We start from the raw sequence: 144,179 nt of genomic DNA, 5'->3' as shown, positions 1-144,179 counted from the left end.
CATCATTTTAATTGTTAAAATATATGATCTGGCCAGGGCAACTTCTTCTTCCTTCTCTTTTCTCCTCCTATATTATTCATTTACTTATTTTATACTGATAATTTTAATTTTATATTATTATGTTTGTAACTCAATGTATTTTTTTGTATTTTTGTATTTAATGGTAATTTATTATGTTCTATTGTATTTCAATGTATTTTATTGTGTTGTAAGCCGCCCCGAGGCTTCGGTAAGGGGCGGCATAGAAATATTACCATAATAATAATAACAACAACAACAACAACTGTACGTGTTGTGCAGCGCTGGACATTGCTTAGGCCTCTGTGCAGGTCAGCCACTGGACCTCCTTTCAGCTTTGATCTAGTTGCTTTGTTATAACAGTGTTATTTCTACAAGTACTTTTTTCTTCCCCAGTAGCTTGTTGAGTGCCACCTGGGAATCTCATATTCTAGCATTATCTCTTGTTTCTTTGGATTGCTTCATCCCAGGAGTTTCAATGTAAGAAATATTCAGAAGTGATTAACTATTGGGTGACTTTAATGGGGTTGCTCTGTTACCTTTATGTAATATTCTAATTATTGATCATGGGGTATTGTAAACTTTATTGTTTTCTGTTTTGCTAATTATTTCTTAACAAAATTAGATTTAGGCAAAAATAATGTGCATATTTATCTGGAGGTAAGTCCTATTGAGCTCATGGGGCCTACTTTTGAGATTCAATCTGTCAAACAGATTGCTAATAATAGGGTTTTATATTTAATTGTGACATTTTGTTGAAAAAGGATTGATTTTAATTTAATCAATTTTTTAAATGCTCTTTCCATCAGGAGGCCATAAGATTGCACCCTAAATGTTGGAGACTGGACACTGAACCAGGTATAAAAGAAAGGGAGAATAAACAATATGAATATGTGGTTTGTGACTATATATATATATATATATATATATATATATATATATATCTAAGGAAATGGGATAACAAAATGATATGTGGGGAACTGGCAACACTTTAATTACTGGAAAATTAATGTAATTATCCTATCAATATTAGCTATATTTTTCAATTGGTATCAATCATGTTCATGGTTCTTTGGTCTAATATGTAAAACTATGAATAAATCACACTCATTTTCAAAAGAAAAAAAAGAAGAGGTAGGTTAAAAGTATTACCTAGGGTCATTACCAGCTTTTTCACAGTGGTAGAATTAATTATCAAGGTTAACAAAGATGCTGTTCCAGAATGCAATAATATCTGAAACATAAAACACTTGAACAATTAATATTTTATCACCATTACACATAAAAGTAGTAATATAATATTATGTGTTCATATATGTCATTCTACTTTTCTATGGTGCCAACATAGAGAAGAAAACCTAGTATGACATAGTGCATCATCTCAAGTGATGAAACCTGGATTGCTTTTTCTTTTTCACATGAAAATCTTAGGGCAGTATCCAATATTGCTGCTACACCTCTGATGTTTCTGTTGAGACTACAGGACTGACCAGCTGAGCAACAGTGCAGCTAGTGCTTTCTAAAGCGACCCTGGAAGGGACCCAAAATAACAGTTTTCTGAACAAGTCAGCTGAACTCCATTCTGATTTTTGCTGATGTATCCCTTTTTGGAAACCACCATTTCAGCTTGTTCCAGTTACCTTAGGAACCACCAAGCTTCCTGTTGCACTAGCCGTGGATCTTTGCAGGCAGTGTTTGCTGTTTCCTTACACCCTGAACTGGAAAGAGAAGATTCCAAAACTAGACAAATATATGTGAATGCTACATTTCAAGAGAATATCGTTAAATTGGTGTATCTCATTCATTGTGTGGCCAAACATTTTAAAATTGGCCATCTTATGATTTGCACTGTGGACACTTTCTGGACATTATTTCATGAAGCTGAAACACACAGTTATGATTTTGTTATGATTAAAATCTTCAAGCATTAGCATCTTACTGAAACAACTGTGACAGAGAACTCAGAATGTTGCAACTTTGGAAATGTGTGCTGATATCTAATAAGGAAAAACCTTCCAGTTACAAGCAGAAACCGTCCTGCTAAATCTAACATCATCTTTCTTCTAATGGGTAGACTTTCCTCAAGCTACAAACAATGTATTTTATTAGCTTTAAAATTTATCACTGAGCAGGGAAAACAAGTATTTTATGTCTGTGCTCACATCTGATTAGCCAACAGATTTGGATTCAGGTCAAAAACCATTCAAGCAATTTTTTTTCCTTTAAATATCTTAAAATCTTATGACACTTCCTTAATTATGCCACTGAGGAATTTTGAAATAGCAGCAAATGGTATAGCAACAATAACATCTAAAACCTAATAAATTAACAGGTAATACCATTGCCACTTTTTCCACTCATCACTTCAGTCAAGAGGAGAACCAAGAACTGCAAACAGCATAGGGACAACATTGTATTGGGGGATGACTAGTTTTCTATCAGGCAACTATCAGGTAGAAAGTTTAAAGACCAACAGCTGAAGCAGTACCTTTTTCAAGCACAGATGCCTTGTTGTTTTTAAAAAGTAAAGTTTATTGTGTGTAATTCTCTCTTTCAATTTAGCCCACCCTAGAGGCCAGGCATCAGGCAAAAAGAAGGGAAACGTTTTAGGCAAAGAAACAAAATGTTGAAGTCTTTTCATTAATGTTCCATGCTTGACTAGTTGGTAGTTAGAAAGAAACTACCCTCCTATTTTTTAAAAATGTATTTACATGGGTAGAAATGGTTCTGCCTCATCAGTAATCCAAGGAACATTATCTGATGGGTGCTTAATACAAACTCCCATCTACATTACACAAGGCACAAAGGCACACACTGAAATGTAAACAGAAAGGAGACTATATTTTTCTTATCGACAAAATACTGGGGTTTGAATTCTTGAAAATGAGATTTTGCAACAGATCATAAACTACAGGTAAGAAAGTGTGCAACAATATTAAGCCATCATACAAGCTGATATAAGCAATAATATATAGTGTTATCATTGACTTTCAATATAGTTTGCAATATAAAATGAAATATTTTAAAGTCAAAAATAAACAAATATTTCAATTACATTATACAATATGCTCTGTGGGCCTTTACTAAGAATTAGTGATACACATACATTAATATATGCATGGATGTATGTGTGTGTGTATATATACGACTCATATGTAAATACCTAAAAGACAACATGGCATTAGAAGTATGTCTTTCTATTTAGAGTGTCAAGCATGTTTCAAGCACAAATGATCCCAATCTTTAAAACTTCTAAAAAATACTTTACCATAGTCTTAATGTGAACCTCAGCAGGAGTTACACTTTCTGTTTGGCTAATTCCAAGTGCCATGTTCAAAGTGAATGTGCCCCTCATTCCACTCCAAACAATAATAGCTCCCCAACGCCAATTAAATCCATAACCAAGACGACTCAGAAAAGGGCTCAATGCCAAAACAACTAAAGCCCTGAGTGAATAAAATGAAACAATAATTAACAAAAATAAATATGCAGTATGCTACAGAATAAAGTTTAGAAGGCACCCATATTAGACAACAGGTCCAGATTAATTAATTATATCTTCTCTAAGCATTTGTCATCCTATATTACATAAGATGTAGCTTCTCTAATAGCATTTATAATCCAAAATAAAGCTCTTTTTCATGACTTCTGATAGCATGTTCTCAGGAATGGAATTTGTACCCAGGGACAATCTTTACTGCTGTTAGCAATGATCCCAGCAACAAGAAGAAAGACAAGAAAATGAGAGAATGAACTATTCTTCCTTGCTCCTACACTTGCAGAAATAGAAGCAGCCAAATGTATCAATAGGAACAGTTTTTCTCCAGCCTGCATATTACAATCCAGATCAATAACTGTGGAAGTGGCTTGATTTGAAACATGGATATGCAACTAATCAAGATTAAGTATGAAGTCCTGTTCACACCCTTGCTAGCTACCTTGCAATTATTTGGGCGAGTACATGGGGTTCCTGAGGCCAAAAACATAAAAATACGTTGGGCTTGCCAAATTTTTGATAATTCTTTGGTAATGTAAGAATTCTAATAATACAATAATACAATTCTAACAGACTATGAATGTCCTTGTTCCCAAGTGAATGCATATAGGATTCCAATGTAACACTATTAACTATGCAAGCTTTGTAAATACTGCAACATTAATCGAAACCAAAAAAGCAGGAAAACAATTCTTACCTGACAAGATTCAACGAAAGGTAGACTGTTACAATATAAAAAAAAGCACGGGTATTTATATATGGAAATGTTTTTTGGGCTATAACAATTCCCATTATCAGATATATCATAATGTGAGCCAAAAATGTCAACATTGCCCAGAACCTGGTTAAGAAAAGAAAATTAAAGCACATATTAAGCCATGTCCGTAAAGAAAAGGTCTATAATTATATGCTACAGGCAATGACAGCTTAGCTAAAATACCAAAGCTTTCCCTCACCATCCCATCCCCCAGCAAAATAAATTTCTTGCAAAGGTTTCCTCTCTAAACATTTTTACCATATGAACAGTTTGATTAACAATATATTTGGACTGGAAATACATTTTTAAAACTTGGATTAGAAATGTGCAAAACTTAACAACTGAAACTCCTCAAGTTCAATGTTCTATATTATAAAGAACTGGAATTAGTCTTATCAAATTTTTAGAACTACTTCAATCCTATAGGTTCAAGCTGCTGCAAACAGAAAGTTAAAGGATAAACACTTACTTATAAAGAAATACATCCATTCCTGGGCTAAAACTTACAGAATCTAAAAGAAGACCCAGAATACAAAGAGCTATAACTCCAGACATCCCAAGCCATTCAGCTAAATGCAGAAAGAGAAACAAATTAAAATTAATTAAAATGGCCTTTTCATGATTATTTGTGCCTACTTTAAAAGTTAAACATTAAGCATTGCATTTGGTAGAACAATATGATTAACTTACCAACAAAGAAAATTATGTATGCCATTGAAAAGCTCAAAACTACTTCAATAACTCCATCATTGAAAATGTGTTGCAACCAGAATATAACCAAGCGTGAACTCAAAAATCCAAATACAGCACTTGCAAAGAATTTTAAAATCAATTTTACAAAAATTTCTTTAACTGTAAAAGAGAGAAAAACAGTTATTAGTAACAGGATTACAGTCACTATTGTAGAAGTAATTGTATTGATATATTTCTGTATATTCTTACCAAGTTGGGAGTTGAAGGTAAGGTGTAACAGTGGTTCCCCACTAAAGCCAGTTCCAGCCAGTGGTGCTAGGGGACTGCTGCTTGTGGAAGAGGGAATGTTCATCTTGGGAACAACAGAGAACCATACCAGGATTCCAGATGTCCAGATAACACATGGCTACTTTTGGTTCATTGTGTTATATCTAGTAAGTATACACTATACATTTTGATATATCATTTTATGGAGCATATTTTATTTTGATACTCATATATTGCAGTATTGTGCATTGTCATTTTCTATTTATTAAGATATTGTACACTACGGTAAGCAACACAGCATGCATGTTGTATATTTATGTGCATGTATGTACCAGCATGCTCTCAGATCATTTCTGGCACTCACCAACAGAGCTACCCTACCCCTTCCCTGTATGTCTGTCCATCTGTCTTTAACAGAAGAGTTTCCTCCTGGCAGCACGGACTGCTAAAACCTGCTTTCATCTACTTTTCCCATTTATGTCTCTGGGTGATATAAACTTGCTTAACAACTATGCCAACATGTTATGTGGTATACTGCAGCACAAAATAGCATCGTATTAGTATACTGATTAGTATACTAATTTAAACAATGTTTAGAGGGCCAAATTCCTCATTACAGAAGATCATGATCAGATCTCTAAAATCCAATCTCCTGACATCTTTATTTTTTGCTTTCTTTTTTCCTTAAAGAACTGGGGAGTAGGACTGGATCATGGTTGCAGTACTGGAGAATTTGATGCATACGCATTGTGCAATTCAAAGAATTGGGGAAAGGACTAGCCCCTAGCACTCTGACCACAATCCAATTTAGGAGTACTAAATGGCTACTGCTAAGTAAAGAAAAATGTATCTTGTCCAGTGAGGTGTATTTACTCACAGAGTCTAATCATTTGGGACAAGTGGTACCTAAAGCTACACCTGAAGTTAAGATGGTGCCTTCTTTTTGGAAAGACAGTCCACAGGTGACCAATTAGGTGAGTAGTATTTGCTAGCTTACAGAAACTATAACAAGATAATAACTGTAGGGGAAAACAAATATACTAGCTGTACATAGGCTGCATTCAAACATAAAAATCAACCATGCTGCATGGTATCCAAGCTTGGGGCCTGGGTTCAGACAGGCACATGGTTTCTGCACATGAGTGATTTCTACCCTCTTCCATCTTTACTCTGAAGGGTAACACATATGCCATCGGCCCATGCAGCCTATATCCCATGCATTAAAGGGTGCCACATATCCCAACTGAAAAACTGTTTCCAGCATGCACTGGTCCTGCCTACGTTACCTCTCTCTCCCTCACTGACCCACAAACTCTGCTGGCCATAATCTCAGCCAGCTGCTGATGACATTTTTGTTTGCTTGCTTTTCATTTTTGTTTGCTGTTGCACAGGAAGGCAACTAAAGTATCACTGATGCTCTCTAGAAACACTAGCATTCCCCACTGCTGCCTTGCTCTTTGCAAACCTGCAAACACAAACACACCTCTCTCCCCTTCCTGAATGCACATATGGTCATGCTTCCCATGTGCAGAATTTGCATATGCTGCCAGTGGCTGCCCCCTGCCCTGCAGCCAAGCACACAGTAAGCATCAGTGCAGGCACTCATGCCAGAGATGGAGAGCGCACATCCTGCCATGCAGACTTTTCCAAAGGAAAGTATGTGGGCATTTGCCTGGGAAATTTTTCCTGCTGGCTGTTTGAACACTGTTGTGCAGCTGGCAGGGAGGTAGGGAACAGCAGGGCTTGTTGACAGTCCCAAGGAAAGTCAGAAACAAGATAGGTGTGAAGTGGAGGGCGGGAGACAGAATGGAAGATAAAGACTTTCTAAAGCAAGTGCCCAGTTAGTGATGCCTGTGTACAGCCTGTGTGCTCCTCCTATATGTAGGCAACCTTCTCAAAAAGAAAGCAATTGTTGCATGAGTAGACCACACACTAAACAGCTTCCAGATACTACCCAAGCAACCTGCAGCAAGTGGACAGGAGTGACAGAAATTCCCAGCCCCACAGTCACTGCTGCTGGGAGCAGTGTGGCATGGCGACTCCAAAATTCTGAAGCTGCAGGTGGCCATCCAAAGAGAGCAAATGGAAAAGGGGGGGGGCACAGAGTGACCAATCAGAGCCCTTTTGCCTACAGGTCAGCAGCTGCTAGGAAGACCAGGACAGCAACAAGCTGCTTTTGCTCTTTGCACAGAACTCTATGGAAGAAACATGGACACCATGCAGAACCATGGTTTTTGCATTCAGACAAGAAAGCAAGCCATGGATAAGCTTGGAAACCATAGAACAGACTGTTGTTTCTCTGCTTGAAGAGAAACCAACCTTACCACACTTCACCACGGTTGTTGGGTTCAAACATAATAACAAGCCACACCATAGTATCAATGATGTAAAAATAAACATTTTCCATTTCCTAAGTTTATTCGTAAAAATGATGTATGTCAATTGCAAATACAGTATTAGGCAAACAAAGTTTCAAAATTATACTTAATGTCTATCAATTGCTCATCCTAGAATGTGTGTGTGTGGCGGGGGGAACAGAGAACTGGCTAGGGGCTCCTTGGGAAGGGAAGGGACTGTGCAAGTCCTCTTTCATGAGTGCACTGCCATGGCTGCCTTGATGTCCTGAAAAGGGGCACATACCAGCACAGGGTCCCAGACGGGTTGCAGTGGTAGCTGTAGGCAGCTCTTCAGCCCACTGCACATGAGGGACTACCATTTCCATTAAGGGGAGGAAGAGGAGGAGTCGCTCCTCAGCACACTCTTCCTCTGTGCAGTGGGTTCCACCTTCATGAACAATGAACAGGGGCAGCATGGAGCCGCACTCTCAGCACACTCACTGTAAGCTCACATGCCTACTCCTTCGCTCCTGTTCACTGTTCGCCAGCCACTGGGAGGTGGGGCCTCAGGGATGGTTGATCATTACAAGAGAGGATTTATTTGTAATACATCTACATCTCAAAGTGAAATTCAGCTACAAAATAAAGGTAACCCAACAATGCTAGTAGAACAATGCCCAAACCACTGAAATGGATGTGGCTGTCACCATATCACACACATTTCTTTAGGTTGCTAGAGTGTATTCATTATATTTATATCCCACCCAGAAACTGCCTGGCTCCATGAAGTGCCTGCTTTTGAGATAATCACCTCCACTTCCTTCAGTTCAACATCTTAACCTAGCTCATCCTCCACAATCCCACTGTAAGTTGTTTCACATTCTGATTTCAAATCATCTGGGATGAAGCCAGCAGTCCACGAGAACGATTGTGCAACAATGCCATCCTTGTCACTCCCAACAAGGAGTCGGTAAAAGCAGGTTGCTTACCTGTAACTGTTGTTCTTCGAGTGGCCATCTGTGCATTCACACATATGGGTGCTGCGCCTGCGCAGCGCCTAAGGCCAGAAAGATTAGAAAGCTAACGGTTTTTGGCGGGAAAACTCCGCTCCCCTCCCCCTCAGTACTATATATAGAGCGGAGTGTCCGTCATTTTCTCCAGTCTTTGAAAGACCGATCATTCGCCCCCTTTTGGGAGAGAAAATATTGCAATAAGTTCACTATATACCATGAGTATTAAGGCATGGTACCAAGAGACGAATCCACTCACCGACACCGAGCGGGGCTGGCGGGTGGGTTGTGTGAATGCACAGATGGCCACTCAAAGAACATCAGTTACAGGTAAGCAACCTGCTTTTCTTCGTCGTGGCCTCTATGCATCACACATATGGGTGACTAGCAAGCTTACCAGATTCAGAGGAGGGAGGTGTCGTCAATGAAGAATAGCTGAGAGGACTGCTCTGCCAAAAGAACAATCCTGTCTGGCACGCACGTCAAGGCAGTAATGCTTAACAAAGGTACACGGAGCAGCCCATGTTGCAGCTCTACAGATATCTTGAACTGGAATTCCTGCGGTGAAGGCAGATGATACCGCTACTGCTCGTGTGGAATGACCCCTCAGAGAAACAGGTAAGTCCATCTTTGCTAGTTGATATGCCAACACGATAGTTTGAACAATCCATTTCGAAAGTCTTTGTGACGTGACTGGAGAGCCCTTGTCTTGTTCAGAGTATTTCAGGAAGAGTCGATCAGAATGCTGAAACGACTCTGTAAGTGATCTGTAGAACACCAAGCAACGCCGAACATCAAAAGCATGCAAAGATCTTTCAATCGGGTTTGATGGTGATGGAAAGGAAGCAGGTAAAATGGTCTCCTGATTCATATGGAATGGACTGGCAACCTTCGGTAAAAATGTTGAATCCATGTGAAGAATGACTTTTTCTTTATGGAAATTCAAATACGGTGAATCTACTCGAAGAGCACAAAGTTCACTAGCTCTCCGAGCTGACATGACAGCTATGAGAAAGGCAGTTTTCCAAGATAGTAGTTGTAAGTCAATAGTCGCCAGCGATTCTAAGGGAGCTCTAGTAAGTGCCTGTAGTACAACTGAAAGGCTCCAAGTGGGCATGACAGGGCAAATTGAAGGATGAAGGTTCTGTAATCCTTTGATGAATCATCTAACCATTGGTTGCGAAAGAATGGATGAGCCCTGTATCGCACCACGGTAATGTGAAATCTCAGCCGCATAAACCTTTATGGATGAGGGTTTAAGTCCCAAACGATGCAACTCTAAAAGAAATTGTAATATGTTTTCTATAGAAGCCAGTCCAGGAACAAACGAGTGGGATTCAGCGAAAGATGAGAATCGACGCCACTTCGCCGCATAGGACCTTCGTGTTGACAGTCTTACAGCAGATTCAAGAATTCTTTGAATATCTGGATCGAGAATGGCTGATTCCGAAGCAAATTCCATTGGGTTCAAGGAAGTAAGCAACGGCTCGGTTTTGTAAGTGGGAATTCGAGATGCTCGAGATGTCGTCAGTTCCGAGTCAGTATCGAGGGTCAGCGGATTCACCAAGCTATGAGGTTCAGAGAATTTAAGTCCGGATGACGGACCGCTCCGTCTTGTTGAGTTATTAGATGTGGTATTGATGGAAGACGAAGATATGTGCCATCTGACAGCTGTAGAAGAGTGGAGAACCATGGATGGTGAGGCCACCATGGAGTTATCAAGATTCCTGTGGCATTGTCCTGGGCTATCTTCAAGACAACTCTCGTCAAGAGTGAAATCGGAGGAAAGGCATAAAAGTTCATGTTGTCCCACGGGATCACGAGAGCATCTCCTGCTGATCCCGGTCCAATGCCTGCCATGGAGCAAAACAGTTTGCATACCCTGTTCACATGGGTAGCAAACAAGTCCATGTCCGGATGTCCCCAACGACAGAAGAGCTGATTGCAAATGTGTCGGTCCAACTCCCGCTCGTGAGTTGTCAACATCTGCCTGCTCAGCTTATCGGCTTCTTCATTGTCGGTACCAGCTAGATGAACAGCCAGAAGAGTTATGCCCCTCGGGATGCACCAATCCCAAACCTTCATCGACAGCCAGGCCAGGGTGGCTGACTTTGTCCCACCCTGTTTGTTCACATAGAACACAGCGGCTATGCTGTCAGATGCAATCTGAACTACTTGTCGGAGAGTATTCTCAAATGATTGCAAAGCCTTGAAGATCGCTAACAGTTCGAGAAAATTGATGTGTCTGGTTGATTCCTGTCGGCCCCAAGTGCCCTGGGCGCAGAATCCTGCACATACTGCACCCCAACCGATCAACGATGCATCAGTGTAAAGGGTCATGGTCGGCTGAGGCGGCTGGAATGGAACACCTACATTCAAATTGTCCGGTATAGTCCACCATGTTAGGGAACATAGAACGGGCAGCGGAAGTCGGATTAGGTTGTTAGGCAAGTCCCTCTGCGGATGAAATGTTCTGTTGAAGAACAGTTGAAGAGGTTGAAGTCTGGCGTATGGAACGATAGCAACCGACGCGGCCATATGGCCCAGAAGTTTCTGAATGGAAAGAGCCGGTACCGTCCTGTCTCGTCAAATCCGATGACTACATGTGCAGAGATTGTCTTGAAGGGTTGGAGGAAGAAATGCCCTCATTAGGGTAGAATCGAGGCGAGCTCCAATGAAGTCGATCACCCGCATGGGGACAAGGGACGATTTTTCATGATTAATACATAGTCCAAGATCGTCCGGTAAAGCACAAGCTGTACGGACGGCTGAGAGAAGGTTATCCCTGGTCTGGGAAACTATAAGCCAGTCGTCTAGGCAAGGATATACTTGGATACCCTGAAGTCATAGATATGCACACACTGGAGCCAGGCATTTCGTGAATACTAGTGGAGCGGTGGCCAGCATCTTTTAAGTCCTGTGAGGCGAACCAATCCTCTCTCCTCAGCAACAGAAGGATATTGTGAAGAGTGGTCAACTGAAATTTCTTAGGTTCGATAAACCTATTAACATTTCACAAGTCCAGGATAGGACGGAGACCACCATCCCATTTAGGGACTGTAAAATATCTCAAATAGAATCCGTGGAGTCCCTCAGAACGAGAGAGTTGTTGAACTGCTCCTTTATGAAGTAGCTGACGAACTTTGTCTAGTAACACCAGCGAGCATGGCGTAAATTGAATCGGGCTCGACGGAGGAACGATGTTGAATTCTATTCTGTATCCGAGCTGGATGATGAATAAAACCCACCAATCAGATGTGATGGACTCCCAAATGAGTAGTCGGCTTTGTAGCTGGACCCCAAACAGGAGAGGGAAAGGTGGGAGTTGGAGAGACGGAGAGGTTTGCAGGGCCCGTCAGCACTGACACTTATCGGTGTCATAGCAGTGACGGCCCTGCGGGAAGCGCTGCTGCTTTCTGCGCTGTTGGCGCTGCTGGTACTGTTGCTGTGGTTGGAATTGCTGGTGGTACGATGGATGGGACCAGGACCACTTATGCCCTTGTTGCATCAGAATCTCCATACGACGGGCTGTCATCCGCGACTCGTGTATGGACTTGAGCTTGTGCTTCGTCCTGGCGCGGAAGAGTCCCGATCCATCAAATGGCACCTCCTCAATTCTATGCTCCATCTCCTCTGGGAAGTTGCAGCTCCTCAGCCAAGCATGCTGATGGAGGGAGATGGCACCAACTAGAGCCCTGGAGTCGGTGTCTACGTGATGCCGCACTGTTGAAAGTTTTTGTATAGCAACTTGCATTGCTTCCTTTATGAAGACTTTGGCCAAGTCTCCTTAATGGTTGGGCAGAGAAGAGGCGATGTTCTCGAGCTTCTGCATGATAAAGAACTGATATCGTGCAAGCGTCGCCTTGTAGTTCGATATGCGGAGGTCGAGTCCAAAGGTCGCACAGACTCAGCACACTAGCATATTGATCTTCCTGCCCTCCTTGTTGTGAGGAGCTGTGTGGCCCCTCGATTCCCTGCCCTGGGATGACTCGACCACTACCGAGTTCGGTTTTGGATGACGCTGGAGGAATGGGATGTCCTGCTCTCGAACCCGGTACATTGCCTCATAGCATCGAGATGTGGCCTGCGGCTGAGCCAGTAGATCCCAGGGCTGAACCATCACTTGGTGGAGCGTGGTTACAAGGGGTAGTACGATGGCTGCTGACTGCTCACCCCTGACAATGTCGTAGAACTTATCGGTGCTGGAATTGGGCCGATGTTGTGCCTCAATCTCCAGCGACCGAACAAGCCTAGACATAAGTTCCCTGAAAGTAATATGGGGCTCTTCTGGGGATCCTGGGCCCTGAGAAGTAATGGCCACATCAGGGGAGGTGGAGTCTGCCTCCGACTCATCCGAGTCGCCCTCGTAATAGTACTGCCCACTGGATGAGGAGTTCCCCAGTGAAGTGGGGTGTCTCCATTTCCCACGGCCAGACGTGGAGGGTGCCTCCCTCGGGACCGATGGCGATGGACGGTCCCGTGCTGATGGGTAGTAGCCAAAGGAATGGTATTCGTCCCAGCCCGTGTAGCCTCCATAACGGGGTTGGTCCCATCCTTCGACATGCCTGTCAGCGGAGCAGCTCTGGTACCATGGTGGTGAAAGAGGAGACTCCGCGGCTGGTCCAGATGGAGGCATCGGAGTCGGTGAGCGGACTCTTGGAGGGGAGTCACGGATTTCCCCGTCTGAGATGGACTCGCGCATCGGAGCCTCAGATCGTCGAGGGGACGCACTCTCAGCCCATAGGACCTGTCTAGGGGATCCCGGCGGAGTGACCTGCATGGCCGATTGCAGGGTTGGTCCCGATGGGGTCGGTACCGTAGCAGCCGCCAGTACCGAGGGCACAGACGAACCCAAACCATGTTGTTTAGTGTGGTCGGGCTTCTTCGCCTTGTGGGCCAGCTTGTCCGCCTTGTCCTTTTTCGCCTTCCTATGGCTGGAGGACTTATCAGAGCCGCTGTGCTTTCTCTTCTCCTGTTGCTTAGTAAGAGGAGAAGGAAGCTGTTGAGTCCCCATCGATGAAGTGCCCTCGTCCGAAGGGTGCGGTGGGGGCGTGGCAGAGGCCGAGGCAGGGCGCTGAGAAGGCGCGGCCAAAGCAGAGCCAGGCTTTGAGACCAACTGGTCTGACTGCATAAGGGCCTGGTCCCAGAGCAGTTTACGGAGATGATTCTCCCGGTTCTTTCTGGCCTGCTTGGTGAAGGCCAAGCAGTGGCCACACTTGTCTGTTCTATGCCCCTCGCCAAGGCAGAAGAGGCACAGATTGTGTGGCTCTGCCAGAGACATTTTAGACCCGCACTCGGTGCATTTCCAAAAGGCCGCTCGCTGTGCCATCAGAAAGAGAAAGAAGAAGAGAGTGAAGAGGGAAAAGATAGTATTTTTGGTGTTTTTTGTTTTTTTTGTTTTGAAAGGAGAACGCTAGAGAGAGAGATATCAAACAAGGGGGAAAGAACTTGGAACTAAGTAGAACAATTAACAAGTTTAACAAGAACAAAGAGATTGATATACGAGAGCAGAAAGGCACGAGGCACAGCGAACGGCGGTCACAAAAGACGGGAGAAAATGGGGGACACTCCACTCTATATATAGTACTGGGGGGGAGGGGAGTTCTCCCACCAAAAACCGTTAGCTTTCTAAACTTTCCGGCCTTAGGCTGTGTGTGATGCACAGAGGCCATGACAAAGAACTGGCCCAGTCACTCAGTGAGCTTTGTGAGGGGTCTAGAACTCAGATTTCTCAGATTCCAGTTCAACATTCTAACATTATACTACGCTAGCTCTCAAAATTAGAAAATTGTAACAATATTTATGTGTTTGTCCATGATTTTTAGTACATTTCTTTTCTTAAATTTAAATTATGTATGAAAAGTTTGGAATAACATCTTCCATCAAACCTATCCTGTATAGCCAAACTTGGCAGATAATGGGAATTGTACGCTAAGGATGTGTAAAGAATCAATTTTGGGGTTGGGTTGGCTCCAAAAACCTTAGTCCACTTTGTTGTGGTTATGAGTATGGCTAGGACAAACCCTTTCTGGGTTTTATCTTATGCTTAGTCTGGTCTTCCAAAGCCAGCCAAGCTGAGAGGAATTCTGAGAACTCTCACAGACACCTGGTTGTGCAACTGACAACCTTTTCCCATATCAGGTGCAACAGCTTCTATGGTTGCTGCAGGTGGCATTTTAGAGGGGTGCTGCCTGCACTGCAGTCATGCAGAGTTCCTTCACAGGCAAGCCCCTCACAACCAGTATTCCTCAGCATCAGCTGTAGCAAGCCAAATAGGGAGTATACTTCATACAGCAGAGGGGCACTACTTGCATAATGCATGGAGTTCAATTCCTGGCAAATGCCCTGCAAACATTGGATACTCAGTTCTCAGTCTGACCTGCAAGGAACTTGGACTGAGGACTGCTACAACATGGAGCAGAATCCAAAGAGCTGAACCCCAGGAATCCAATGAATTCCCACATCTGAACAGACTTCTCACACATCCCTAGCTGTGAGTCTAAGCTTCTGGCAAGCATATTCAGTGTTTGTACAGTGTTCACCAAGAATTGAGCCCCACTTTTGCTTGTTCAGCACGTAACACAACCACAATTCCACAGGTGTTGATATACTTCCTCTCAGCTTTGCTCACTTTCTATGACAGGACCAAGCATTAGAGGTAGCGCCAGAAGGATGAATTCTGTGGAGCTTCATTGCAACACTATTGCAGACTAAAACTTCTGGAGACCTTCAAGTTGCTCATCACTAACCAAAGCATCAGAACATTTTCCAATGCAAAGTTAAAATTTTCCTGAATGAGCAACCTTTGGCAAGTGAACCTAAATGTATAAGAAAATGTTTCAATACAACTGAACATCTTCCTACATAAATAACCGTATGCAAAACATTTCTGGAAAACCCACATCAAATCCATCACTGCAACTGCAACTGCATATATGAGTTGGGTGGAGGAGCCCACATAAGTAGCTTGGATGATTCTTGAATTTTTTACTACAGCCTTCACCTGACTGAACAAGTACGTTTTTCCTTAATTTGGAAAAGCAGCTTGTATGCTCTGATAGATGACTGGTTATAATAAATATTTTCAAGATGACTCCAACTACACAATACTTTTACCCTGCCCATACTGTAGCTGTCGTATTGTGGTCTATGCCCAGATATCAAAGATTTCATATAACCTCAATCTCTCCTCCTTAGATGTTTTCATCCTATTTATTCTTCAGAAACATTAGCCTATGCTATAACCTGGTCAGCTGAGCTATTGACAATCAAAAACAGAAAGTTCAAAGCACAATACAGATTGTAGTTTTATTTAGAAATCGTTCCCAGAAAAAACTGGCTTACCTACTTCATGATGACTGCGATTTACGAGGTCCCTATATAATTCAAAAATAATTACTGTGGTAGCATCGTTAAACAAAGACTCGCCTTTAATTAAGTTGATAACTATTTTTGAAAGGCCTAAAGATAGAGAATGGAAAAAAACATCAATGAAGCAAATCACTTGAGTTTTTACACTTAACTGGAAGTAGATGACTTAGCTGTAACAACTGAGGATTTCCCACAAGTTTGATGTGCTTTTATTTATTAAGAATCATGGAGCATTACCATTCCCCATGCTCACATTTTCTTGTGAGCATGGGGAACGGTACTTTACAATGGTACTTATACTTTACATATAAGTGAACCTATAATCTATTCCTTCTATGATGTTGTCCCCTGCATAGTTATAAACAGTGTCCTCATATTTATTTCAGATGCCTGCCATTTATAGGTTTCTTTCTATAAACCAAAGCATGCACACATCATAAAATATTCCAGCAATCTGCATAGCCATATTCAGTGGGGTACTCTTCTTCATAGAATCATACAACAATAGAGTTGGAAGGGGCCATGAAAGCCACTGGGTCCAACCCCCTGCTGTTGCAGGACACCAATTTATACCAACCCACTCAAATGGCCAGTTTCTTCTTGAATGTCTCTGGTGTGGGAAAGCGTAAATATACTGGGTCACAAAATGTCCTATGTCCTTTTGAAATCATTACAAGTTATTCTTGTCAAGTTTTAAGCATCCTCCCTCATCCAAAAGATGAGAAACTGAAATTTGAAATCCTTGTCACACTGATTGTAGGTAGATGTGGAAATCTTCCATTTGAAGTGAACTGTACTAGATTTTTTTAAAGGGAAAAAAGCCATGGCAAACCTGAAACAGCTCACAATCACAGTATAGAGGGGGGAAGACAATGCCAGCCGTCTTCAAGTGCTGCTTGGGGACTTTTGAAGTGGCTGGCATTGGTGGGTACAAGGGCAGGCTTAGCAAAAGTAGCACTGGGTTTTTGCTCTTCTTGACATAGCCAATTCCTTGTATTCATGAAAGGGTTGGTTACCCAAATTCAGACAATATGACAATCCATTGTGGGTTCAACAAGCCCTAAGACAATCCATGGGTTGTCAGGCTGGCTTGCTGCCTTCAAACTAGCCAACTTACATGAACTGGTCTGGGTGCACACAACATAACAAAGCACCTAGGGAAGCAACCCACAATGGTTTGTTGTGTCATGCAAACCCAGTCTACATCGATTAATTCAGCTATGTGAAACTAAACTGTAAACAATATGCTACAAATTGTATAGCATTATACAAAAGGTCCAATATATTAAAAATTAATGTACAATTTTACCCACCAATGTTTCTTACAGAAGCCACAGAAAGGACAGGATCTGTTGTGCTAAGAATTATTCCAAACAACATGCTATCATCCCAGGACCAATTATACTTATTAATTTTGTAAATCAACCATCCAAGGAAAGCACAGTTCATCAAAAAGCCAGGAACTGCAAGAATTAACACCTATAAGGACAATGTTATATATATCCTATTAGCATTAAAATGTTCATAATTATTAACATCTCAAAATAATTTGCTATATATAATTACTTTATAATGCTATAACAGTAAAATGCTCATATTAACTGAAATGTGAAGAATATTACACTTCAATTATTTACAACCATATAAAATGCATTTATTTATATCAATAAGCAATATTCTTGAGAAATCACAAACCCACAATATCACAGGTCAGAATTCCTCTTTACTTTTGGCTGCTTACATCTCCACAGCAGCTCATTGTATAAAGGAGTTATACTAATCTGGGGCAGGACATGACTGTTTACCATAACTGTAATTCTTCCAGTGTGCAGTCACATATAAGGGTTGTGTGTCTGTGCAGAGCTCCACTCAGGAAACTGCTATGGCTAGAGCAGAATTTTGCTGCATGCCCTGTTCCCACCCTCTCAGCCATACTCAAGACTCTTGCCTTCCCACTCTGTTCCATTTCCAGCCAACATAAGGATTATAGAAACAGAAACAATAACTGAAATATAGTTATTGCAACTGCAGCAGATTAGGAAAGTGGGCTGTGTGACTGTACAGATGACCACTGGAAGAGGAGGCAACCTGTCTCTCTTCTATGTGGTCTCTGGCCAGCCTCGCAGAAACTTACTTAACATAAGTAAGGCAGGTGCTAAGAAATCAACGGGCTGATCACAATCCTTCCAACAAAATATGAGTCTGGCCCTGACAGTAAGCTGGACAAAAGTGGAGGGCTAAGCAATAAAATGTGATGGTGAGATAGCTTAAGAGAAATTAGCCAAAAAAATGCCACAAGCAGCCAGTCCCCATATGAAAGGGACAGATGTACTGAACATAAAAATGGTGACAACAGCCATGTAATTAAAAAAATCTAAGAGCACAGGCAAGACCCAGTGGGAGGGTCCTAAATTTGAAGACACACTCCCCAAAGGTAACCCAAAGATATCTGCAGAGTCATAGCAGAACAGCAATATGAAAATAAGCAACTTTCAGATCAATGGGTATGAAACCTCTTCCTTGAGAATGTGGGGATAGACTACTGTCAGGGGTTACCACCCTTAATTTCGTGGAACTGATAAAGGTGTTCAAATCCTTAACAGTGGAGATACTTACATAAGCCTTAATGTTATTGCAAAATGACTTTGGTAGGCAGGAAGAAGGCACAAATAATATGCATGGAAATGCAGAAAAAATAAATTAAAAGAAACAATCTGGGGGGAAAAAACTAGATACAAGTCAGAAGCTAAATGTGAGGGGTTAAGGGCTTTGGTGGATAAAATTAAGAGAAACCAGAGAATAGTTTCCCTTTAATGAACCACCGGTGACAAACACAGCAATATTTTGGGATGCATTTAAAGTTTGGATATAGGAACATTTATCACAACAGGAATATGTTATAAGAGACATTGAGATACAAATCACAATATGATCCCAAAATAATTAAAAGAAGCAGAAATTCTCATTAAAAGACTACAACAAAAAGCAGGACACAAAGGGTAGAGATAGCAAAGTCTAAGTTAACAGATGTTTACTCAGGCCCTAAATATTATAGTCAAAACAAAGAATATTTTAATATAGCTGGCACCCCAACTTTATTTATTTATGCCATTGTATGCCACCTCATAGCTCAAGAGCTCCCTGGGCAGTTCACAGAAACAATAGCATACAGAATAAAATCAGCAACTTAAAAAAGTAATAACCCATCATCATAAAAAATGACATGGGAACAGGAGACAGAGCACATGACAAATAAAAGCAAGCAGTAAGAAAAACAAATAAACCCATAATTTTACTAAAAACACGTACAAAATAAAAATGTCTTCACCTGGCAATGGAAATAAACAGAGGGTACCAGTCACAACTCCTTAGGAATGGCATTTCAAAAGTGTGGCACTATAGCAGAAAAAGCCCCATTCCTTGTTGTTTCCCTCTTCAGTTCATGCGAGGGGCAGGGTTCACGTAGAAGGGCATCCATAGAGGATCTTAAGGGTCTGATAGGGATATATGGCGACAGATGTTGCCTAAGATGATTAGGCCCCAAGCCATTTAGGGCTTTATATGTTAATGCACATACTTTGAATTGGGCATGGGTGGCAACCAGCAGCCAATGCAGTTGGTGAGGACCGGTGAGATTTATTCTCTAGGATTAGTTCTCGTTAACAGGCCTTGTCTGCTTTCAACTAACTGAAGTGCCCAGACTGTTTTCAAAGGCAGCCCGATATAGAGTGTGTTACAGTAATCCAGGCAAGAGGTTACCAGTGTGTGGATGACTGTGGCTAGGCTCTTTTCATCCAAGTAGGAAAGTAGCTGAGAAACCAGCCTAAGCTGATGGAAAGTACTCCTGGGCAACAAGTGACAACTCAGGGTCAAAGAGTACCCCCAAGTTATGAACCTTGTCCTTTAGGGGAAGCACAATCCCATCCAGGACAGCTTGAAAATTTCCCAGACAGGCTGCCCACCAAGAGCACCTCCATCTTGTCAGGATTAAGCTTCAGCTTATTGGTCCTCATCCAGTCCATTACCAAGCCTAGGCACTGGTTTAGAACAGTCATTGTCTCACCTGGGTTAGATGAGAATGAGCGGTAGAGCTGAATGTCATCCCCATGTTGGTGACACTTCAGCCCAAACCTCTAGATGATCTCACCCAGCATGATATGTTAAACAGCAGGGGGACAGAACAGAGACCTACAGAACTGGTGCAGCATGACAAACTCCAAGCTCCACTGACTGGAGAGGGTCAACCTGATAGGAGTGGAGCCATCACAGAGTGGTGCCTCCAGCTCCCAACCCAGCCAACCTCTCCAGAAGGTTACCATGGCTGATGGTATTGAAATCCACTGAAAGTTCCAGGAGGATCAACAAGGTCCCACTCCCCCTTTCTCTCTCTGGGCAAAAATAATCCAACAGGGTGACCAAGGCTGCTTTTGTTCCAAAACCAGGCCAACAGCCCAATTGAAATGGCTCTAGATAATTCATTTCCTCCAAGAGCACTTGGAGCTGCCCAGCCACAACTCACTCGAACACCTTTCCAGGAAGGAAATGTTGGCTAGAGGACAGTAGTTGTATACATCTTCAGAATCCACGTCTGGCCTTTTAAAAAGTGCAACCACTACCATCTTTAAAGGGGTGGGTACCATCCCTTTCCTCAAGGTGGCATTTACTACCTCCTGAATCCAGGGATGGATTCCTTCCTTACATTTCCTCTTTAGCTAAGATGGGCAGGGGCTGAGTGAGTAGTTCATGGGACGGACATGACCAAGCACCTTGTCCTAATTCTTGGACCATGAACTAGATGGTGCACTGGACACCCCTGCCAATGGAACTGGGATAACTGTAGTGTCTAACTCATAACAAATCCAAGTGATTTTATCCCTAAAGTGTTGTGAAAATTCATCACAGCAGGACTCTGAAGATTTGTTGGTATCTCAATTTGGGCCAGTGTGTAAAAGGCCCCAAACAACACAGAAGAGCTCCACCAGATGACACTTCAAGGATGTAATGGAGGTGGCAAAGATGTATCTCTTTGTCATTTTCCCCACCATGGAATAGGCCTGATAATGGGCACAAAGTCATGTTCGGTCAGGTTCGGTCAGGTTTGAGTTTTCCTCCACCTGAGCTCTGGCTGTCTACCCTCTTGCTCCATCACCTGTAGCTCTGGTGAATAACACGAAGCCAAAAGGGCTCAACAAGAGAGAAGCAGGTGCTTGGGAGCGATTGTGTCAACTGTCTGGGCCATCTCCCCATTCCACAAGGTGACCTGGTCTTCAACAGGTGCACCAACCATGCCAGCCAGAAATTCTCCCAGAACCTTCTGGAAACCTTCTGGATCCATTAGACTCTGGGGATGGACCAACTTAATGGATCCCCCACTCTTACAGAGGGACAAAGCGGTGTTATTTAAGGCACATAAATATAAACATAAAATATACACTGTGGTGGAGTGAATCTTGGGTGTCCAATCTGTGACTCTGGTGCTCAATCTGTGACTCTGTTTGTAAAAGCTGAATACATTCTGAGCCGAATTGACTGAATTGCCTCAAATACAATGGAATTTGGCAAAGGGTGTTTAAACTGAAAGGCACAATTCTCATTTTGTAACCAGAATAGTGCCTCAGTGCCCATGGTATGAAGGAGGGCTTTGACCAGGAATGTTTATTTTACTTGCAGAAGTGCAGGTAATAAAGTAATAGCAGCCAGTACTGGTATGCATGTAACAGATTACATGCAGGGCCCTGAATATGGGTGAGGAGTGTGTATGTGTGTGGGGCGTTCCTATGCACTTCCTGTGGGTGCCTTTCCTTTTTTCCTGCTAGCTTAAGTGTGTGTTTTGACTGGGGGTGTGTGACTGAGAACTGTGTGTTTTTCACTAAAATTATCACTATGATTTCTGTGAAATGAGCATTTTATTGTGCACTGTGAGGGCAGATAATTGATTTGACACTTTGACCCTACCCTTGCCTTGTGCAGTTTCATGGGCAAATTACTGGTCTCTGACCTTCAACAGTTTGTCTTTTGTGAAATGACAGCTGAAGCAGAAAAATATGGATTCAAAGGCATGGTTGTCTTTTGATGCTCAGACTGCACCTCAGCCATGCACTTAGAAAAGTAAGTGTATGGATAATGCATGAGTGAATGGGTAAGAAGCCCTCTGGTGGCAGCTATTTTGTGAGACAGCAATGATATTCTATCAAACATTCCAGATAAGCCAACTGGTCAAAAAAGATGGCACTAGGATTACGAGCCCTGTTGCCAAGGCTCCCTCTTTTCTCTCCTGAGGAAAAATAGCAAGAAACTTTGAATTTTTTTTGCCCAACACATAGATGCACAGAAATTAAGAAAACGTTATATCCTAAGAACTGAAATGTTAGCTTTGTAACAAAGTGTTTTCCATATGGAAATGATTTTTAATTTTTTTCATTTATTTAAAACTTTTATAAGCCATCCTCTATGCATCATTTTAGAAAGAGGTCCCTTTTTAAAATAATGTAGCCAAATGTTCAAGTATAAAAATGAATTTTTTGAGGGGAGTACAGAGCCAAGCAAAGGCAACAATTGTATACCACATCAAGAATTCCAAATTTAAAAACCCCAACCCTAGCTAGTTAACCCATGTTAACTATCTGAATCTTGTATTCCAGAGCATACACAGAGTTAATTGTCCAGAGGATAGTTCACAAACATTGAGCAACTTTTATAGGACTTCAAAAGATCAGTAAAAGCCAGACCCTTAGCAGAAACTAGGGATTTATGAATTCAAAATCTGTTCCATCTATGTTTCACAGATTGTCAGGAGCCATCATCCACCCAATGGCAGAATCAGACTTCACCCCCCACCACCAAAGTCTTTGCATACATCTGTACAAATTCAGAGTTGCACAAATGCACACTACCCCCAATGCACAAATCCCTGAAACATGCTTATTTTTATGTTTTAGCCTGTGGAGAAAATGTACATTTTAGTGAATTTTTAAAGAAATGCACACTTTTTCCTATGAGAAAATTTGAGTAAAAATTACATAAAACAAACACCTGCAAGTCTGCAGAACCCACACAACCTGGGAAAAGCCAATTCACTGAGGAATCTGAGAGTCAGCTTCTTAGAAATTCAACCTATTTGCTTCCATTCTGGATTTTTCTGACATGCCCAACAGAGACTAATAGTTGTTTTGTCCACTGAAGTAGCACCCTCTATTTTATTGGTCTAGCCAACAAACCAGTTATTTAGTGGCTTGTCCCAACTTAATAAGCTCTAAACATACATCAGCCAATTGGACTGAACTACTCAGAAGAACACATTGCTTGTGTAAAGGAAAATACTGAAGAATAAGCCAAAATGCAAGTTGGAAAGACAAAGAGGAGAGCAAGATTGAACACATAAAGAAAATGTTGAAAGAAAAACGTGTGTGCAGTTTCTTTTTTTCTCTAACTTCCATGAACAAAATTCCTTATACTCTTGCTGTGGAGGTCAAATGAAAACTGAGCAGGAAAGTGGAAGCCACACATCCCAGAATGTGCACTGAAAAAACAGGGCAAGGTAAGTGCCAGAACACAGCCTAGCTACAAAGTTCTCCTAAACTGAGCTCTGCATGGGCACATGAGCCATATGTGGGAATTGTATAAAGAATACAAAGAAGAATTACTCTTTATCAATATCTCTGATTTGTTTATGTGGTCATTTATTACAATAATTGCATTTCTATCCCATCCTTCCTCCAAGGAGCTCTGAGCAAGGGGATATCTAATTTTATTCTCTTGTAAAGCAAATTAGCCAGATGGACAGTAACTTGAGCAAAGGCAACAGCTGAACAGCAGAACAATGATGGGCATGTTATCCTAGCATTAGAAAGACACAATCTAGCAATGCTGTCACATAGCTGCTTAGAGAACCTCTGATCAATATACTGGAGAAGAAGTATAAGGCAAAAAGCAAGGGTTCAAATCTTTTCTAAACTGAAACTTCTACACTTTTTTTGCTAAAACTAGATTTAACAGATATCCTTCTCTCAAGGACCAGTTTCACGGTTTGGTAATATGCATTTGTGAACAACGTACAGTTATGTTCTGATACTGATGTTTAAAAATAAGACACCTCTGAATAAGAAACTGCAAATTGTACACCTTACCTGCCAAAATGATTTTCGAAATATATAAAAATCCATTTCAAATGAAGCTGTAAATATTATAACTGGTGTAAACAAATGAAGGAAAAGTACAGGATCTATTTCTGCAATGCTCTTCACAAAAGGTAACTGGTAATATAAATAAACATAAGGAATTATTAACCAAGAATTATTTATATTATAAAATACTGCAATTTTATCTCCCTCCCTGACACACAATCCAATGCCACAGAAAAAGCAATATAGATGCAGAACAAGGAATACTGATTTGACTCAAATTGGAATTGGGTTCAGCAAACCAAGCTATCTATTTTTTTTTTCTTAAATCAGAAAATAACTCCCACACTCAGTTCCAAAATGGAGTTCTCATCACACTGATGATATGATCGAAGCATGATGGGATCCAAAACTTCCTGCAAACACCTTCCCCTGCAAGTTCTTCTACCCTGTTTGGCTGCTGCCCCTTCCTGTTTATCTGCTTGTGATGAGAGTTCCTGTTGAAGGCTTAGTGACATCTATTCCTTTCTCGTTCCTCTGGTACCTTGATTGTTAGAAAAATAGTATCCCAGATATAGCCCTGGAAAATGTAATTATTCAGGGAGCATTCAAGTTCTTAACATATGGAAACTACATTCCATGACTGTTTGCTCCTCAGATGCTGCCACAAGCATGCTGTCAGGAGGCCAGCCTTTCCCCCTCCCCTTTCTCCTTCCAAGCTGATCATTATGTTAAAAAGGCCACCCTGGCTGGCTTTGTGATACAAAATGAGTATTACAGGGGTTGCAAGCAAGAGAGATCAGTCAAGTTAGGAAGTCAGCTAATTAGGGAGATTACTGCTCGAGACAAGAAGTTGATTCCAAACTGAATCCCTTCCTCTTTTTCCAGCAAATGAAGCTACCTCCACCCGCAGGGAGTTTCCTACTGCTTGTGAGCTACTCAATTGGACTTCTTTGTAGATCTGACTAGAGAATGGGACTTTGTTACTTCTGGCTCTGCCAGTTCAGTTACTGCTTGGAGTAGTAGTATTCTGACTGTCACAGAATTTATTTCAAGCAAATGCACTGAGGACATCCGTCTAAGATGCCAACTTTAAAATCTTATGAATTGCATAAGCTACCTCTATTCCTCAAACAAGACTTTCCCATTAATGATCAAGCCTCATTATATTACACTTTAGCAGCTTCTGCATCATGTGAATTCACACATTCAGAAGTACCATACAACTACCACTTCACAAATTGTTTCTTTAGACGATGTATTATTTAGAGCACAATACTGATATGCGGACAACTAACGAAATGATAGAGAGGTAACTCCCACTATTCTTAACTTCCAAATCTCCCCTACTTCATAAATTACTTAAAGCAGCAATATTAAGCCAGTTAGTACTTTTAATGCTGAAATGTATATACTGAGGACCAATAACATCATGCATAATGGACTGCAGATGTCATTTGCCACTCTATTCACTCCAGCATTAATAAACTTCCAGCACACTGTTGGATAGTAAGGATAAGTTACTTCACCAACTTCAGGCAACCAAATTCCCTAGAACAGCATGGAAAACTGAAACAGTCTGGGAGAAAATGGACCTACTACCTATCCCCCACATTCCCAACCTTAGCAAATTCTTTTATCTAAATCTTCCTTTTCCCTTGAAGGTACCAACTAGCAACACCTTAACAAACCATTTCAATTTAGACATTCCCAAAATGAATGGCCTTACAGCTAACACATCAAAACAAAGCAACTGAGTCTTTTCTAGCATCTTGCCACCTCTCTAATCAACTGCATTTTTTATTTTTAAAAATCCCGGTTTCCTATTTTTCCCCTTTTTAAAAAATAGCTAGTTATACAGTACCTCATATGAAAAATGGGCTACTATTCCAAGGATAAGTCCAATGACAAATATAATTACAAGAATAGGTATTTTTGTTTCTTTCAAAACAGTTCGTAACAGGGCTGGAAAAAAATACATTGCTGTTACATATGTAATCAATATTACTTTTTATATCATTTCAAGAAAGAGTCTGTATGATATGTTAATAAAAATTTGCTTGAAGTGTTTAAGAGAAGACTATCCATTGACAATTCATATGCATGATCCAAAATCTCTTTTCAACTACAACATACAGATATAAAAGTTGTAAACTGTAAGTGGCTACTATGGCCTCAACAGCATCAACAAAAACCAAATGGATTCTCCCCTAAAGTACATCAAATATAAGCAGACAACATATGAAAACAAGCAAAGATGGCTTTATAGAGCCAGCTGCTTAGGTGCTATCACCAAGGCAGCCTTTCCTGTAGCCACCTGTTTCAGTTCAAATGGGGGAACCAACAGAGACATTTCATTAAATATCAAATGTTCCAGTTGGTTCATCATAACCTATTCCTGAGTTGTTTAAACATTGAATTACCAGTAGCACACAAACTTGCTGCTTTCCAACTGCTCTCCATTTCCTGTTCAACTGTTCAATTAACAAACCAGAAACCAGGGTTTGTATATGTAAAAATGTTTGTATATGTAAAAATATTCCTACATCTCAAGTACAGCATCAAGTGCATAAACCATTAGGAATTCATAAGCAGATTTTCCTTTAAAGCAGCAGCCCAAAATAAAGGAATTAGCACTCTTAAGGAAAAATTAGGTTTTCCTACTGGTTTTCTATAAGGTTCCATAATAAATTTGTTTGTAAGAAATTGGGGTGAAGGTAATTTAGAGGGTCAGGCCCACCATAGTTACAAAATAAATTTTCCTGCAAGTGGGAGGTCAGTAGCAACCACAGATTTTGGCTGGTCATTGAAGACTATTCTTATGCTTCTGTTAGCTCAAGGTATCACCTTCTGTTCTGTTTCATCCATTAATCTAAAATTAATCCATTTATCCTAAAATGTAAATCAGTCTTCAACACAGTCCTGCAGGCTTTCCTGCCCCATACACAGTATCTTTTCTTTATAGAAGCACATTTTGCACCTTGATTTTTAGAGGAAGGGTGAAGAATTCAGGGATCAGTGCACTATTGGGCCTTGGGAGGCAGGAAAGATGTGCAAGCAAGACTCACCAATGCTTTTCAGTTCTGGTTGTCCAGCTACCACTGCAGAAGCAAGCAGTGGAGCAGACATGTCTTCAAACATGGTATATCATTATGTCTGAACCCAGGTGGGCTAACAAGTCATGGCTTGTTAACCTCAAACAACCCTTTATGAGAACCCATAGATTATTGTTGAGTCATGAACTGCGGTGCAGTTTTTTCCACCACAGTATATTATCTCAGGTTCAGACAACACAATACCCACATTTCAACAACATTAAGTTTCAGTGACAAACACACTCAACTGACACAGCAGAGGGGTGTGACTATTTCCAGTAAATTTGGGGTTTGTAAAAAATGCACATTCTACAGTTTTCTGTTTCTTTGCACCAAACTCATAGTATTATTCTGTGTGTTTTGTTGTTTTTTATTCTATTGCAAGCAGCTTCCGAATTTGTTCCAACTTAGCTGCAGTAAATATATTTATCTCCAGTACGTGAAGAGGAAACAAACAGCAAACTTCCTGTTTCAAACCCTAACCCAATGCAGGACAAGGATGCATGACACAGATTCTGCTTCCCTAGGAACTCCAACGGGAAAAATCACCTCCAAGGGGGTAGTTCTGAAAAGGAGGCCTAGACTTTCGGTGGGCAACAGTTAAAGACCTCCTACCTCCCACGGCACAGCTGAGAAACACCAGCAGCACGACGATCGGCCGGTTCTTACGGATGATGTGGTACGTGCCATAAAATTGCTCCCCGTTATGGAAGCTTGGATCTAACGCGTCGTTCGCTTCTTGCCCGTTAACGGAGTGGGCCCGACGCATGGCACCTGCGTTGGCAAAGCTCAAGTTTAAGGGGCTCATCCCGCCTACGCTCCTACGCGCTCTCGAGTAGCGGGAGCGCCGCCGCCACGCCGCCTTTCTCTCTTCCCGCCAAGTAGGCTGGCGAGGCAAGGCGCCGCCTACTTGGCAAGCCAGCCACCTCCCCTGCGCTTCGACGCGCCCTCCTTCCCGCGACAGGGCCGTAGCGAGCGCTGCGGGCTCGCGCCGCGCCCAACAGTCCGCCGCTTCCCCGCCGAAGGCCGCGCGTGCCCAGTGTTCCAGACGAGCCCGAGCGGGCAGCAGGGGATCCCAGCGCGCGAGCAGCCGTTGGAGTTCGAGTTGGCGCGCCCGCGCCCGGTAGCGCGTGCAACGGGCTCAACGCTTCCCTAACGCGCGGGGAGAGGAAATGGTGCCCCGTTCGAGAGAGGCGACTGCGGAGTCTGGCGCAGCTCCCCTGGGCCCGCCTGCAAAAGGAAGAGCGGTGTGTGGCACCCAGCTTTGTGTCGACTCGGGCTAACACGGAAAAGCTCTCTGCCGATATAAATTTCTGAATACCTGTGTTTGCACTCTGTAACTTTGCCGAGGCCTCGACCCAAAGAACCCCCTTCATACAGAAATTCAAAAATTTTGCATGAATGTAACACTAGTGTCAAGAGAAATTGTTCAGCTGAAATGAAATCCTTAGTTGTGTTAATGCTGGCAATCTAATTTTCTGCTGAACTGTCCGCGGTTAAGTGTGGACTGTGGTCTACTGAATCAGATTAACAATGCACATAAGGTGGGATCAGGGTTAAGTTCGCTCTTAACGGTATAAAAACATTTCGACTTCATTTATTAAATTTCTTTCCTGCCCATTAGCCTGGATGACTCTCTGGGCAGCTTACAGAAAGAACATGGCAACAACATACACAAAATAATATTAAATCTAGCCTACTTATAACAATAACTATAAACACTGAAAATCCCCAGAACAAAACAATAGCCATGATTCAAATTAAGCCAAGAGCACAGTAGCACTAAAATACAATAACTATCATACAAAAAAAATCTCTTTAGAATTACTTTCACTATTAAAATACTGGGTAAATAAAAAGGTTTTCACCTGCACTGAAAGGAGTAAATAGAGGGCTGATAGTGGTATCACAGAGGAGCAGGCTGCTCTGAATTGCTGGGTGCATGCTTCAATGAAGAGCTTTAAAAAAAAATCTTGCTGGTGGTTCATTGTCTCCTGCAAAACTTTAGGCCAGACAGGGTTAGAGTCCCTGACACTATGAACCATGTTAGTACAGAGAGTAGCAGCAAATCTCCCCAGTTGTACTTTGGCTGACAACACAGGAAGGAGTAACTCCTTTTCTGTGTGCTGATCCTGTTTCTTTCCTTGTGTGTTCACAATATCTGCCCACCATTCCAGGCGTTGTGCTCTAATATTTGGAAGGCACCCAGCTGCCACCCATTGTGATGGGCAACTGTGAAAAAGTAATTTAAAGTCGATGTGGGCTCTCATGGATCCCATCCATTGCTAAGCAACCTTCAGGGTGAGAAAGGGGGTATTTTTCAGCAAAGATCAAAATGAGACTACAACACCTAGAAATAACACTAAAAAATGATGTCCTTATCATCATGGGGGACTGAAATGCTAAAGTAGGAACCCAAAAGATAACCAGAATAACGGGCAAGTTTGGCCTTGGAGTACAAAATGAAGCAGGGCAAAAGCTGGCAGAATTTTGTCAAGAGAACGCACTGGTCATAACACTCTTTTCCAACAACCCAAGAGACACATGGACATCACCAGATGGTCAACATAGAAATCAGATTGACTGTGCTCTGCAGTCAAAGACTGAGAAGCTCTGTACAGTCAGTAAAAATTGACTGTACCAGGAGCTGACTGTGGCTCAGATCATGAGTTTCTTGTTGCAAAATTTAGGCTTACATTGAAGAAAGTAGGGAAAAGCACTAGGCCACTCAAGTATGACCTCAGGCTCAGACTGTAAAATATGAAGCAAGAAAACAGCCCGAAGTACATTCTTATAGTCATGTTTCCCCACACACGTAAAGCTTCCAAGCACTTTAAATGCTGTTTAAAGATGTATTATTTCTCCTACATACCAAGAATAGTGTGTGCAAAATATTACACAGCTTAACAAGTTTGCTCCAGACTGTGGCAAATACAGTATAGATATATAGCAAAGCAGTCAAGCACTCATAACTGGAAAGTTTTCAGGGCAACCAAATAACAGCCATTATCTTGAGATCACCAGTCCTGTAAATCATATTTGAGTGTAGGCAAGGCAATCATTCTAGCCCAGTAATTCCCAAACTACTATAAACATGAAGCTAACCTACCCTGATGAATCAATGCATTGGCCCATCCTTTGTGTGTGAATCAAAAGTGGTTTTTAAAAATCTCAAGGCAGAGGTAGTTCTTAGCTCTGTCATCTGAGATCCTTTAAGCTGGATGTACAGTACCTGGACCATCTATTAGCAAAAGACATTCAACCATTCAGTTGTGGTTATTCCTGCAGTGAAATACCTTAAAAGATGTACTGCAATAATAGCACAATTCTATGCACGTTTAGAAAGGCAGGTTGAGAACTGCAGGACTTTTTTTCTGTCTAAACATGCTTTGGATTGCACCTTAATAGGTTTCAGGACCAATGCAGTTTTCAGGATTGCTGGCTTTGAGACTGCTTGCCCAATTGCTTTCTGTACACCCATAATACTTGACCACCTAGAGCATTTGTAAATGAATATCATGTGACAAAATTAAGAGAGCTAGTGTGGTGGAGTGGTTGAGAGTGCTGGACTAGGACTCAGGAGATCCAGTGTCTAGGCCCCACTCAGCCATGAAAGCTCAGTGGGTGACTTTGGGCCAGTCACAGGCTCTCAGCCCAACCTACCTCACAGGGTTCTTGTCATGAGAATAAAATGGAGAGGAGGAGAACTTGAGAGAGGTGACTGTGCTCTCTGGGGCAAGCCACCTTGGGTTCCATAGAAGAGGAATTAATGTGGGTCATACATGTAATATACTACTAATAACATGTCCTGCGGTGTTCTGTCTTCCCGAGGACACAACCTGTAAAAGTTTCCCTGGACTTCAGACTGCAGGGGACAATAGCATTACAGTACCACAGTACCATTAGGTTGCTGGATAGAACGCAGTATCCCTTAGATTAAAAAAAAAAGACTTATAGCACTAAATACTTAGCTTATTAAACACACACACACACAGAGACACACACACTCCTTTTGTATATTGCAGGGGAAAAAACATAAAGTCTCTGGAGACCTGATAAGGAAAGCAACTCTAGGTTTCAATGTCTGCACCCCCAGAAATTCTCAACCATTTGGAAGACTGGGGTACAGATGGAGGCAACAGTCCAGTCCAGTTATGCCATTGTATTGTCTTCTTTATGACTAAAGAAGATTAAAGCCTAAAATAATAAAAAACTCATAATTCTAGTCCTTTCTATAGGTCAAAGAGAAGGCCTGTAACAATTTATAGTTTCAATTTAACCCTCTAATTTTTAAAAGGATAGTGTTTAGATATAACTGTGTTTTTCAGTATTAAAATATAGTTTAAGCAGTATGATACTGAAAGATTCCATTCATTCAGACATTCAGAACTGCTGAAATAAAGAGTTTGGCTCTCATATAAATGCAAAGTTCTAATTCAATAATAGGACTCTTATTACATCCTGAGTCATAAGTAGAATTTAAAGGCTTTATATGCAGCTGCAGAAATTTCTATTGAGTTATGATGCTGCTGCTTTTAAACACAGAACTCAATATTGTTTGTAATATAGCAAGAAGGTTTAAGAGGAGTTAGTCTTCCTATTGTTTAGCATTAACATTCACAGTAACTGAAAGGGTTGCCTGATAGGGTATAACAAAGGCATAGGAAAAGTATGAAGTATCAAGGGAAAGGTTTGTTAATGTTTTTGAAAGTTTCCATTACAGTAAAATGGAACCTTTAAAAAGTGTTTAAAATCAAAAATCCAGTTCCATGCAATAATTTTCATTCATATTGCTGCCAAATTATTGGTTTAAATAACATGTTTCTATTAAAGGTGTTATTTTTATAACATTTATATTCATTTTATTTGTTCCTTTCCAGCACCGTGATAATACTGAATATTGTGACTATTCAACATTCATATATGGTATTTTAAAGTGAATAAATATGATAGTGTGTTGAACCAAAGCATTATTTTAATTGATAGCAAAATGCCACCATACTGGGAGTTGTACATTGCAAGTTTCACAATGTGCACATCTCTATGCACAGATACACTTTGCACCTGCTGCACAATCTCAGACCTCATTCACTTAGAAAGGAATGAGTGGGTTTAGTTACTAGGTTTAAATCAAGATGTACACTTGTGGCAGGAAGTAAACCTTTCCCTGTAGATCTCAGGCACTAAGAATTAATGCTGGTATTTGCTTAGTCCCACCCAGTTACCAAATAGTTGCACTCTGGGTTTGAATTCTTGGAGTAACAGAATATTGGGGAATGCAATTTATTTTTATATAATTTTTTACCACACTTTTTAGATTTATATTCCACAAAGCAGTTTATGAAGTCAATGCACATAAAACCATAGAAACACTAATATTATGAAGGCAGCAGGATATGTCCTCTAAATGAACCATTCAAAGAGCCAAGATTTTCTGAAAACTTTTCTCATTTAGGTGACCAGTTATCAATCCAGAATATTTGGGCTGCAAACATTAATATTAAGGATACTTTTATTCTTATACGAGGCACCTCAGAATATGAAGTTATCATTATGACTATATATACTAATCCAGACATGTTATATTCTGTAAAAAAAATTCATTGCTGTCATTTCCCCAATCTTCACTATGAGTAAGAGGGATGATGATGGTTGTATCACTTCCCACCACAATAATCAGTCTTGAAGCAACTTACACACACAGTACTGGAATCTATGATTTATGTAACAGAAAAACTCAAAATCAGTACATAAGAAGTCATAGAAATAAACATAAATACCAATATGAATATGTGATCATTTTGAATAGAACAGAAGTAGTGAGACATGTTGTGATATTGCTGTAATGAGTCCACTGTGAAGCAATATCTCAACATCACCTAGCATGTTGGTAATATGGAAATACTCTAGTTAAATCATCATCAGCCAGATCAAGTGGGTTCTTCCTATGAAAACTTTAGCAGCTCCAGAGGAAGCATTGCACTGGCAGAGAAAGTACCCATGTAGTTCAGAAAACCAGCATGATTGATACTTTTACACATTAGCAATTCACTGGAGGAGTCTACCACAAGAAAATAGTTTTGCAGTGGCTGCCAGACTGCAAAATGACAATTCACCCTTAGCTCATTAGCATCAAGTAACCCTTCTGCATGTGTAACTTCAATTACATAAAACACCATTGATATGTTTAGATAGGACATGCATAGATGAGGAGGGGAATCCATGTGTTCCTGCCCATATACGCCCTGGCGATAAAAAAAAGAGCAAGGCACAAGTGTATAAGGGCTTTGGTAGTGAGTCAGACTGTTGTTGTTGTTAGTCGCAAAGTCGTGTCTCACCCATCGCGACCCCATGGGCAACATTCCTCCAGGCCTTCCTGTCTTCCACCATTTCCGGGAGTCCACTTAAGCTCACACCAACTGCCTCAGTGACTCCATCCAGCCACCTCATCCTCTGCCGTCCCCTCCTTCTTTTGCCATCTATTGTTCCCAGCATTAGGCTCTTCCCCAGGGAGTCCTTCCTTCTCATTAGGTGGCCAAAGTATCTGAGTTTCATCTTCAGGATCTGGCCTTCTAAAGAGCAGTCAGGGTTGATTTCCTCTAGGACTGACCGGTTTGATCGTCTTGTGGTCCAGGGGATTCACAGGAGTCTCCTCCAGCACCACAATTCAAAGGCCTCAATCCTTCGGCGCTCAGTCTTCCTTATGGTCCAACTTTCACAGCCATACATTGCAACTGGGAAACCATAACCTTGACTATACGCACTTTTGTTGGCAGGGTGATGTCTCTGCTTTTTAGTATGCTGTCTAGATTTGCCATAGCTCTCCTCAGGAGCAAGCGTCTTTTAATTTCTTAGCTGCAGTCCCCATCTGTGGTGATCTTGGAGCCCAGGAAAAAAAAATCTGTCACTATCTCCATTTCTTCCCCATCTATTTGCCAGGAAGTGAGAGGACCGGATGCCATGATCTTAGTTTTCTTAATGTTGAGTTTCAAGCCAGCTTTTGCACTCTCTTCCTTCACCTGCATTAAGAGGCTCTTTAGTTCCTCTTCACTTTCTGCCATGAGAGTGGTATCATCTGCATATCTGCAGAAGCAGGTTGGGAGACGTCTAGAGCGTAGGTGGAGGAGATCACGGGGTGAATCTGACCAAACACACTTAAGAGCCCATTATCGGGCCTGTGTTGTGGCGGTGAGGATGCCGAAGAAGAAATTCTTCTCCGCTTCCATTGCCTCCTCACAATGCCATCCGGCAGAGCTCTTTCGGGTGGTGCAAGGGCTTATACATCCAGGCCCAAAGAAAGATCTCGTACCACCCTCGAAGGCCCGCTGTGACGACTTTGCCAGGCATTTCAGGGAGAAAATCGCTCAGATTAGTCATGAGCTTGACTCTACTATTGAACCAGATTCTACTGAGGAGAATCTACTGATGAGAATCTACTGATTCTACTGAGGAGATGCCAACGACGCCACTGAGTCCACAATTAATGGATGAATTTCAGTTGTTGCAGCCTTATGATGTGGACAAGGTGCTTGGACAAGTATGCTCTACCACCTGCTTACTAGACCCATGCCCATCTTGGCTACTTAAGAAAGCCAAGGACAGGATTGGGACCTGGATCCTGGAGGTGGTCAGTGCCTCTTTAAGAGATGGTCAGGTACCTTCCTCTTTAAAAGAGGTGGTAGTCCAGCCAGTCCTAAAGAAGGCATCCCTGGATCCAGAGGTGGCCGCCAATTATAGACTGGTGGACAACATCCCGTTCCTGGGCAAGGTGCTAGAGCGGGTGGTGGCGGGACAACTCCAAGCATTCTTGGATGAAACTGATTATCTGGACCCATTTCAGTCCGGCTTCAGACCCGGGTATGGCACTGAATCTGCCTTGGTCACCCTGTACGATGACCTGTGCAGGGAGAGAGACAGGGGGAGTGCGTCCCTGTTAGTTCTCCTGGACCGCTCAGCGGCTTTCGATACCATCGACCATGGTATCCTTCTGAATAGGCTAGCGGGATTGGGAGTTGGAGGCACCGCATGGTGGTGTTTCCGCTCCTATCTCAACGGCTGATTTCAGAAGGTGGTGCTGGGGTACTATGGCTCTGCGCCATGGCAGTTATGCCATGGAGTTCTGCAGGGGTCCATTTTGTCCCCCTTGCTATTCAACATCTACATGAAACCGCTGGGAGAGGTCATCAGGAGGTGTGGGCTACGGAATCATCAGTACGCTGATGATACCCAGCTCTACCTCTCGTTTTCCACCAATCCAAGTGAGGCAGTGGCTGTGCTGAACCGGTGCCTGGCCGAGGTAATGGGCTGGATGAGGGCCAATAAACTGAAGCTCAATCCAGACAAGATGGAGGTCCTGTTGGTGGGTGGTTTGGGCCTCGGGATGGGGGACTTGGGCCTTGTCCTGAATGGGGTTGCACTCCCTCTGAGCAACAGGGTTCGCAGCTTAGGAGTGCTCCTCGACCCTGAGCTGTCTTTAGAAGCTCAGGTGACGGCGGTGGCGAGGAGCACTTTCCTTCAGCTTCAGCTGATCCATCAGCTGCATCCCTTCCTGGAGAACGACTGCCTGGTGACAGTGACACATGCGTTAGTAACTTCCCGATTAGATTTCTGCAATGCGCTCTTGAAGACGGTCCGGATACTTCAGTTGGTGCAGAATAGAGCTGCCAGGCTGCTGACGGGGACTGGGCGTTGTTCTCATATAACCCCAGTTCTCCGTCAGCTCCACTGGCTCCCGATTGAAGTCCGGGCCCAAGTCAAGGTGTTGGTTATGACCTATAAAGCCCTAAACGGCTTGGGTCCTGGGTATCTAAAGGAACGCTTGTGTCCATATATGCCCTCCCGCCCCTTGAGATCAGCAACAGATGCCCTTCTCCGGGAACCCTCTGTGAATGATATTAGGAGGGTGAGTACCCGGAGGAGGGCCTTCTCTGTGGTGGCGCCCCACCTATGGAATGCGCTCCCCAGAGAGGTCCGCCTGGCACCGTCATTATTTGTTTTTCGGCGCCAGGCTAAGACCTTTTTATTTAAAACTTATTTTAAGTGTTAATTTATTGGTTATTTGTAGGATTTTAAATTTTTTAAGCCGAGATGCACCGGGTTTTAATATTTTTATTGTATAATTTTGTTCTTGTTGTGAGCTGCCCCGAGGCTTTGTTGCAATGGGGGCGGCATAAAAATGTTTTAAATAAATAAATATCTGAGGTTGTTGATATTCCTCCCAGCAATCTTAATTCCAACTGGTGATTCATCTAGCCCCACCTTTCTCATGATGTGCTCTGCATATAAGTTAAATAGGCAGGGCAACAGTATACAGCCTTGACAAACTCCTTTCTCAATTTTGAACCAATCAGTGGTTCCGTGCCCAGTTCTCACTGTTGCTTCTTGACCCGCATATAGGTTTCTCAAGAGACAAAGATGGTCAGGTACTCCCATCCCTTTAAGAACTTGCCACAATTTGTTGTGATCCACACAATCAAAGGCTTTAGCATAGTCAATGAAGCAGAAATAAATGTTTTTCTGGAACTCCCTAGCTTTCTCCATGATCCAGCGTATGTTGGCAATTTGATCTCTAGTTCCTCTCCCTCTTCGAAATCCTGCCTGTACTTTTGGTAGTTCTTGGTCCACATACTGCTGGAGCCTAGCTTGTAGGATTTTGAGCATAACTTTGCTAGCATGTGAAATGAGTGCAATGATGCAGTAGTTTGAACATTCTTTGGCATTGCCCTTCTTTGGGATCGGAATGTAAACTGACCTTTTCCAATCCTGTGGCCACTGTTGAGTTTTCCAGATTTGCTGGCATATTGACTGTAGCACTTTTACTGCATCGTCTTTTAAGATTTTGAATTGCTCAGCTGGAATACTATCACCTCCACTAGCTTTGTTGTTGCTCAGACTTCCTAAGGCCCATTTGACTTCAAATTCCAGAATGTCTGGCTTGAGGTCAGTGAGCACCCCATCATGGTTATCAGGGACGTTAAGCTCTTTCTTGTATAGTTCTTCTGCGTAATCTTGCCACCTCTTCTTAATCTCTTCTGCCTCTGTTAGGTCCCTGCCATTTTGGTCCTTTATCATGCCCATCTTTGCATGAAACGTTCCCTTCATATCTCCAATTTTCTTGAAGAGATCTCTGGTCCTCCCTATTCTATTGTTTTCTTCTATTTCTTTGCACTGTTCATTTAAGAAGGAATTCTTATCTCTTCTAGCTATTCTCTTGAATTCTGCATTCAAATGGGTGTATCTTTCTCTTTCTCCCTTGCTTCCCTTCTTTCCTCAACTATTTGTAAAGCTTCCTCAGACAGCCATTTTGCTTTCTTGCATTTCTTTTTCTTTAGGATGGTTTTAGTTGCTACTTCTCATACAATGTTGTGAACCTCCATCTATAGTTCTTCAGGTACTCTGTCTATCAGATCTAATTCCTTAAATCTATTTGTCACCTCTACTGTATATTCATCAGGGATATGATTTAGGTCATACCTGAGTGGCCTAGTGCTTTTCCGTACTCTCTTCAATTTAAGCCTAAATTTTGCTACGAGAAGCTCATGATCTGAGCCACAGTCGGCTCCTGGTCTAGTTTTTACTGACTGTATAGAGCTTCTCCATCTTTGGCCGCAGAGCACATAGTCAATCTGATTTTTTGTGTTGACCGTCTGGTGATGTCCATGTGTAGAGTCGTCTCTTGGGTTGTAGGAAAAGAGTGTTTGCTATGACCATCGTATTCTCTTGACAAAATTCTACCAGCCTGTGTCCTGCTTCATTTTGTACTGCAAGGCCAAACTTGCCTGTTATTCCAGTTATCTTTTGGCTTCCTATTTTAGCATTCCAATCCCCCATGATGATAAGGACATCATTTTTTGGTGTTAATTCTAGAAGGTGTTGTAGGCCTTCATATAACCGGTCAAATTCAGCCTCTTCAGCACCAGTGGTTGGGGCATAGACTTGGACTACTGTAATGTTGAATGGTTTGCCTTGGATTCAAACTGAGATCACTCTGTCATTTTGGAGATTGTATCCCAGTACTGCTTTTCCTACTCTTTTATTGACTATGAAGGCTACTCCATTTCTTCTGAGGGATTCTTGCTCACAGTAGTATGATGGTATGATGACCTGATGGTCATCTGAATTAAATTCACCCATTCCTGTCCATTTTAGTTCACTGATTCCTAAGATGTCGATGTTCAGTCTTGTCATCTCTTGTTTGACCACATCCAGCTTGCCTTGATTCATGGATCTTACATTCCAGGTTCCTATGGAGTATAGATCTTTACAGCATTGGACTTTCCTTTCACCACCAGATACATCTGCAACTGACCCAGTCGCTTCATTCTTTTTGGCGCTACTAGTACTAGCCCTCCACTCTTCCCCAGTAGCATATTGGACACCTTCCGACCTGAGGGGCTTATCTTCTGGCGTCATATCTTTTTGCCTTTTGGTACTGTCCATGGGGTTTTCATGGCAAAGATAATGGAGTGGGTTGCCATTTCCTTCTCCAGTGGAATAACGTTTTGTCAGAGCTCTCTGCTATGACCTGTCCGTCTTGGATGGCCCTGCACAGCATAGCTCATAGCTTCATTGTGCTACGCAAGCCCCTTCGCCACGACAAGGCAGTGATCCATGAAGGAGTGAGTCAGACTACAGTACTAGTTTTAATACAACACGAGCTCTCTGACTGACAGCATTTTTAATTTGCATAATCTTTTAAGTATTTATATACATATACAAAGAAAACAATAACACTCTCAATCATCCATCAGTATATAACATTTTATTTCTGTCCGCATTTAGAATATAATTACAGAATTTAATATGAAAAACTTAGACCAGTTCTTCTGAATTATATTTTTTAATTTGGCCAGGTGTTCCTCTTTCCTCATTTTTGCCCTTTCTACCAGCCAATGGAATAGGAGCTAACAAAGGCACAGAAGAAATGTTGCATGCCATACAGTCTTGTCTGTGCTGCATGTTGATGGTTGTTTTCACCAAAATGTTTGTAGTGAGCCTGTTTGATATTTCCACTGTGATTAATGAAGGAGAAATGCCTTTGTTATGGGCTTTGTAGACAATACTTTTTTCATAGTATGAAAATTTGAGCATTGTTCAGATGCTACAGAATAAGAATCTGATCAGCTTCCATTGATGGCAAGGAAAAGACCCACCCAAAACATATTTTATATTTTAACTATCATCTTAACTGTACAAAACAAGAGGAGAAATAGGGATGTTAAAAATGATAGGATGGTATGTGACAACAATACTCAGTTTGTAGAAAGATTGCTATTGGGCACAAGTTTGTCTGGAATCCCTTCTTCCTTTCAAGCCATCTCTTGCATCCCCCACAAACATGATGCCAACCGAGGAAGAGGTGGTGGAACACAGCCAGCTCCTGTACCAGTCCATGGTGAGTGGGATGCAGCCCCCGCTCCCCAAACAGGCAGGAAATTTCCCATGTACCAGCACTGGTCCATGGACTGGTGGTTGAAAAATCACTGTTCTAAAGAATGATATATTGATGGAGCAGGGAAGCATTTTCAAAAGGCTTTCACAAACATCAACATTCATTTGGAGCATTCTCTTGGGGAAAAACATACTTCGTTTTTATATAACATCCTAGCCTCTGTAGCTACCTCTTGAAATTGAAATTGGCTTTAGCAGTTTTAATTGTTTTTAATTTTGTATATTGACATTATACACACACACACACACACACACACACACACACACACACACACCAGCAGGCAATATACAGGTAATAGGCTACAATGATGATCTAAATATTAGACTAGACAATGTAGGCTATACATGGATGCAGCTACAGATTACTTTAGGTGAGGGACATTATATGCTGTATCTTCTCTATAGCCATTTTCTGTGAATGTTGTGAATTGCTGTGAACTGGACAGAGAGTTTCAGCTATTGGACTGTATAGAAATATATATTTAGTGTGTATACACACACACACACTAAATACTATACTGTATATGATACTAAATGTTATATAGTATACAGTATAGTATAGCTTCAGCTATTGGGCATATATACTGACTGGATCATCATGGTGAATATATTTAAGAATATGTTTCAGATGTTTGAATATATTTTAATATGTTTCAAGCTCTTGAGTTAAGTGAGTTAAGTTAAGAACTGAATTTATAAGTCATCTTCATCCAGTTGTATTATTTATAATAGTTCCTTGAAAGTATTATAGCTTTTATATAAATGACATTTTATTAAGAATATTTTTAAAGTTGTTGCTTGAAATTGAGCACTGATTTATTGCTAAATAATAGGCAAAGAACAATTTGAATTTTACAGGGTACAGTAAGGATGTATTGTTAAATAATCGACACAGAAGAAAGTCATTTTCATAGTGGTTGAAAATGATTAGTGAATAGTCCTATAACTTGAAAGAGAAAATAGGCCTTTATTCAAGAGATATTTTACTATTCAGCTCAGTTTGACACTGTGTTACAGGTACAAAATGGGCAAATGATCCGCAGATGTTAGGCAATCCACATTTCCCCCCACTGTACTGGGCAAGAATAACAAGATTGGATAATGAGAAAACAATGGCAAAGGTTTTGGAAAGATGAAGAAAATGAGCCTCCCCTTATTACCATCCATTTTCATGTTTTTTTCCATCAATTTTCCTCTGCTCTTGCTTGATTAAAAAAAATCACAATTGTTCTCACAATGTGACAAAATGAAATAAGATGAAGGCAGCCTCTGTAGCTGTTGTGGATGATATGTGGAATAAATATCACATCCAAAAAAACACAGAGCATTAGAAGACTGCAGATGGCAGGCCTGCATCATCTTAGTGTCAGGTACAACTGCTATCACCAAAATGTCTAATGCACCCTTGATGAAATCCCTAAATGGAAGGACAATCATGAGGTGACACAAAGGTTCCAGGAAATCTCAGTAATGTGGATGAAGAGAGTTTCAAAGGACTTCAAAGAGAAGCAAGAACTTGCCAGGTCTACTGCATCATGTCATTGTGCATGTACCTGCATGTGCATCATTAGGGGAAGTTTTATGGTACCTGGACAGCATCTCAGGAGGCCACAACTTGGCATGGAAAGAACAATGCTGACTGCTCTCCACAGTCAGGAAGGTGACCTTGGAGAAGCAGCATTCTGGTGGCCAGGGAGGGAAGGAGGCTGGGGAGGCCACAGGCCATTCTGAGGCCTCTCCACCCTCCTTCCCTCTGCGTCCAAGTACTTGCCAAGCAAAAAAGTCCATCTAGCACAAAATGCAGGGCAAGGGGACAGGAAGGCGAAGATCTCCCTTGCCTTTCCTCTTGCTTTGCACAGGACACTCATAAATCTCTAAGTTCAATTAAATAACCTAGTACTTGTGTTTGGGGCTCCCTTTGATTTTTAGATTTGCAGCTAGCCCTACTGGTCATTCACATGTAGAACTATTTGTAACAATCAATCTTTATTATATAGTAGCCATTTTTTAGCAGTTGATCATAATGCAATATGCTCTTGTCTCAAAGCCAAAGGTTGATAAAATGATGTTTGAAGTCACAACTACAAGTCACAGAGAGATGCCAACAGAAGGTTGAGATTATCTGTGAAGTTGGAAAGTGCTCTCTCCAAGCAAAAAAACCAGAGGAGGTTGGGTCTAAACTTTTATTCTGCAGAGCTCCACACAGAGGAAACGAGCAAGATACTGATTTTATCCACTTTCTCTTTCCCCCTTTATGTATACTGAAGACTCTTCCAAAGGATTGGGAAATTCCCTACACAGCATGGGAGGTGGTGCTGGGGACTGCAGAGGAAAGGGGAATTGGCAAAAAGTGCTAACCCACCTACTTCCTCCTCTATAGGAACCCAGCTCTGTCCACAAATAGATAAAACTCTTCCAGTCAGTATCAGCATCCATCTCAGATTGAAGGGAATGGGTTGAGGAGCTAAATGTAAGGGAGCAGCAGCCTAGGTTTACAAAAGTCATGTCTTCCTATCAGCAAACCGTGAAGGGGGATAATGCAGTACTATAAATGCTGGGCCTGCAAATGTTTCTTTATCCAGGAGCAGAAATTGTAGGTAGTTTATGAGCAAGAAACTACTCTTCAATGTCTAGTCAAGGGGATGGAGAGGAGAACAGAATTTCTGTGCAACTTAAGGAGCTGTCGATATTAGTCCAAAGGCGGAAGTGGCCAACTAGTAATTTCTTCCTAGAGAGAAAGGGAAGGAAACATGGTGGGGGGAGTCTTTTCTGGGGGACCAGTGGTTGAGGGTGAAGCACATCACCTGACTCAATCAAAGCTATTATTGGGAGAAAGAATTTGTGACACATACAAAATGCCATTTCAGAACAACTTCCTGAATTTGTTTTTCATGGTAAGCATCTATAAGAAGTGAATGTACCAGGATGTCAACCCGGTGATTGAGCTGCATTTTTAGCTGGACAATTGACTCATTTGAATACTAACACTGAAAAAGAATGCACAACGCTGGCTATAAATTATTTGCCTGCACATCTAGACATGTCATTCCCATATGAATTTTTTTAAAGGACTAATACTATTCTTGACAAGCAGAATTGAGATAACAATGTGCATCCATTAGTGAAGGACTAGAAAATGACTTAATGTCTTCTATCCTGACAACATAGGTTGAGGGGCTCTAAACATGAAGTGCAAAAATGCTGGACTGAGGTAATAAAACAGAACTTTCCCTGTCTACCCAGGTAACAAAAAATAGTTTAGATTTAGAAATAAAGAAATCACCCAGTTTCAGGTAATGGGTTAAAATACACATTGTTCCAGAATTTTTTATAGTAAAAAAGAAAATGAGCTGAGCTAATGAGAACCAAAATTAAGATAGATTTATTGTAATGCTCCTAGAATTCAGGACACGACATATTGTCCTTTTAAAATAAAGAAAATAAAAGTTACTGACCCCATTGAAACTGCCTCCAAAAAATAACTGAAGCTCTTGTGTTATAAGGTTATTTTTTGGAGGCAGTTTCAATAGGGTCAATAACTTTTATTTCTTTATTTTAAGAAGTTTTAAAGGGTAAAACTCAACAGGTAGTTTTATAGGACTGTGTGGAAAAGTGTGTGTTTTAGATTTCATAGCCAGAGGTCTTTGGCCTTGCACTGCTTAAGCCCTAAACTTCGATTTTAGATAATCAGTCACATTAGTGATCAAGCTGAGTGAGCTCTTCTGGCTTTTTACATTACCATATTTTGGTTTGGAATTCATTTTGATAATTCAACTACTGGAGGTGTATGGGTAAACAGGGATGTCTGCAGGTATAGATGCAAGTGTTTGTGGCTGTGTGTATGCACTTATTATCTCTTAAAAGGTGATAAAAGGCATAAAATGACTGAACATAAGAAGCAAATTATACATGTGGACATAGGCAGCTGAAGGAAGAATTCTTTGGTTTGCATATAGCTAGCCACAGCCATCTGACATGATTGCGCTAATTTTGCCCAGAGTGACTATCATGGCAATTCAAAGCACGTTTATTCAGAAGTCAGTCGGTTTCTCCACAAGTGTATCTAGGACACATCTGAGGCTGGGAGTGTGTGTCAAGTTGTCTTTGGAATCAAGGCTGCCACTGATGCTCCATTGGAACTGACCCTCGCTGCTTGCTGGTGTACTCCAAAATCCCTGTTCTACCAGTACATGCATAAACAAGCCCATCATTTGAAAGATCCCTTAAGTTCCCAGTAGTCCCTGCTCCAAAGAAAACTGATGCCTTATGCTTATGATATTGGGCAATATGGTCAATTTATATTCTACTCAAAAACAGCAATGAAAGTTTGTCTTGAAAATGGAAAAGAAAGTAAAGTGCTATATTCTTCGCTGATTCAAAGAGATTTCAAAGGAAAGCCGTATTATCTGGAAGCTGTGAAAGATAGATAGATGCGTGCATAGATAGATAGCTGGAACTCAGAGAGAAGAGGCTGAAAACCCTCACTATGCCTGATGCAATAACAAATGTAATTGACAAGCCTCTGAATGTTATGAAGGAGTGTAATAATCATCATCATATGAAAACTCCTTTCCCATCTCGTTCGACCTCGGTGCCTGCTCCTCCGTCGAAGAAGCTCTATTCAATTTTCGTCGCCGCCGCCTCCTTCTCAAACAACAACAAAGAACTTGTGAAGTTGCCGCAGGAAGAAAGAGCCTGAGGCCAGGCTCGCTCCGCAGAGCTCTTTTCACTGCTCAGCCACGGTGACCAACCCAGGAGTAATGAAAGGTAATTGGCCAGGCTGTTATCCATCTCCAGCCTACATCGTGCCTCCAAATGCCTCTAATTGGATTGCTGTAATTTTTTGCCCTTCCTAATGCACTGCTTCGGCAAGGGGAAATAGCCAAGGGGTGTGGGCGGCTCTTGATTCTCCCCGGGGAGTGACAAGCAGCTCGTGCCGGGTTGGACCGCAGCTCATAAATAGCTGAGAAAAGGCAGGCTTGGGTATCACTTAGACCATCCCTCCTTCCCTCTCTCTCTCTCTCTCTCCCCCTCTCCCCGCGCGCCTCCCTCCCACAGCCCCCCACGATACTCCATCTCACGGTCACTTCCTCCCCGCAGGCAGGAGCCATGCAGTGAGGGGAGACTCCCTGAGCAGATCAGCCAGCCCACAGAAGCTCGGGGAAAAGTGCCCTACCCTGTTGCCAGCTGCGCTCCAACTCAACCCACCGACTCTCAGAGCAGGGCATTACCTCCCGCTGCAAGGTAATTTCCCTTTCACGTATCTGCGCGTTTCCTTCACTGGCGACAACTTTTGGAGTACGGGTTAACTTTCAAGAACAAGAACTCTCTTACACGTTTACTGTGTAAAAGAAGCAGAGGAAGGAAGGAAGGAGGTAAGGAAGAGGAATCAAGGGTGAGGGGCGAAGAAAAGCCCCAGAAACTCCGATCTCTGCCTCTTTGTTTCGCAACTAAGATCTGGTCGTTGCTACAGAGAATGCTCTCTTGCATTTTTTCCTGGGATGGGGACACCGGGAAGGGAAGAAGGGCCCTCAGGCCCCGGGAAAGCTTGGGAATGAAACGGGTTTGTCTTCTTTCAGATGCACAGGTGTACTGGTCTCCTGTTGGTCTGCTTAATCTTTTGCGCTGCCCTCTCAGAGACGTTTGGGCTAGTCTTATCCGTAAGTATCGCCTTCAGATTTTCGCATGCTTCCTAGAGTGCACCAATCAGAAGCTCGCGTGCTCAGACTCGGGGTTTCAAACTTAGGATGCAAATCTCAGTGTGAATCGTGGCAAAGCAAATGGGGGATTCCTGAGAACACACTGCGACGACGTTGTTGTTAGATGCTATCAAGTCGTCTCCGACTTATGGCGACCCTGTGAATGAAAGCTCTCCGAAGTGCCCTGGCCATGACAACGCCATTCAGCTCTTCCAAGTTCAAAACTGTGGCTTTCTTAGCATATGGAGTCAATCCATCCCATATTTAATCTTGCCTTTCAGTTTCTGCGCTTGACTTTACCTAACGTGATTGTCTTTTCCAGTGAATCTTCCCTTCTCATGATATCTCCAAAGTATGACAGCCTCAGTTTTGTCATATTTGCTTCTAAGCAAATCTCTAAAAATGCCAACATGTTACCTTGTCCAGCTGGGAAGGAGCAAGTGATTTGTTGAATAACTGCAGTGGAACTCAAATGAAAATGCGTAAATCTTTTGACAGTTTAATAGCAAACAATATGAGATGCTTGGTACTCAGATGTTAAATTACTGCTGAAAACCAGTGGAATCTACTTCTGAGTGTCCTGAAATGACATATTGATAAAAAAAATGTTTTTTAAGCATTATTAGATAGGGCACTGAAATTCACTGAAATCCAAGCATGTGAATTCAAATGACACTATAATACGGAATTAGATCTAGACTAGCCATTAGAGTAGAATCATTGAAATCAATATAATAAGTTGGTCATGACTAATTTAAGTCCCATTGGTTTTAGTGGGTCTGTTCTGAACATTATTGATGGGAGGATGGATTAAACTTATTTTCCAAGTAAGTAGATTTAGGATTGATGTGGCTGTTTTATTGGATTATATGATCAGCCTCTTAGAAATTGTTGCTCTAAATCATCTGTCTTTTCCCCAAGCTGGTGTTTCTGTCTTTTAAAAGAGATGCTGTGTAACGTGTAAAAAATAATCTTCTCACAATTTTCCCTTCTGTAAGGCTAAAGAGAAAAGGGGATGGACTATGAATAGTGCTGGTTATCTGCTTGGCCCACGTGAGTCCAAATGTTTTATATTACTTGAAATCAATCTGGAATAACAGATAATAAGCAGCTTAAGGTTTCCAAAGCTCTTGGCCTATAGGTTGAAGTGTCTTAGACATGAATAATACACACAATATCCCATGCTTGCTCTTACACTAAGCTTTGAGGGAGGACTGTACTAAATCACTCCCTTGCTGCCCTCTCATGTTTATTTTAACCTACTTACAGTGTCGCGCTAGAAGGAGCAATTGTTCTATTATCATACTTGAACTATGAGAGTTAACCAATTTTATCTGAGAGCACATCTTTCAGTTCTACAGCAATGCTATGCATTAAACAAACAAGCCATCACAATTAAACATCAGTCCTTCCAGGTGTGAATGGGTAAAAGTCTGTATTGTCTCCTCTGGTTTAGAGGTATGACTTGTGATGACCCCTCTCCTTTACTTAACCCTTGTCCACAAATACCAGTTCTGAAATGCCACCCCTCTGCAATGGTATTCCTAAAGTTAAAACTATGAATGTAAAACAATAGTTTTACAAGTTCTTCAAGGAATCTATCCAGCTCATATTTTTAACCCAAAACTTGCAGCTCCACTTGCTACACAGGCAAAAGGAGACAGCTTGTCAATGTCATCTGCAAACATCACTTGAAGTACACAGTTGATGTAGCTTCACTTCTGCATGGATGAGTAAACAGAAGTGAGCGTGACCAAGTTTCATTCCTTGGCTTCAGCAAGAAGTCTGCCCTACAGTTCCAAGGAAAGCGTAAGGCAAAAATGGCAACCTTTTCATCTGCACAGAGAAGGAATAGCCGCAGCAGCAGCAAGGCCCCAGCAGTGTTCACAGAGAAATGTCTGGCGAACTATCTAGGGAAGTTCTGCTAGCAATGTTGGCTACTATGAACTCTATTTACAGAGAGAGTTACTTTTCCATTCATGGAACAGTAGAAACAATGACAGCATCAATAGCTATTTGCTGGGATGTATATATTGTTGTTGTTTGGTCGCAGTCGTGCCCGACCCATCACAACCCCGTGGACATTTCTCCAGGCTCTCCTGTCCTCCACCATCCCTTGGAGTCCACCCAAGCTCACACCCACTGCCACAGTGACTCCACCTAGCCACCTCAATCTCTGCCATCCCCTTCTACTTTTGCCATCAATCGTTCCTAGCATCAGGGTCTTCTCCAGTGAGTTGTTCCTTCTCATTAGATGGCCAAAGAATTTGAGTTTCATCTTTTTAAAAAAATTATTCAAAATAACCCTACAACAAAGAAAAACTAAAAACAACACCAATCATCAGAAACAGCAGACCTGTCGGGTCAGCCCCACATTTTTTTCCATTTGTGATAACTTAGAAACATATTTAAATCTATATGAATTCCTGTTTCTCTAGCCAATGATAAAAAGAGTCCCAAGTTTGACAGAAATCAGTATCTTCTTTCTCCTTCAATGACAAAGTCAATCTATCCATTTCTGCACAGTCCAAGATTTTTTTTAGGATCAGTTCGTCAGTGGGTGGTTCTTCACTTTTCCGGTGCTGAGCAAATGCAATCCTCGCCACAGTAATTACATGTAAAGTCAAGTACATTTCTTGTTTACTAATATCAACAGGTATAATGCCTAATAAGACTTCAGGTTTAAAAGCTAGGGATTTTTGTAGCATTTCCTCAAGCCATTTATGTATTTTAATCCAATACTTTTTCGCATTATTGCAAGTCAGAATGTGAGTTTCATCTTCAATTTTTGACCTTCTAAAGAGCAGTCAGGATTGATTTCCTTTAAGATGGACTGGTTTGATCTCTTTGTAGTCCAAGGGACTCTCAGGAGTCTTCTCTAGCACCACAATTCAAACCCATCAATTCTTTGGGATGGACAAATCTGTCTGTCTTGCTTTCTCCCACACGCACATTTTAAAAATTCATTCTCTCTGAACTTGAAAAAATGTTGGGAAATTCTTATCCTAAACTAACCAAAATAATGTTCTCTTTCATTTGCACTGGCCAAATTCAGTAGATAAAACATGGAGAAAAGCATGTAGGTATTTGCAGGTGAAGACCCTATCAGAAAATAAGAAAGTGCATCCCTCTTTTAGTGCCACTAATGTGGCTGAATCCACAGGGATTCAAACATACACTTTTAAGAGCTAAGCATTCAAACTCCCAGACCTGAATGGATAAATCTGCTAGTTCTGATTTTTCCACATTCTGACTTTTTAAAATATCAAATTCTTTCCACCTTTTCATGTAGAAATGTGCATTTTGGTAAGTTCTTATCAAGCACTTTAAGAAGCAAAGTTCTCATCCATCCCTAGGAAAGAGGTGACTGATTGAAGCGTCCATAGCACAGGACAGTCCTTCTATTAGACAGAGTAACACTGCTGCCTCCAGTGTGACCCTGAGGTGTTGGAGGGCAAATGTACGTGTACCATGCAGCTTGCCCTGAATCCCTGAAGCTAAGCCTGCCTCTCTTGGGTGCAGTGAAGGATGCTGTCCCCTCATCAGTGCTGTAGTAGGATTCAGCTGCCAGACATATGAAATGGGGGAAAGCGCTGTTGAGAGCAAGCATGATGGCTGGCCTTGGCGAGCACATTAGTCATGCCAATTTTACTGATTGCCAGAGGGGGAAACCTGGCTCAGCTCACAACAGCTTTTGTTCTTTGTCATGCACTGGCCCTGCCACAGCAGCATCAGCTGGTGCTCTAGTTAAAGCAGAAAGGGTGGGTCAAATTTTCAAAGCAGAGCTCAATTTTTTGAATAAGGTGGTTCTTTGTATGGAAAGCACACATCAGTATTTAGATAACATCAGCAAACACCCTGCTATTTGTAAGCAGGAAGCATCCATTCCATGTCCAGGTACTTCTTAAGTCTTATAAGTCAGATATGTTTGTATTTCCAATGCATGATGATATGTGACTTGAAACTTCAGGAAACTGACCTCCTAGCCTAAGCAAAACTCTTCAGTGACTCTCGCTGCATGGGCTGTTTCTGAAAATGTAGTGTGTTGTTGAAATACAGATAAAATGCAATGGATTCTGAAGGGGGAAATGGTTGAATGGACAGTCCAGGGTGTATTGTGTGGGTGTGGGTAAGTAACTTAAGCGATCCCGTGCCTGTCTACAACTCCCACAGTTTTCTGTCCAAACGTGCATAAGATTGCAGCCTTAACAGACTTCCCCTCTGCACAGGGTTTAATGACCTTCAGTTGCATCAGTTACATTGAAGCTGAATTGATTTAATGAATGTAGTTTTGGTGAATAAACCTCAAACATTTCCTCTGCAACCTCTTCTCTGTATTAGAGCTGCTCAGAATTTTAATTATGGTCACATGGCATACAGTGTAGAAAAAGTTTTAAAGGACACAAGGATAGGTGGCCTTTAGTTATTAAAAGTAAAACATCATGAATACTTTATGAGTTGGATCCAGATGTAAGCACCTGCAATTGGTCTGGTGGAAGACTTCCCCATCCACTCCCCGCCCCACTGCCCTCCAGCTCCCTGAAAAAGCTGCCAGAGGGCCCTGCTGAATGGGTTGACTCTGGAGGTGCATTTCCAAAATTCAGGCAGAGGAACCTTCTGTCAGCAGGGCCCTTCCATCAACAACAGAAGGCAGATCCTGGATCCAGCCCTAAGACATATACTGTGAATGTTTTGTTTGCTTGTGCTGCTTCCAATGAACAGTGACAGAATAAACCAGGGGTAGGCAATGTAGCACCTGTAAGCACCAGTGTACCCATGGACACCTTTCTTGGTGCCTGCTGAGATGCCCTAGTCCCGTCCCATCCCATCCCCTCTCCCGTCCTTTTTCCCTCTAACAAAATGATCACTGGAATCACTTCAAAGCAAAATGAGGGCCTCACATTGCTCCCATCTTCTTTCCCCATGATTTTCTCCTGGCCACCTGTGAGGCTCAGAGACATTTTTAGGGAACTAAATGGCAGTTGGCTACAAGCCATTGCTTTCATCTGCAGCGTGTCAGTTTCTGAATTGCCAAATGTGCCCATGGGCCCAGAAAGGTTGCGTACTCCTGGAAGAGACTGTGTAAACAGCCAAATCTCCATTTACTACAAAGGGGATCTAATTATCAGGTGCCTATTTCTCTAAGGTTGGGTAATAGCCATAATCTGTTTCAGGTCGTATTGAACAGCTCTTCAAGGAAATGCCCAGTGAAAGGGGGAGAGAAGAGCTACCTGGGGAATGTAAGATGGCTTTTGAAGGTTATTCATGTAAACTAGCTGTAGTTTACTGTCAAAGCAAGCTCTCTTACTTCTTGAAACCAAGGAAGGCAATCATACAACTACATTTTCTAAACTGGTCACAGTAGGCCCAAGACTGTGTTCCTTGTGGATCCAAATATGTTCACTAAAGCTTTTCAGGAATAGAGAAATAAGGGCTATGAACCACCCACTATGAAGTACAGGAGATGCTTTTCTTTAATGAGGTGCTAATGATGCGGTCCCACATTCAGCTGAATTAGCACAGAAGTTGCCAGAGTAGACAATACTAACAGTTTTCACCACTACAACATCACAAAATGTGACATTGTGCTGGTGTTGCTGTGGCTGCAGTTGTATGCCAGTGTTATACTGAGACACAGTGGTTTACAGCTGGTACGCCCGTTTAAGTGAAATGCTTCTTTTCATTCATTCACTGTGCACCATTCCATCATAACATGTCCATTACGCTCTTGTTCAAAGCAGAAATTTTTTAACTTGTGTAGTGACATTTATGGATCTTACAAAATCATTTATGGATTTTCACAAAATCAACTTATTCTCTTCTCCCATTATATTAACAGATGCGATAGACAGAGTTTTCAGTGACAAACATGGTCTAGCTGGTAAACGTGACACACACCCTGAAGAAAATCTAAAAGCAGGTAAGGAAATTATCATCTTCAAATGCACTTGGTGTGTGTGTGTCTGCCCACCAAACACAACCTGGGATCCTTCTAGTTTCTCCTTTCTAAAACTTCTGCAAAGGAGTGTGGCAAGCTTTTGGTGGTCTGCATATTTCAGCAATCAACTGGTGTGTGGTTGTGTTGCTCCTGTTTTAGGTGCTGGGTCCTGCAGCATCCCTTCTTCTGCACTGTACAGTCTGTACAGTGAACACTGTAGGTGTTCATCAACCTAGCTGAAAAAGCACTGGACTCCCATGAAGGTGAAAAAGCACATCCACCTTCTCTTTATTAGCCAAGGTCAAATCTTACCCTTCATTCAGCATTCTGGATCTTCCTGATCACTTGGGCAGAAGAGATGGTGCCTGGTAGCAGATGGTACAGGATGTTTTGCATATGTTGTTGAGTGTCTCTCTTGCCATTTCAAGGGCTTCACTCAATTTTCTCTCACCAGCTTCAGACAACTCTTCTCTCCCAATGAATATTTTACAGTTTATGAGAGAAATCTAATGAATATACCACATACATTATCAGTTTCTTTGTTACTCTTTGTTATAAGAGATTATACTTTACATCACATTATACTTACAATGTTTTGCAAATGCATGGATGGAATTTCCAGATCTAGGTTTCCCTCTTCTCACCTCCACAAACCTTTAAAGACAAGAAAAAACATAACTGTAAAGTAATTCAACCATGAATGTACATTTTTTAAAAATAATCTTCCTGGCATATTTTTACTATTGTATAAAATTACAGACATATTCCTATATTTACTCTCTCTCTCTCTCTCTCTCTCTCTAAATATATATATATATATATATATATAATTTTATATATTATATATATATATATAATTTTATATATATATATATATATATAATATATATATATATATATATATATATATATATATAATTTACGTACTGCTTACATTCTTCATTTGGGACTCTTCAAGTTCACTTCAGATAGACATGCTTAGAATTTACTCCATTTAATATACTGTGCTAGATCTTTGCCATAGCTAGAAATCATTGGCAATCATTGGCAATCTTCTTGCAGACTTTGTGGACAAAGTTCTGCAAGTTCCCTTCTCCATATTCCAGGACTGCACATCCCCCACCACTTTTCACTAATTGCCTGGTAGTTTCCTGGGCATTTACAAAACTCCCTCTCAATTTTAAAAAAGACTTGTGCTCTTCAAGCTTAGTAAGATCATTACGCTCCAACGCAAGCTTATATAATGGGGTCTTGCCCTACCCTTGTTGCCTTTAGTCCCTTTCACCACCTAAGAGCTGCTCTGAAATGAAACTTGAGTCTTATACTGGAAATGTCCAATTCCTTTGATATAGGGGATGAAAACTCCATCCCCAAACTCTGCAAAATCTTTTTCAGCCCCCATACCTAGCTTCTGAAATTTCATCAGGAGTTGATATACACTTTCATGCCCATGGTAAAGAAAATTGCTATTTCAAACATGAAAACAAATACCTGACTTTGTATCAGCCTAGACCTGAACCCTTTTGTGGATAATTGGTTTGTATATAGAATTTTTAAGCACAGTAAAACTTAATTCCGAGGTTTTCTAAGCATCTGCAAATGATGTTGTGAATGCTGTAAACTACTCTCAAATATTGTTCTAAATAAAATACATCCCATGGTGATTTTAAATAGACATATTAAATGCAGTGCCTACTGAAGAAATGACCATATAGAAGCTCAGTGGAGAAGGCTGGTCAGTTGTAGCCTCCAGCTATGTGGGAGGGTGACCATCATGAGGTCCCTCCAGCAGCTGAGAATCCAGCAGAAGCAGAGGAACCAGGAAACCATCACTGGTCAGAGACTACAGATGACTTGACCCCTCAGTGTCTCCATTTCTTGTCAGGACTGATGTTATGTATACTTTGGGCACTTGATATGATGAGGGGGAGAAAAGCAACAACACTCAGCATTATGTTTACTTGTTTAAAAGATAAAAATAACTTCAAGATTCTTTGTGTAACGGAAATCAGAACAAAATGTAATTGATGGCTTAAATATAAATATTGGAATTCATAACTACCGAGATTGTGAATAATAGCATACAAGTTCAGTTCAGACTTCAGGCACTGACCTGACAGTGCTGACGTTCACATGCAAGAAGGCTGGGTGTCTGGGGCCCCTCCTCTCTGCCATGTAGCTTAACTTACCCAGACATGGCATGCTGATGCCCACATATACAAGGACCAGAGGATTCACACTTTCTCCCTCCCTTTCCAAAGAGGGGAGAATCATGTCAATTGGGAAACTGCTTTCATGCTCTGACATGTGCCTGCCTGCTCCCCACCCCAGGAAGAAGGTCCTTGCTGGCTACAGACCAGAACGGGGCCAAAGGGTCTCCACTTTCACTTTTGTGCTTGTCCAACTATCAGTCTTGGATTTTCTGGGGAGAAGGTAAATCTTGCAAGCAGGCAGGCAAGCAAAAAGCCCCAGAAGCTGCCAGCCACTGAATGCTGTTAGAAACCTGGAACACTGAACACTGTTAGGTGAGATTGTTTTGTTCTGCTCTGCTCTGCTTTAATGATACACAAAATCCTTATGAATAGATTAGCAAGTGAACTGCCGCTCTCTTAGAAGCACTAAGTCTCTCTCATGATACTTTAAATATGGCTTCTCAATTTTTATTACCAACACTGACAATATCATGTGCATTTATGATAGAAGAATATCACAATGGGAGGTTTAACAATTCGTCATTTGAATAGTTTGATGTTCTTTAAGAGTTGATTTCAAAATGTGATTTATATTCTTCATTTACAAATCAGAGCAGAAATGTATTTTGGGGAAGTGATGAAAACCCTCAAGTTCTAGAGAGCCTTGCAAAATGGAAAAGAAGGAGCTACAAGATATCCCCTTCTTCTCTTCCCCCACAATCCCTGTGTACCCCACGCATCTGCTCCAGTAGCTCCACCAAGCTTGCAGAGCAGAATTGATGGGCAACAATCTGGTGTTTATTCCACTGATGGATGAATGCCATTGGATGCAAGTCAAATCTATTTTTTTTATACAGCAGAATTCTTTGATGCATTTGCTAGGTAGAGGAAGGCTCTTTGTATAATTATTAACAAAGTTATATATATACATACACACACACACACACACACACACACACACACACACACACACTTTATACTGCTGCTAGAAAGTACCAAAACACTCTATTGTGGCTGGTAATGCACAGTAGCCCTGGCTAGAACATTGCCTATTCAATTGATATTTTCCCATCTGAATCTTCCCATCCCTGTCTTTGCAGTTATTTCCCCCTTAATTCTTTTATTCAGCAAATGAGATGATTTGCCTATAGGACATGATATAAATAGTTTAAATAAATAAATTTAAATAAATAATGGCTTAATATTTTTCCAGGTACCTTTGGAAGACCATGGACTGATGACAATATTATGCGTACCGTAATTGAATTTTTGACCTACTTGCGTCTTAAAGGTTAGTGGATTTCTCTTTTTACTTTGAAATAAATAGTTTTAGTTTTGCTAAATCCTTAGTTAGATAATATATCTCCTTCTAACAACAAACTCAGCTGGTGAGTACCAACAGAACTGTGAGAGAAATGGGGCCACTGAGAAACAAAAAAGGAAGAATTCCCTTGGACATAATAGTAACGGGAAGAGGGTGCTTGAATAGAATATCCTAGAAGAGAGAAAGGCATAGCAGCGTACTGAATGGAGAACCTTCAGACTGCAACATTTTGTTGCAGGTTCCACTTGTTCTTGAGTATATTATCTTATTTACCCAAATATTCTCAATGTCGGCACTAGGAAAGCCTTGTCTTCTCAGGAGACAGCAAGGGCACAGTTCAGCGTGCAGGAGGAGCCCAGTGGACCTTGTTCTCTCTCCCCTTGCCCTTGTGGCTGCCAGCCTGACACCTGTGTCCAGCAGTATAAGCACCACTGCTGGTGCTGAGAGACCTGCGCTTAGACACATCTGCGCTCACATGCATGAGTTACTCCAGCTTGGGTGACTCCGGAGGCACAACCCGCTGAGGGGCAACAGGGGGAAGAAGGGGCGGAAGGGAGCCTTTACATGTCTGCAAAGAGGGAGGTATTGCATTGAATCAAAACCATATATAGAAATCATAAGGAAACACAAATTCTGTTTTAACCTGCAATCCTGAAATTGAAAACGCCTTCCCTTTTGATGTAGTACAGCCAAGCGGCAAACTTTAGCTGAAACCATAATCATTGTGATTGAGCAGAGAAGCAATGTAGAGGGTGGTAGTAAAGCCAGTCCCAGATTACACATATAGCCAAGCTGGATGCAGTTGTCCTTCCCCTGATGAATGGAGAGTGCAGTGTCGCAGAAACTCCTGGCACTGGTGTAATGGAGCCAAGCCCAGCACATTTTGAATAGCAGGAATGCTGCCCCACTAAATTCATCATCTGCTACCCCACCCCCTTACAGTTCCCTTTTCCCTCTGAGCTTTGCTACAATGCTCACAGGAGCTGAGAGGATAGCGGTTTTTTCTAGCCACAATATATAAAATGAATATCCTTGTTTTAATGTGCACTATTTTGGGGTGGCTTGATCTTGAATGGACAATTAAGACTCATCAGATTTACAGAAGAGCCACCTTCGATGAGGATAAAAACAGTTAGCATTGCCCACAGCTTGTCATGACCATTTTGCTTGTGGCCTCTGGCTCTGGAACCAAATATCTCCCGAGAAAAGTATGATTTGGCCCTTTTCACAGATTAATGAGCAGGAGAATAGGTACTGTATTTTAAAATTGTTTGCTTCCACCTTGGGTGCCCTTTTGAGGGCCCAACAATGCAATATACTGCTTTTGAATAATAACATGTAAGTAATAATTTATTATTATTATTATTATTAATAATAAATAGCTATAGTTAGTATTTTGCTACAACAAGAGTAAATGTTCCTTCAACCCTAGCTGAGTCTGAAGATATCACTTGATTTAATATGAAGAGCAAAGGAAGAAACTAAGATGTGTATTTGTTTTTGAACTATTATTTTCCAGTGATGAATCTCTTCCTAATTATTTCAGGAAATGAGAGATAAGATAAATTTGTTTTTATCAATTTCAAAAATTATTCAGGGTTTCTGGCAATATGAAAATTTCCCTAAAATACCTTCCACACTGAAAATTATTTATATGCTGAGAGAATAATAACAGCAAGATGAAGGGCAAGGGCTAGAACTGCAAGCCTAATGACAGCAGTGCTATCAATGGGGCAACCTTGAAGTCAAAGCCAGGCAGTTCTGCAAAATACGTCTTTTCCGGAACATACTAGAGACACCAGACTTAGATATAGTGGATGAGCCAGCCTCCTGCCAGGGCATGTAGAAAGAGAAATGCTCTCAGAGCTTGTCCTATCATGTACGTTATGGAACGTATGTATGGGACCCAGTAAATAACTCCATTTTGCATTCGTACCTAATTGCAAGATTAAGTACAATCAAGGAATATAACAACAAAAAGTAGTAATGCTAGCTTTTCTTAATTTTTCGGAAAAAAGGAGAGAAAATGTTTTCCTTTGCATCAGGTGTATTTTCAGAAAGAATAATAGATTTTTGGATTTGTTGTGGAGCACCTTCTCCTTCACTCTACCACTACCTTTCTTTCTATATTCACACAGTCTAATTTGTATTAATTTTTCCAGAAGCCGGCATGTTGGATAACATATCTACAACAACTTCATCAGAAGAAACAGATCGGTCTTGAAGGAGAAAGTATTTATGTTCTCTGTTATAATTAAGACATCTAATCAGAATTTTGAACAAAAAGAGATGTTGTTTATTGTTTACATTGATCTTATATGCTGTTGCTCATAGCCAATTTCTTGTCTTTCCTTCCTAGTGATGTCATATTGTAGGATTTTTCCTAATTAAAAATACTTTAGATAAATGACAAAATAAAGAAAATTTAGCAGCTGCATCTTGTTTTACTTTCCCTAGAATACTTGGAAGCTTAGATATGAGTTTAGAAGGGGGCGTCTATCAAGGGTTGATGGTGATAATGGAACATCTATTATGATGCAAAAGAAATCTCCTTTGACTTTAAAACAAAGAAACATATGCAATAAAAAACAACCATTTCAAATATTGCAGATTATTTCAGGATCTCCTCCCAGAGATCCACACTTCTATTTTTAACAATCTCTAAAAACTATTATAATCCTTAAAGCCAACCTTTATAGCATCTATTCAGTCTTTGAACCTGTACATTATTGACGCCAGGAAATATAAGAGGCCGTTTAATGATAGGTGCTAACTTCCTCCTAGTTGCCCCCCCCCCAAAAAAAAAGCCTCCTTTGAAGAGTACAAAACTGATTGTAGCTTATGCATTAATTGAGTAAATTCTAGTTCATCAGATCCATGAAACATTATCCTAGGTTGGTACCCACAGAGTACAGAAAAGTGAGGCTTGTAAATAATGGGCCTAAAGGACATAAAATACAATGGGTAGCAACAGGTTTGTCATGTTTCTAGCAGAGCTTGGAGTAATGTAAACAGAGTAATCCTCTCACAGCTATAAGCACTGGTGACAGCGTGCACTTACTGGGGCACATTTAAAACCCTGGGTGGGGGTAGAGATACCCCAAATGATGAAGGGAATCAGGAACAATAAAACAGCAAGTGGGAAAAGAAATGAAGGATCCCCCCCCCACCCCTGCAACCCTGTATTTGTTCATTAAATCACCCCCTGCTCCAACCTTTAAACACACACCCTTGAGTCAAAAACCCTCCTCAAAACCAAGCAATTTGAAAAGGGCCATGGGGCACTCATGACATGCATTTGCACATAGCATTGTGTTTGATCCTAAATTCAGCCATCTAGAGCTTGTGTATTTTAAAGTTTGTGTAGCTGGAGAGGTAAAAATCCACTTCAAATACATACATAATTAGCAAAATTGATAGCATAATGGCATTATGTGACCACTTTCCCAATCTGAAGCCAAAAAGCACTTTCCAGTCTTAGGCTGTAATCCTGTGCATGCCCAAGAATAAATTCCATGGAACAGAATAGATGTATTCTAATAGGTGCATATGGAATCTTCTGTGCACAAGAATCCTTTATTTTTTACCTTCCTCAGACCCTGCAGTTGGAATTGGAACAACTGAATAAACTGTCCTGTCATTCAAATTCACACAGGGATTGAGCTCATTCAAATTGCTTTAGGATTTTTTGCATGAAGATTAGATCCACCCTAAATGGACAGTGATGGGATTCTCAAATCAAAACTTGGGGAGACTGTACAGATAATTGAGGGCATGGTGAATGTGGCTGTTGAGGCTCAGAAGTGGGTTTTCAGGCATGACTGACAACAACCTGCCCTGCTATGCTGGAGGCCAGGAAATCTAGAAGTTTTCACTTCACAAGAGGCTGCAAAACATCATTTGCAGAAAATGCCAGAAGGAATAAAAACTTAGGACTTGACAATTCCTCTCTCTTTCTAAGTTCCTGTTAAAGGGACAGTTGGAATATGCATAGATAATCCTACCAAGCCTGAAGATTGGTCTAGAGGTGATATGTCCAGGAACCCTTCCAATAAGCAATCTAGTGATAACCTAATTAATTTAACTTAGGGAGAACAATGAATTCCTCTCCTGCAAAGTTGCTTCCCCATTTAGTCACCTACAGTCTCCAAGAATTCCTGCAGGGTGGGTTGGGACATGGGGAGTTGCTGGGGGATGGTGGATCAGTCAAAACAGGACCCTGACCTTAAGAAATGTTAACCTAAAGACATTTGTGGGAAGAAGGTCTCTCGTCAGCTCCTATCCTCTGCAGCCTCCTGGCATATTGCTGAGGAAGGGAGAGTTTTCAGAGGTCACACGTCTCTGCAAGAAGGATGAAGTTTCTTTGCATTAACTTTTTCAAGGTGATGCAACATACCAAGTGGGCTACAAAGCTGAGTTATGTGAACTTCAGAAGGATCAGAAATTGAAGTGTTTCAGGATGGTCCACAGGGAATCCATGGTAAAAGGCAGCTGACAAACGATGACTGAAACATACAACACAGAAGGAACAAAATTATCGGGTGTCCCCAAAGCTCTTTCTTTTAAAGACAACATTCACTCTACATCTTCCCCAAGGAAGGGCACCTATCTTAAATAAAAGGGGTTGGAAAATAACAGACTCTGCCAGTAATGGTGCACATCAAGAAATGCAACAAGAGAACTGCAGAGTAAAGGAAAAGGGCATATCCCATGAAAAGGTCAATGGGAACTAGAGAAATGTACCTGATGAGGAGGGAACCATACTGGTCACTGGCTTCTTGGTCCATCTCTACTGGACATAGAAAAAACAACTGTGGTGAAAGCATGGGGAGGGAGAAAATTAGAACAGAAGTTACTTTGAAGTGTATGCTTTAGGTTTGACTACAGAACGCTTTTCCTTTGCTGCTTTCTCACTTAACAACACCAGAGGGTACTGTTGTTCCAAAGAAAAAGTCAACTTTGCTCTTGGTGGTTGTTCTGAGGCAGGGCAGGGAGGGTGAAAGACAAGGGTGCTAAGAGATAGTATGGTCTGTTACTAGCAGCTAGCCCGGATAGTGATTGGCTTTGCACAACAGGCTAATCTAATCACAGTGGGTTAGCTTGTTCTCTGAACCCAACATGTCACCTCAGAAACCATGACTTGTTCTAGGGTTTAGTAAACCCAGTGTGGGTTAGCTTGTCATCTGAACCCAGAGGACCTAGCCCATGAGGGGAGCAAGCACCAGAACAATCAAGCCCCTTGGCAAGGATGGTAGAAAAGCGTTGCCACTCTGGCTCTGGCCAATGCAACCAGAGAAAAGCCCAAGTAGCACTTTGTGCAGCTCTCATCAGCTTCTGCAAGTGCCACTGATACCATTCTGTGAACACTACGTGGAGAGTGGGACAGTTTGTAAGAAATGGGACAGTATGTAAGAAATCCTGTCCTCCCAGCATTGGCAGGAATGCATGGGAAAACAGCAAGGATTCACTGCACACAGCAAACTCAACCCCTGTTTGGGGGTCAGGGAGGTGGTGCATGGCAGAAGAGCATAAGAAAAGCCATGCTGGATCAGACCAATGGTCCATCCAGCCCAGTAGTGCATCCAAACAGAGGCAAATCACCTGTGCACAGGATCTCTTAAGTAGGATGGTACAGGAATTTCACTTAGCCAAACTCAGCAACTGGTGTATGCAGGCATACTTTCTCTGATGGCAGAGGAAATAGCCATCTCCTCCGTGAATATGTCCAATCCTCCTTTAAAGCCATTGAAATTGGTGGCAATCACTACTTTAACAACACATTGTGTGGAGAAGTACTTTCTTTCATCTATTGTTAAGCTCCTATCCATCAACTTCATGGGATGACCCCATATTCTAGTATTAAGGAGTGAGACAAAAATGTCTCCCCCTCCAGTTTCTCTAATTTTGTATACTTCTATCATGTCTCCCCTTACTTGCCTTTTTTCTAAGCTAAACACTCCCAATTGTTGTCACTGTTCCTCACAGAGGAGTTGCTCCAACCCCTTCCTCATTTTAGTTGCCCTTCTCTGCACATTTCCCAACTTTTAAAGTTCCTTCTTCTGGCATGGTGACCAGAACAGTACACCATATTCTAAGTACAGTCATGCCAAAGGTTTGTATAAGGGAAGTACAATCTTGGCATCTTTGTCATTGAGCTGTCCTCACAACCACTTGAGGAAGCGAAACTGAGCAGCACCTTCCCTTCTGCCACTGCTGAAAAGGCTGTGGGGTGGCAGCAAGAACAAGCTACTCCGCCAGCCTTCCTTGAGCTTGGCACCCCCTGCCTCCCCCCACAATAATGCTTGCCGGTGGCATGAGGGTGAGTAACGGGACCCGAGGCACACGGAAACCTGCCTCCTGTCCCCACTGCTGGCCAGAACAATTGCGCGGCTTCAGATGGCTTAGGCTTGTGGTGTGGGCGGTGCTGCCACCAGTGACTTCCCTGCACCTCCTTTGGGAGGGTTCAGAAGGGGCTTTTGGCAGATACTGGCTCTTCCCCAGCCCTTCTTGGTGTGGCAACTCTTTCTGCCACACCAACCTAGGAGAGAAGATTGCAGCAGCAGGAGTATATGTGACCAGGCCTTCCAGGGGTGTGTTTGACTGGGCCTCACCCTCCCTCCTGCCCCACCACATTCTCCTCCCCTCCGGCTCCCCTGCCCTGCTCCCCTAGCTAATTAGATGACACCCCCACCAAGTGCCAGATGGACACTTTCAGCAGCTGTCAATTTAGTTCCCCTCAGTGCTCCCCTGGTGTAGTGTGTGTACTGGTAAAAGGACAGAGAAGGAAGAGGCACACGACCCTCTGCTAACTTTGACTGTCTGTTGGACACAGGAAAAATTTAGCTGCAGTGCCAAAAGCCTGGCAGCGGCAACAAGATAGGAGCAAGAGCCACTTCATGATGAGCAATGAATAAAGAGACTGGTTACCAGCAGTCCTGCTACTGTGGGTGGTGCCTCTCATACCTTGACTTGAAAATCTCTCTTTATTTGATAAGGTTCTGGTGTTCAGCAGAAAGCAGGAATTCTGCCTCTAATGGCAAGTCATTAAACAGATGACTGCAATATTGGCCCACATACCTATTCAGCTAAAGGTCGCACAGCTGCAAAAAATGGGACAGGGATTTGGAACACCTGGAGAACTTTGCATTTTTAAAAGGCACTCATCATTTGGTCATGTTTATGTATATAGAGATGTACTTTCTGGTGGTGAAAAGATCTCCCTGCCCACCCCCGGCCCAGTCTTTCTCATCGGTTTCTTTGCTGGTTTAGGCCATTGCAGTTCCTAAGATAGCAAAGCACTTCAGCACAAATGTACTCAGGGTCACAGCAGAAAATGTATTTCAAGATATTAGTAGCTAGGAATAATGAATATAAAATGAATTACTGCATCTTGACAAGGAGACTAATTCTTTGTTATTCCATTTCATAATGAAAGACCAGAAGAAATTAAATTAAAATAGAGCAAACTCAACACAGGAGAAAACAACCTATTGAAATGCTGTTGTAATCTGTCATGACAGTCTCCCTGCTTCAGAAACACTGAATGGCAAACTTCAAGATTCAAGGTGGACTTTGACACATTGCCGGGAGGACTTAGAAAGGACTGAGCATGACCATGGAGAATCTTCCGATGATGAGCTGTCCTGGCAAGGGCACAGTGCCACCTGTACCACCACCCATGTAAGTTTTGATTCTGCCCCTTTCCTTCCCGCTCTGTGCCCTTTCTGTGCTTGCAGACAGCACGCTGGAGAATTTCTGGCTGTTTGCCACCACCCAGCTTGCTGCTCCATGGCACATTAATGACTCATGACCTGGAGTGCCTACTTGTGCAACACGGACAGGGAAGGATTGGTGGTGACAAGAGGGGTGAGTGCACACCTCCCCTTTCCACCATGCCCTGGTGTACCACCTACCTGTCCACCAGAAGCAGTGGGGAGGCAGAAATGGAACTCCACTGCTCCCCATGGCTATGGAATCTCTTGACATGAAAAGCAGTGCCCACTTGGGAGCTGCCTTATCCCAAGCCTGGACCTTGGGTTAACTAACTCAGTGTGACAGACTGCAGTGACTAGTGACTAGACAAGAGTCTTCCTGGAGCTGCCAGGGACTGATCCAGTGGCCCTTTGCACACACAGTATGCACAGTGTTCTCTGCCACTTTACTTATTGGGAATTAAAGAGGCAGGTGTTCTTGGCATGCTTCCCAGGGCCAGGGTGGCACCTACTCTTTGGATGAGGACAGGGAGGCCTGGGAAGAGAGGTCTGCAGACACAGAGAGGCAGAGGGGGAAGCGCTTACCTCAAGGCTGCTGTCTCCAGGTGTTCAGGGTTCTAGGAACCCGGGGGGTCTGAAAGTGCTGGAAGGGGACATTGGAGAGCAGCCTGGTCTGATTCTTGACCAACTAGAGGGCCCTTGTATGTCTAGGAGGCTAGTCCTTCTTCTGAGGGGCACACCCGAAGGAGTAGGGGCCAGGGTTCCTGGAAAGGAGGGTTCTCAGAAATAGTCTCTAGTTTGGGTTCAACGAACTGCTCTGTGCATGCTCTTCCTTTGTTTGCCAATAACTTGTTGGATGTGCATTGGAAATAAAGTGCTTTTGCCAAAGAACTGCCTGTGGTCTGAGAGAAAGAAGGTGGATAACCCAGCTCCTAACAATGCTGTGCCTTTTCCCTGAATGCTACATGTCAGCAGTGCCCTCAAAGCATTTTTAAAATAATTCCAGCAAGAAAAGTTTAATTAAAAACAACAACAACATTACCAGGCACAGAACAAACCTGGGATTGTACAGAACTGCAAACAAACCTTAAAACAATAATAATAGAATGTGCTCAGAAGTATGGGGAAGGACCAAAACTGATGGTTAAATTAGCATAAAAATGGTGATAAGGGAGGACCTGAGCTCATCCTGCTGAAAGGAAAAGAAACCTTGCAGTTATTCCTGGTTTAGATAAACTGTACTTTGTGTCTGAAATATTTAAGACCTACCCATGACTTACTTTGGCTATGTCGTGGTGTTATGCCACATGTAAGAAAGGAAAGTCTGTTGAAGGAAATAGCTTGCAAGTAAGTAAGAGATTAACCATGATGTTCCACTTACAACTTGCAGGGTAATTTGACAGTCACTGAAGATTAAACTGCCACACTTTAGGGATGTGACTGCACTGAAAACGTAGGAGACATTTGTGAACAGTCTCTAGGGCAAGTCAGGCTGTTCTGGGTGCCAGCATGGTGGAGCATGGTCATCTGAGTCAGCTAGTTTTGTGCAAAAGAGCCTATTTGAGAAGAGATTGTGCTATGTAAAATGTCTTGGCAGAAAACAGTTTGGTTTTTAAACCAATCATAAATGTTTAATACAAAATATTGGATTGGATCCAAAGAACCATGGGCAGTATTCAACATTTGACCATTACCTTTGCTACCCTCTTCACCATGCAGCATTTTGGGCCCCCAGAAACTGTTTCTGAGGGTTGGGGACCCTCTTGAACAGTGTGTGGGGAAACATGAAGGATATCCTTAGCCAGGGGAGGGGATCAGTGGGATCAGCCATGATTAGGAGCAGTGATTTAACGACGGCAAATATAGAAGGTCATTCCTACTAAAATGAGTATGTCTAAAGTTTGCACAATAAAAACTAAGGGATATGATTATCAGTGCCAAACATTTAAGACAAAAGGTGTACAAAAGTTACACTACATGCAAAGAAGGTTGAGATTAGTCATTTTTCCCATTAAAATATTTAGGGCAGAATCTTAAGCAAGTTTAGACTGAAAAACATCTAGCTTGTCTCTGTCATGCTAGGCTTTCTAAACTCACTTAGGATTGCAGTTTAGGGATGTTACAATTACATCTTACGATAGGCAGCGTTATATGAGGGAGTTGGGTGGGAACATTCTTCTAACATCTGTAATGTGGCTAAGAATATATGAAACCCAATGCAATAACATTTCCATTAAAATAAAATGGGCACAATTCAGTATGTTACAGCCCACTCAAGGACAGATCTCCAGAACCATTTCCTACAGCCCTAAACAGTAAAGGAAGTCAGAAGTAACAAGAAGAAAGGCACCGGTCTGCTTGGACCAGCCAGGAAGTGTCCAGCAGGAAATGGGTAGCAAGAACAGGACAGTGGCATAGACCAACAGGTTGACCAATTGTCCAGCAGAATCTAAGCAACCACTACAAAGTTTGGAAATGGGCTAAAAAAAATAGTGCATTTGCTGGCTCCTCCTTTTCCTGAATTTTTGCAGGACCTGATTCAGAGCACAGGCGATGCTTGCTTTCTTTCAGGTAAACCATATGGAGGGAAGACCTGAGGCTGCCAAATGGCCACTGCACAGCAAAGGCTTAGAGCTGCCATAGCTTCTGAGGCCCTGGTGGTGATAAGGGGCCAGCCTGGGAGTCCTGAAAGAGGCACTTGCAGACTCCTCATGTGGACAGTGTGTGATTGGGGGGGGGGGGGGGGGGGGCAGGCAGCTTCTGGCTATTCTTTGGAAGTGTTGGTACACTTGGGTCCCTGCCTGTGCTGGGCTTTGCTATAGGGCTCTGCTAGGGAGGATGCTTTGTCATGATGAGCTTTGTCATGACAAGCTTTGTCATCTAAGCCCCGAGGGGTTCTGGAGGTAAAGTATAAGGAAGCTGCAGTCCTGTGAACACTTCTATCCCTTTCTTGCTCATTATTCAAGGAGTACAAGAGCTACACAGGCCTTCAGTTTTCTGTGGGGAATAATACAATAATGCAAATACTAGTATTGTACAATTCAAAAGTGCCTCCAGTGTGATGCTCCATGACCATACTGCAAATGTGCTCCAATTTATTTTCATAAGAGAGCAGAAAATTGCTTGTACTTTGGGCACAAAGCAGCTTTTGGCTTAAACTCTACAATGGGACTTATGGAATTTTGTCATTATTGTTGGATTGCATTATTATCTACATGGCACCATTACCCTTTAAACGTTAAAGTTTAAAGCATGCATATAAAATATATCATTTCCAAGACTCTTTCGGGGATTGTTCTTAGTTTAGCCTGTTTTGTGACTTTGTGATCCAATAAGTCACAAAGCCTTTAGGTGGTACTGCAACCTAAAACGTAAAGAAAAGCAACTCCTTGCAAAACAAAACCAGAGATGATAGTGGAATATAGCATTCTGGATTAAAAACTTGCAGGAAAGAAAACAATGTTTGCAAGAAAATTACTTATTTTACCTTCTAGTCCTGTAGTTGCTTTTCCCTCACAAGTTGATCCTCTCAGAAAGGACAATGGTTGCTGCAGATTTCAACCAATTCTAGTTGAAGAAGGGCACCTTCTCCACTCCCCCCAGCCAGTGACTCATCATGAACAAGCTGCTTGTTAGTTTTTACTTCAGCTGGGTGGCATCAGCTCCTGCCACAATGAGAGTAGAGTCCTTTAGGTGTATCTCTATTCCTCTTACAACTAACTGAGAATGGAGAACTCATTAGGATCTGGATGTTGCAGAAATGAATGGCATATGTTCAAGCAGGTTCTGAAGTCATTATTTATGAAAGCATTGCCTAGTTTTCCAAACTAGTCTCACCAACCAACTCTATTGTACTCTGAGAAATTATATGCAGCAAAAGAGATGTGAGCCTTTCTTCTTAACTTAGCAGAATAATTAACAGCAATTATCCCCCAAAAGATCTTTTAATTATTTTATTTTTATTTATTTATTAAAACATTTTTATGCCGCCCCATTCGCCGAAGCCTCGGGGCAGCTTACAACATAGATAAAACAAGTTAAAATCCATATAAAATAATCTTAATTAAAACACACATTATAAAATAAGCCGCCCTGGCCAGATAAAATTCAATTGTATTTAGCATTTAAAATGTTGCTTAAATAAAAAGGTCTTAGCCTGGCGCCGAAAAACAAATAACGACGGCGCCAGGCGGACCTCTCTGGGGAGCGCATTCCATAACTTAGGCGCCACCGCTGAGAAAGCCCCTCTCCGAGTAGCCACCCTCCTAATTTCTCTCACGGAGGGCTCCCGGAGAAGGGCCTCTCCCGCCGATCTCAGGGGGCGACTGGGCAAATATGGATGTAAGCGCTCCTTCAGGTAACCAGGACCCAAGCCGTTTAGGGCTTTATAGGTCATTACCAACACCTTGAATTGGGCCCGGACTTCAATGGGGAGCCAGTGAAGCTGACGGAGAACTGGCGTCATGTGAACATAACGTCCAGTCCCCGTCAGCAGCCTGGCAGCTCTATTCTGAACCAATTGAAGTATCCGGACCGTCTTCAAGGGTAGCCCCACGTAGAGCGCGTTACAGAAGTCAAGACGGGAAGTCACCAGCGCATGAGTCACTGTTGCAAGGCAGTCGTACTCCAGGTAGGGGCGCAGCTGATGAATCAGCCGAAGCTGGAGGAAAGCGCTCCTCGCCGCTGTTGTCACCTGAGCTTCAAGTGAAAGCTCCGGGTCGAGGAGCACTCCCAAGCTGCGGACCTTGTCCCTAGGAGGGAGTGCAACCCCATTCAGGACAAGGTTCAGGTCACCTTCTCCGAAGCCCGAACCGCCAACCAACAGGACCTCCGTCTTGTCTGGATTGAGCTTCAGTTTATTGGCCCTCATCCAGCCCATTACCTCGGCCAGGCACCAGTTCAGTACAGCCACTGCCTCACCTGGATTGGTGGAAAACGAGAGGTAGAGCTGGGTATCATCAGCATACTGATGGGTCCGCAGCCCACACCTCCTGATGACCTCTCCCAGCGGTTTCATGTAGATATTGAACAGTAAAGGGGACAAAATGGAACCCTGCGGTACCCCATGGCAAAGTTGCCATGGCGCAGAGCCATAGTCCCCCAACACCACCTTCTGGAATCGGTCGTTGAGATAGGAGCGGAACCACCGCAAAGCGGTGCCTCCGACCCCCAATCCCGCCAGCCTATCCAGAAGGATACCATGGTCGATGGTATCGAAAGCCGCTGAGAGGTCCAGGAGAACCAACAGGGATGCACTCCCCCTGTCCTTCTCCCTGCACAGGTCATCGTACAGGGCGACCAAGGCAGATTCAGTACTGTACCCGGGTCTGAAGCCGGACTGAAATGGGTCCAGATAATCAGTTTCATCCAAGAGTGCTTGGAGTTGTCCCGCCACCACTCGCTCTAACACCTTGCCCAGAAACGGGATGTTGGCCACTGGTCTATAGTTAGCGGCCATCCCTGGATCCAGTGACGCCTTCTTCAGGACCGGTCGGACTACCGCCTCCTTTAAAGGGGCAGGCACCCGACCCTCCCTCAGAGAAGCGTTAACCACTTCCAAGATCCAGGTTCCAATCCCGTGCTTGGAATCCTTTATTAACCAAGACGGGCAAGGGTCCAAAAGGCAAGTGGTAGGACGTACTCGTCCAAGCACCTTGTCCACATCATCGGGCCGCAATAACTGAAATTCATCCAATAATTCTGGACCAGACGGCAGCGTTGGTGTCTCCCTTAAAACCTCTGAATCAATAGTGGAATCCAGCTCGTGACGAATCTGAGCGATTTTCTCCCTAAAATGCTCGGCAAAGTCGTCACAGCGGGCCTTTGAGGGTGGAATCAGCTCTTCCTTTGGCCCTGGGTGAACCAGGCCTTGCACCACTCGAAAGAGCTCCTCCGGACGGCATTGTGAGGAGGCAATGGAAGCGGAGAAGTGTCTCTTTTTCGCCGCCCTCACCGCCACAGCATAGGCCCGATAGTGGGCTCTTAAGTGTGTTCGGTCAGATTCATCACGTGATTTCCTCCACCTACGCTCTAGCCGTCTCCCAACCTGCTTCATTGCCCTCAATTCTGGAGTGTACCAAGGGGAAGAGCGGGCTCTGCCCGGTGGGAGAGGACGCTTAGGAGCGATCGTGTCTACAGCCCTGGTCATCTCCCCATTCCACAGTTCAACCAGAGCCTCGACAGGAGCACCCGTCTTGTCAGCCGGAAACTCCCCCAGAGCCTTCAGGAATCCTTCCGGATCCATCCGGCTCCGGGGGCGGACCCACACAATCGGGTCTGCACCCTTACAGAGGGAGATGTTGCTCTCGAGCACAAACCTCACTAGGAAGTGATCTGACCATGACAGGGGAGTCAAGCATAAATTCCTCACCCTCAGACCACCCTCTTCCTGCCCCGTCGAGAAAACCAGGTCCAGAGTGTGTCCACGTTCATGGGTCGGGCCGGTGACATGTTGAGACAGCCCCATGGCCGTCATGGAAGCCATGAAGTCCTGAGCCGCCCCGGTCAAACTAGCCTCGGCATGGATATTGAAGTCCCCCAGGACCAGCATCCTGGGGGTCCTCAACACCAGGTCCGAGACCGTTTCCGTCAGCTCAGGCAGGGAGACTGTTGGGCAGAAGGGTGCACGGTACACCAACAGAATCCCCAATCTGTCTCGGTCGCCCAACACCAAGTAGAGACACTCCAGCCCTGGTCTCGAAGGGACAGGAAGTCCCGTGAGAGTGATGGAGGCTCGGTAAACCAAAGCGACCCCCCCTCCCCTCCCCTCCGGCCGTGAACAGTACTGGACCAGATACCCGGGCGGGCACAATTGGGAGAGGGCAACATCCCCCCCCTCTCCCGCCCAGGTCTCCGTTATACAGGCCAGGTCGGCCCCCTCATCCACAATCAAGTCATGGATGAGGGCAGATTTGTTATTGGCCGACCTGGCATTAAACAACAGCACCGTCAGGCCCGAGGGGCGACTGACAAGACTCCCTGGCACCTTCTGGCTGGGAGCAAAACCAGAAGTAGGGACAGGTGTCAGCCATCTGTCCCTCCTTCTTCTATGCGGACATGTTAAGCCCCCACCGCTATTACGTCCATTGCCCATCACCACACCAATGGCGGCGCCAGTGCGCTCCCCAGGAAACTCAGGCGGCAACATGGCCAGGGACGACTCCATAAAAACAAGTTAAAACACTTTAAAATTATAAAACATTTAAAATTGGCCGTTCAACAGAAGGGACTGCCACAACAAAAGAGCAAGTCCCCTGGCCAGCCTAGCCCCCCCCGAACAGCCCCCCCAAACGGCGGCAAACCGCCCTTTGGCCGACGCCCTTCAGCCGCCGGCCCCGGCCGCTGCTGGTGCTTTGTAGCCGCCGGCCGCCCGACGCCCCACCCCGTCCGGGCACGCCTGCCACGTGTGCAGGGGCGTGGCAGGGCAGTCAGGTAGCGGCGGAGTCGGCGGCGCGGCGCGGTCTTCGGGCGCGGGCGCGGTCTCCTGCCAGGTGTTGTTCCTCCCGCCGGCGCTCCCCCCCGTGGCGCTTTGTAGCCGCCGGCCACCCGACGCCCCACCCCGTCCGGGCACGCCTGCCACGTGTGCAGGGGCGTGGCAGGGCAGTCAGGTAGTGGCGGAGTCGGCGGCGTGGCGCAGTCTTCGCGCGGTTTTCGGGCGCGTGCGCGGTGCGGTCTTCGGGCGCGGCGCGGTCTTCGGGCGCGGCACGGTTCTCGGGCGCGGGCGCGGTCTCCTGCCAGGTGTTGTTCCTCCTGCCAGGTGTTATGTGTGTATTCCCCAATGTCCCTTTATCCAATGGAGATTAATACGCTTTCTGAATAACCTTTTTTATAAGAAAGAACGCACTTCAAAAATAAAATTTAAAAATCCACTCAACAAACATATCAGAGCTTATTCCACTTTACATAAGGGAAATGTATTAAAAAAAGGAGTTGATTCTGTGAAAAAGCGGACAGTAATTAGTGCATCACCTGCCTCTCTGCCTTTTGGTTTTGCGTATTACAAAGCCCTTTCTTTAACTTTACGGAGGAAAAACTGCTGTACTTTCATATGAACTGCTGTTGCTCACCATTTTGAGACCTGTTGCTAATCAAACGGTTTATAAAAGCCTTAAATAAATAAATAAATAAATAAATAATTTTAAAAACACATTGATATTATTCAACATGTAATTGTTCTATACACTACATATTAGTTTAAAATTACCTCCTGTACAAGGTTGCAAGTTATGTAAGGTGCAAGCAGGAACATCTCCAGGTGTTAGGGGGCCCCTGTCAAATGGCCCTCCTGATTTCATTTGGCTCCACTTGTGGCCAGAGGGGCCACCACCATGAGGGCACTGGGTGGCTGCCACAAGCTACCTACTTTTTCAAAGAAAATACTCCAGATGTTTGGATGCCTTAACATTTAGAACTTTTGCTATATTGCAGTTGTCAATTGGAATTAAAACGAATAGATGATTAACTGGCAGTGCAATCTAGTACGACATGCTTCCTTTTTAAATACTTTGAAAATGGTCAATGCAGCCACATATCAGAAAAGAAAAAGAGCCTAATAAACACTTCAATTGGACTTTGCCTCAGTCTGTTACTAACCAAATGTTATTTGTTTGTGATTTGTTGGCATGTACATGAAAACAGTCTGTAAAGGCACCTGATATAATATAAACTATTATATTACAATAATTTAACACAGAAGGGAGGTCAAAACAAAAAGATCCCTGGGGGATACACAAGGAGGTTATAAGCAGAGAGGGATCTCCTGCTTCCATCCCTTGTGTACATGTGAATGGGAAAAAGCTCATTGCCCTATAATTTATTTTTCCTATCACTTCTTGGTCTTTTGGCTAAGATGAAGTATAATTTATTTCCCCTTCCTTTCAGATTTGTTTTTCAGAGATGTAGGCAATATGAGAGAAGACTTTCAATGGAAGAAAAGTATTTCTAAGCAGTGCACCTGCAAATACCTGTCTGGAATATCCTTGGCTAAATTTGGATTTTGAAGTCATACTTTAAATAACCTTTATTTTCAGCTTTTAAAAAAAGGCCTTATATCCCAAATTAAGGGAAAAGAACTTTCTCTCCAAAGCAGGCTTGTAAAATGTAGCCTTCCTTGCTTTGCTTTATTGTGAAGCATAGAGGTATCAATAACAGAAGAAATAAAATGGAATGGGGGAATGAAAAAAAAAAGTATATATTTTTTTAAATGGAAAACCTCCATTACCTGTCTCAATGTGTGAGTTACTAGTTAGGTAGGCCTCTGTGGTAAAAGGAGATGCTAGTTTCAGGGTCACTCATTTAAAATAATTTGTTAAAAAAAATAGGGAACAGCGAAGATTTAGAGGGCAACCCCCTTTGCTCACCTCTGAACTCTTCATAGGGCTGCTTGTTAAACAAAGAAAAGGGAGGAAGCCTGGCCCTACCTGATTGGCATTAAACTGAAAACAAGCCTTTCTGAGGGAAGGGAGACATCTGGAGAAACAAGTGCAGTGAACAATTGCTGTACCTCTGCTCTATTAGTAGCCCTGTGAATGGCTTCCACTAATAACACTGAAATTTCCTGTAGTTACCATTTTTATAATTGGAATCCTATGCCTGCCACAGTGGCACTATAGGCAGGAATCTGCCTATTCAGAATTCAGAAAAACTGAAGGTTTTGCAAAAGCAATCATATAGTGATGGGGAAAGTTTCACTGGGTAATTTTCAGCATGCAACTCTGGTTGAAAGTGTTAAAAGCACATTGTCAGAAAGAGGGAGAAACCCTAGTATTACTCTGTGTATAGGAGAAAATCTTTAGCAAGAAAGAGTTAAGACATCGTGCTGTTTATGAACCAAAAAAGCTCCTGTGTCAAGTCAATTTATATCCAATCTATGCACGTCATTTTACAGCTGTTTCTGTCTTGGCATAATAGATATGTCAGTTTACAACACAGAGACATCTGCTTTTCAAGGTTCTTGCATCATTTCCTCTCCTTTAATTTAATAGCTGAAAATTTAAAAAGCCATTTGGAAATCTTCATTTTATTACCTGTAGTACTGGAAAGACTGTTATGTTATGTGGTAACCAAAGAATAGGCTCTGAAACATAAGTTCATCCAAGAAACAAATAAATTGTTTATAGCTACAATTTTTTTCCTGAGCATCAGAACTCTAGGATTTAAAGTTTCCACCCCAAAAGAGCAGCTAATGGCAATAAAACTAAGATTAAAATAAGCTTAACTAAAACAATCATAAAAACAAATAGACCAAAAATAGTAGCAAGAAAATAAAATTTAAAAGTATTCAAGCAATGGAATCTGCTTTAGCAAAGGCACAGACCAGCTTACCTGCTCAAGGCCCACTTGAATAAATACATATTTGCCTGCAAGCAGAAGGACAACAAAGAGGGAGCCAACAGCAGGGAGATCCAGAGCCTGAGAGCAGCTACCAAAAAGGCCCTATCTAGTGTCCCCATCAAATCTCCAATAGTGATTGAACCAAGGAAAGGGCTTCCATGGAAGATCTGAAAACTCAGGTAGGCTTGTGTGGGAGAATATAGTCTTTTAGTTAGCCTAGCTACTTAGCCACTTACCTGGTAGCCTAGCTTCCTAGGCTACCAACAACTACTCTGTTTTATTCATTTTCTAATGTTCCTAAGTGCTGAAAATTGTCAGTGGTTAGAGATGGCTAATGTGATCCTGCTTATTATAACTTTCTGAGTTCATGACACTTGCTGGCTAAATGTTCTATTAGGAATAGACTTTCTTGGAACTGAGATTTTAATGTTTTTCTTTTAGTCCACTTAGAATATGCTGTTGTGCCCTCTTGGTTATCTGGGAAGCCTTTTCAAATATAATTTGGAGCAGTGAGATAGATTTGGAATGATCCCATCAAATTATTAAGAGTGAATTCTAATAGTGAAATTATTATGTGCTGAAATTTCTCCCACTGACATCAGGGGGACTGTATGATGACTAACTTTGGCTGGAGTGGCCTGCTGCACCTACAAAAAAACCTCTTAAAATCATCCTTAATTGTTAACCTGTTTGTTTATTTTACAAGACTTCACATCCCTTTATTCCTTTCAAATGCTAAAAGATGCTAAAAGTAACTAAGAGTTGCTAAAAGTAGATTAAAAACAATATAGCAATATATTAAAACAGCAAACCAGTCAAAATAGATTAGGAAAAGAAGGTTTCCACACCAGCATAAAATAAAGAACTTCAGGCATAGCTAGAAGGTCTCAACTGTTTTCTTTCCTCTTTGTACCCACCTTATCGATAATATCTGCACAGGTTCCAAGTTTATGCTTTCCAAGTTACATGTTTCTTTGTATACAAATGTGTCACTGACGCAGGTTCAAAATAGAGACATTGGAATAATCTGCAACAGGTTCAAATGCTTTTGGATTTCTTTGAATCTGACGCACAGATTTCACAGCAGGCAAGTTTTTCTTGGGTTGCATAGATTACATGGCCATGTAAACTTTTTGTTTTTTTACTTCCTGGAATTTCTTTTATGCATTTTTCCATGTTTGACTGAATAAAAGCATGTGTTCAACATTTCCTTAGCCTTTAGCAGAGAACTTAATTACAGGCTGCCCTCTAGTTTATCCCCCTGTGTCTTTATGATGACATGCTGACATACAACATCCTAGACAGCAGAACTCAGTGGCTGATGGGAGATGACTTTTCTGATGGGCAATCTAATTCTCTTTAGAGTAGAGGTCTTGCAACGGCACCAGTTCTGTGGAGAACTTCATTTTCCAGAAGACCTTTTTGTCAATAACAGAATGTACAGTTAGACTAACAGGAGGCATCTAGGCATGGGCAGAATTTATGAGATTTATTCAGTAGAAATATGTTTGGACATTCTGAAGGAAATATATAAAACCCCCCAACATGACTGCAAAAACATATAGCAGTGCATACAATACAGGGAATCACATGATTGTGAAAAGAGGCAAGAGCATGCTGTTGGGAATGCAAGAGGCAGTTCTTTTTTACCTTCCAAGGCCAGGCAAACTGAGACTCTTCAAAGAGGGAAGAGGATGAGCCTTGAAAAATGGGACCCTGAGAATGGCCACAGCCTGCAACTGCCAAGGGGATGTGTGGAACAGGAGCCAGAGAAGCCTGTTACTATTTTCGACCCTATGACACAGTGCTGGGAGAAAAAGACTAGCCAACTGGAGGGGCAGTGTACAATTAAGAGGCTGGCCCGTCTACAGAGGGGCCCTTCCAGAGGGGTGGGGCCCTCAATAGGAGGGTTCTTGGAGGTGGTTTCTCATGTGGGTTCAACAAATCTCTCTGTGTATGCTCAGAGGCTTTTTCTTTAGTTGATTATGCTTTCTTGGATGAACACTGGGGAACAAAGAGCTCCAATGCCAAATAAAATAAAATAAGCCTTGAAAGGGTAAAGGGGGAAACCTAACTCCGGACAATTGCAAACAAATTCAAAGTAACATCTAGTTTGGCCCTGAGCGCTGACTGCTACTGAACTTTTTCAAACTGCAGTGCTAACTGGTATCTTAAAGATGTTTTGGCCTACAATCCCCTGCATTCCTGACCATTGACCACGGTGGCTAGAGTGATGGGAATTAAAGTCTAAAGTGTCCTGATAGCATCAGTTGGGGAAGGCTGGCCTAACCAGTAGTTCTATAATCCAAATTAACAAATACAGATTTTGTTAAAACTAGAAGTAGTTTTAGGCTGCAATCAAATTCACTCCACATCAGTCTTATATCCATCCAAGGCATGGAATTAAGCATGATGGGCGTGATCTCTGCTACTGTTGCACTTCTCCCCATGTATTTATACAAGATGGATGTTTTTGGCTAAGATTTACTACTAGAAAGGGGGAGGGAAGGAAGCTGGGGTGCTGAACAGAACTGGTATAAGGTGATGGTCCCAGCTTCCTCACTCTGTGAAGGGTGGTGGGGAAGAGGCTTAGCCTTTGGAATTCCGGCTGTGAGATTGCAGGGACTTCAACCTGCTTTCCAAGCAAGCTATATTGATAAATCAACATTTAAGAGTTACCTCAAAATGGATAGTGAGCCTTCCAGGTGCCTGCACAAAGGAAACAGGGTGTTGCCCTCTGTCTGATCTGTTTATGGATATTTTAAAACTAATTGTGTTTCACTCTGTCAGTATAGCTTTCAAGGCAGGTAGCTAACAATTAAAAAACTAAAATCAATAAAGGAATACTTATAAAACATTAGCATATTGTATTTTCCTAAGCTGATTGCTGAGGAAGAGTTAGCTGAACAGAGTGCCAGTTTTTTTTCCTTAACAGAAAGCTTATTAAGAACAAAAAAATTCTTTCTGCTTAACCTTCCCTCTAACCATGTATTTACTATTGCAGAAAATGAATGGAAAGTTTGAGTAAAGTGTACCAAATACAAATGCTTGACATTTAGTCACCTTTTCTCTTCCCCCCTCTATGAGTACAGATTGTTTCCAGAACTCATGGGAACAACTTTCATTGCCTACCCTTTTGTCTAAGAGACTTTGACATTAAATTTGCTGCTCTGATCACCAAGGTGGTAAATTACTGTATATGTAATTTCCACATATCAAGCTTGGCATTAACCCTTGCTTGGAAACAAAGTCTTTGAGAGAAAAAAACACAATCCAAACCAAAACAATCATGATGAGCTAAACTTGCGTATTTATCATCATCAGCTATTTAAAAGTGAGTGACAAACCAAACCTTTGACAACATTTGGGTGACAGACACAAGTGACAAAAGATCTGCTAGCATGGTAAGCAGCTTACTATGAATGCATGAGGCATGATTTAAAATGTGTTAGTTTTTTATCTGAATAATACAAAGAAAAATATATATTGTTTATCTTGCAGAAAGTTAAAACTACATTAGTTTGTGCTTCTATCATCATGATGGTCCTCTTGGTAGCTGAATCATCACGTTCCTCAAAGGTAAAATTTAGAGCTAAAAAAGTATCTCTGGAACAGTATAGAACATTTTTTCCAGTGAATAATGACAACTTTCCTTTTGCAGAGTAAACTCATAGCAAGAAATTGGGGCCCACAATCAATGCTATATCTCAAGGGACGATGTAAGTTGTGGTGACTTAATTTCATAAATAAATACATCAATTTAAAATGTTTGGTTCCATTCAAGTGAGTATTCATTGTTGTCTATTAATACTACATTAAATAAATATATCTCCATATGATTATGTTTTTTGACAGATCATTCTGACAAAACAATTAATAGTATATTAGCATCAAAGTACTGGTAAGAATACAGATTTATAAATAAGTATAGGCATTTATTACTGAAATTTAAGTATTTATATGCTCTATTACTTTCAGTGGCAAGCACTGTGTTCTAAATAAGTTGTACAGAATTACTGGTACAAAAACTTTTGCTCCAAAACTTTGGGAAAATTGAAACTGCACAAATATTTGTGAAGGTGTTGATCTCAATTAAAAACATGCTATTTTTATTCTGATACTAATTTGAATTATTTAGGAGAGAATTGTTTGCTATCAGCACAAAATGAATTGTAGTTTCCCGATCCATTTTATAAAAGCAACAATAAACTGACATGGTTCTCTGAGGAACTATGTCAAATGAGCATTTACTTAATTGCAATTAAGAAATAAGGAACGTGTATGAATAAATTGTAAACTAATTTAGAATTAGTTATAGTTGTAAATTAAGGAAAATGCAATCAATCTAAAACAGAACCTGCTAACTTTAATAAAAGGGTGCCACAGAGAAATTATCAGCAAAGTGTAATAGATATTTGAGATGTTAGAATTGACTGGATGCTACATGTCCATAAGCAACTTTATGTGCATTTATAGTATCTATGTCAACACGATATAGTTTGAGGATTTTGTGCAGAGGAATTAAAATATATCTAAACATTAAGAGCAGAGATATCTCCACCTATAATTTTTCAGTATAGTCTGGTTTGCTTCCATTTTGTTCCTTTGGATTTTGTTCAGAAGTGCTACATGCATAAAATCTACCGTAAAACAGATCAAAATTAAAACTCACAGTACCTTAGAAGATGCATTTAGCCCAGATCCTCTCAATGAATGAGCTCTTCTCATTGCTCTTAAAGGTGGTTTAACAGCAGCAGCTTCTCATACTGGAAGTGGACCATTACATGCACTGGAACAATTTTATTTATTCATCTAATTATTCAGTCTGTCAATTTACAAGCTGCCCTTCAGTAATAGGACTTGCAGAGCTGCGTGTAATTCAAAAACAAATACAATAAAATCATAAAAATAACAGTCAAATCACAGAAGCAAGGCATAGTTTAATCTGGCAAAAAGCAATAGCTAAATAAAAATGAATTAAACTCACCATAAAACCTAGTGTGACATAAAAACTTGGGCAAATAAAATGCCTTTGCCTATTACTGAAAATACATGAAAATAGTATTAGGCAATCTCTGGGCACACCAATATGGCAGTACATTTCCCATAACATTCTTCCTAACATCAGATGGTGGGAAAACCTACAGGACAGCCTCAGATGACTTATAAAGAGCTAAGGTAGCTTTATGGGGGGAAAGTTGGTCATTCAACTAATGATGTCCCAAGCTATTCAGGGTTTTAGAGGGAACAACTGTCTTTCCCAATCAGCTGCTCTCCAAATGTTTTAGATTTTGGTCTGTTCCTCCATCCTTGTCCACATGCAACATGGCCAATGGTCAGGAATCTTGGAGACTTTTGTTCAATACATCTGGAGGGCACCAAGTTAGAGAAGGCTGGTTAATAACTAACATGTTGATTGTTCTTGGAATTAGACTGGAAGCTGGTGCAGTGAAAAGCACCAGTGACGTGTTCTCTGTAGCTAACCTCTGTTAGTACTCTAGCAGTTGTTTTCAGTAATAAGTGAAGTTTCTAAGAAGGCTTTAAGAGGCAACAAGACACTGGGTAGTTGATCTGAGAGAGAACGTATCACTATGGTCAAGCAATCTCTGTCCAAGGAGAGTCACCACTGGTGTGGCAGTCTGACCTGGCAAAAGGTTCTGCATGCTTACAGATATCAGGCAGGCTTCCAGTGGCAGTCCTGAAAATCAGTATCCCTAAGTTGCACACTTAATCTAGTTTGGAGAAAATTTAATACTATCTGGACCAAGCTGACAGTGTGGCTGACCATGGGGTGCCCTTGCTCTGCTCTTGCCACTGGTGCAGCTCTTTCCATGCCAGCCATGGCTCCAAAGTGGCAAGAATGATTCTGGAACAGCCGGGGGGAGGGGGCATTCTAGGGGGCAGGGGAGGAAGGAGGGAGGCGCCACTGACACGCATCAGCCTCTCCTCCTCATGAGCAGGGGCAAAAGACACAGACCTCTGGAATTGGCCATCTGTGTCTTTTGTAGGGTGAGAAAAATGCAGAGGCATTCCTTGTCTCTGATCTCCTCTGGAGCTCAATTGGATGTTCATAATCCTCCGAGCTTGGAAGGTTATGAGCAGCCACAATGGACTGCAACTATAGTATCTTATTCTCATCAACAAGAACATTTAGTAGCTGCTATAAAAATCTGGGACCCCTTTAATTTCAGTGAGACAACAAACTGGTCCAGCATAAGGATTTTTTTTCCAGAGCTGCTAAATGAAGATCATAAAAATAACTAAACTGAGCATTGTGAAAGCGAAGGACTGCAATAAGCTGGAATTGTATGGATAGCAGAAAGCTTTGGTATTGGTCTAAAGCCAAAGACATTTTTGGGTTTGCTCTGAAGGAGTAATGCAAGGGCTCCTTTCTCGCATCACAACCATAGTCACAGTGAGATGTGGGTTGTCATTGAACTGTGAGTTGTTGAAATGTGGCTAGTTGTGTTGTGGGAATCCAGTTTTGCTAACAAACCATTTCTATTTTTATCAGTCTTTTATGTTCAAGGCTATTAAAATAATTTGAAAATACCTGGAATTTCATATCATTTCAGTCATTATCATCCATAGCTCAATTATACTTATTGAGGTACATAAGCTACATTCCATGCAAGAAAACTTGTTCCTGTTGATGTAACAGCAGCTTAATGGCTATACTGTGGCCACATCACCCTCAGTGATGCTATATATTCCCAGGGACAGCTTGATAAGAGAGGCAGATTGTACTAGGGTGTTGTTGGACGGAAGCGTATGTTTCATATCTGGTTTTTCATGAAATGTCATGGTTCTTCTTCACAGATTAGAATACTGTGGTAATTCTAGAAGCTTCTGGATGCTAAAATGCAATAGGGCTTGTGCCCTGAGTACTGGAGAGGACATTAGATGAAAATGGGGGTTTCTTCAAATATAAATTACAATTTCTTTAAGGAAGAAATTCCTTCACTCCTCCCTCAAATGCAGGGTTGATGTAGTGCAGGCTTTGCAATGGGTCAGGGGAACTTCAGCCAGCCCAAGGGCCAAATTCAATTCCCAAGAAACTATCAGGGATGCATTCAGTGGTGCTTGGAGCCAAAGGCAAGAGCCTACTTTCTAACAAAATATCAGCATATTTTAGCTTTAAAATTTTATTGTTGAAAGCTGAGGTGCAAACTTTAGATGGGAAGGAACATGTAAAAGCCAGGAAATTCTAGATGATCATCAATCAAAAGAACGGGGCTCTATGGCTAGGAAAAGTGGGCATGGTCAACTGAGAAATGCCAGAGGGGCAGATTGGGACCCTAGGAAGACCAGAGTTATTCCATAGAGCAAACGTTCTTACCCTAGTTTATCATGGTTTTGACACCAAGCCAAACTGCTTCTGCAAGTCTCTTCCGTATTATTTATCCTAGCAGACAGAGTAGTTCTGCTAGAGTCAAGGCTGAACCATATGCAATGTTAAATCATGATTGTACTGAAATGTATGATTGCATTTAACATGATTCTTTCAGCATGTATTTTTTAAATTTTCTTAATAGTAGCTGTGTGGTGAGAGTAGGATCAGGAATGTGTTGTATGAAGAAAGGAACAAACACTTTCTTCATGTTACTGTCCTTGTAAAAATATTAGCATTACCCGCAGCTGCTTTTGAGATCACCCCCAAGCTGCCAGAGGAAACCTGTTTGTCCTCTGACAATGAGGATCATTAGACATCAGCTATGCACTATCACTTTTTAAAAAGATAATGGTTTTATTTTCTCTTTTTTTCTTATAGATGGTAGAGGATATGCTGCTTCCGATAATGAAGAACAGTGCTACAAGCTTGATTGGGATGATTTGAATACAGTCATGAAAAGTATTTATTTGTAATTACATACATCATTAGAAGTTGTGAATCTAATCCAGTCACAACTACTTTGCTCCACTGTTTTATATTTGAGAAAAGAATATTTATCAGTACAGTGGTTTGGTTTATATATGCAGTATGGATTGTGCTACCTTGTGCAGCCTTTAGCACTATGCCTGTAGTGTTTGTTCTTGATAGGAAAACACCATTGTTGGTGTGTTAGAAATCATTTATGCTTGTGCAATGTAATCTGTGTTAATAGTGGTGCCAAGCTGGACCCTACTCAAATTCTCTATGCTTTGCACAATTCCAAAAATTGAAAATCTAGTGATACACTTAAGCACAATTAGACAGTAGAACCCAATGAAGCAAAAAATCCACATGCCACCACAGCTTGGGAATAAGAATTAAAAAAAAATGGAGAAGTGAAGAAGTTTGCATTTTATTTCTTCACTGCTGCTTAGGATACTTTCAGCAGGTCACCTACACAATGGAGAATTATCATAAACATTTCAGCTGCTTTGCTTCATTCTTTGTGTTGGGGTCAAACTTACTGCAGGCTCAGTGCAGAATCACTGAACAATCAGCTTCCCTTTGATGGAGGGGCCCTATTCATGGAGGGAAACTTTTTGAGGGATCCTGAAAAGCAAGAGGAGGGAAAAGCCCGCTTCCACCAGCTCAGCTGCACACAACTAAATGTGGCTCTAACCAAGTGTCACTAGAATTTACATGACTAGCATTTGAATTTCTGCTTGGCAAGCCTAGATTTTTGCAGTTACTAGACACTGCTAAAGCAAAATTTCTTCTAGTTCTGATTCACAGAGTCTCAGAAGTGGTGTACAGAGTATTTTTTTCTAGTATAAAGGAGGAAGAAAGATTTAAAAATTAGAAGTAGGAGCTTGGGAAATATGTGCAAAATCACAGGGAAGTATTTTAAGGGGAGCCATGTGGATTTACAATTTATTTATTAAAATATTTTTGAACCACCCTTCATCTATACCAGGGCAATGTGCAAGTATGTTTAAAACAAAACACAGTAATCAAAACAGTAAAACTGCATGATCAATCAAATATGTATCTTTTTTCAATATAGGTTACAAACGAACAGCTCCGCTGAAATTCCTGAACATCAAAAGAAGATTAACTGCTCAGAATATGGACATTGATAATTACTTAGATTAACCATTTATTTATTCATCCTTCCAGTATTGCAGAGACTCTAAAGGTGCCATCCTATGCATGTTTAAACAGAAAAAATCGTACAGCTCCCAGGCAGCTATGTTGACAAGGGGATGCTGGGAGTTGTAAGACTTTTTGTAAGACTTTTTATGTATAAGTTTATGTTCTAAATAATTTGAAAAGTGTGCTACATATATAAAATGTATGAGTTCCTGTGAAAAGTTCCATTAGATATTGCTTACTTTATTAGATACAGATTACTCAGTCTGTTTTCATAAGCATTGTTATTTCATTTATTAAAGGTGTATTTGAAACATTTTCATCTAATGGTGTTCAAAATGTTAACAAGAACTCTTAAAAGTCTTGATTAGCCTTTTCCGCAAGTGTTGGGTAGAGAGAGATGAATGCATGTTTTGATCACCTGATATTTTTGTGTTTCTTTTGCATCATACCACACACCCCAGTTTCAGTTCCCAATGCAGCAGCACATGGAATATTCAATTTGCTAATTTATTTAGGATATAATTATTTCCATGTTTGGAGAGAAAAAAGTCATACAACTCCCAGAATTCCCAGCATGCTTTTTTCTTTCTAAACATGCATAGGGTGTTAAAAATCCAGGTTGTTCTGGATTGTTAAAAATCCAAAACTCCAGGTGAGGTACCTTTTCTTGTTGTCCTTTAGAGTCACACAAAAACTTGATACTTATGTTTCTTTGATTTTTCTTTCCACCATCTCCAATTTAATTATTAGTGATACAGCTAAAAATTGTAAGTTACCATGTGTAATTGTTTTACAGTTAGCAACATACCAAACATCTAACTGGTATGTTGATGACCAGTATCTTTGAAACAAGAAATGAGCTTTGCAGATAATTGCAAAATATTTTCCACCCACACAGGCCAAATACATAATGTGCTGCAGGGAGTTTGGGTGCTGTTGAAACTGGCAAGGAATTGCTACTCATCCTGAACAAGTTCATAACTGCAGGATAGCCATATATATTGGAAGAGTGAGGACTTCATTTTATTCCAGCCAAGGTTAATTTTTTCTTTGCATTCCACTCAGATGGCTTATCTAAATGAATGTGCTAGTGCCATTTTCTCACAGACTTCTTAACCTTTCCTCCAAAATATGAAAATGTTGATATATTTTTTTTAGTTCACTGCTTTTTTAAATACTCCCTGCAATCTTTTTAAAAAACAGATTGATCATTAAAAGCTTTCAAAACATTGTAAATCTACATAATCATTCTAATTACTTTTTCCCTATTTAGCAAATTTCCATCATGGATGATAACCACTTCTTACTGCTTTTATCTTCACATTACCAATATAAGCTGTGAAGAGAAATTAATATATAATTAAGAGCTTATTGAAGTGAATGAGAATGACATGCAGAAGATGTAAAATATGCTTCAACAAATTCAACTTACCCCTATTATTCCAGATCTTTTTTGATTTTTACACAGGAATGGGGTGGCAGGGAGAAGTACATTTTGCTAGTAACTGGTAGTGTGATCTCCTAACCACAATAATCTAATTTCAAAGCAAAAGTTCTTAATGGTACTTCGTGATAAAATGCACTTATATAAAGCCACTATTTTATACTGCTTCTCTCTGGATTATTTTGGCTTCCCAAGCAGTGAGCCAGGTATTTGCTGGGCTTGTGATTTAGTATAAGGTATTAGCAACCATTACTTTTCATTACATTAATGGCACACAGAGTTCAAGCTACAATTTCAACAAATTATTTGACAGGTTTTGTAAACCCAAGTATACAACCACCAATTGCAACATAAGACACTGTAATATTAGCTATAGAAGGCATTGTAATTCAGATAGATCTAGACGTTAATTCAACTCTTGACTTTATCCTTCAACATTTATGTGACCCACATCACCATTGTACCAAGTGACCCAGAGACTCACATACATTTCACATCCATTTTTCAAGGTAGGCAGATGTATTCTTTCATTTTACAAAAGTGACCATGATACATATTCTGTGACCAACAGGTAGCCTGCTTTCAAAGGCAACAATTGCATTTATTCTGAGGGTTGGCAGGATCTAGGACAATATGGGTTTTTTGCTTTTAAAAATATCAGCCCTGTGCTAGTCATAAAATGGCATGCATGGCTCAGTGTAAATGTAAGGTGATGTACACTGGGTAAAAATAAATCCAAATTTCACATATACACTGCTCTGAATTGGCTATAACTAACCAGAAAAAGAAATCTGGTCAATTAGTAGTTTGCAGTAGTCAATTATGGCTGGTGCTCCTTGAGACGGGTAGGGTGGAGGGGAAGGCAGCCAATGGAAACAGAATTAGACACTATGGTAAGAGGAATATAGTTTTGTCTCAGTCTTCCTCCTTTCCAATTACACTAACAACAGTTGAGCACTACAGTACAATCCATTATGTAACAATGTTTTAAAAGACACTATTTGCTAGCTAGACTGCTGGCATTGAAAATGGAGAATATAACATTTCTGGACCAGTCAGTCTCTGCTGAGTGACTAGCTTATACAAAGCTTAGTTCCTATTTGCTTACACCTGCTGAGCTTTTGATATACCATTGAACTGAAGCTCGAGATTCTCTCTTAGGCCAGTTTCTGCAGTGAACCCTGCTTAAGCTCTAGAACCCTGCTCAAGCTCTGGCCATACTCAGGTAGCTTGCTTGTACCTAACAAGGTTAGACTAACTTTTTTTTTTTTTGGAATAAAGACATTTTCAATTTTGGATATCTGGCTGAGTTGTTAAAATGGATTCTTACTGAACACTTTCCTGTGTGAAAGAATGCAGTTACAAAACTACAGTTTGTGTTCTCAGCATTTTTACAAGGTTTGGAAAAGTTCCATGTTTCTGGGCTTTGGACTAGAAAATCCAAAGTGCCTTTTCTTTCCCTGTTTTCTGGGGCTGGACTGAAGGGAGGAATTGTTGGCAACAGGGTGTAGAAGTTCCTCAAGTAGCTGGATAGAACAGGATGCACAGGTATGGTCATCCTGACTGGTGGCAGATTATCATTAATTCTGTTTTCTGGGAAGCTTTGTAATGAATAAGTCTATCAGTAGGAAAAGTCATCCCTTCACCCAGTCCATTATAATGTTCCATCTCCATCCCTTTCCTAATTGCCTCATAAGGATGCAGGCAGGAGGGAGCTGGCTGGGGGCAGCCTGAGTGACAAGGAGGTGCCCCATTTGCCCTGTAGATAGTTCACGTAAAGACATTGCTCTGGTGTGTGTCAGCTTGAAAAAGCCAAATGCTGCACTAAGGATTATTAGGAAGGTGATTTTTAACAGTGTCCCCATCATAATGCCCTTACAGAACTATATAGTGAGGTCACACTTGGAAAACTGTGCACTGAGCAGATAAGTAACGGGGAGGGGGCATTATAGAGGTTTATAAACTTGTGCAGGATGTGGAGAGTGTGGTGACAGTGTCTTCCTCCCTCCTGGCAGCTGATCCAGGACAGAGAAAAGGAGCTTCTACTATGTAATTAATGTATGGAGTCTCCTGCCAAGAGATGTGGACAGTAGATCAGAGGGTCTTTAAAGGGATTCAATAGATCCATGGAGGATGCAGCACTGCTTCGTCTTCAGATGAAAAGGCTGCCAGAGTGGCATACTCATCCTATCAGTGGAAACCAGTCTCTGCCCATAAGTGTTTTAGCTGACTGACATTTGTTGTTGTTGTTGTTAGTCGCGAAGTCGTGTCCGACCCATCGCGACCCCATGGACAACATTCCTCCAGGCCTTCCTGTCCTCCACCATCCCCCAGAGTCCACTCAAGCTCACGCCGACCGCTTCAGTGACTCCATCCAGCCACCTCATTCTCTGCCGTCCCCTTCTTCTTTTGCCATCTATTGTTCCCAGCATTAGGCTCTTCTCCAGGAAGTCCTTCTTTCTCATTAGGTGGCCAAAGTATTTGAGTTTCATCTTCAGGATCTGGCCTTCTAAAGAGCAGTCAGGGTTGATCTCCTCAAGGACTGACCAGTTTGATCGTCTTGCAGTCCAAGGGACTCGCAGGAGTCTCCGCCAGCACCACAATTCAAAGGCCTCAATCCTTTGGTGCTCAGCCTTCCTTATGGTCCAGCTTTCACAGCCATACATTGCAACTGGGAAAACCATAGCCTTGACTATACGCACTTTTGTTGGCAGGGTGATGTCTCTGCTTTTTAGTATGCTGCCTAGATTTGCCATAGCTTTCCTCCCCAGGAGCAAGTGTCTTTTAATTTCTTGGCTGCAGTCCCCATCTGCAGTGATCTCGGAGCCCAGGAAAATAAAATCTGTCACTACCTCCATTTCTTCCCCATCTATTTGCCAGGAAGTGAGAGGACTGGATGCCATGATCTTAGTTTTCTTAATGTTGAGTTTCAGGCCAACTTTTGCACTCTCCTCCTTCACCCGCATCATGAGAAAGGCGGGGCTAGATGAATCACCAGTTGGAATTAAGATTGCTGGGAGAAATATCAACAACCTCAGTTATGCAGATGATGCCACTTTCATGGCAGAAAGTGAAGAGGAACTAAAGAGCCTCTTGATGCGGGTGAAGGAGGAGAATGGCTGACATTACACAAATAGAAAAAGAGATTGTGTGAGAAGGAAACAAGAGGAAATACAGCAGCAAAACTTACACGTTAAATAACCATTCTTGTAATGACTGGCTGGAAACAGGTTAAGGAAGAGGAGGAACCTGGTCTGTCAGTAAAGCAGGCTGCTCCTCATCTCATCTGCTGCAGCCTGGTGAAATTGTTCCTGCTTAATGACCATTAAGGGAGAAATGTGATAGAGCTGATCTTCATATAACAAGCTGAAAGCACGATAGTAATTTGGATTTCAAGAAACATTTCACAGCGTACAAAATGATTACAAACATATACACGCATGCATGCACATAAACATTATGAAATGGCAAACAGATGTGGCAAACACCCCCTTCTCATATAAATCAGCTCTTTTCTTTACCCTATTATAATATCTTTGTTTTTGTTGATTTGTAAACTCCCTAACAAATACCCTCAGTGTGCTTATAATCATAAACCAAAGTACAACATAAGTCAAAGTAATCAAACAAACCAAACATAGAACAATAAAAGTATCACATTCATTATATTAACATATCAAACACTGTTGACATCAGAAGCCAACATCAATTCAACAGAATTAAAGCTTAAATGTCTGCATGAAGAGGAAAATCTTAACCTCCCCAAGTATCTACCATGAAGATGGAGAGATTGAAAGGTGCCCTTTGATGCCTTAGCTCAAAGCTTCTTGTATGTGAAAAGAAAGCTAAACTACAGCAATGTACTTCTGTTAGCACAAAGTGTTCTGCAGCTGTTTGCATACACTTTTATGTCTCAAAATGCATGCTAGTACAAGACATTGGAAAACTCTTGCACAAGCTCCTGCAGAACCTATCAGGATGCATGCTTGTGCTAAGCTTAGCACTGTGCAAAGACTTCCTAATGCTCTTCTGCAGCAGTTTGCTGAACAGTGTAGCCACCAGAATGTCTTCTGCATTGATTGATTGTCTTTATATGCTACCCATATCCCGAAGAACTCTCTAGGTAGCTTATACTAGAACAGCAAAAAGAACAATAAAACAACAGTTAAAAATATAAAATCTATTAATACAAAATCTGACAGCTGGCAAAGAAATCACAACAAAGCACACAGCAGCAGAAATTAAAACAATGTTAAAACCAATAGCTAGTAAAATACTTGGTTGAATAGAGAGGTCTTTACCTGGCACCAGAAGGATAGCAGTGACTATCCTTAGGGAGAGTGTTCCCTAAATGAGGTGCAATCACATGCAAGGCCCTTCTCTTACCCATTTCCCCCCTCACTTTGTTGGGGGATGGTTCTCAAAGAAGGACCTCTGTTGAAGATCTTGGTGACAGGGAAAGGATATATGGAGAAAGGCATTTCTATATATTTCTGGGTTGCATCCATCATCTGCCCAAGTAGGACTCTGCTTGAATAACACAACTTTCTCTGGCACAAGAGGGTTTCTCAATCCTCCCCTCCCACATAGGGTCTGAATGTGGTAGGAAAAATTGATAGATGCCGTGAGACAATATCCCTTCCACTATGGGTTCTGCTGGCTGATGAACAATATAGATCTGACCCACTGGATTCAACCAATGTTTCTTCAGATACAACATACTTTTTTAAAACAAAAATTATAAATTAATCATTTCAGGGAACATTCTCCATTCTCCATGTAAGATAGGGGAAATTTTAAATAAAGATGTCCTCCTTTTTGTGTTCAGTGTCATATATATCTCTTGATGTAAATTCTTCCAAGCTTTCAAAACTTTTTGTTAATAATATAATTTTATCATAGTGATCTTTTGCTTTAAAGACATTGAAAACATTGCACACCTTCTCACTAGTTTTCTTATTAGAGTGTAATATAGATAAATGTGTTTCTAGCTGCAGTAATTACCTTAATTTCATAGGAACATAAGACCGCTATGTAATCAGCTATTGCTAATGTAATTACTCTGACAAAAATGGTTAACAAAGAGACAGTGTTAAGGTTACTCCTGCATCAGTACTGATTGCTGTAATTTAATAGTGAGTCACATTTGTCTCTGAAGTGGATAATATGGGATAGCAAAAATCCACATCATAATTAAGATTTATGAATAGCATTATTTTCAGATGTGCTCTCATGGTAGCTTTTAGCTTTTAAAGACTACTCTGCATCTCTTTGTCATTCTAATATAATATTACTATTATTTACATTACAGTGGTGTCTCTTAAAGTCAAGACATATGCAAGGATTGTAAAAATAATCAGGAGATTATATTTACCTTAGAGAGCTGATGGTTTATAAGCAGGCAAATATGTCCATTTCACAGGAAACAAACCTGCAGTTTAAAGAGTTTATTTGTTTAGAGTTGTGGTGGTCGACAATTTCAGCAGTATAGAAAATTCTCAAATATGTTTCTCCAGAACATATGTAGCTCATGAGTTTTGTCCCAAGTCTACTGAGATGAAAAACGAGAAGCAGCACAGAGGTGGAGAAGCAAGCAGTATATACTTGACTGTATAATATAGTTCTGCAGCTCCTTTAAAGAAGTGACACGAGTATTAGCTGCATTGTCACTTGTGGCACCTGCACTCCAGGTTAGCCTCTGTGAGCTCAAGAATTAAAATATAAGCTATCATAAACACAAAGCTGCCAGTGGCAACAGGTTTCATGCAATGTTCAATATATCTTGTATCCTGAAATCATTACAGCAAGCATTTCCCCACTGCTCACAATCAGCAGCCAGGGAAGTGTTGGGCAGGGAAACTCACTTTAATAATGGTACCACGGGAAAAGTTGGATTATGTGGTTATGGAGAGGAAGGTAACTCAACACTAGGCTGGCATTTTCAGTAGCAGTCCCATGTTGCTGATAGAGCTGGTGCTGCACTCACAGTGATGTGAATTGATAAGTATCAGAACAATAGTTTTACCTTCCATAAAGCAGTTCTTCCCTAAGATCAAATATGAGTCTTGCAAACATTTTAATAAGAACCCTTCTTGTTTCTTAGCTTGACTCATGAAATAAACAAGTTTTGAAAATGAGATTCCAGTTGTAGCTTTGCTAATAATTCAAAGTAGTGGCATTGTGGCATCTTGCCAAGATGAATACAAATTGATAAGACACCACTGGTGAAAGGTACACAGAGACAGAAAAAAGGAACAAAGTACAATCATACAAAGCAACAAAATATGAAGTTATCAAAGGGAATCTTTTTGCAAAAAACATTTAATGTTGCTGTTCCAGAATGTTGCTGAATTATCTCATTCTTCCCGATGATTTTCAATCTTATTAGCTATCTCAATTTTCCATATGAATCACGATTCTTGAGTATTCATTAAAAAAAAAACTAAGGTTTCAGCATCTCTTGTTATCTTGCTCAGTCATTTAAATGATGTCGAGAATTCTGCTCAGTCCAGGGAACAGGACTTCTGGCAACAAGATGTTCCACATATAAATAACTGTCCAACTACTTTATAACTCTGAGCCAGAAGCAATGTTAGGGGCAGCTCACATGTGCTAGAGCCCTGAATCTCCATCCACCCTGCTGTCCAAGGGCACTTGCTGAAATAAAGATATAAGTGCCCTGGTGATCTCCATTGCATCTAATCACACTGGGTGAGCTGTTATATTGGCCAAATGTGCTTCATCTTCTCCTGATCTCACCCTCCCCAAATTTGTTTGCCTGAGGTTATTTATTTATTTAAAGAAATCAAATGACCCCCTCTTCCTGGTCCATACAAATAAAGGTACCCTTAGGAAACAGTCCTTTAAAGACACTCTCCCTGCAACAGACTTATAGAACCCTTTTGGATTTGCTTTCTAGCCCCTGAAAATTGTGCATTAAAAAAACAAAACATGTTGGACTGTTGCAGGTTAGGTTTAGGGTTTTAAAAAATTAAGCGAATTTGAACACAGCACCATGCTGTCAATTGAACAGCACTGGAGAAAGGGCAGTGGTGGTGGGGAGTGTGCAAATTTATCCTCCCTTTGAAGCTGAAACTAATGAGGAAAATGACCAAAGAAAACTTCACATAAAATATAGAATTACATTTTTTAAATCCAAGAAATGAATGATGGACCTGCTAGTGTGCTGTTTCAGCATCAGTAGAACAGTTATTTGTAAGCCTGAAGAAGTGAGCTGTAGGGAGTTGTGCTGCTTTTACTGAAGTGTCTCTTGATAACCAATGATAACATTGCCATGCTGGGGTTTAATGACACAACGAGCCACCACAGACAAGATCATCCCTAAAATAAACCCTAAGTTCTTGGGTTGGGTTATTTGCAGAAAAAAAAGAAGGAAGAAAGGGCAGACAGAAGAAAAAAGAAAAAAACAGAACACCTGGCACAAACTGTGCTGGGTCTGGACATGACAACCCACCATTGCTATGTACCCATCGTGGGCTGTCATGTCATACAACCAGGTCACAGCAACAAAAGAAACTGACAAAATAGACCTAAACAGGGATATAATTTGGCATTTCTAAAATAACTGGTACATAATTTTCCAATTATAAATGGGTCATACTTGATATATACTGTTCTGCAAATGAAATAGTTTAGAACAAATTCCATTTACTTGAACTGGGATGACACTTGTAGTTTTAGAATCTGAGCAAAATGCTGAACATTAGTGATACGCATTTTATGCTCATCTTGGAGGCTACCTAAAACAGATTTTGGAGGTAATGGACATAGTGCGGTGTGAAGGGGGAAGGAGGAGTAGGGAACATTCTACTTGTGCAAGTAGTAGGATTGGAGGTACTCCTATGTTACAGATAAGTTCATTAGAGGAAGGTGAGCAAATAGCAGTGAACTATACTTCTGTATAATTATCTTATGTGTGCTGAACCAGTAGCTTTTTAATTATTCCTTGAAAATAGTGAAACTCCTTGGTTATATATTAACTAAGCATCCCATTTACTGCAAATGTTGCTATCCAAAAATGGAACTCATCTGGGTTATGACTCCAGTGCCATGATTTGAATCTTTACTCTTACATCTAGTGCATTTCTCTCTCTCTCTCTCTCTCTCTCTCTCTCTCTCTCTCTCTCTCTCTAGCACAAGAAAACAGTTAAAGGTGTACATTAGTTAAAATTTATCAGTTTTCTTTGTTATAGAACTAGCATATTAAATGGAAAACCGTTTTTTCTAATTCCTTTCTAATAATTAAACATTAAAATAAATAGAGACCAAACTACATTTTAGGAAGTTTATATCATCTCTAGTTAGGCAATTTTCTGAAGTCTGTGAAATGAATAAACATAATGGGACATTATGAATAACAATACTGGATTCAAACAAAATTATTTTACTGAAACATCTTTGGAATTCATTTGAAATTCTGGGCTTCTATTCGATGTTAAATTAAATCAAAACTATATCAGGAATAATGTAAATTTGGTTAACAAGTCAGTTACATCAACCATTTCAATTTAAGCAATCCACCTCTATGTTTAAGCTGTTATCCTATTTAGACCTGTAGTAACAAAAATTCTAGAAATGAAATTCAGAAATCCAAATGATCCAGTTTACATATTTTGATTGTGTTGTTCCTTTCAAACAATATAATTTTTAGATACAATAGTGTAAACTAGTATGAGATTTAAATAAAACTTAGGACAGACATGACATTAAGAAATAAAATTAATTTTTATAAGTGTTATCAAAGTCAAAGGCAGTTTCAAGCAAAATTTCAGCCCATTGTACATCTTTAACTAAAGCACATCAATCAACTTTCAGTCCTTTTGATTTAAATTCAGAGTGCAGAATTTGTGATAAGCATCTCCCAAATTCTTCTAAGATCATTCGTTCTGCTAGGAAAACAGAATAAGCTTCTTTTTCTGCCTCTTCAGCTTGAGCAAGCAGACAGGCACATGTTGCTTCAACCACTTCCCATGATATGCATGTACTAGATTGCCTATTGAAATAAAACACAGACACACAAAGGGGCAAAGGTAGGAAAGTAAATTTGGCACAAAAAAATAAATGACTGAATGTATTAAGCAATACTGCCTATCGTTGTTTTGCGGCAGATTTGTACCTGGGAACTTGGTTTCATTTCTAAAAAGTATTACAGATATATGACAGTTTATAGTGAAAAAGTAAGAATGGGGTGCTTAACCTTTCTATCATTAACGTCTTTCTCACTGAAACTTTTTCTTTCCATGTACTTTCCTCTGGCAGGAAGTTAGACAGATGAAGCAATGCAGGGGAGAGGCAGTTGGCAAATGCTTCTCTAGTACTCATTTGCTATCTTTTCAATACAAAGTATGGTCTCCTCAACTCTTTGGCATAGGTTTCCAAAATTGGACTAATTATAAATGTCTACTTTTTATCACTAGTAAATGAGTTGTTAAAAGTACCAAACCATGGAAGTCAGGTTTATATATAAATAGGTATGCTTCACAGGTATTTCCCTTATATAGCAAGCATTCCTCTTTTATCCCTGAAGTAATTGCTTATGTGAGGGGTGGGGGGGAATAGTGAGGCCTCACATAGCTCTACTGAAGGTTGTCTCTCCTTGATGATACCCAGGATACTGCAGGCCAGTGTCTACTGATATTGAACAGTGACTTCCAGTCAATGCAATTTTTGAAGACTTGTTGAGGGCTATTATTAGAATTCTAGCAGCAATGCCACTAGATTGCTTGTATATATACACCCATATTGCACTTCAGCTTAATTAATATGTTCTGTTGAAAATCTGAAAGCGTACTTTGCATCGTTAGTTTCAAAAGTAAATACACAATCTATATATTTTGCATATTTTAACCTCCATTTTTGCAGCAATGTGCAGCAAAAAACAATTAACAAGCTCTGACTGAAAAGCTATATAAGATGGAACATTTAAAAGTGAGTAAGAAGAGGCTGAAAGAAGCAAACATATAAACTCAGAAGGTTTATATAAGTGAGAGATGACATACACATTTAAAATTTAAATACTACTACATATTTAAAATTCTGATATTTCAAAACACATGTTATATAAAAAGATGAACTTTAATATTCACCTGTCTTTTCTGTTTCTTGATAATATTTCAAATTTAGAAAATGATAGTGAATCATTTCCTTCATTACTTTTACTCTCCATATGATTTGGCATATTCATTAGTGTTTTGCGATCTGGGCTTTCTTCATAATTTTTGCAGCCAACACATTTGCAGATAGACGAACACATAATTTTAGCCTAGAAAATATACAGTATTTTAATATAGAAAAAGCTTGATTTAATTAAATCCTGGTACACAATAAGACAAATTACACAAATGAGATCTGGTTCCCCTATAGGGCAACCCTATGTATGCTTTACTGGGAGTAGGTTTCACTAAATTTAGTGGTGTTTAGTCCTAAATATGGGTGCTTAAGATTGCAATCATAGCATTTTCTCAAACTACCATAATAAATTAAGAACAAATTTATGTACCAAAGCCACTATTATTTTTTCAAGGAATCTTCATAAAACAGACATGAAGTATTAATTTTACTCTCTTTAGCCTAGTTTCCTGAAATGTCTGTATACTGGCATGTATTTTTCTCTGACATGAACCGGATCGTTTCCCTGGATCATTTACATAGAACATTGCAAACACAAAGAAGGATGTTGGGTGTTTCTTCCACAGAAAATGAGGTAGGAGAAAACCAAGAGGGCTATTTTCCACTATTTCAGCACTTGTTGAAGCATAGCCCTGGTTTGCACAACACAATAACCCACCATGGGTTGTTTTCAGGATGGCTTGTCATGGTATCTGGTAGGGCAACTTCATCATGCCTTGTCAGGAATGGGTAGTGAGTTTCCTGGCAAGGCAGCAACACCGTCTGCTGCTCCTCATCCATGGTCTGTGCTCTTTGCCCTCCTAAAAATCACAAAGAAGGGACACTGGGTAGTGTCCTGAATGTGTTTGCAACCCTTTAAAATAGATATTTACTCTTGTGCCAGATGTGTGTGGATGCCAAATTCTATGCTATGGCAACCCCTCCATTTTACTGTCCCACCATGAAATATACATTTTTAATCAAATTGTATCATTCCTCTACCTTGAAATATGTGTATGTTTACTTGTAACCCATGCATATTTCTGACAATAATAGATTGGTGGAGGAAAACAACAAACGGGAAATGGGGTGGGGGAATCAGTTCACTTGGTATCTGCCTCGTCAGGATATTGTTATGCTTGTTCTAAATATTGGACAGTCTTGTGCAAGACGCCAACAACTGTGAAATCATTTCCTAATTCATATGGGCTCAGTAAATTAATTTTATTTATTGATCTGAGAGGGGAGGGGAAAATTAGTTCTGCTGCAAAGGCACCAGGGTTACATACCAAGAGCCAGTGGAAGGACAGAAAGGAGAAACAAGGTAACAAGCCACAGCAAGGTATCTTTTGGATTAACAAGTGAACAACCCATGCTAGTTTATTTTCAGGTGGCTCAGCATGAAGTGTGAACTCACCCATATCCCACTGGGAGATTCTGAGGGGGAGTTAAAATAATTTTGTGGGAGAGATATTTTAAAAAGAATAAGAATTATAATAGGACAGTGCTGGAAATGCAAAGAAGTGGAAGGGACTTCTATCATAAATGTTGTAAGTGTAATACGTTTTTGGCAAGAAATACATACAGAAATACAAAAAATTTTGAAAATTAACTTCCCAATGAAAAGTAAGAATATGCTGCTAAATATTCTACTGGAAACTCTTCTAAGAAATATGGAATAATTATTTAAATATATGATTAGAAAAACAAGCTAGTTGAATATGCAGTAATGGCAAAATTAACTAACTATGTAGAAGACTGGTCCAATATTTTAATGAAAAATGGGAAGCTTATTATGCATATTCTACTTAATAAGTGAAACGAAAAAGCAGAGTTCAGGTAGGCATCATTAAGCTGATACATCTTTCAATAAGTTATAAAAAAGAAAGCCAGTCAATGAACTAAGTTACAATTGGAAGGCTTATCAATTTTTATTTGTAATTGAGAGAAAAAAATGGAATCTTGGCTATCATTGTTTTCTGAAATAAAGAAGGAAGGAAAATGAAGAGAAGGGGAAATGGGTGGGAAGTGGAGGAGGAGACAAAGGGAGAGAGAAAAGAAAAAAATATATCTTTAATTCTAATTTGGTTAGGGTTTGAATATGCTCTGGGCTGAATCATAGTTTACTTGTTATCTATGTTAAAGCAATTTTCTGTGTGAAATTATTAGCTTTATTTGGCTACTTACTAATCTAATTATAATTGTGTATTATCATGTAAAATTGTAGTTATAACTGAAATAATGTGTATTGCTGATTCTTTGATGAATTTCTTGCATCCAGTTTTATAAACAATTTAGTGTGTGGTTCCTTGGTAGCATTCTCTTTTGTTTTTCTTTCTGTTCCTTATTATTTACAAAAAATGAAAAATTAAAATAATTTTGTGGGAGTCTTTGATTCATTTTTAGATAATTAAAATATTTTAATCTCACCCCTTTGCATAAGTTACTGGTAGCTAACACAAAAGTTAACATATAATAAAACAGCAGTATAACCAGAAATAAAAACAGCAACAGAGACAGACAAAGAAATAAGAAAAAAGCAATATAATAATCATATATTAAAAGTTCAGGAGAATAACACTGTGTTCACCAGGCACTGAAAAGCTAACTGTATTTGACAACCAGAGTGCCAGCATCAAAAGGACCTATTTCATTTCACCTGAAGGTGACTAGTATGTGGGTAAACAGTATGTGATGTATGCAGGAGGTAGCACAATAACTCTGGTAATGGAGGTAGCACATGGCTAGCAAGATTAGCAGCCACTGATAGCCTCTTCCTCCACAAAAGAGAATTTATCCATTCCCCTTTAAAAGCCATTCGGATTGGTGGCCATCCTCATATGGATAACATAGCATCATCCACACACAAGAGGAAAACTTGAGTAAACTTGTGGAGAACTTACAGATTTGCCTAAGTACCCTTTCACCAAACAAACAAACAAAATGAAAAACAAAACTAAAAACAAAACGAAAAGCTCAACAACCCTTTAGGAGAAAAGAAATAAATGGCGAAATCTACAACCACTACCATCACACAACCCAAGAAGACTGAGCATGCTCAGTGGGCTCAGTCCTCTGACTGGCTTTTGCAGGGGGGGAAATAATAGAATGGGATATCTTGGAAGCAAGTATGGCTTGCTGCAAGGCAAACTGAATGGATGTACTCCATACTATTATGTGGCTTTTTATACTATTCATGAAGAAATAATTCATTCAGCACTTATTAATTTGTGATACTGCACAGAACAACTGCTATGGCCATCTGAGTATGCAGAGCATGAAAACATTGTATGTTTGTTTAAAATTATTTTAGGCCACCTTTAACCCTCATAATAGTCCTTCTTAGAACTGCTAGCTTGGCTCACAGACTGTTTTTCATTACGTCACAGTCTACAAAAGAAGTAAATTTGCCTTACTATATTTATCCCTATATGCTGCTCCTTAAGATATTTCACCTATACTAGTGGATTAATATTAATGTACTGACACCAATTAAACACCAGTGCTCATACACTAAATTCCAACATTCTGTTAGTGTTTTTTCACTCACCAATCTCTCAGCTACTTTTGAGCCCTGAGTTTCATCTGTGGAGCACTCCTGTGAGACTGTTCCTTCAGATGAGGACTTTCAGTGCCTGTTTTTAGGTGGACTGCCCCAAATTTACAGTTCTACAAATTTGAACAGGAAAATGTCACTCAACAAACCTCAAAGCATTCACAGTAATTCTTTAGGCATCCTGAACGCTTACAATTACATCCTTTATTATGCCTGGGTTTGATATCGCCGAGTTTCCCCTTTCCAATCTTTGGCAGGAAAGCTTCTGGATTTCTGTCAAGACAGGCCTGGAACAACATATTTTATTTCTATAAAAGAACTCTCATTCAAATTGAAGAAAAAGTACAGCTCACTTTATTCTTAAGATATTTTATGCTTAACTGATTTTTTACAGAATGCAATGAGAAAGAATGCTGTTACTTATATGATCCACCTGTTATGTGAAGGAAAAGACTCACAACAGTGGGGCTGGTATAACTGTGAGATATATTAATCTGAAATTCTAGCCATATATATATGCAACAAGTCAACAGTCCTTGGTCTGGACCATTAATCTTAAAATAATGACAGAAGACACTATGTTCTTTGACCCTATTTCTGTCACTTTTTGCTTTTGCTACCTGCCTGTCCTTGGGAATTGTGAGTGTTTCATCCATCTAGGCATTTCCTTCCTTTTTTCTACAGGAATTTCTTCTGATATTCTTCCCTAATAGTGCCCCTGGTTTCAGTCCACAGTTCTTATTTAACACAACAGAAAACTTGCTGAATGGGGTCAATAATAGCTGAAATATATGGTTGTTTTTGTATTTTCCTATGTATTCTTTTTTATCTGCTCAAGCAACATTTATTTCAAATGCTTAATTGATTTAAGTATGGTTTTGAGGTTTCTTTCACTTATTCTATAAGGTATTCATTACTGAGAGGCTTTTTCCTCTCAAAGAAAATAGGGACTGTTTAACTATAGCACTCATTCTTCAATTTCTTTACTTCACCTAGTAAAACTGGTTTGCAAAAAGCTGATCACCAGTGACCAAACAGAAATGATTTTCTAAACAGCAATTGTCTGGATTCTTTACTCCTGTTAGTAACTTCTGCAGACTATTAACTCTGGCTCAATATAGAACTGTTTCAAAATATTCTGTCTTATGAAATAAGTGAATACAGTCAAGGAATCATCATTATTATTTGGGCTAAAAGGTATAGAAATAGTTGGCACTACTCCATGTGTTCTTTTAAAATAACAGAATGACTTAACAAATCTAATGAATAAGCACTATAGTTTACATATAGGAAGTAGAAAACGGAGCATAACTATATTACCTTAATTGCCTTAAACCGTTCTATTTCATGTTGTGGATTATTATAACAATTATTGCAGTTGCAGTTACTGCAGAAATCACCATTGGCAAAACAATCGCAGTATCTGTGTTTAATAAAAGCAGTATTTGAAATGTATTTTATATAGTTCATCATTTCCAGGTTTCTTCATTTTTATGTACTAGGTTGAGAAGCACAAATTATGGGTCATGTAAACTGTAAGACTATGATTTCATTTATGTATTTTAAAATGAGTGCATTCACATTATCGCGTTAATCCACCTAGGCAATAAGTCACAGTGGGTTGGTTATTGTGTGAGCAACCCATAGAAAATGAACAGGTGATTGAGCTCACTGGGACCTGGGAAGGAATTCAGCTAGTGCAGAATTCTCATTCCAATCCATGGCCATCGTGTATCTCCAGAAGTTGTGGGGTAGAAGATTGTCCATAAAACACACTGATATCTTGGGAAGCTCCTCTCCCACATCAGTAACCATACTGAGAATGGATCTTGCCATTATTTCCCAGAATTTGTATGTCTTATTTAATGCAGAAGTAGTTACACAATTTTCCTGTTTTATTTTAACATTTTTGTGAGCCTTAAACTGAACATTCTTGCTACAGAAAGGAAAGAGATGGGAAGAGAGAAAGGAAGGAGTGGTAGAAATTAATGAATGTCAAATAAGTAGAGTGTCATATAATTTTCTTATACTTGACACCTAAAAGCAATATGCATGAGTATTTTCACTATCACAATGTTGTAAGGACGCTAGGAAAAGTAATGGTTCAGAGTTCATTCTCTTCACATATGTAGTGAGAATATGTACTCCCAGTGATGCATTTTCTCATGGTACCTTTTTGTGATGTGTTATATTTTACCACATTACTGCAAAAGTATTGTTCAGATATACTGTGAAATGTTGTACAGTGGTACCTTGGCTCATGAACGTCTTGGGTCACAAACAAAAATTTCATGAAAATTTTGACTTGGGTCACGAACTCTGCTTTGGGTGGCAACCAAGATCGCAGCCATCTCCCCACCCCATCCCCAAGTGGGGAGATGGCCATGATCGCAGTCGCGTTCATGCAGGGAACACATGCGTGATCACAGCTGTGCTGTGCTGTGCCCATCTTTCCTGCAGGAGCGCACCTGTGATCATACATGTCTTCCCTGCACGAATGCAACTGTGATCCTGGCCATCTCCCCACTTGGGGGGATGGGGAGATGGCCGTGATCGTGCTGGTTGGTGGGGGGGAGGAGATGGCCAAGATTGCACCCATCTTTTCTGCAGGAGCACACCCATGAGAAGCACCACCCCAACATAAATGTAATGAACAAAGTGTTGAATCTGATGAACAATAACATAGTCTCTCATTTCCAGAGGGTTATGCAGCACAGGAAAAAAAAAAGTGACTATAGACAGATTTTTCACCAAAATTGACCCTGCAGGTAAGAGACAAAGAGAGGAAACCCCTGAAAGAGATCTCCCCAATGTCCTTATGGAGAGGGACTCTCCCTCAAAACAATAATCTCCCCACCACCTAGGTTAGTGTTCTCCACTGTACTGTACTGTACTGTACTTGGTTACTTTGTTGTTCTTTGTCACTTTGTTTCAATTTTTTGATTTAAAAAAATAGTTACAGAACGGATTAACCTTATTTACATTGAACCTTATGGGGAAATTTGACTTGGCTCAAGACCAAAAACTGGCTCACAACCACATTTGGAGGGGCCAGAATGGATTAACCTTATTTACATTGAATCTTATGGGGAAATTTGACTTGCGTCACAACCAATTTGGGTCACAACCAGAGTCGTGGAATGGATTAAGTTTGTGAGCCAAGGTACCACTGTATATGCAAAAAAATACAGCTTCAGATGTGGCAAATGTACACCCAAAGCTGTTTAAGTCTGTCAAATGGCTTCAAGTCTAGAACATCTGGAATAATATAGCAGGAATAAATTAATTACTTCTGAAGTTTCTTCAACACTGAATGGATATTTCAGTGACATTCCATTTACTTACAATTTGAGGCACTGTGATTTTGTGCAGTTGCATGGCTTTTTTGACTTTGCATCCCAGGAACTACAAGGAATCCTAAATGATAGCAAATGAAAAACAAACCACATATTTTGATGATATATCTGAAAAAATACTGAATATTTATGGGATACCACCCCACATATTAGTTGGGTAGTGAAAAAAAAGTCCTGTGGCCTCAGAGTTCGGACTCTGAACATGAGGACCCTGCCTTGCCCCCTTTGCAGCTGACATGAAAAAAACCATGCTAGCTTCCTTGCTGAGATCAGAAATTAGCCTTGGAGAGGAGAAAAAGAAGTGAGGCGGGGAGGGGAAGAAGCTGGTGGCTTACACAATATCCGAACAGTACCTTAGCCTCTTTCCTTTCCCCTTCACAGCACTTCATCTAGATGGTCAAAAATGGTCATCTTGCAGTAAGCAAGATGTGATGGCAATTGAAAAATGCTGCTCCTGCACTTCACACCATATAGTAAATGCATGTAAGCCCTTGGGTTCAGGGACTTCCATGCCGCTGGAAAAAAAGCACTGGAGTGTGGCCTAAATTAACTTACCTTAGGATCCAAGACAATGTATTTATTTCCTATTTCTATTCTCATTGGTCAATGTTAAATTTAACCAAGGATCTCAAAATGTGGCCTCTTTTTCACATTACTGAAATAATGTGGAAACATAAAGTAGGTTATAATTGTAGCAAAAAGGGTTTTTTTTGTTGAACCCCATTGTAAAAATAACAGGTTTGGAATGAACTTCTCAATCTTGTCAATATAATTATACATTTACATGTCATGGACTAAAGTTAGACACACACACACACACACACACACACACACAACATTTCCCTTACCCAAGTAAAGTCATTTTTGTTTGTTCTTGAAGATTGGCATCTGGATGGCATGTATGCATAGAACCCTTATCAAGCTGATCAAAGTAAAAATCAGAATTGCCATTTGTATTAGATGGTCATTATTATACAATGTTCACAGATTAAAAACAAGATAATTGTCAGAAAATCACAGAATCATATTCCTATGGTCCCAGGGATCCTAGGTAAGTGTAGAGACAAAGCTACAATGTCAGATAGTGGAGAATCCTCATGTGGCTCTCTCTCACTTCCATTCTTCTCCCCACAGAAAACTCCATGGCAACTCCTGAGGTTGGTGCTAAGACCTCAGAAATGGATGGAGAGGAAAGAAAAATGACATGTTGATGGGTGGAGTGGGAAGAAAGGACCATGCATCTGCCAGATTCACAAGTCTCTTTTCTATCCCCCACTTCTACAAGGTAACTAGATGGACTCAGAGGCCCACTTAGTAGCAAAAATGCTAACAGGAGAAGCAGGGGCAGGCAGAGAGGCTATAAAAGCCTCATTGCTCCTCCTGCTCTACCTGGCTCTTCCCATCAGGACTTAAGATAGATGAGGGTTCTAAGATTGGAACTTTCCATCTGTTGAGAATTAATCCTGTAAAAATCAGAAATCGTGCTCTAAATTTCTGTTGTCTCAACTTCATTGTAAGCAAGTTTATACATCAAACCACTTTTCATCTAATGCTTCATTACATAAGATATCCATGACTAAGATATTTGGTTTCATTGCATATTTTGTACACGTGTTGTTGCTCAAAATAAATTTTAATCAGCTGCCATCTGGTAATTGTTCAGTTCAGGGTTCTAAAAACCTTAGTGACTTATGTTACATTTTCCCTCAAAATTTTATTAAAATTGGGAAACAGTGTTGTTCCAAGGACAGGTTTATGTTGGTAAGAAATTAAGATCAGCAATTTTGGCCGCTACCCTTGCTTTCAGAGTCAAAGGATAAAGCGCAGGCAGTTTTGGCTTCACAAAGTCGCAAGCATAAAAATGCTCAAGTTAACAAATTGCCCTTAAATAGTCTCAAAAGTAAGAGGTCTCCCTGGCAAATTGGGGAAAGCTTGAGAAAAGTTTTCAATGAATTTACAATGAACACATTAGTTTATTTAACCTTAGCAGTGGTTTAAAGAGTGATATATTTATAATTTAGCACAAGACCTGCCATACTACCTGCCCCTGTATTTTAGGATATCATATATTCAATTCTCTCTTTCATAGGATTTTGTTTTGCTGCAGAAATATTGTGAAGTCAATAAGGATTGTCAAGCAACATTAATTATTTCTCTCAATGGTGACTTCTGTGCTACATAAAGTGCCACTGAAGGAAAAACCTGGTGAAAAGGGAAGCTGCTTATTCAGTAGCACCATGAAACTTCTAATAATACACAAACAAGGTGTGTAGAATCTATACAGAAATGCCTCTGAGATGACTGCATGGAAAAATGCATAGGGCATCTTACATATCCCTTGGCAGAAAGGAATGGAAAAATGAGCATATGGTATAAAAATGCTGAATTGGAAATATTTGCCTGAACAAAGTGGAAAAAGAAACACACTTACCTCTTGTGCACAGACATTCAGTTTACCCTCAAGTGGCAAAAATTGTCCCAGTATAGATGTTACAGAGTTATTTGCCTCTAATAAGAAAATACTTATTGAATTGAGGTCAATGAAGTGCATAGATTTAAACAATATCATAACTTGATAAATAAGACAAATTTCAGAGGAACTAAGTACATCATTAATAATCTCTTTGATTATTATTATGATTTAAAATATTTCTTGACTTTCAGGGCAAAAGTTCTCCCCAGGTAAAATACAATCATAAAATGTTTTCATTTTCTACATTAATAGACATAGAATTGTATGCATCCAGATTTAGACATGTGCAATTATGTTGGCAGAAGCAGAATTCCCTGCCCCTTTGTCTCCACGACAGCCACTGCAGCCCCATGAAAGTATTATGCAGAGGATCAACTGACTCTGTTGAACAACGTGAGCTGTAGTTTGGTGGACAATCCAAAAAATCAAGCAAAGGTGCTTTGTGTAAATTTCCTTTTGTCCATGGAAGGCAGATCCTAGATATAATCCAGTAAATTTGAAAATTTTCCTTATATTATATACTTAAACCAAAATGTAACTATTTATCATACATTAAGCACAAGAAGTAAGGATCCTAAGAAAGAAAAACACTAACATCCTCAAGGACATGAGGGCAATGATTCAGTGGTTAAGCACCTATTTTGCAAACAAAATGTCACAAGTTCTATTCCTGGCATTTCCAGCTTGAGATCTTAGAAAGACTCTTGCCTGAAATCTAGTGGAGACAATGTTAGTCAGTGTAGACAAAACGAAACTCAATGGTTCAATATGTGAATTGGCAGTTTCCTGTTCCCACAGAACTATTAGAAGCTTTTTCATCAAATCACAGAACTGTAGTTCGAAGGTGCCAGTAAGGCCATCAGGTCCAAACCCCTGCTCTATGCAAGACTCCTAACTAAAGCATTCCTAACAGATGGCTGTCTAGTTGCTTCCTGGATGACTCCAGTGTGGGAGAGCCCACAACCTGTGTGGGTAATTGGTTCCTCTGCCATATTGCTCTAACTATCAAGATATTTCTCCTCTTGCTCCTATAACTTGAGCCCATTATTCCATGCCCTGCACTTTGGGATGATTGAGAAGAGATCCTGGCCCTCCTCTATGTGACAACATTTCAAATACTTCAAGAATGCTGCCCTCACTCTTCTCTTCTCAAGACTAAACATACATCTGTTCTTTCAGTCTCTCCTCGCAAGATTTTTGTTTTCAGTCCCCTGCTCTTAACAGTTGCCCTTCTTTGAAATCTTTTCTTTCTTTCTTTTTTTAACTTTTCAAACAATCCACTTGCGAAAAAAATGTAAATTTGCACACATAGTTCTTTCCAGCTATCCTTGCACATATTTTTACATGTCTCCTTACCATATGCACCTTCAAATTCACAAATTGTAGGCTTTCTTATTTTTTAAAAAGGATTGCGCCAAAATAAGAGGTTCATGGTTGAAAATTATGTCCCTCAAGTGAGGTAGTGAAATGAATTGCCTAGAATAATGAGGGCTAGGTTTAGTTTCTTCTTTCAAAAATCTAACAGATAAAATTAAACAGTTTCTAGGAGCATGGGTAGAATGGCCACCATCAAAAGAAAAAGGTTAAAAGGGGGGAAAAACCTTCCAATGATGATGAATGCATGGTGGGATAATGGCCAGAAAGATTTCTACTTAGATTAATAATAAAAAAGGGATTTTTTTGAGGGGGGGAATAAAAGGTTTATAGCTCATGTGACCTGATGTAGACTTTTGTGTGACAATCACAAGCAGATTACATAAAAACTGGTCTGGAGGATGCATTCAGCCACTATCCTTCCCCAATATGTTCATGACTGCACAGTTAAACAGATTTAGACTGCAATTTTGTACCCACTTGAATTATAAATAGACATGTACATGTTTGTGCTGTTAATCTTGAAATCAACTTTTTCAGATGCAGTTGCAGGTAGGGAATGTTTCGGGGTATTTTCAACATGTACACATACTTAGAACATGTCAGGACAAACACATTTTCTAAAAAGAAATCTAGGAATAGTTCCTTCCTCTGACTTGCTACTCATTCAAACAGAGAGTGTTTGCTATATAAGAGGGGTGAGCATTTTATGACGCTCCAGGTATTTTGGGCTGCAATTTTCATTGTCCCTTACCATTGGTTGATAGGTCAAAATATCAGGAGGGCCACAAGTTGTCCACTCCTGCTATATAACATACACAGCAAGAGGAAAAACATATTATGAAAAATGCATATCGAAAGTCTGTCATTTTCCTACAACATTAAAAATCTTGCTCGCTAATTATACCATTGGATTACCAGTAGCATTTATAGTTGATAAAACAGTGGCATCAGGTGGATCGTTTTGGTAAATGCAGCTACATGCTTTATTTTCCATGGCTTCTTCAGAGGTCTTTTTAATGGAGGCTTTTAACCTACCACTTTACCAAAGTTTCTGGATTCTTTGTGGAATTAAGGGCTTTTCTACACAATTGTTGTAGCTACTTTCAGTTCTATTGCAGCATGAAGGTTCTGCACAAAAGCTCACTCTTTCCTGCTTTTCTGCTACATAACCTCTAGGTAGAGCTATGCTACAGTGGTATAAGTAAAGTACACACGGAGAAAGAGTAGTATGTGTCTTATTCTAATACTCTATTTTCCCCATTCTAAAAAACAAACAAAACAAAATAAGAAAGTGCTTTGAAAATAACAGAAGTAAAACTGGAAGATAGCAACATCTAAATTGCCCATAAACAACTATGAGTAAGGAATCATGAGCACACAATAAATGCCTCATGTTGGAAAGTTCTAAGATCTGTTCCTTTACATGTGGTTTTTTCCAGAGGCTTTCTTTTTCTGCCTTTATATTACATAATTATTGGTGCTATGGTACAGCAGAATTGTACAAATGCAAAAGGGTTTCATGTTGCCAACTGCAGAAATATCGGACTCGAAGGTGGAGGAGGGGAAGAAGGAGGAGGGGGAGGAAGAAGAGGAAGAGGATGATGAGACAAAGGTGCTAACAACAATGATTAGAATGGTTGCAAAGCATGAGAGAGGTTCTGGAGGACGATGACATTGTATAAACCACCCATAAACTACTGTGAGTGAGGAATCAGGAGCATGGTGTGCTACAGAAAGGGTGCTCAGGAGTGACTGTCAACCATCTGAGTCACCTCTATATTCCAGAAGTTGACCAGGGATTTGACCTCCAGCTATACCAGCCAAAATCCTCCCAGAAACCTCTGGAAACTATCCAAATCCATCATTCTTAAGGGGTGGACCATTTTAATAGGTCCTCCAGCCCTGCAGAGGGGAAAAACTGTGGTTAATCTAAATCTTAGCAGTTAATAATCTGAGCAAGTCAAGAGAATGATGTCAAAGTCCCATACCTTTGAATCACTATCCCCAAGCCGAAAAAAAAAAAAAAATCCAGAACATGTTTAGCTACATATTTGGGCTGATGATGTGTTGGGGTTGTCATGGAACCCATGGCATTCTGAGCTGCCCCAGATAGGGTCCCTTAGGCATGGACATTAACACCCCCCAGGACCAACAATCTGGAGGACAGCAATATTGCACCCAAAATAGCCTCTGTCAGCTCAGGGCTGATGGTACACCAATGGAATCTCCCTTTATATATTGCATTATACATATTCATATACTAAGAAACTGGATATGGAGAATATTGCCTCTATATCTACAATAGGGTAAGGAACTATTAATATAGGGTGGGGTTACATTTGGATGAATTTCATATCTATAACTGAATTGGGCTAATGCAGACATATTTGGGAAATGTCCGAATCAAATAAGAACACTTGGGAATATTTGGAATTTGCAAGGACATAGAGATGCAGAACATATGTCTCAAAACACTGATACATTTCTCCTTGAACATTCAATGTAACTGTGGGGAGAAGGGATAGAGGGAAAGAAGAGGATGCAGTTTTGTGACTGGCAGGTCTAGCTTATAATCACAGTGAATGGTTTTACCAGGATTCTCTAAACTCAGTGCTTTTGGAGGAGGGGTAGGAAAGTTGAAGCAAGATAAGGAATGATCAAGTGTTTAGTGTGATTTGCTAGTTCTCTGACCCAAGTGGGAATATTTAAAGACATCTGGCAGAATCTGTGGGGCCTGGGAGGACATACCATTAAACATTGCTTTTTTACTTCTACTATATCTACATCCAGAGCAGGGGTTCACAACCTGAGGTGCCTGCACACCCAGGGGATGTAAGATGGCATTTCAGGGGATGAAAAAAAGAGAGAAAGATGGCATTGTGGTTCGCCAAAATTGGAGAATTGCGATTTTTTTAAAAAAATTATCCCAATAATAAAATTGTTTATAATTTTGTTTGTGTTTGGATTCAGTTCTCTTTGGTCAATCAAATCAAATCTAGGAATCCCTTGAATTCACAGACAGATTTGTGGATCCCAATCAGCAAGAAAGTTCCACATTTTGATAAAATTGTGAATGAGAAGCAGGAACAAAGAAGTCATTGAATTTTATGTTCACAATTGGGATTGATTTTACTGTTTACGTTTTCCCCCAATTGCTCAATTATAGTTGAATGTCATGCACTGATTTAAAAGCTTTTCTTCAATTTGTTCAGCCACTGCACTGTATGTGATTCAATTTGTGGTTCAAATATTAGAAATTTGACTTTTTCATCTTCAAATGTGATATTACTTTTGTAGGTGGTGCAAACACAAGTCAAACATTTTCTAGGGCTGCAGGGTATAGAAAAGGTTGGAAATCAATGATCTAGACACAGTTTTTTGTCCTTCTGTCTTTTCCCTGATCTCTCACTCTTTTCTGTCAATTTTGCTTTTAATATTACTGCCCATGTCTCACTGCCAGTCTTTCTACTTCCTACTTAAGAATATAATCATAGCATTGTAGGAGAAATCAACTTAGGTGAGGTCATAATGAAGCTATGGATCCCAATCCACTTGAAAACCAATGTTCTAGATCAAGAGTGAGCAATTTCCAAGAGTGGAATGCACTCCCCAGAGAGGTCCGCCTGCCACCATCATTATATGTTTTTCAGCGCCAGGTCAAGACCTTTTTAATCAATATTTTAATATGTTTTAATATTGAATGTTATTGTTGTATTTTATTAATTTGCAGCCAGTGTGGATGGTCAATTTATTTATGTTGTAAGCCGTCCAGAGACACAAGTAATTGGATGGCATACAAATTTTATAAATAATAAATAAATAAATAAATAAATAAACTTAGGGTAATCTATTGCCTAATATCGAATACTTACTCACCCTTCACTGGTAAGCTACTATATTCCCAAAAGGGCCATACTTAGCTGTAAGAATTTGGCACTGCATTTTAGTGGTAAACCACTAATATATTTTCCTCCACCACGGCTTAGGTTTAGTGGTGCAGCGGTGGCAGCAGGGTGGCAGGGGCTGCACTTAAGGCTATGCAGGGAACAAATATGACCCATAGAATATTGTCCACCTCTGCTCAGATTCTATCAATATTACATCTATATCAAGCTAAGTTTTGTAACTTGAACAGATTGCACCATGATTTGAAATATGTAAATCTATCTTTCAACTGCACAGGAAAGCTATGAAAGTAGCTACAAAATAGATAGTTGGAATATTATTATTATTTATCATCATTTCCATACTGTCCATAGCAAAAGCTCTCTGGGCTGTTTACAGGAATAATGGAATATCTGAAATATTTCTCTATTTTCTAACATCTTCATACCTGGCTGAAAATACTTAAGCTGCTCTTGATGCTGGGGGACCAAATGAACTGCTTTCAATTCTCTAGTGTCTGTATTGTTTATACAGAGTATATGAGTACCACCCTTCAGCTGACAGATTATCTGGAATACAGAACCAATCATTAATTTGCAGTAGTTTTCATTTTGAGAAAATGAAAATGAAAACCTGTCCCATCTCTGCCCACAAGCTGTTTTCCCTTGCTTTCCCCCCAGGGATTTAAAGTTGTCGTCTGCAATCTCTATTTTCAAAGTTAGAAGCAGTACCTCCAAGGTGCCCCAAGAGCATCCTGGAGAGGGCTGTCTGTGGCTTTCTATCCTTTGAAAAAAAAACCTTTTTTTGTACACAAGTATATACTCAATAAAATAGATTTGTTAATCTTTGTATACTTTTTACATAATTGTGTACATAATTTTTCTTAATTTTTAGCACAACTGCACAACTGTAATTGATTGCAGTTGCTCAACTGTCAACAGAAATTGACCCAGGCAAGGCACCAAATCCCTTTTGGTTTCTTTTGTCAGCTAACAGAAGGTGAGCTGTCAAGAGAAAGCCAAGGCATGTTAAATTTAATTTTATTTATGCAGAACACAGCAACCAAAATGCACACTAAAAAGTTCAAAATTAAAACATTACAATTTTTGAAGAAAAATTTAAACGATCAATAGTACTACCCGGTTCTATATTATATGTTGCTATGTAACAGAGCATACTATCATTATTATATTTATTTCTATTTATTCAATTTAGAGGCTCTCTGGGTGGCTTAGAACATATTAAAATGCAACAATATCAAACAGTACAAACACAATATAACATTTACTACAAAACCCAGTAATAATAACAATAAAATCAGTAAATAAATTAATAGGATTAAAACCAAAATAGAAAGTTATTATGCAAAGATTGCAACAATGGCACCCCAAATAGTCATATATTTATCTTTCAATTATGCCTAAGGCCACCTATTCAAAAACTGCAAATTTAATTAAATCCTCCACCCACTCTATTATTAGATGAGGCTGTTTATTTGTCTTTTAGTTTTCAAAAGGGCACATAAAATCCTTGTTTTAAATTCCAAGAGATGGGTAGATAATTCAAAAGAATATTATTATTGCATTGCATGTATAGCCTGCCTTTTTCCTCTCTTGCAAGGAATCCAAGTTGTCTTACATAGCTCTTCACTTCATTTTTATCTTCACAGTAACAACCCTGAGTGGTAGGTGAGTCCATGACTAGCCCCAGACCACCCAGTAGGCTTGATAGCTGAGTGGGGACTTGAACCTGAATTACCCAGTCCCCAGTCTAATATTCCAACCACCACACCACACTGGCTCTCAAAAGACCATGTGTATCCTTAATATATTAAAGAACTTTCCACCACAAGATTTATCTGAGTAATTGCCTCCTTCTAAAAAACAGCTGCCATTGGTTATTGCAAAAACCAATGAAGAGAAGGATTAGTAGCATTGCACCTCAAACAACTGGCCAATTTAATTCGTTACAAAAGAGTCTTCATGGCATTGGAGTATCTTTTGCTGAGAAGGAATTGTTTTGGTGATTTATACCTCCTTCACAGCAATACCCTCATCTCCCCCACTACAGTTTCTACATGGGTACACATATTGCACCTTATCCCAAACTATTAGGAGCTTGGGAAAATGCAAAGGTGCACCCCCTTTTTTCAACGTAAAGGGAACCTAACAGCTTTGATCTGTTATCTGGGTGTCTTTATACGTATTTATGAACTCATCTGTTTTATATTTGTTTTTGAAGTATTAGCAAACAGTGTGGTTGTTATTTTAAAATGTTAAAAAACACCATAAAAAATTCTGGGTCTCTTTGGAAAGGCAGCTTTGAGCGAGCATTGGGTGGTTTCGTATTGGGGCATATAGCTGTATATGTCCCAGTTCAAAATCCTCAATCCCCCAAGTAAAAGGAGGGAGGTTCTCTTTGGCATTTAGTCCTTTTACAAAATGTGTATCCCAATGAGAATTAAAATGGAGGTTAAAGAAAAGATGATCCTGAGGAAAATCGATCCATTTTTATAAGTCAAAAAACCCTCAACCTTTTCACAACAAAAGATGATAGCGGCCAAAACCACCATCCACTACTGCAAGTGACTTCTGGGGACAAAACAGTTGTCCAGCTGTTCTATAAACAGATAAATGTAGTGGGTACTCTTATTACAGCTTATGTCTTATCACCTATGGAAAGTTACTCTGCTAAGGCACCTTTCTTTCACTGTAATAAAACAATAAAAGACAATAGTTACCACTTGAGGATTGGAATAATTTCTGTGTGAGCAGGTGGGTTGTTCCACTGCATTTTGTGAAACTGCCAGGTTGTGGCTGGTTTCTCCATCTGAATTTTGAAAAACTGCTTCTTCTGCGCTATTAGTTGTAATGCTAACAACTGCTTCTCTGACCTCAGCCTAAAAGGGAAGCAATTTTATATTTTAAAAGGTTCAAAAGTTTTCTTTATCTCAAAAAAATGTGCTCCATAAAGAGCTAGTAAAACCACTTAAATGACACTTTGGATAAGAAACATAATCCAACTTATATGTAGAATGGACAGTTCAAAGTGTCATTTATAGCTATGTTTTAAATAAGACCAAAAAACAATCTTAAATAATTACATTCCCACACTGCTTTGAGGCATTTAAACAATAATGCTAATAAATTACAGAAAACATATCATAATATCAGGAGTTCTATATCCATTTCCTAGAAATGGTACTTATTTGCAAGAATGTAGGAAGAGCCCTACTTAGTACTCAGTACTTCAGCATTCCTGGGCTCCAGGATCACCGCAGTCATGACTGCAGCCAAAAAATTAAAAGACGCTTGCTTCTTGGGAGGAAACCTATGGCAAATCTAGACAGCATACTAAAAAGGAGAGACATCACCCTGCCAACAAAAGTGTGTATAATCAAGGCTATGGTTTTCCCAGTTGCAATGTATGGCTGTGAAAGTTGGACCATAAGGAAGGCTGAGCGCCAAAGAATTGAGGCCTTTGAATTGCAGTGCTGGAAGAGACTCCTGCAAGTCCCTTGGACTACAAGGCATTCAAACTGGTCAGTCCTAGAGGAGATCAGCCCTGACTGCTCTTTAGAAGGCCAGATACTGAAGATGAAACTCAAATACTTTGGCCACCTAATGAGAAGGAAGGACTCCCTGGAGAAGAGCCTAATGCTGGGAACAATAGATGGCAAAAGAAGAAAGGGACAGCAGAGGATGAGGTGGCTAGGTGGAGTCACTGAAGCAGTTGGCGTGAGCTTAAGTGGACTCCAGGGGATGGTGGAGGATAGGAGAGTCTGGAGGAATGTTGTCCATGGGGTTGCGATGGGTCAGGCATGACTTCACAAATAATATAACATATAACATCAGCATTCTGTTTCCCACATTAGCCAGCCAGAAAGCACCAACTTGTTACCAGGCAGCTCATCCATATCCCCATTCTCATTAGCACACTGTATCCAGTTATTTTCATTTTGCCCAGTAAGCTGAATGAAGGCTTGAGGAACCAGTATAAGACAAAGCTTGAGGCCAGCATATATCAGAGATCCTTGATTCACAGTGTGTGATAGGCATAGTCTGTTACATTAGGGTGAACATGAAACACACACACACACACACACACACACAACACACACCATTTTGAATTAACAATCCAGAGACCTGGTGGGGGAAAACACTATGTCCCCTCCAAAAAAAGGCACTGCCACCACTGGTAAACAAATTAATATTCATTACTATTTTAAAGGCTGAAGAGCTGAATCCAAAATTTGCATATGGACTCCCTCAACCCTTGCTACTCTGCACTCATAGCCTGTAGCAAGACTCCAATACCCTAGAAATCCATTCACGTTCCTTTTGTTCTATGTATTTCCTTAGATAAATGAATAAATAAAATATAGTATCTTTCAAATAGGTGCTGTTCCCAAGTAAAAGCTGCTTATTTATATTATTTCTATGTATATGTACTAAAATGCAAAGTCAACTGTATACTTACAGATTCATCACATACCGAAGCACTATCCTGAGGTAAAGTGCTGATACCATTGCAAGGTTCTATTATACAAAACAGAATTAAAGAAAAATTATGTGGACAGGATTAGGTATTAATAGTTCTTTCAACACTGAATATAATTGACTGCATCCAGAAAGCATTGGAAGTGGAACTGTCCTGGCCTCAATTGAAGCCCAAATCCTCTTACATAAATCTGAGTTCTCCTTTAAAAGGAGCTTCAGTGGAGTAATTATTTTTTAGTAAAAACTCCTCTGATCTTTACAAGTTCTAATTTTTTTAAAAAATGAACATATAAATTCAGAGCAAAATGTGATATTTGAAAATGAAAGATAAAAGAAAAAGAACACCATTACCTATTGAATGCATACAGTGGTTAACTTTTAGTGAAATAGGGCTCATAGATTATGTATTCTGAGTTCTAGTTGCATGGAACAACAGGGCATTAGATCAGGATGTCTGGATCAAATTACAAAGACAACCACTTCAAAGGGAAGCTGAAGAACACCAAGGAGAAACAGATGAGTATCTCAGCAGAACTGCTGCATGCACAGAAGCTTGCTAGGTCATAGAATGTTACTGTTATTTAAAGGATTTTATAACAACTAGGATTGGTAAATGGTAAACATTACTATTATAAACAATTCCTCTTATTAAAAACTAGAGAGCCTGATCTATTATATACTTCTGAGGCAGTGTTTTATGGGATCTAGTGTAAGCTTCTAATACTGGTATTGATAATTCTCATGGAAAATGAACAAACCAGACTTTCCAAGGACAGGATCATGCCTTAATGGCCTTAGTTGCATATAACTTTGGATCTATGGATGGATGGAATATCACAGTTGTGTGTCCAGAGGATTAAGAAAGATCTGGGAGTAAACCTTAATTGTAAGTGGAGTGGTTATCTGTACATACTAATTCTGTATCTGTGCAGAGCAAATTGGAACTTTCTGGAGCTAGGCTGTGAAATATTTTGATGGGTGCATGCTTAAAAGGCATTCAAACATATTGCTAGTCAAGGACTTTCCTAGTGTACCAGCTCAGCAAATCAAAAAGAAAACTCCCAGTGACAGCAGCTTAGGCCAGCCACCTACAGTGGAGAAAGAGGAAAGATTGCATGATTGCACAAAAGACTACCTGAAGAACTACAATAGCCTTCCCCAACCTGGTGGCCTCCAGTTGAAGTACAATTCCCACAATTCCTAACCATTAGGCATACTGGCTGGGGCCAATGGGAGTTATCAAGTAAAACATGTGGATGGGTATCTTGTTGGAAGGGGGATTCATTGCCTCTGCATGGTTTCCCATATGAAAGAATGGCACCATCCTCTCTGGAGCTAGTTCCACAGCATAGAACTCAGTATAGCTCTTCTGATGGATACTTCTGTTGAAGCCCAAAATATCCATGGCAAACTGGCACAGCTCAGGAATAAAATCCCTTTGAAGTATTTCATGCACTATGCTATAGCATTTGTTGAATTAACATAAGTAGAACATAGACCCCAACCAAGATTGATGGGTTAGCTAAAGGATACTGTTGTTGTTAGTCATGAAGTCATGTCCGACCCATCACAACCCCATGGACGACATTCCTCCAGGCCTTCCTGTACTCCACCATCCCCCAGAGTCCACTTAAGCTCACGCCGACCGCTTCAGTGACTCCACCTAGCCACTTCATCCTCTGCCGTCCCCTTCTTCTTTTGCCATCTATTGTTCCCAGCATTAGGCTCTTCTCCAGGGAGTCCTTCCTTCTCATTAGGTGGCCAAAGTATTTGAGTTTCATCTTCAGTATCTGGCCTTCTAAAGAGCAGTCAGGGTTGATCTCCTCTAGGACTGACTGGTTTGATCGCCTTGCGGTCCAAGGGACTCGCAGGAGTCTCCTCCAGGACCACAATTCAAAGGCCTCAATCCTTTGGCGCTCAGCCTTCCTTATGGTCCAGCTTTCACAGCCATACATTGCAACTGGGAAAACCATAGCCTTGACTATACGCACTTTTGTTGGCAGGGTGATGTCTCTGCTTTTTAGTATGCTGTCTAGATTTGCCATAGCTTTCCTCCCCAGGAACAAGCGTCTTTTAATTTCTTGGCTGCAGTCCCCGTCTGTGGTCATCTTGGAGCCCAGGGGAAAAAAAAATCTGTCACTACCTCCATTTCTTCCCCATCTATTTGCCAGGAAGTGAGAGGACCGGATGTCACGTTCTTAGTTTTCTTAATGTTGAGTCCTTCATGGATCACTGCCTTGCTGTGGCGAAGGGGCTTGCGTAGCTCAATGAAGCTATGAGCTATGCTGTGCAGGGCCACCCAAGATGGACAGGTCATAGCAGAGAGCTCTGACAAAACGTGATCCACTGGAGAAGGAAATGGCAACCCACTCCAGTATCTTTGCCATGAAAACCGCATGGACAGTACCAAAAGGCAAAAAATGGATACTGCCCACCAAGAAATATTGAGCCTTTTTAGGACTATCAACAAGGCAAAGGTCCAGACAGAAACTAACAATTCATATACAGTGGTACCTTGGCTCACAAACTTAATCTGTTCCAGGACTCTGGTCTTGACCCAAATTGGTCGTGAGCCAAGTCAAATTTCCCCATAAGGTTCTATGTAAATAAGGTTAATCCGTTCTGTAACTATTTTTTTAATCACAAAAATTTGAAGCAAAGTGACAAACAACAACAAAGATTGTGGCCATCTCCCCCACCCCCACTCCAAGCACGAGTGTGGCCATCTCCCCCCCCCCCCAGGATTGCCCCCGTCCCCCCCCCCCCGGGGGCCCCCCCAACACCGGCCAAAAGGGGGGGGGTTTGGGGGGATGCTCGGGGGGGGGGGGGGGAGACAGGCATGATTGCAATTGTCACCCAATGTGGAGTTCGCAACCTGAGGCAAAAATTTTCAGAAATTTCTGCTTGCGACCCGATTTGGTCGTGAACTGAGGCGTTCATAAGCCAAGGTACCACTGTATTTGAAATCTCCAGATTCAAATAGATATCAAAACTACCTTAACTGGGGACTGTTTTAAACTATTTTAAGCATGGCCTTGTCTTTGTCATGGGTTAAGTAGCAAGGATCTGAAGCAAGGGCACAGTATTTATTTATTTCCTGGCTTTTTTTCCTTTCAAGGAACTCAAGGAGGCTTACATAATTCTCTTCTTCCTCTTATTGTCATAACAAAAACCCTGTGAAGTAGGTTGGGCTGAAAGTCTGTGACTGACCCAAAGTAATCCAGGTAGCTCCATGGCTGATTGGGAACTAGAAGATAGATCTCCTGAGTCCCTGTCCCACAATCTTAACCACTACCCCACACTGGCTCCTGACCTTTTAGCAGAAATAGTTAGCAAAAGGAAGGCAAATGTAAAGGCCATCAGGTGAAGGTCAAAGGCAAGAACTTCTTTGTACATATTTGACATATGCTAAAAAGAATGTTTGAAGGATTTTATGAAGGTGAAGCTTGGAAAGGAATATTTTAACAAATGAGCAACAAGTTGAGGAAAAAACAGAACCATGTTAGTGCAGAAAAATAAACAAAAGGAAAAAACAAGAATGAGCTAAAATAGTAAAGGAATTGACAAAATGTGAACAAGAATTACAGTAAGATCCATCCAAAAAAACCCTTAAGGTGCAAATATTCTAAAACATAAACTGAACCTCCTGGACACAAATGAACTCACTAAGCAAATGAAATTGACCAAACAGAACTTCTTTGAAAATGCTAATAAACCAGGGAGATGGTTAGCCTATAAAGTAAAGAAAGAAAGAGAGAAGAGACTGATATGTAAATTGAAGGATGGAGAAGGACAACTGCAAGTACAAAGTATACATATCAAGAAAATAGCAGAAGATTTCTTTGCAAAGCTATACCAGAATGATGAGATTTCAACTGAGAAAGTAAAAGAATATATCCGAAAGGGAGACCTGCCAAAGTTACCGGAGAAATACCAAAAAGTATTGATTCAAGAAGTAACAATCACGAAAGTAATAGAGGCAATTAAGCGACAAAAGAACGATAAAACTCCTGGCTCGGATGGGCTACCAGCAGAGTTTTATAAATCCTTTGAAGGAATTTTTGCTACACTTCTTAAGGATGTATGTAATGCAGCATTGTTAAATGCTAAAATACCAAATACTTGGACAGAGGCAAATATCACATTAATACCAAAAGAATACACGAACTTGATGCAGATTCAAAATTATAGACCGATATCACTATTAAAAGTGGATTACAAAATTTTTGCCTCCATAATAGCAGAAAGATTGAAGAAGTATCTAACAGACTTTATTCACTCAGATCAAAATGTTTTTTTTACCTAAAAGACAAATGAGGAATAACTTGAGAACTATCTTGGACATCTTAGAGTATTAAGAGATACATACGGAAAAACCAATGGCACTATTATTCATGGACGCACAGAAGGCTTTTGACAATGTTAACTGGCAATTTATGAAGCAACAGCTAGCTCAAATGGAGTTTGGTGAAAAGTTTATTAATGCAATATCAAGCATCTATCAAAAGCAGTCTGCTAGGATTATAATAAATGGAGAATTTACAAATATTATAGATATACAAAAAGGTACAAGACAAGGATGCCCGCTATCACCTCTGTTGTTTATATTGATCTTAGAAGTGTTAAACAGAAATAGCAGGGATGATATGGACATTAAAGGCACTAGAATCAGAGATGAAAGCTATAAACTCCAAGCATTTGCAGATGATCTAGTTTTCATAATGGAGGAACCCTTAGTAACAATGCCTAAACTCCTACAAAGGATTGAAGAATATCCTGAAACTGAAGCTCAATCCAGACAAGACGGAGGTCCTGTTGGTTGGCGGATCGGGCTTCGGAGAGGGTGAATTGAACCTTGTCCTGAATGGGGTTGCACTCCCTCTTAGGGACAAGGTCCGCAGCTTGGGAGTGCTCCTCGACCCAGAGCTTTCACTGGAAGCTCAGGTAACAGCAGTGGCGAGGAGCGCTTTCCTCCAGCTTCGGCTAATTCATCAGCTGCGCCCCTATCTGGAGAATGACTGCCTTGCGACAGTGACACATGCGTTGGTGACTTCCCGTTTGGACTTCTGTAACGCGCTCTACGTGGGGCTACCCTTGAAGACGGTCCGGATACTTCAATTGGTCCAAAATAGAGCTGCCAGGCTGCTGACGGGGACTGGACGTTATGTTCACATGACTCCAGTTCTCCGTCAGCTTCACTGGCTTCCCATTGAAGTCCGGGCCCAATTCAAGGTGTTGGTTATGACCTATAAAGCCCTAAACGGCTTGGGTCCTGGTTACCTGAAGGAGCGCTTACATCCTTATATGCCCAGCCGCCCCCTGAGATCGGCGGGAGAGGCCCTTCTCCGGGAGCCCTCCATGGAAGAAGTTAGGAGGGTGGTTACTCGGAGGAGGGCTTTCTCTGTGGTGGCGCCTAAGTTATGGAATGCGCTCCCCAGAGAGGTCCGCCTGGCGCCGTCGTTATTTGTTTTTCGGCGCCAGGCGAAGACCTTTTTATTTAAGCAGTATTTTAAATGTTAATATTATTGAATTTTATTTGGCCAGGGCGGCTTGTTTTATAGTGTATGTTTTATATTATATATTTGTATTTTATTGTATGTATTTTAAAATGTTATTTTATTTTTTTGTTGTAAGCCGCCCCGAGGCTTCGGCGAATGGGGCGGCATAAAAATGTTTTAATAAATAAATAAATAAATAAATAAATATGGCAAGGTTACTGGGATGAAAATAATTAGAGAAAAGATGACATTGTTAGCAAAAAATCTCACACAGGAGCAGAGAAAAACTCTGCTGGAACGAGTAGACTTGCAGATTGTTAAAAAGGTTAAATATTTGGGAATTTATCTTACAGCTAAGTGTACCACTCTGAAAGAAGACAATTATGATAAACTATTTAAGGATATTAAGAGTGATTTGGAGAAAAGTGCTAATTTGCAATTATCCTTGCCGGGAAGAATAGCACTAGTTAAAATGAATATATTAGCAAAGATTTTGTTTCTATTCCAAATGATTCCCATAAAAATTGATAGAAATTTTTTTGATGATTTAAATTTTCAAATCTCAAGATTAATATGGAGAAAGAAGAAACCAAGGATTAACTTAAAAATACTTCAGGAGGCTAAAGAAAATGGGAGTTTTGGTCTCCCTGATTGGATGCTGTACTATCAAGCTTCTGTTTTAACGTGGCTAAAAGAATGGATAACTTTAAGAAATAAGAGAATCTTGTATCTTGAAGGGCATGATTTGCAAATGGGTTGGCATGCTTATATGTGGTATGAAAAGGCTAAGCTACATGGCTCTTTTTTAAGTCACTATATTAGGAAATCATTAATGTCGGTGTGGGAAAATTTAAAGACAAAATTGTATAATAAATTACCAAGATGGCTTTCACCTATGGAAGCTTTTGTATATCCAAATGCATTGAACTTTGAAGGGATCATAAGGTATGATGACATTCTGGATAATGATGGAGGATTGAAATTGAATCAAGAAACACAAGAACAAGGATCTAATATTTCTTGGTGGCATAAAGTGCAAATACAATCGCGATATGCTAAAGACTATAAAACGTGGGGCTTTTATAAAGATTTAACAGCATTTGATCAGGTGATGCTTAAATCAGATGAGAAAATGATTAAAAGACTATATAATTTCTTACTTGATAGGAGAATGGAAGATGAACAGGTTAAGGAAACTATGATAACGTCGACACAAAACTATAATATTGAATTAGAAAAATGGCAAAAGCTGTGGGAGAGAAATATTAAGGTAACATTAGCAACTTTGTATAAAGAAAACCTGTATAAAATGTTTTATAGATGGTATCTGTCGCCAAATAGATTAGCTAAGACGTTTCCAAATATGTCAAATGGATGTTGGAAATGTAAACATAAACTGGGTACTTTCTATCATATGTGGTGGACTTGCGATAATGCGAAAAAGTATTGGATTAAAATACATAAATGGCTTGAGGAAATGTTACAAAAATCCTTAGCTTTTAAACCTGAAGTCTTCTTATTAGGCATTATACCTGTTGATATTAGTAAACAAGAAATGTACTTGATTGTACATGTAATTACTGCAGCGAGGATTGCATTTGCTCAACACTGGAAAAGTGAAGAATCACCCACCGACAAACTGATCCTGAAAAAGATCTTGGACTGTGCAGAAATGGATAGATTGACTTTGTCATTGAAGGAGAAAGAAGATACTCATTTCTATCAAACTTGGGACTCTTTTTATTATTGGCTAGAGAAATGGGACTTCGTATAGATTTAAATCATTTCTAAGTTATCATAAATGGAAAAAAATGTGGGGGCTGACCCAGCAGGTCCGATGTTTCTGATGATTGATGTTTTTAGTTTTTCTTTGTTTTAGGGTTATAATTTTGAATAAAGTTATTATAAAAAAAATCAAAGATAAATCTTGAGTGAAGGGAGGACTATGTAACCTGTAATTCTTTGTCATGGTCTCTGTGTATCACATATATGGGTGCTGCACCTGCGCAGTGCCTGTATTTGGGAAGATTCTTTCAGCTAATAACATTTTTGGCAGGAACTCCGCTCCCCCACCCCCTCGTATAAATGGACGGAGATAGTGAAGGGAGGACTGTCCTGTTGTAACTGTCCTGAATTTGCGCACCAAGTTGACAATATCATTGGTCCTTGTACTAAAAGGCTTTCATATATGAGCAAATCTCCTGGGCGGGCCATGATGGCTGCACCCATGCTTGATACCACAGAGCAGTGGAATCCGCAATAGCCTAAAGTCTCTGTCTGCCATCTGACAAGTCTGGATTGGCTGATTTGCAAATTAATAGGTCTTTTTCTTTAATATTCATGTAAGTTCTCTTTTGTAATCCAGAAGCTGATAAAAACTGAAGGAGACTTTTCGAAATGTTGATACCAAGGCACAGATGAATGTAATGTCTAATAATCTGCAGTCTACGAAAGGGCAACAGAAGAGAAAAAATCCCAACCCATAATATCTAGCTTGCGGTTCTCGCAATCTATTGGGGCTAATCATAGAGTAGTAAGGTTGGTAGGGGCCAAGAAGGTCATCAGGTCAGGACACCAATTTATACCATTCCACTCAGATGATTGTTCAGTTTCTTTCTGAATGTCTCTAGTATGGCAGCTGGTTCCACGTCGTATTGCTCTGACAGTGAGTAAACTTTTCCTGATATCTAGCCTGAATCTGTGTTGTCGCAACGTGAGTTGATTATTCTATGTCCTACACCCTGGCATCAGTGAGAAAAGATCTTGACCTTCCTCTCTGGGACAGCCTTTGAGGTGCTTAGAGAGTAATATCATGTCCCGCCTCAGGAGGCAGATGTATCACCTGATGGTGAGTAGAATTCTTATGGTATGCCTTTCTCATGAATGCTTAGTAATAAGATCAAGAGTCCATCACACGCCCCTTGCCCCAGCAGAAAATGCAGCAAGTGTGGCTGTCTAAAGGATGAAGCCTGCCACAGCCTGCATATCTATTAACCCTAGATGCCTTATCAGCAAAGACAAAACCCAAAATGTTTACCTTCCTCACAGATCAAATTTATGGCAGTCAAGAAGGAATAAAGCCAGGAAATTGGGGGGCACATCCTTCTAAGCATGTGTCCTGAGGACTGGGGGTGGTGGGAATATTTATTTCATTGTATAGCTCTAGTGAATTCAGAAGATTGCTCTGCATAGACACAAAACTATATGGGACTGAACGGATATCACCAAAAGAGACACTATCTGACATAGTGTTGCATCTGTCACAAGTGCTATCTATTGCTGGCAGATGTAGACATAGAGTTTCAGGTGAAACAACTGGAAAGCCAAAATTCCATTTTCCCACAGTAAAGGGCAAATGAAGGTGGTGGGGGAGAATGGTTAAAGTTTACACAGTTTTCCTTGCTATAACAATAGGTAACTAGAGAGCTCTGTAATCCTCTTATTATATTAAAAGTGCTAACACATTTAACCTTTAATAAGGAAATGCTATGTAGAAAACAATAAGCTTAGAAGCACAACTGAAAAAGTATTTATATTCTCATCTAGGACAAAAATGCAAAAGATACCAGGTTTGATCCAAGCTTCCCATGAAATAATCTCATGCTTTACTAGAGGCAATACAGGCAAGGCAATTTTCACTGATTCCTCCTTTCTCCTGCAACCGCCTGTGTCCTCTGAAAAGCTGTTTTTGTCAGCTATGGAATACTCTAAAATACTTTTAGAGGTGATGTGACAACTGTAGTGGAAAGGAAAATTGACAAAAACTGCCTCCCTTACTTCTCCAACAGAAGACTCAGCTTCAGTGAACGACAGGATCTGTTCCATTCATAGAAGGGACATCCTGGATCCAACACAATAGATACAAGCAGGAAAGAACTGATATTTCAAAACACCTACCGCCAAAGCTGCCTGATAATGGTTGCGATTCTGGAGAACTGTTAATAATTCCTTTGATTTGGCCACAAGAAACACAGTTATTCACACTTGAATTTGGAGCTAATAATGGTCTCAGTACCTGGGAAAGCAAGCATACCATTCAAGCCTAATATATAATCCATTTATGTATACAATACTAAAAATATGAATTTTATATATATTTATTGACAATGCTTTTATACCTCTTAATATGCTAAAATGCCCGAGAAATTCACAATAAAATATATACATAAAAGCAAGGTAAATAATAATTAAAGTAATAGTTAAATTCCATGTGACAAATATGTTTTCAAGAGAAATTATAAAATTGTCACCAGTTCCTCTGAAACCACATGTATGAGGATATTCGAAACCTCAGGTGCCACCACTGAGAAAGTCCACTTTTGTGCCATTCCATTCATAGCAAACTACCACAGGGAAGTGATTCCCAAAGTGGGTGGTACTGCCCCTCAGGGGTGGTGGTGATTGTTTTAAATTTGCAGTAGAGTAATATACCCAAGACAAAGAAAGAAGCATGGGGGCACTAAGGTTGTCTCCCAAGAGGAAATGGGGCAGTAGCCTGAAAAGGTTTGGGAACCACTGGACTGCAGTATATGCAGGGGAAGGCCATGATAACCAGATTGCAAGTTATTAAAGGCTTTGCATAACAACAAAAACTTGAACATGGATAAGTTAGCTAATAGGCAGCCAGTGGTTTTAACAGAGCCATTAGATGTACTTCTATAAAGCCCCTCCTAAAGAAGGTGATGACTGCAGCCAAGAAATTAAAAGATGCTTGCTCCTTGGGAGGAAAGCTATGGCAAATCTAGACAGCATACTAAAAAGCAGAGACGTCACCCTGCCAACAAAAGTGCGTATACTCAAGGCTATGGTTTTCCCAGTTGCAATGTATGGCTGTGAAAGCTGGACCATAAGGAAGGCTGAGCACCAAAGAATTGAGGCCTTTGAATTGTGGTGCTGGAGGAGACTCCTGCAAGTCCCTTGGACCGCAAGGCGATCAAACCAGTCAGTCCTAGAGGAGATCAACCCTGACTGCTCTTTAGAAGGCCAGATACTGAAGATGAAACTCAAATACTTTGGCCACCTATTGAGAAGGAAGGACTCACTGGAAAAGACCCTAATGCTGGGAACAATTGATGGCAAAAGAAGAAGGGGACGGCAGAGAATGAGGTGGCTAGATAGAGTCACTGAAGCAGTTGGTGTGAGCTTAAGTGGACTCCGGGCTATGGTGGAGGACAGGAAGGCCTAGAGGAATGTTGTCCATGGAGTTGCGATGGGTTGGGTGCAACTTCGCAACTAACAACAAAGAAGGTGACCCTGGATCCAGAAGACATTAACAAGTATAGGCCTGTGGCCAATATTTTCTTGGGCAAGGTGCTTGAGCAGGCGAGGGCTGAGCAGCTCCAGCCACTTTTGGAGGAAACTGACTATTTTGATCCGTTTCAGTCTGGCTTCAGGCCTGGTTTCAGTACAGAAATGGCCTTGATTGCCCTGTAAGATGACCTTTGCCCAAAAAAAAAAAACCCAGGGAGAGTTGGGTCTCTTGGACCTCTCACTGGCTTTTCATACCACTGATCATAGTATGATAGTGCTGGGAGAATATGGATCTGCACAATGGCCTCTATGCCATGGAGTTCCACGGGGTTCCATATTATCCCCCATGCTGTTTTCAGATCTACATGAAATCACTGGGAGAGGCCATCAGGAGGTTTGGACTGAACGTCATCAGTAAGCAGTTGATACTCAGCTCTACCTCTCCTTTTCATATGACCGAGCAATTTCTGTTCTGAACCAGTATCTGAGTGAGATGATGGGCTTGAATTGAAACAATCCAAACAAGATGGAGGTACTATTGATAGGTGGGTCTTTGGTCTAAATAGATGATAGTCACCCTGTCCTAGACAATGTGGCACTCCTGCTAAAGAACAGAGTGTGAAGTTTAGGGATGATTCTGGACCCGGTGAGCTTAGTGGCCAGGAATACCTTTTACCATCTTTGGTTGATTTATCAGCTCCATCTACATCTGGCTAGGCAGAACCTGGCAACAGCAATCCATACCCTGGTAACCTCTTTGGACTACTGTAATGCTCTTTACATGGGGCTGACCTTAAAAACTGTCTGGAACTTCAATTGGTTCAAAACAGAACAATTTACTTCTTAGTGAGAACTCCTGGGCATGAGCATATGTTACACCATCTACACTGATTGCCAATTAAGTCTGAGCCCACTTTAAGATGCTTGCTCTGCTATATAAAGCCCTAAATGGTTTAGGACCTGGATATCTGATGGAATGTCTCCTCCCATATACACCTGCCCAAACCTAAAGATCATCAATGGAGGTCCTTCTCTGGGAGCTACTGCTAAAGGATATAAGGAAAGTGGCCACTAGAAGGGTCTTTTCAGTTCTGGTGTCCCATTTGTAGAACTAGCTCTTCAGAGGTGTGCCTGGCACCAACCCTTTACAATTTTAGGCACCAGGCTAAAACCTCCCAATATTTTAACTGTTGAAAAAATTATTTTTATAGCACTGTGGATTATTTAATTATTTTTATTTTTTGTGCATATTTTACTTTTGTTGAATATATTTTATGGATTGTTATTGCGATTTGTTTAGTATTGAAATGCTGAATTATTGTTATATTTTAATTTTGTAAATCATCCACAGAGCTGCTAGTAATAAGAACAGTATAAAATGTTTCAAATAAATAGACATATCTATGTTCTCCACTAAATATTTCATTTCTGCATTCTGTACCAGCTACAGTTTCCAAATGAGACACAAGGATAGTCCCATGTAGAGTTCCTTACAGTAATCTAATTATGAGATTACTAGTGTACTGATCACAGTGTCTAAGTTTTTCTTATCAGGGAATGCACATTGTTGGTGCACCAGCTAAGATCTGTAACAGGCAGTCCAGGTCATCTGAACTTTCAATACAAAGAGAGATCCCAGAACACCCCCAAACTATGTACCTGTTCCTTCAGAGGCAATGCAACCCCATCCACAAATTAGCCAGACCTGAGAACCATCCACCTATTAGCTTCAGCTCATTAGTTCTTCACCAGCCCCTAACTATATCTAGACAACTTTCCGATAAAGAGGGTAAATTATCCTTCCCTGATCTTTCTTTATATCATCAGACTTATCTGTTGACTTTTAATATATTTTGGCCTTTCCTGCTCAGATTAGACTTTTCTCCCAGGTTAGTCTTGGAATTTTCATGTTTGGATCCTGTGCCCAGTTGGATTCCACATGCTTCTTAGTGTACTGAAACAAATAGGGTGCCTCCTACAGTTAATGGCAATAAGAAAGTAGTACTTACTTTCAAATCAATTGCAGTTTATTTTTGTTTGCAAAATTAACCCTCTGGGGAAACCCAGTCTTAAAAGATTGGCAAGAAAATGTGTGTCTAGAATACTTATTTATATTTAAGGCTTTATTTATAAAACTGCACCCAGTAGTTGCAACCAGGACCCTCTGGGCAGTAACTTGGATAGAAAGCTGATTTTTATTTCAGATTAGCTTGCAGATCATGATGATATGTTCTGCTATTCACAGTTTTGCCTGATTATGAACTGCCAGCTACAGATGCATGGCAATATATGCAACACTTGTGAGAATCAAGGTTGTGCTCTGCACAGTTTCAGGATACCCTTTGTTATTGGGAGTACTGATTTATGTTGAACAGCTATACCAGTCCATATTCTATCTTTACCAATATTTATTATTGGTGAATAAATATGATATACTGGGCATTAAGAAAGAATGGAATAATAAATTGAAGCACCCTATTTTTTCCAGTCAAGAAATACTTCATTGAAATCTATTTCAGAAGAAGAAACCTATTTATTCTATTCATTTATATACCACCCAATAGCTGAGGTTCTCTGGGTGGTTTACTAGTTAGCCACACATAATGTGTGGCTAAAGTTAATTTTAAGTTTAGAACACACACACAATAATAAATTTAAAAAGAAAACCATAATTGCAATTGCTTTTATTCAGCACAGAAAGGGAATGGGTTGTAGGTTACATTTAATTCAGCAAAGATTGATCTTTGGATTCTACATCTTTTTAATAAGGGCCTATGTGACTCTATCAGAGTTGGAGGTGCAGTGAAGCTTATGTTCTTTTATGCATGGTTTGGCAATGCCCAGTTGCTGCTGGCCATGTAATGCTGGATTGTGGATATCAGCCAAAATTGCCCAAGGCAATACCCTCATTTGATAGAACCCTTAGTTTTATGTGAAGGGCTACATTTTTATATGATTAAATTCATATTTATTATATGGCGTTTAAGCCTTATTCTAATAGATATTGTTAGTCAACTATATAAGCCACAATTGATTTATTCCAATACTTATTATTTAAAATAAAATGATTTTTTCACTATTATGGACCATATATTTTATTTGGAAAATCAAAGATTATCTAGATTAATTAGAACAAATATTAATCACTTATTTGTTTAAACTTATATTTTGTTTAGAAGGATCCCAAAACACACACATCACTGATAAAGTTTTCCAGTGAATTCAGTAAAAGGACAGGTCAAGAAACTAAGCACATATAGATGGATGGAATGAAATTAGCTACATATAGTCTTGTTATAATGTGAAATTTCTAAGATTTTGAAACCATGAGGAAGTGGCTGTTTACGCTAGCATTTTTCAGAAGAAAAAAAAGGAATTGAAGAGAAAATGAGCAACATTTGGTTCTGTGTTCTTTACAGATTGAAAGCCACTTGATAATTATTGTAGGAATAAATTGTATGTTTCAGTTTAATATATCAAACATGATAATTTTATAAGCAAACTAAAATAGAAATCAAATATTTTAAGTACCTATTTTATTCCTGAATAAAGCAAACTTCAGCAAGTAATTCCAGAAATGTTTGAATCTTCCTAGAAGCCAGAATTAGGAAAAACTCAAAGCAGAGGGAGACTGATATGTGGCTATTTCTATTTGTAAGGAAGTTTCGGCAAATCCCTAAATTTGTCCTTGCTTGTGGTGTAGAGCTTAGGGAAATCTGAAGGAAAAGCTATTGCTGAGAAAGACTCAGCTTAGGAATGGTAACCAACCATTTTTAAGAACTTTTATGCAATCTCAAACTGTTGCTTGAAGGGTGAAATAATATTCAATAAAAAGCATTTTATTTGATTTTTTATAAATTATTTCCATTAATGAACATCTTTTTTTCATGTTGAAAAGTTGCCTGTAATGGTCATCTCATTCCCATGCCTACACCATAGGAACTAAGCGAATAAATCTCTTTTAGATAGCAACAGTATATGAAATGACTCTATTGGGAACCTTACAGAGAGAACTGAAGACATTTTCTGTGAAAGTGTCATTATTTCCAGATGTTTTCCATCTCTAGTTTTAAAAATAAAAGCCAAAGCTGTTCATTATTTTTTGGGGAAAAAAACCCCAAAAGAGATATTGCAGGGAAAAAGAGAAAATGCATTTTTCTGATTTTTTAAATTTTGTTCCCAGGTCTTCAAATCTCTAGTCATGATATTGAAAAGAAAAAATCAAAAGTATACTTTTTTATTTTATTCTTCTATTTGCAAAGCAAAGATGTTTCCAGAGTAACATTTTTTTAAAAATCACAAAAAGGGCTGTTGAAAGTCTCACCTATTTTGTCATCAATCCTTTCACATCTTCCTGTACCCCTCCTCCCGCAATACTTCTCATTTCCATGTCTTCCCATAGATGATTTTCTTATTAAAGTCCCTTCATGTCTGGATAGCCAAATGGAATCTCCATGGTTACAGGTATTAAAACTCTGAATATCAGTTTTTGGGGAATTTAAAAAAAATGGAGAATTACTGTTGCCTTCATGCTAGTCAGAAACAAATACTAAGTAGGCGAATAACTTGCTCCAAAGAGTTAGTAAAAGAACTGTTCCTTTAGGCCAACCCTTCATTTGCTGTTGCAGTACTTGTTTTGCAAAAGACAAACTAGTGAGATTGAGACAAATGGCTTTTCCAAGACCACAGATTAAATGCAAGGCAAAAGTGAGGTCTGCCAAACATCATTGTTGCAATAATGTACCCTTCAGTTTGCTTTGAAATTGATTTCTATACTCAGAAATCCCAAGTTCTTTTATTTTCAAAATTATTTCCCCTCAAGATTCTCTCCCCCACCAAGTATGTCCCACCGTCCAAAAAAAAAAAAAAAAAGCAACACTGTATTACCTCCAATTTCTCATTTTGCTTTCCCTCACAAAAAAGAGAACAAAAATATGTTTGCTATTCATCTCTTTTACCTTTTCATTTTTAACCTAGCAGCAGCCCAGTCAGGGGTGAACAATGTATGTCCTCAAGCTGTTTTGGCTTTTGGCTACCAGGACGCCTCACCATTGACTATGCTGGTCAGGGTTGACAGGAAGTGTAAACTAAAATATCTGGTGAACCACAAATTGCCCATTCCTGGTATAGTTTAGTGACTGAAGCTGCAATCTTATATTTATCTTAGAGTTATTCCCACAGAATTAAATGCAGTTTACTTCTGAGCAGACATGTAGGATTGCAGTGAGTTTCTGTTGTTTTTGAATGTTACCAGTTGCTTTCTGGGAATGAGTTTTTTGTGACTGGCCATGCCCATCACAGCAGCCATTTAATGAACAGACAAGGTATATTCCTGTGGTACCCACTATGTGAGAGCATCCATAACTCTCTGAAAGTTCCAAATGTGCCCACCAACCCAAAGGCCTTATGGAGCACTGCCTTTCCTTGTTTTCTGTCATCTACAAAATGTAACGTGAGAGATGCTACAGTCTACATGGCATGCCTTGACCTAGCACTTCCTGTTATTTCTTTTTCAATGTATATTTGTACTTTCAAAAATTTGGCTCCAGCAACAGGTGAATAGGACTTGATTTCTCATTATCACTTTGCTGCCTATGACTCTGCTAATTTAAATAACACACACAAAGGAAGTTTAATACTATGAAAGAAAGACTATGTTGTTGGTTACAAATAGGTTTTCTACCAGTGGCATGGGGTAAATGTGGAAATGCTGGCAGGAAGAAGGAAACATCCAGAAAAAGCTGAGACATGCCATTCCCCACAAATGGGGAAAAGCATATTATTACAGGATCTCTCTCACCTCAGCAAATGGCTTTTTGCCCTATCAATGCAATAGATTCAGAAGGAAACCTGTTTCTGCCCATGGACTGCCATTCTTAAAATGTCTGTATATTGTTATGTTTCTTCATTAATTTTGTTAAACTACATTTGTAAATGCAATTATATGGTCAGAAATAAGTTTACCAATTCAAAAAACACCTCAGGATATTCATGGAGAATTATAAAATATACCTAGTTAGAACCAAAAAATACATAATTTATCCTGTGTAATAGAATACAGTGCCCCTCAACTGTCTTCCATTCAATCAAGAGGTGCAGGTTTTTCATCTGAAGCAATTAAAATACAACAATTAATTTTAAGGCACATATATTTTGAGTATGGCATTTGGTTCATGGTAAATAAAAGCACAATCTTACTGGTATTTTGTCTACATTTGTATTGACTGCTCCTTCAGAAGGGGTGGTGCCAACAGATAGCACAGAATTCCTATGCTGTGTCATTAAGGAAGATGGAAAATTGATATTGTATGAATGCAGCTGCACTTGTGGCAAATATGCACATATTGCTTCTTCTGGAGTCCCTTCTGGCAATCCCTGATATTTTCCAAGGATTTCATCGCAATAAGCTTGTGTACATGACTGCATTTTTACTGCAAGCATTGCACTTTCAGTTTCTCTAGTGAGAGTATATTTCAAGGGATCACCTTCAGTTTTGCCCATTGAACGTAAGCAGGTGGTATCTTCCTTGGAGTGAAATTGTTCTTCAGTTGGTTTATTCATTAACTCACTCTTCAAGCTAAGGGTCTCAGAACTAAATGAATTTAAAGGTTCATTATCCATTCTTGCAACTCCACTAAGAGTTACATGATTTTCCACAGGTACAGTAAAACTTTCAGATTGGTTGTGGTTGATTTCTGTGGATCTTTCTAATTGTCCTAAGCCAATTTTCATCTTGGAAGGTGTTTCAGCTTCAAAACAAACAAACAAACAAACAAACAAATAAGCAAGAAAACTTATGCAACTCAAGGCTAAGCATTTGTTCACTGCTTATATACCTAAAATATTTCCTTTCAGTAATTTGTGTAAATCCAGAATACAAAACAGCCCTTTATTAAAGTAATGCGCACACTCACAAAAAAGGATTAAAATTTGTCTTCCACATATAAACTTTATCTGAAAAAATAGAGAAATAGCCACTTATATTTTCAGTTTTACCTATGTTATAGGTTAAATTAGATGACATTAGTGATACTCAATTTTATTTATTTGATGTATAGTCCGTCTTTTTCTTACACAGATCTCAAAAAGGCTTGCATAATTCTCCTCCTCCTGCTTTCAATTCTATCCCTGCAACTCCATGAGGTAGGTTGGGCTGAGAGTCTGTGAATGGCCCAAAGTCATCCAGTTGGCTCCATGGATGAACCGGGACAAGAACCCAGATCACCAGAATCCCAGTTCTGTACTCTTAACCACCACATCCCACTGACTTTCACAATTTGCTTTAAGTGATCCAAGTATGCATTTTGTACTTACGTCAGAAGTACTGCAGTACATATTTGCTTTTTAAACACATGAACATTACCAAGAATGATCAGTGCAGAGTTGTGATCTTTATATATTTGAAGTGCTGCTAAATCCTTTCTTATGAGACCATTGTCTGCTTGAAGATAAGCAACCTAGTTGCATTAGAAAGCTGAAAAGTCTGCTTTTCTATTCTTCTTGATGTAAATCAAGAAATGTAAATATACATATTCATACATGATTGTGACTTGGTCTTTTAAAGATCCCCATGTCTGGTTTGGAAAATGTGATTTTTCCCATTTTCTGTATTGGTGTACTAAAAAAAGGCAGAATTTTAATGTTCCCATCTTCTGGATGAAGGGTGATTTAGATGTTTTTAAAGGAAAAATGAGTACTGTTGGCAGTATAACTACATTATTAGTATCAAAACTAGCAAGTGGATAGCATACTGAATAAACGGGTAACAAAAGGTACAGTAGAAATGTGTGCATTTTAAATTGCATATGAGTGTGCTTTAAATTATACACTGTTATACTAGTTTTCCCACATTTTCATGTCAGAGTCAGATTCTTAAACCTTGCCACTTTAGAATAATATTATTTGAGTCTTGGATAGGCTGATCCATTTTTTTTAACCAGAACAGAAGCTATGGGTAGACATTAGGATTTTCCCCAAGTGTTTTGTGCGGTGTTGACTTCATATACAATAGATTAAGGAAGTATACACATTCCTGAAATTATTATTAATTGCATTTATATGCCACCATTTGGGTAGTTCACAACATTAAGTCACCCATCCAGATTTCAGCCAGGTCCAACCCTGAGAAGCTTCCAAGATTAGGCAGGATCAGGCACTTCAGGCTATATGAAAGCTGAAATGACCACCTACCTCTATTTTCAGCACATGTGTACACAATTGTAGTAGAACATACATATGTGCAGCTACTTCACATGATGTCATATTCCATTTGTAACCTCCATGCTTTTGTACACTTCCTTGCATCTGATTTTTTCTTTCCAGAGAAAATCCAGAGGAGAAAAAAACAGAATAGTTCCATTGTCTCTTAATTGGTAGAACTAGAGGCCCTCCATCTAGAAGCACCCCCTTCTCCTCAGGGGCTAAATGTTTGAAACATCAGGATGTCTCCTTTCCCCCACACGTAGAGTAACACACCTGAAAACATCAGCCATGGTTCCCTGATGTTATACCTGCAGTGGGGATATGGGACGCTTCCCACTTTACATACCAGCTGGGTATGCCATGATGTCTCACAAGGGGGAGTCCGCTCCCCCTTGATTGCATTTGCTGCTGGAACCGCAAGTGTTCCCCACCCCACGCCACGTTCAATGGCCGCAGAGAGTGGAAAAAAACTCTCAAGCAACCGCCCCGAGTTGCTGTTGAACAGACCCTCTCGATCCACTGTGGATGAAGTTGGAGCCGCCCTTTGTATAACATCGTGTCATCGCAGGGCGCTTCGTCCTGTCCCCCAGAGGTCTCTGTCTCTCACGCTCACCTTCCCCCTCCACAGGTTCCCGCCTTTTGCCTTCCATCGTTCTCATGGAAGCGGCCGCCGTAGCCTGCGAGAGCGCCGCTGGCAGGAGCTGCGGGGCTGAGGCGCAGCGAGAAGGGCACGCGCCAGTTTCGGTTGGGCGCCTCCCGGCGTGCGAGTTTCCCTGCAGAGCCCCGAGATCGCGCGCGCGCGCCTGCCGAGCAGTAACGCCCCCTCGCGTGCGAGCTCGCGCGGTGTTGGCGGGAAAGCGGCCACGGAAGAGCTGCGGTTTTTTCCTCTTTACTGCCTGTCTCCGTTTGCGCGTCCTCTCTGTGTTTCCTCATTTACACGAAACGAAGCTCCTTCCAGTGAAATGAGAAGTTAGGGCAACGTGTGGATATCTTTAACATTTTTTTCCATATGGTAGCAAACACCTGCAGGGCTTGGTGACATATGTGAACATTACCTGTTCACTGCAGAAAATACCTCTTGAATATCTTCAAGGAGGCTATTCAATTGGCACAGTGTGAAGCATAATGATATGCATGTTAAGACAGGAAAAAATCATAAAACTTTCAGCGTCACTCCAAGCAGCCACAATGAAACTTGCTGAGAATTATAGAATTTGTTTGAACGTGGATGGTATTGCACTCTTGAAATTACAAGTGTACAAGCAAAAGAGGAGGAATGAAACTTTTTTCAAATAAAAAGTGTAAACACTAGTAGCAGAGAAGTTTGCCCAGTTAGATCTGTAAGGAGATGCTCTGATTTTTCTTTTCTATGTAGGAAATATACTGAATAATCCTTACAACATCAGCTTCCAGTGATAACATTACTAACATTGTTGCTGCTATGTGCCATAAAGTCATTTCCAACTAATGGTGGCCGTATGAATTCTCTCCAAAATGACCCATCCTTGACATCCTTGCTTCTTGTTGTTGTTAGTCACGAAGTCGTGTCCGACCCATCGCGACCCCATGGACAACATTCCTCCAGGGCTTCCTGTCCTCCACCATCCCCCAAAGTCCACCTAAGCTCACGCCAACCACTTCAGTGACTCCACCTAGCCACCTCATCCTCTGCCATCCCCTTCTTCTTTTCCCGTCAATCAATCATTCCCAGCATTAGGCTCTTTTCCAGTGAGTCCTTCCTTCTCATTAGGTGGCCAAAGTATTTGAGTTTCATCTTCAATATCTAACCTCTCATAAACTCAAGACTTGTAGTAGGCCTTCCTCCTCCTCTTCTCCCTTTGACTTTTCCTAGCATGATTGTCTTCTTTAGTGAGGCTTAACTTCTCATTATGGGCTCAATGTACAACAGTTTCACTTTTGTCATGTTGCTTCCAGGTTACTATAATATAGCTCTAAAACATACAGTTAGAATCAAGCAGCCTTGGAAGGAAAGCATAGAAACATAGAAACAGAGCGAGTGAGAAGGAGCCTCCCAGGCCATCTAGTCTGACCCCCTAGGCCTAAAGCATTTCTCCTGGTGTTAGGCTAGGGCCACAAAAACCATCTGTGGTACCTTTGTGGCATAAATTTTGTGAACCAGTCCACTTCATAAGATGTTTTAAATGTTATCCTGAGTTCTAATCATATACACAATGCAATACACACAAGCATACACCCATTTGCTGAAGGATACTGAAGTGTGTTTTCTATACTAAATTGAATTATCAGTCTTCCACATTTAAAAGCCACTATGTTGCTTTTTGTTTCAATAATCACACTTTGGTTATATAAAAACACAGGAGAAATTAGAACTGAATTGCAACCTGTTATGAACAATTAAAAACACAGCATGCATGAGAAACTGGCAGGTTACACAGCAGGTGGTGCCTTAAGGCACTTACACTACAGATAATACACCTCCTTTCTTGCCGAACAATTAAAGAAACCCTGAGGAATTCAACCCTAGATAACGTCGTCTGTCAGCTCATACTACACATGTCCACATCTCGTGGCAAAAAAGGACAAATCATAAGAAGCCCTCTGAGATGAATGAAATGTCTAATAAAAATAATTTACTAACATGAAGAAAGCAACCATCACTTTCTTTTATAAAGCCAAATGCTTGGGATTGATGGAAAGTATGTGAGGGGCTGACTGGATGCCTGTCTTCAGTTCGTGTCAAGCTATAAGTTTTTCTCAGACTGCAGTGTTGCTCTTCTGCTTTATATACATGAACAGCAGACAGAAACACACTTTTGTTTAAGGACCAAATTTGCCCCGAGAGCCTCAATATCAGCACAGGTTTCCCCCTTAATGTTATGCCATAAAGCATAGCAGGAGTCAATGAAAAATGAACCAACTTCTTTATCTCTGCAATAAGGAACAGAACATTGTGTGACAGGACACAAAACCATTATGTTCAGTTCTGGCAAATTCTTTCTTAACTTAATGGTTTCTTTTCATTCTTGATTCATATATGTGAAATGCCCAGTTCCTAATATTTTCTGTACCAGACTCTTAAAAGGCCCAAATACCATTATGCTTTAGCATCTGATCAAGCAAATATGAGAAAGAAATGTTGCCAGAGGTAATACTGCAAATAATCCAGCATAAACTGATCTTTAGATCAGCAGTAGTAAACAGAGAATAAATTAGGTTCCAAGTATCCTAGGTTTTCTGGTTAGAATACATACACCTAAGTCCATGTATCGACAAAAGAAATTAGGGCTCCAGTATTATAGAAAGTACAATAGGAATAAACATTTTGACACTTCCAAGGCCTTTAAACACGCGCACACACACACACACACACACACAGAGAGAGAGAGAGAGAGAGAGAGAGAGAGAGAGAGAGAGAGAGAGAATATGCTACTTGTAAATACAATTAATATGAAAGTCCAAAAGAGCCCAGTATCAGTTTAACATCCCGATTGTAAAGGGGGAAGTGTAAAAACATAGGTACTTACGTGATGTTTCTGACCATAAGCCTAATGTGGGCATTACCTTAACTGTGCTGGGCTGCAACATACATGCCCCTAATGGATTTCCAAAATGCCTCCTTCCTTGAGCCTTTTCAACACAGCTCATCCTTCCTGCCCTTCCTGAACACACGGGAAGCCCTTGTATCATGATTGGAAGTGTCCATATTCTAACCCTAACCCTATACTGAGAATTAGCCCTAACACTAAAAGGGGGCTGAAATGGACCTGCCCCAATAGGGATTTAAAAAATGTCCCCTTCCTGGACATTTTTCTGCACAGCTTATTCTTTCTGACCTTCCTGAACACCCTGCAGTCTTTGAAACCATCATGGGAAGCACCATTTCTGTAACCGTAACCCTAAGCTGAACATTATTTCTAAACTTAAAAGGGTACCAAATTATACCTGTCACAAAACGGATTTCCCAAATGTCCCCTTTCTGGCAATTTTTCACACAACCGATTCTTTCTGCCTTTCCTGAACACAATCCTTGCCTTTAAACCATCATGGGAAGCGTTGTTTTCTGAACCATAACCTTAAGCTGGGCATTAGCCCTAACCCCAAAAATGGCTAAAAATGTTCCTGCCGCAGTAGCGCTTTCCAAAATGTCCCCTTCCTAGAGATTTTTCTGACCAGCTCATCCTTCTGCCTGTCCTGTACACCCTGCAGGGCTTTCCGCATCATGGATAAATGTCCTTTTTCTAACTCTAACCATAAGCAGAGCAATATCCCTTAAACTAAAAGTGGGCTGAAATGTACCTGTCACAAGAGGGATTTCCAAAATATCCCTTTCCTGGAAATTCTTCTGCATAGCTCATCCTTTCTGCCCTTCCTGAACACACTGAAGGCCTTGAAACCATATGGGAAGTGTCATTTTTCTAACTCCAACCCTAAGCTGGGCATGAGCCCTAACCCTGAAAGTGGGCTAAAATATAGCTGCCACAATGGGGATTTCCAAAATGTCCGCTTCCTGAAAATTTTTCAGCATATTTCTGCCCTCCCTGAACACCTGGCAGTCCTTCACAATATCATTGGAAGAGTCGTATTTTTTTAACTCTAACCATTAGAGGGCATTATCTCTCACCAAAATAAGGGGCAGAAAAATACTTGCTGCAAGAGCGGTTTTAACAATGTCTCATTCCTGGAGATTTTTCTGCTCAGTTCACTCTTTCTGCAGTTCCTGATGACACTGCAGGCCTTCACACTATCATGGGAATTGTGCTTTTTCTTTTTTCGTTATGTCCTGTGACGTTTATCCTCATGTATGTAACTGGGTTTGAAGTTTCAAACTTCACATTTCACATCCTGAGATTTTGTTTTAATGGTTTCCTCTTCTTTTGTTACAAATTTTAATATATTTTTTTCTAATTGATCTTATATCCTGAATAAAGTCCAATTTTTCCAACTTGCTTCATTATATGCTGTATGGATTGATGTGGATCCAAAAAAGTCAAGACTGTATCATCTGTGTAGCATTTTATTTTATATTCTTCTCCACCTGTTTTAAAGCTTTTAAGTTTTGGATCCTGTCTTATCTCTTTTGCTAGGATTTCCAATACAAGATTAAATAAGAGGCGATAAAGGGCATCCTTGACATGTTCCCTTCTCCATTTGAAAGCTGTCAGTTCATTCACCATTGATTAGAATCTTCACACGTTTGGTATAAATTGCCTGCATCCAATTCAAAAAGCTTAAATGTTGGAGGGTTTTCATTAGAAGAGGCCAAGCCATGTTATCAAAAGCTTTCTCCGCATCTAAAAAATGAATGCAGCTTTTTTCCTTTTCTTCTTAACCCATTCAATTGCATCAATCACAAAATGTATATTGTCTTTCATGTTTTTTTAGGGACAAATCCAGTTTGGTCTCTATGGATGTTTTTTCTATACATTTTCTTAATCTTTCTGCCATTATTGAAGTAAAAAGTTTATAATCAACATTTAATAATGAAATAGGTCCGTAAGAGTGTGGTAACATAGGATCATGTTCAGTGTAGGGTTAGGGTTAGAAAAAGAACACACTGAATGATGATGTAAATGCCTGCAAGGGTATTCAGGAAGGGCAGAAAGGATGAGCTGTGCAGAAAAATCTCTGGGAAGGGGATATTATCAAAATCCCTTTTGGAACAATTTCATTTTTGCCCCCTCTTAGGGTTAGGGCTGAGGCTCAAAGTAGGGTTAGGTTTAGAAAATTGGTGCTTCCTATGATGATGTCCATGCCTGCAGGGCATTCAGGAAGTGCAGAAAGTATGAGCTGTGCAAAAATATTTCCAGGCAGGGGAGATTTGCAAAATTCATATTAGAACAGGCCCACTTCAGCCCCCTTTTAGGGTCAGAGCTTATGCTTAGCATAGGGTTAGTGTTAGAATAGGCGCACATCCAATGATAATGCAATGCGCTGCCAGGTGTTCTGTAGGGGTAGAAAGGATGATCTGTTCAGAAAAATCTCCAGGAAGGGGACATTTTCATAATCCTCCTTGGATCTGGTACATTTCAGCCTCTTTTAGGGTTTGTGCTAATTCTTATTGCAGGGTTAGTGTTTTAAAAACGCTGTTTCTCATGATCGTTTGAAGGCCTTCATGGTGTTCAGGAAGGACAGAAAGAATGAGCTCTGCAGAAAAATCTCCTGAGGAGATTTTAATAATCCATATTACTGCAAGCATATTTTGGCCCCCTTTTTGTGAAGAATAATGCACAGCTCAGGGATGGTTTTAGAAAAACAACACTTCTGTTGATGGTGTGGAGGCTTGGAGAGTTTTCAGGAAGGGCAGAAAGAATGAGCTGTGCAGAAATATCTCCAGCAAGAGGCTATTTTGGAAATCCCCATTGGGACATGTACATTTTGGCCCTTTTTTAGCATTTTGAGTAATGCTCATTTTAGGATTACAGTGAAAAACATCAGGTTTCCCATGAAGGTGTAAAGGTCCGCAGGGTGTTCAGGAAGGGTATATGCGTCTCTAGTATATGCAGAGGTAGCTGGAAATTAGTTTCTTCTTATTAGTATTCATAAATAGTAGTGGCACAAAAAAGTAGTATCTCATCATTTTAGCAGAAAACTGTCCCATTTCTAGTATATAGGTATGTATATTTTTGGGCATAATCTGAAAAATAAAATTGTGTTAAGACAAATTGTTAACAAAGTTACACACATTAGAATATTAATTTCTTTATTAAGGATATCCTACATTTACTGTGCGTTTAAAGATTTACAACCAAAGGAACATTATTTACATGCAGTTGACATTCTAAAAGGATACAAACCATGTTTATAAATCGTGTCAAATTAAAAAAAAATGACACAGTTGCCCCCCAAAGACTTGCAATAAACCAGGTTGTCTTCAGCCAATTAGACATTCACATTCTCTTAAAGAATGAAACATTGCATTGATAATGCACCAATTAACTATGATTACACTGAAATAGTCTAAAACCTGAGTCAAACCTAAGTACGCTCTTAATAAAAATAAAAAAAGATTATCTTTAAAATAGCGATTGGTCAGTGGTCAATATAGTATATGTATAAAGCTCCAAAACACTGACTCTTACTTCCTGCAGTAGTTTGATAAAATGCAGCACTGCATCCAATATTTCATTTCCCTCTCCCTTTAAGTTTCATGCCTGCATTTGATCCCATAAACATGTCCCACCCATTCTTGTGGGACAGGATTGAACTCCAATATTTATTTACAGAGTAATGCTTCTGATTTTTATTAACACCTGAAACCAAAGTGTTGAACAACAAAGAAATTGTTCACATTCCCCATCCCCAGGACAGAAAAAAAAACCTTGCTAATTAGTTGTTAGTTTAATAATTAATGTTCTAGTGGTTAAAAACTCTTATGTATCAGATTAGTTGAATTAAAACATCTGGATATGTTGTATGATCTCTCTTCTAGCTATCAAATTAGGAAAGTAATTCCTAATCTGAGAGCAATTGCTACCCTGTGAATGTAATTGCTACACTGTCTAGAAGATTTGCTGTTAATTTTTTTGTAATATTAGTATTGTCAGCCTTTTTGGTGACCTGTTTGTTGTAATTAATATTACAAATAATTTTGTAATATAATTCATGATTTGTCATTCCCTCTACAATTTTTAAAGTAACTTTGACTATGGTATTTTACCCATTAACTCATCTAATTCTCAAGTATTAGATTTAAGACCTTTGCAGTTTCTATGATTGCACATGAGATGGGAGTTGCTTAAGGCATGAGGATGGTCAAACTACAATGTACCACTTAGACTTGTTTTATGGATTGTCCAACAGGTATTGCAATCTATGGCTACCTTCTTGAAGAGCAGGAAGTGGTTATAAAATAAGGCAACTTTTTCTAATCTTCAGCAAATGCCACTTGAGGAAACTTTTCTAATATAGTGTAGAAATGTATTCTGTCTCACAGGAAATAGCTTTCATTAGAGTTAAATACAAAAGGAAATTTCTTGTGGGACCTCTCCTATACAACACCATGTAGAACTGTTCCCATTTTAATGGTTATTTATATTATACCTAAATAAATTATGAATTCTGCAGCTCTCATCCCTAAACTCAAAAATTCTGCTTTCCAAATTTAGCAGAAAATTACAAATTAATCTAAATAATAAGTGCCATTATTTTAGGTACAGCAAATATTTTACTACTAATCTATGGGAGCATATGCTTAGCTCCAAGAAGCATTTTCCCATTTAGCATGTTAGATTTCCTAGATTTAAAAAAATGACTTAATTGAAATGTCATTTAAAGGTGAATGCCCTAAGTTGTCACTGGTAAATGTAGCAGTAAATAGATAAATTGATGGCCTGTTACATTTCATGTTCGAAGCCTTTGATGACATGAAATTGGAATACACAAATTTCATCCCTTAATTTGTAGAATACAAGTAGACATATTTTAAAGAAATGATTGAGTGGCAAATTAAGACAAGCATTTCAACTGTCCTACAAATACAGAGAATATCAAGAGCCATCTCTTCCGGCAAAGAATACTTTTCTGAACAACTGCAGCAGTGAATCTGAACAGTGCACAAGAAAGCTTGTTTATATACATCTGAATGGATTGATGTTTAGCATGACTTGTTTTCAGTCACTAATCAGAAGACTCCAAGACAGGGGGATCAGATGACTTGGGAATTCATTTGGTAGAGTTTTTGCCATGACCGAACAAGTCACGGATGTCACACAATGCTTGTTTGAGGTTTTTTCCAAACCGACAGGAATCCTGAACAGTAAAATTAAGAGTTAGCAATCCAAATTCACAGTTATAAGGAACTATGTTAAACATAAAGGGCAGAATCCAACAAAGCACTTATGCCCTTGCGGATTTCTTTTCATCTCACCAAGTGCCTTCCTTAAGTGGTAGGGTCCACTAATTCTGTTGTGCTAATTCAGTTCTAGAAGGAGCCAAGTCAGTAAAACTATTTTATGCAAGCTGACCTGATTCCTTCTAGAAATCACAATTTCTTTTGTTTTAAGTCGGCCAGAGGTGCTGAACCGTCATTAACTAGTGGTGGGTCCCATTTGCCCAGTGGACCTGACCAAGCAGAAGAGCCTTGTTGGATTCCACCCATTAAATTTAAATGTAAAAAGAGTAGTACATTTAATTTTGCCCCAACACCTTTACAGACAAAATATGCTCATTTAAGATTTGACTGATGGGTAATATTTGTCCTTATTGACAGTATCATATAGCAAAACTAACACAGTAGGACATGACTGCCACAGATATAAACCTTGCTGATAATTTCTCCAACATTTTGTATTGTTGTCAGTACTAATACACCACTGCTGTAACCATTTTAACAAGTTCTTACAAAGAATATGGATAGTTTTCTTTGAAGGAGTCACCTAACTTATGCCATCTATTTTGCTTAACAACTGTAAGAAACACATCATATAGAAAAGCCCTTAGTAAAAGAATCATATGATTATACATTTGATGAAGGAGAATCCAATTCATTCATATTCCTTGAAGCTCTTGTTACAATGAGAAGGATTGTGTTTCTACAGAAATCCTTCTGTGACCTCCTTTTTGTTTTTACTTTGCATATTCCTTTTGTTTATTGGAATGAGAAATGGAACCAATAGAAATATTCCTGAAATTTATTTTTCTATTTTTTCCATTTTTAAAGTGATATTAAAAAGGACTATCTACCCACTTCAAATCTCCTATTTTTTATCTTTCCAAATAAAATTTGTTCAAATAATGGTGAAACTTTTCCTATTGCTTCCGTGCTTCCGTGCAGTTTCCCTGATACTCTCTAGATACAACTATCCTTCACTGATTTGTTTAGTAATATTTATGGACACTTGGATCTCCCTATTCCCTATGATATAACAGCATTAATCCTACCCATACCAGTTTAACATACCTGACCCTAGATAATCATTTATTTATTTATTTATTATTACATTTATATCTTGCCTTTTTTCCATATGTACAGAATCCAAGGAAATTTACAGAGATTTCTTCCTCCTCTCCTTTTTATCCTCACAATAACCCTGTGAAATAGGCTAGTCACCTGGTGAATTTCATGGCTGATTCCCATTCCAACATTCTAACCACTCCACCACACTGATTTTTCGCATCCCTTTTTCTTTTTCCTGATCGCAGGTTACAGATTTAACTTCTAGAGTTAATTTAATTACTTTGAAATAATTACTGCTAAGTATTTGCATTAACTTTGGAATGAACCAATAACTTTCCTATTACTTAATATTTATATATTATATTCCATTTTTAATAATGAGAATGCAATCCTACCATAGTATCCATGAATTACCAATATAATTTTCAAAATAAAAGCTTCTAGAATCATAGAACAGTAGAGTTGGCAGGGGCAAAGAAGGCCATAAGGTCAAACCCCCTGCTGTTATAGGACACCAATTTACACCATCTCACTCAGGTGGCTGTCCAGTTTCATTCTGAATGTCTCTACTGTGGAAGAATCCATGACCTCTCTAGACAACATGTTCCACTGTGGTATTGCTCTGACACTTAGGAAACTTTTCCAGCTACCTAGCCTGCTATCTATAGTACATCATCATGCAGAGTCAACTTTTTGTTACGCATAAACAGCAAATAGGTTCTATGCAAAGGTATCTCTAACAGAAAAACTAGAATATTTAGTTAATATCACAGAACAAGATGCCTGGTGACTTTAAGTTTAATAAAACACTTACTGTTTCAGGGCAAGAATATTTGCTGGATACATGGAAATTGATGAGATCCTCACCCACAATTATATAAGACACACCATAGCCATCATCAGCAACCTGTGGAAAAGAATGCCTATTTAGAATGCTTCAGTTCGAATACAATTTATATAAAACCCAAGCTATTATCTTTTAAAACACACTAAGAAATGTTTTGTTCACTTTTAAATGTGTTACAATGAAGTCAGTTAGGTTCTTTGCAGTCATAACATAAACCGGTTTATAATTATGGGTGTGAGTCTAGGGGAGTGTCACTACTCCCTTTACCTCTGGCAAGGCTATGACATCAGAAGCTTTTGCCCAGCTTACCTTTTAAACTATAATTTACTGAACAAGTAAGCTTCATAAACCAAGGTTTAAAGTTGGTTTATTTCAGTAAAGCACAGTTATAGGTAACCGGTTTGTCTGCGTTTCAATATAAAACTTGAAACCGTCCCAAGATGCCAAGGCATGTGGTGACGGCATACAAAAATTTTAAATAAAATGAATGTATAAAACTAAACAGCATGTGATCAAAAACAGAGATGGAGAAGCATATGAACCCAAAATTTCCCTATACTCCTTCTTGTGATGACAAGCAGTTTATTGTTATGTCTATCATTTTCTTAGAGGAGGAGTAGACAGAAGATAGACTCCTAATTGCCTGGCAGCAGCGAAAAATCTTCACACACACACAAACCAAATTTGGTTGCTGAAAAACCAGGAATGGATTGTTATGTAAAAGACTATTATTCCAATACTTGATTCTGATTTTGTAAACTACTCAAAGAGCTTTGGTTATTGGGCAGTTTAGAAATCAGATGATGCTGATGATCAAAATTTCTGTACTTAGCCTGTGGTCAGAAGTAATTAATTTCATTTCTTACACTTCTATACTACTGAACGATATCTGTACAAATGTGCCCCTCTATGCCACTATTCTACATCTGGTTTCAGTTGATTAACCTCAGGGTTCCAACAGAAATTTTAAAAATACCATGAGCCTATCCAGCCTAGCTACAGAGTTCAGAAGTCAAATTTCACAAAAAATGGTAGAAGACATTGCTTTACTCTATATAATTTATATAGTTTTTAATATTGTAACATAGGATTTTTATATAAAACCTACAGCATATATTCAAGTGTCACACAGATCAATGGTTTCCTGAAGGGTCTGCTTCCTCTAAAACTCATATTTTAAAAATAAAATTCAGGTAAATGATGTCAAGCTTTCATATTTAAATTAGATATATATGCACCTTATTTCCTACAAAGGCATCAAAATAGCACACAAAAATTAAAAAAGAATTTTAAAACAATGAAAATACCTTTGCCTTTTTAAGCCTTTAACCACAGTACTTAAACTATTTCATAAAAACATCCTCAATCCAACACAGAGACTTTAGCATGTACTGGTAACCCAAGTAAAACTGCTAATAGTAAGTTTGTGGAATTGTCTAGAAGGGGTTTTGGTCAAATCATGTGTTGTACACTTATTTCAAATTAGAAAAGTATTTCCCATGTAAAAGCTGCAAAAAATCTTCTCACCCAATGGGACTTTCTTCCCTTGTTGTGCTACCCCCACCCAACAGCTCTGAAAGGTCCTCTGAAACCTGCACATGTGATTATGGAGACATGTGCAGAGCAGCGGAAATATTTGAAGCTCCATCTGCAGTATTGGTAAAAATCCAGAGGACAGAGCTTTCCTATCTTGATAAGACTTTTAAGAGTTGAGCTGCAGCAGAAGTTACTTAATAGCTCATCAAAAAGTCTTTACAGATGCAAAAGAATTCTCAGCTCCCAGTGTGGAAAACTAATTTTGTGCATATTCCTGGAAATTGGAAAAAAAAATAGCCCAGCTCAATGGGCTTCTAATCATTTGGTCAAAAGAGCAATGGAAGTCTGTCAGGTTCAAACAGACAAAGCTTTTTCTGGCTCATAATTAAAGCTTACATTTTGGAAAATTATTCCAT

The 144,179-nt window shown here is 40.2% G+C and overlaps 5 protein-coding genes across 9 annotated transcripts in view; 2 read left to right on the top strand and 3 right to left on the bottom strand.

Annotated features, from left to right (window-relative positions):
* LOC123021357 (sodium/hydrogen exchanger 10-like) overlaps positions 1–27,971 on the bottom strand; it is an 85,765-nt gene extending 57,794 nt beyond the window's left edge. Inside the window, 10 exon segments of the mRNA XM_044426069.1 lie at positions 1,171–1,252; positions 3,287–3,464; positions 4,212–4,355; positions 4,741–4,840; positions 4,962–5,123; positions 15,922–16,038; positions 17,262–17,427; positions 24,075–24,200; positions 25,954–26,033; positions 27,779–27,971. Coding sequence (XP_044282004.1) covers positions 1,171–1,252; positions 3,287–3,464; positions 4,212–4,355; positions 4,741–4,840; positions 4,962–5,123; positions 15,922–16,038; positions 17,262–17,427; positions 24,075–24,200; positions 25,954–26,033; positions 27,779–27,971 — 1,348 coding nt within the window.
* Positions 27,972–45,192: 17,221 nt separating this feature from the next.
* Positions 45,193–57,001, top strand: GAL (galanin and GMAP prepropeptide). Its single transcript, XM_044425993.1, has 6 exons — positions 45,193–45,273; positions 46,311–46,365; positions 50,487–50,552; positions 51,152–51,232; positions 54,656–54,733; positions 56,929–57,001. Exons 1-6 carry the CDS (start codon positions 45,193–45,195, stop codon positions 56,988–56,990), a joined length of 423 nt encoding a protein of 140 aa, XP_044281928.1. The 3' UTR covers positions 56,991–57,001.
* Positions 57,002–61,046: 4,045 nt separating this feature from the next.
* LOC123021310 (spexin prohormone 1-like) lies at positions 61,047–81,877 on the top strand. The gene is made up of 6 exons (XM_044425985.1): positions 61,047–61,085; positions 62,287–62,446; positions 76,312–76,389; positions 76,472–76,529; positions 80,582–80,662; positions 81,747–81,877. The coding sequence occupies exons 3-6, from the start codon at positions 76,348–76,350 to the stop codon at positions 81,833–81,835; spliced, it is 270 nt and encodes an 89-aa protein (XP_044281920.1). The 5' UTR covers positions 61,047–61,085; positions 62,287–62,446; positions 76,312–76,347; the 3' UTR covers positions 81,836–81,877.
* Positions 81,878–91,615: 9,738 nt separating this feature from the next.
* On the bottom strand, positions 91,616–122,459 carry TESMIN (testis expressed metallothionein like protein). Its single transcript, XM_044425979.1, is given in 11 exon segments — positions 91,616–92,292; positions 93,386–93,561; positions 97,113–97,250; positions 98,266–98,386; positions 100,309–100,380; positions 101,168–101,241; positions 102,751–102,838; positions 108,478–108,623; positions 110,795–110,953; positions 112,534–112,592; positions 121,949–122,459. Coding segments are annotated over 11 exon segments (1,365 nt in total). The 5' UTR covers positions 122,088–122,459; the 3' UTR covers positions 91,616–92,099.
* Positions 122,460–138,168: 15,709 nt separating this feature from the next.
* The window catches only part of CPT1A (carnitine palmitoyltransferase 1A), a 63,181-nt gene continuing 57,170 nt past the window's right edge, over positions 138,169–144,179 (bottom strand). For all 5 annotated transcript variants that reach the window (XM_044425519.1, XM_044425523.1, XM_044425522.1 and 2 more), the window contains 2 exons: positions 142,195–142,287; positions 138,169–140,233 (listed from right to left, as the gene is read on the bottom strand). In XM_044425519.1, the coding sequence (XP_044281454.1) occupies positions 140,147–140,233; positions 142,195–142,287 (180 nt within the window). In that variant the 3' untranslated portion in view covers positions 138,169–140,146. The remainder of the gene's footprint in view (positions 140,234–142,194; positions 142,288–144,179) is intronic.

This window comes from Varanus komodoensis, unplaced genomic scaffold, assembly GCF_004798865.1.
Source record: "Varanus komodoensis strain SLA01 unplaced genomic scaffold, ASM479886v1 scaffold16, whole genome shotgun sequence".
Lineage (NCBI taxonomy): Eukaryota > Metazoa > Chordata > Lepidosauria > Squamata > Varanidae > Varanus > Varanus komodoensis.
Note: the sequence above shows the minus strand (reverse complement) of the source record. Positions and strands in the feature narration are given on the sequence as shown.

Bases quoted from the DNA above. Each gene is read 5' to 3' on its own strand.
- GAL (XM_044425993.1), top strand. From the start codon at position 45,193: ATGCACAGGTGTACTGGTCTCCTGTTGGTCTGCTTAATCTTTTGCGCT. The intron at 50,553-51,151 runs GTAAGATGGCTT...TTATATTAACAG, and splicing joins AGAAGAGCTACCTGGGGAAT to ATGCGATAGACAGAGTTTTC. The intron at 54,734-56,928 runs GTTAGTGGATTT...TAATTTTTCCAG, and splicing joins GACCTACTTGCGTCTTAAAG to AAGCCGGCATGTTGGATAAC.
- LOC123021310 (XM_044425985.1), top strand. From the start codon at position 76,348: ATGATGGTCCTCTTGGTAGCTGAATCATCACGTTCCTCAAAG. The intron at 76,390-76,471 runs GTAAAATTTAGA...TTCCTTTTGCAG, and splicing joins AATCATCACGTTCCTCAAAG to AGTAAACTCATAGCAAGAAA. The intron at 76,530-80,581 runs GTAAGTTGTGGT...TTTTTCTTATAG, and splicing joins GCTATATCTCAAGGGACGAT to ATGGTAGAGGATATGCTGCT.